The 144,179-nt window shown below is 32.1% G+C and overlaps 1 protein-coding gene across 3 annotated transcripts; it reads left to right on the top strand.

Annotated features, from left to right (window-relative positions):
• The first annotated feature begins 34,378 nt into the window (after window positions 1-34,378).
• LOC130891459 (toll-like receptor 6) lies at window positions 34,379-136,837 on the top strand. Of its 3 annotated transcripts, none has more exons than XM_057796223.1 (2): window positions 34,379-38,460; window positions 47,456-47,595. In XM_057796223.1, exon 1 carries the CDS (start codon window positions 34,595-34,597, stop codon window positions 38,441-38,443), a length of 3,849 nt encoding a protein of 1,282 aa, XP_057652206.1. In that variant the 5' UTR covers window positions 34,379-34,594; the 3' UTR covers window positions 38,444-38,460; window positions 47,456-47,595. The 3 variants fall into 3 exon arrangements, 2 of the variants coding, with proteins under 2 accessions (XP_057652206.1, XP_057652207.1); XM_057796224.1 differs by lacking the exon at window positions 47,456-47,595 and adding an exon at window positions 135,614-136,837 and having other exon boundaries at window positions 34,385-38,460; XR_009058909.1 differs by lacking the exons at window positions 34,379-38,460; window positions 47,456-47,595 and adding exons at window positions 67,139-67,346; window positions 135,614-136,837.
• The last annotated feature ends 7,342 nt before the right edge of the window (window positions 136,838-144,179 follow it).

Genomic DNA, 144,179 nt, shown 5'->3' with positions numbered 1-144,179 from the left:
GATGATCATATTTACTCTGTAATAGCAGTGACTAAACTATAGTACTAGCTTAGTACTTGAGGAAGTTTGTATATAAAAATGCAGTGTCCCTGCAAACTTTTTTAGTTTCGTCTCCTTCATATGTAGTTACGCATTCGCCTTAATTACTACAGAAGGAAATGATGAAAATACAAAATGTAAATAAACATTTTTACAAATATCTCATAAAAGATTGATACATATCAGTGTTGATTTTATCAAGTTAGGAAGCATATGGTTCGTCCTCCTGAAATTTAGATGGAGATAAATTACCATGTTCAATATACGCGGCTTTATCACTTTTTAGTCGGGCTGAAAGTTCAATTTTGTGCACCTACACCCAACAATAACTCCATCTCTGAAAAATTCTTTAAGAAGATAGAAAGAAGCTTGATCGTCAAGTCGGTCACGTCGAAGAATCGACGGTCACGAGAATCCGTGAACGTGATTCATGCACTTGCTCGTTCATAGCGTCGAAGATAATACTGGGAGGGACTGGTATCGAGAATCATCGAAGATTTAGATATTTAGATAAGTCACTGCGACTACTCAATTTAATAAAGTAGTATCTCCCACCAAGAAACGTTTTTGATTGCTACTTGATCGAAATTGAAACGAATAAAATCAACTAAATATAGATTAATAAAAAAGAAGAAGATGGCGTGATAATTGACGGGAGTTCCCACGTGAATTATTAGCCTCAAGGTTAGAATGCAGATATATAAGTTTCATGTCCTTTTGTATTAAATACTTTTATATAATAAACGCTACCGCAGTATAAGTAAAAAATAATAATTTAAACGTTCTTTCTATTGGATTCTTCTTTTATATGTCTTCTCAGGTAATGACGAATGTGGAATAATTGATATCATTTAGTCGACATATATTTGAATGATTCCTGACGCGGCATATTCAACCCAATTATTTAATTACGTAGTATTGAGGGTGTAGGTATACTCAAAATATTTCCGACGTAATAATAGGGAGCAAATGAGGCATCAAATCCGGATTTAGGTCGCTGTCGCTGTTGGTGTATTGGTTAATAAATTTCAAATAATCTGTAACCGCTTTACCATCAACTACCAAGTCTACAGGAACGGATCAAACATATTAAAGCGATGAGACAATATATTTTTCCAAAAAATTATACATATTACAATTTCTAAGATATTCAATTCATCAAGAATTAATTGGATGGTATATTGTCCCCTCCTGTACAAACATTGGACAGTGCAGCGTCTCACAAAAAAAATAAAAAGCCCTGGAGAACACAGAATACTGCTCTGCTGTTTTCCTCGATATCGGACAGGCTTTTGACAAAGTGTAGCACGAAGGATTGTTATCCCTTAAAACTACTACCTACTTCAAAAATCTTACCTAACCAACAGAAGTTTTTAAACAAGTTAACGAGGAAAAGTTCGATAGCAGCCGGGGTGTCACAGCCTCACAGGGTATCGTACTAGGCGCGATACTTTACATATTGTATACATCAGATATACCAGAGATACAATATATAACAACAAGAAATACTAGAAGAATCTAGTATTTCAAGTATTTCATCAAGACATCACGAGCAAATTAACTTGAGGAATATAAATGAATATTATGATTGTTAATAAAAGTTTGTTCTAAAAAAAATGAAATGTGGTTTAACCAAGACGAAATAAGATGAAATTTTAATTTCGCTTTAAGATTTTGAGGTTTATGGCGAGATACCTTAACCCAGTTTATATGTTCTCCTTTGTACGACAAATATCCTTTCAGTCATCATAGTCACGTTAAAGTTCGGTTCTGTTAATAGCTAGATTTCAAGTTTCGTAAATGATCGTAATTTTGCCAAATTTGGTTTTGAAAGTAGGTTAATGTTTGATTTTGGATCTTGAATAGCCAAGTGGTAAATGATTGAACAGAGTGACATAAAGAGACTTTAGTTTAATAATCTCGACGTTTTAAGACAAACTGATTCAATCAGTAATTTTTATCAATCATTAAATTTTTATATAATCCAAGATTTATCCTTGAAAAATACATTCAGTGATGTACAAAGAAATGAACATGAAATCATGAAAACCTTTTTCAACAACTTCTTAAAAGGTGAATAAAATTATAACATTCATTTATAATACAATAGTCAGAAATAGTTACTTTCCAATTCAGTGGATTTTAGCTATACCATAGACCAATCAGTTTACTTCTATTTCTAAAAATGTTCGGAAAGCTATGAATAACCAGAATAATACCAATACTCAATATAAAGCGAAATATTCCAAATCATCAATTCGAATACCAGATGAAATCTAGGGAATTCGTCGATCCAAGTCAGGCCTTCGATAAAGTCTAAAATATTTCCTTATTCTCAAATCCTACATTGAAAATCAGTCTTTCATGGTTAAGTATCAAGACAAGGTAGCATTTTGGTTCCACTTGTATATCCTCTATACACATCCGATTCACTTACATAGACCGAAGACATTGCTTTGCTAGCTTCACACTGAGATCCTCAAACTGCATCACAAATTCTACAAACAAATCTTGACAGGCTAATGCAATGCTTAGAAATGTGACGAATTGAAGTTGACGAATTTAAATCCATTCACGTGATCTTCACAAACAGACGAGAAACTGTCCCTCCGATACAATAAACCAGCATTAAATTTCACAGAGAGAAAACAACAAATATCTTGAAATCAAATTGGAAAGGAGATTTTGATTCACCGTCCTCTGAGTTGGCTAGTAGATCTTTATAGCATCGTTCATTTCAAATTTACTAGAAGTTAGTCTTCATCAAGGTTTCATACTTCTCTTATCATCTACCCTGTGATTCAAAAACAGCATTTTGTATCGAAAAATCTGTAATAATATACTAAATAGTCCTATATGTTATAAACCTCATTTTTTCATCCTCGTTCTCATATGATTTGTTGTTTTTTCATAATTCCCTTCAATTTCAATGTAGAGATGAAAGCCCCGATTTAATATATAGAAGAATGTCAAAGATCAGCTGTATTATTAATAATGAAACCAGTCCTTCAGTTTCGTGGAATCTTTTAAATTGTACAGAGTTTCTATCATATAAAAATGAACTCCTTCAGTTTTCTTCTGACGATTTTTATCACTTCGAAATACAGGAAGGTGTTTGTGTTGACGTACAAAGCAATTTTTTCGCACATCTTATATTATCAAACTCATAATATTCCCATATATCCTACAATTGTAAACCGTTAGAATTCTTCACTTTACAACACTAATAATCAGTTGGACTGCAAACTTAACAGATGTTTCTCCTATTCGCGAAAATACAAACATTCGTTTGTTAATTTTCTTTAAACAATAAAACCGTTAAAACAACAATTTTAGAAGAACCACATCTTTTTACTTATGCAGTGTGTGGAAACTATTGTTGTAATTCTATTTAAATAGAAACAGTTCAATAACATTCAGAGAATTTCAACCATAATAATAAATTTGATTTTTAAAAAAAAATTAGTAGTTTTGTCTGCATCAGATACGAATCGAAGGGGAGCCCAAGGGGATAGATTATTCAATCTAGTGCAGCGGTTTAATATTAAGGGGCATCATTGTACCCTGTTAAGAACCTCCTGCAAGTATAAGCATTTTATTCTGGAATGTTCATCCAGAATAATTGATCAGCAATAACTCTGTATCACAAACTAACTAATAAAAAATATTTCAGAGTGGCAGAAATGAAGAAGAAACAGTCTACACAGTTCAAATAAAGCAGGAATAGTATAGGACAGTTGAATTGAAAAAGAAACGTCTCATAAAAGCAAAACTAAAATAGGAATAGTCCATAAATAGAGCAGGATTAATTCGAAATAAACCAAATAAACAGTCTGGAGCAGTTTTAATGAATGGGAACAGTCCAGAATAGACCAAATGAAACAGGAATATTTTAGAACAAAGAAAATAAAGTAGAAACATTCTGGATATGCCCAAAGAAAAAAAAATTAGTTCAGAGCAACTCAAATAAAGCAGGATTAGTTTAGAGTAACTCTAATAAGGCAGTAATAGTAAATAAAAAATCAAAGCTGCCCAAATGAAGCAGAAATAGCTCGAAATAGACCAAATACCGAGTTTCAAGTAGCTCAAATGAAGGGAAACAGTGCAGGGAAGATCAGATAAACAGGAATATTCTAGAGCAAATGAAATAAAGTAGAAACATTCTGGATATGCCCAAAGAAAAAAAGATGAGTTCAGAACAACTCAAATAAAGCAGGATTAGTTTAGAGTAACTCTAATGAGGCAGAAATAGTAAATAAAAAATCAAAGCTGCCCAAATGAAGCAGAAATAGCTCGAAATAGACCAAATACCGAGTTTCAAGTAGCTCAAATGAAGGGAAACAGTGCAGGGAAGATCAGATAAACAGGAATATTCTAGAGCAAAGGAAATAAAGTAGAAACATTCTGGATATGCCCAAAGAAAAAAAAATGAGTTCAGAGCAACTCAAATAAAGCAGGATTAGTTTAGAGTAACTCTAATAATGCAGAAATAGTAAATAAAAAATTAACGCTGCCCAAATGAAGCAGAAATAGCTCGAAATAGACCAAATACCGAGTTTCAAGTAGCTCAAATGAAGGGAAACAGTGCAGGGAAGATCAGATAAACAGGAATATTCTAGAGCAAATGAAATAAAGTAGAAACATTCTGGATATGCCCAAAGAAAAAAAGATGAGTTCAGAACAACTCAAATAAAGCAGGATTAGTTTAGAGTAACTCTAATGAGGCAGAAATAGTAAATAAAAAATCAAAGCTGCCCAAATGAAGCAGAAATAGCTCGAAATAGACCAAATACCGAGTTTCAAGTAGCTCAAATGAAGGGAAACAGTGCAGGGAAGATCAGATAAACAGGAATATTCTAGAGCAAATGAAATAAAGTAGAAACATTCTGGATATGCCCAAAGAAAAAAAGATGAGTTCAGAACAACTCAAATAAAGCAGGATTAGTTTAGAGTAACTCTAATGAGGCAGAAATAGTAAATAAAAAATCAAAGCTGCCTAAATGAAGCAGGAATAGCTCGAAATAGACCAAATACCGAGTTTCAAGTTGCTCAAATGATGGGAAACAGTGCAGGGAAGATCAGATAAACAGGAATATTCTAGAGCAAATGAAATAAAGTAGAAACATTCTGGATATGCCCAAAGAAAAAAAAATGAGTTCAGAGCAACTCAAATAAAGCAGGATTAGTTTAGAGTAACTCTAATAATGCAGAAATAGTAAATAAAAAATTAACGCTGCCCAAATGAAGCAGAAATAGCTCGATATAGACCAAATACAGTTTCAAGTAGCTCAAATGAAGGGAAACAGTGCAGGTAAGATCAGAGAAACAGGAATATTCTAGAGCAAAGGAAATAAAGTAGTTCCGGTTCTGCTAAAATAATAAAGAAAGTGTTCAGAGAAACTCAAACAAAGCAGGATTAGTTAAAAGTAACCCAAATAAGGCAATCTAAAGTATCCAAAATACAATAGGAACAATAAATGAAGCAGAAGAAGCTTGAAATACATCAAATAAAGAGGCTCAATTAGCTAATATGAAGGGAAAGAGTGCTGGTGAAACCAGAGAATGTTCTAGAGTAAGGGAGATAAAGTAGAAATACTCCAGATCATCCCAAATAAAAAGGAAAGTGTCGTTGAATGAGGCATAATATCAGTTTAAGCAAACTTGGGCAGCCAAAATAAAACAGAGCAGGTCTAGGATAGATTTTGTATGTCACTACATCTTTTGAGGTTGGGTTGACTTATATAACGTTTTTTATATATATAAATAGTCAAAAAGTTTATATAAAAATATTGAATATAAAGTTTTTATATTCGAAAAAGTTACTTCTCATATCTTATAAGATACTCCATGTTGCGCTTGTTATATTAATATATTACTCAAGAGGAAATATAATTAAAATTCCATTTTTTCTTAAATTATTTATAATCTCCCATATTTCTATCGCTTGACACTAAATTAAATCCGTATCACACCTCTAAAAATATATTTATTCTCTTGAACGCTTCTTGGCCATAATGAGCATCAAGTTCTGAAACCGTTCAACACTCACAGAAGTGAAAAACTGCCTAAAATTCACCATTAAGTTAATTTATATCCAACTAACTATAGTACACGACGTTGCAAGATGGGGATGAAGGAGCGTAACATTTTAAACGTTCGGCTGCTAATTAGAGAAGCCAAGTACATCAGCAGCAATTAATATTAATATGTTCTTGATAGTGGAACAAAACGAGAAGGGATTAATGAGATTCCAACATCAAAGTGTTAATAAGACTATGTCTGTACCAACGTAGTTTTATATTTTTCGAGTAGCAACTGTATTCAAGAATTGTTAATAATCGTATTCCGTTATATTTTCATCATACTGATAACTCGATATTTTTTCAAGATTTTTTTTGTGTGAAATAAAAGCCACCCTTCACACACATTTTTTTGAGAGTTACGAAACTATAGATATATGGAAGATGGTTAGTTTTTTCAAAAAATGTTGTTGTTTTTGAATATTTTTTACCATCAAGGCTAGGTTAAGTTAGGTTAGGTCCAAAAAGGCTGAAAGGGCAAACGGCTGGATACAACACATAATTTCAGATACCAGAATCTGGTACAATAGGAAACGGGGGAGGCTTACCTAAATCCATGGATGTTTTTGCAGCTGCACGTTTAGAATCGGCAAGATGGAAAATCAATAATTGGATACACAGGACCGGATACATACGAAAGCGATAAACCTCCAAAAAGAAAAAGGTTAGGTTATGTGAGGTTAGGTTACCATACATGACTTATATTTTATTTTGTGCTACAGATAGGGAGGTTTGAGAAACTTTCCACATCTCTGAGAGTGTTTCCAGAAATGTATTATTCAGATTAAATTGCTGGTATCTGGTATTGCATGTTGTCGTTGAACTGGCCTATGATTCATGGAGCGTTGTTGGAGACGGAGATTCTAGTGTACGAACAAAACGAGATGAGAGGGAGCTTCATATTCTGAGAAAAGAGAGTTTAGTCATGTATGTTTTGGACTATTGGTGAGTCGGTGACAATGGTTTTAATAGACTCTATGGACGAAACAGAATCACGGTAAACAAAAAAAAAACGAATTCGTTACCTGAAGTGACTGCGCAATCAACAAATTAGTTAGTTCTGGAGATATAAGTTTAAACGATCAATTCGAAGAAGTTTTCATCTTGAATTTTTATGAATATTTTGATTACAAATACGCAAAGAGATTCATTTATTATAGATGGCGAGTGAGGTATACAAGGAGAAGAAGAAAAGTGGAGAGATTGGAGAGAAATAGAATTCATAGTAGTAGATGGTAGAGGATAGCATGGTAAAAAGTTTTGGAAGGTTAAGTGTTATTAGTTCAATTTTTAATTTCATATAGATGAAAATATGTAATCAGGTCAACATTTTTTTTATATTTCGGTTATAGTTGATGCTAAATCAAATGTTATTATAGAAAATAATGTAGTAATAATTGTCAATAACGAATATACAAAAGATTAATTTGATATAAAAGACCAATTTCGGTTTGCTGCTACAAGAAAATGTTCTGTTATGGAATACAAAAATTTCAAAAACAGAAAATTTACATTCCTTTCGCGAAATCAGAAGGAGGAAGTTATCTAAGGTTTTCAAACGTGAAAAACGACAAAAAAACTGATTTCCTGTGGGATTATGGAAGCTTGACCCTACAGAATTTAACTCAGTTATAAAATCGACCTCAATATGTCGATATATTTTTTGACAATATGGTTTTTCTACGAAAAGCACAAGAGAGCAAAAAAAAAGATAAATGACTAGAATATGAATTTACCATGACATACTTTGTATTTATATTCATTCATTCCATTATATAGAGCATTAATATCTTGAATTTGATGAAAAAAAGTGGTAAATATGTCATATCAATCATCAATCATATGAAGTTAGTCCATAACCTGTTGTTTTTTATAGTCGCGTATTTAGATATGAGCAGTACTAAATCAAACTCTTGTAGATTTAATTTTCTCCCAGTTAAATCCAAAATTTTAATTTATCCTTTCGAAATATATACAATTTTCACAATTTCACAATAGACTAGTGAATGTTAATATTCTGTAGAAAACAACATAATAAAACTAATTCTTCTTCTTCATCGTTAGGACTAAGTCCAGTGTTTGCATCAATGGTTGCCTAGCTGCAGCTGGGATGATGAAGACCAGCTTTCATACCATCTTGTAAGTGGTCGGGATGTACTCAATTTTTCGTCCTTTGTAATCTTTGCCAATCGGGCATTCTGTCCACGTGGTCTCTCCATTCCCTTCGCCAATTTCTCGCCCATCTCACTACATCCTAGATGTCACATATTTCCTTCATTTCATTACTGGTCTCACACAGGTCTTGTATATTCTGACTTTGATCCTGGTTGCTCCAGGTACCCTCATATTAATGACGCCTTTATTGTTTGACCTTCCACTTCATAACTTTTACATTAGATCTCTGCCTATGATTGCGTTGGGTGGTCTCAGTAGCCCAGTGCTTTCATAGCCGGTCCCAAGCCCAGATAAAAGAGGAAGGTTCCAAGTAAGGCCAGCGACCTACTTGGGCAACAATTAAAGTACTCTTAGAACCAACGGCATAGCCTTGGAATTGACCGGATCTAATGACAAAGACCTAGTGGGAGCAAGGACAATAAAATTCAACGTACGTTTCTATAAACAGGTTAGCATCTTCAGAAATAGTAGCTTCCGTAGACGTTAACTTGGTTATCGAAATGACATCACATAGTAAAACTGTTGGTATTGAAGTACTGGTAATAGTTGATAGTACAGTGAAATGTATGGTTCCACAAACTCAACAGAGGCGTTCAGACCGTAATCCCAAATTAGTTTTGATGATATAATTTTGAACTAGATTACGAAATATAAAAATGTTTAGTAAGTCTTATCCAAACAATTAAAAGATTGACCATAGAAAAGAAGTCGAGGAGATTATAACAAATATATATGATTAATTTTGATTTGTAATACAGAATAAACAAATCCATTTATCTGGTTTGCAATATTCCAAATATCAGCATCAATAAACATTCAATTAACTTTTTGTCATTTACATTAATCTGTAACTATATGTCGAATCAACAAATTATTATATACATCAAAGTATAGAAATTGCATTGCGAGAACCAATTAATATTAATGATGATACAATTTCGTAATGTAGAATTGCACCATTTGTATTAAACGTTGACAAGTCAAAAGTACACCAAAGGGGATTAAAAATACATTTATCTTTCGTTCGTCGTTTCTGGCTTCAACACAAAGTCGCTGATATTTAAATTGATGTGGGAATTGCAAGATAACATTTAAATTAAAGTTGTGCTCAAATGAAAACTGATTCTACATTTTTCTTTATTAAGATTTTCATTTGGAACATACTGCAATCATAACAAAGGAAATAATAAATTAACATCACGTTCGAAGTAACATAAAACACTTATTGAGTGATGAAATTTCGTTGGATTTGAGCTTACACTACATTCTAACCCTTCACATATGATTTTTTTATCGTTTTTTCGTACCTGTGGGAACGTATAAAAATATAAGAAATATTTTATGTTTTTCTAAGAAAAAAAAGGTTTGGGAGAGCATGAAAAAAATAGGAATCCCTATTTTAGGATGGAAATTGATGTAAAACAAAGAAATAGTTTAGTCTTCTCTGATGTCAAAATGGAATGATTTTCTTTGACATATAACCATCTTTCAAAACTCTGTTTTCAATCTATCTAATTATTTAATCAAGTTATTTTGAAATTATCTCAAATAACTGGTAAGAAAAATTAATATTCCCTACAGTCAACTATAATATTACGAAAATCAACATTGAAAAGTTTTCAAGAGCCCTACCTTTTTGAAACAAACAGAAAATTTAATTGGTAAGACTAATAAAAGTCTAGACAATATTGTTATTAAAAAGATACCCAACAAAGAGTCAATTGAAAAATAGCTACCCGTGAGAAACTTTTAGTTTTATTTCAATTAATTTGAGTAAGAAAAGTTTTACTCTTGATTAAACAAAGTTAGTCTGTTTTCTTACGCCGTTCGTTTACTTTATATCCTTCTAGATAGCTGGAGAAAATTTTCAGTATTTGTATTTTCGTCCATTACATTACATATAGGCAAACTGAATTGTCCAATCACTGTCGTTAACATAAATAAGGACATAACACATAATTATTTGTTCTATTTACTCTTCACTTCAAAATCTACCCTATTCCAGTGTCTCTTATTGTCAAAGTACAATTAAATAAAAAGTTAAAGCATTTGGAAAGTTAAAAAAACATTTGTAGAATTGAAATAAAGATCGGATAATGTTTTATGATACTATTTATTATGCTCCATATATTACATGCAACGAAATGTAAAAAAAATGTGTTATAGCTTGTTTTAGATATAACTCTCTCAATTTTTGGGTTAGGTAGTAGATTAAACAGTCATTTTGTAAGAAAATTTAAAATATATTAGGCTAAAACGGTTTGGAATGCATTGAATCCTACCAGAAGGGAAATGTTCAAATCTCTCCACACACGCCACTGTGAAGTTTGAAAGGTTATATTTAGGATAATTCTAAAGACAAAAACTAATTTCTTGTTCTCAAGCAGTTTTATCGTGTCTTTCGTAGGTTTTAAGTTATTTTTTATAATATAAAAGTGATTAATAAATTCATAACATTTCAATTAAGGTGGCAATATCAAGTGTAGAAATAGCTTTTTTCTCGATAAAATGAAGGGATTCTATCTCATTTTCGTCATAACTCCCTTATTTTATGTATTACACTTGTAGACTTGTAAAGTTTCATTTGGAAAACATTTTCTTCCAACAAGATTCATTACTTTTTTTAGTGAAATTTTTTTCACCTCTTCAATTGTCAATGTTTCAAAATATTCGGTTCACTAAATTATATCCCGGTTTGTATTAGGTCTCTAACCAAAAAAAAAAACATTCTTTTAACCTCCTTACAGTTTTTTGAGATAAAAACTAAGTTTTTGAGCTATTTGTGAAAAATAAATTAGAATTATGCTTGTATTGTAATGAAAATTCCACATTTCAATCACTAATAAGTCAAAAATTTTCTATCGTAAAATGATCACACTCATGTTGGGGTGGTATTCACCCCCATAGTAATAGCACATAACGGTATAGGCTAGACTTTGATATTTGACGTATTTTCTATCTACTGTTAAAATTTCAAGCAAATCGATGGATACTGATAGAAATCTGAGATCAAAACTGTTCACTGGCCTAATAGACATTAAATCATACCTTAAATCATACCTCTAATTTCTCACTTTTTTTAACATAAATGAACTTTATATTAATCCTTGTGTACAAATATATAAGTTGTAAAATATATTTTCTTCAAATAGTTTGAAGTAGTTTTGGAGAAGATTCAAAAATAAAGATGTTTTGTGGGGAACTCTAGGAATATACTTTTTTCTATAAAAATTTGTAGAATTTGCTCTAATAATTAAAAAGGGGAAAGTTCTGAGTTTACATTATATCAACTGGTGAAACTTTACGAATAACATGGTTGAAAAAAGAAGTAGGAGATAATTTTGGCCTCCATATAACTACTTCATAATTGAGATAATCTAAGTTCTATTCAAACATGAAATTTTCAACAAACTCCACTTGAACATTCCATTTATTCTCTCGAAGCGCAAATATATGATTTATAGAATATACCTGTGAATGTTTGATATGTACTTTATGTACAAAAACAAAAAAAATACGTTCTAATTCATATTAAACTCATCCATATTTCAATAATACAGGGGTTCCCAAAGTTTTATGATAATGAAGCACCCAACAAACACTCAAAATTAAAAATCAAAAACAAACAAAATCAGTTGTATTAGAAACGAAAACACCATTACTATTTTTTTCATTATATTTAATGTACATGATGACTTCATCCAGAATATGTTTTACTCTCAGCTTCATCAACAATTTTGGCAATTTGGCAAAGGAGATGCTGACAGTGTGTGAGTCGAGTGTGGCCAATAACTTGATTATTTCTTGGTTGAATGTTACGGAGACCAGAAATAACTTGATTCCAATGATTTTGCCGAGTGATTTTATGTATATGTCAACCAAAAAACAATACAATAACATCACAATGAAATATATAATAAACACAAATTGGAAAGTCGCCCTTTATCATCTCTTTCACTGCCAAACGGTCGAGAAACTAATAATTGAGTTGCTAACAATCATTTTGGATATTCAAATTATCTGTATGGAAACTTGTTACTTCAATTCCCCTCATCTCGAACAATAAGACTACAGAAGTAGCTCATTCTACCTAACATACTCTAAGGGTTAACCATATACAAATTCATGTTGTCTACATCAAAGTTTTGGTAAATATCTCGTTAACCTATGCTTATATAAACACATATTTGTGAGGATTTTCCGCAATAATAACATCAACAGTTGTATAACAAACTACTCGACAGTGGAATCAACCATCACGGAATGAAATAGTGTAAATCTCGACGTGAAATTTTTCAACAGAGCGGAAAATTTGCTTCAAATGGAAGGAATATATTTAGTTAAACAGAGATAGAGGTAGAAATGAACCACATACATATTATCCCCGACCCCAGAGTTAATTTTCTCCTGGCGTGTTATGTCATCCTGGTGATAGTAAATGAGTTGCATTCCAAAGTTTTTGCTTTTTTTTGTCGATTCAACTAGGGTATTTGGTATGAGAAGGGCAGTAGCTTGGTACAAATTAAATTTTAATTAAAAAAATTGAAACAAATCTCACACTTGCGCAATTTTTGTGAGAATTATTAAATTTCGAAAACATTCTTAGTACAAATAAATAGACTTTATAGGAATACTAAAGTATTTCATATACGAGAAATGATATTCATATTTTCAACTTGTGCATGACTATTACTTACATTTCCAGTGTATATTTCATATTGTTGTACATAAACTCACATTCAAAATTTTGTGATTTAAGTGCCAAAGTGTAATTTATTCTAAATTGAAATCAGATATCACGACAAACGTTCATTAATAAACTGAATATATTTAATTTTACCACACTGTATAACACTTAAAATCTCTGATGTGCCTCAAAGAATCAATACTATATAAAAACTGATCAAATCGACATGTGATTTACTTGATTAAGGTAATTTTTGACATAAGCATGATTAATACCATTTTCTGGTTAAAAAATCCAAGATTACGTGTCATCAAATATAAAAAAAATTGCTAATTATCCTTCAAAAGCTGTATATACGAGGATATATTGAAAAATTTTAAGCCTACTACAGAATAAAACAAAATTTCAATGTCAAAATATTTTATTACTCAATATATTCTCTCTTAAATGGATATATTTATTACAGCGAACCTGCAACGTCTCTAGACCATTCAAAAAACATATTTCTTCATGCTCTGCAAACCAGACCTTCACAGCTTTTATTACCTCCTCGTTGGAAGAAAATTTACGACCTTCAAAACTTTTTTCAGTTGGGGAAAGAGATTGACGAAGCCAAATCTGGTGAATAAGGGCATAATCCTGTGAAAACAAAACACCTTTGAATAGCTTTCCGCGATTTTTCTCTTTAATTTTTTCCCGTACAGTAGTCAGTAATGTCGAATAGTAATCTACAGTTATTGATCTACTATTACCCAAAAAATCAATCATGATTACTCCATGGCAATCCCAAAAAACTGAAGCAAGAACTTTTCCAACTGATTTTTGGACACGAAACTTCTTAGGTCTTGGAGAACCAGAGTGTCGCCATTCCATCGATTTTTGCTTTGTTTCTGGATCGTAGAAATGTACCCAAGTCTCATCCATAGTAACAATTCGGTTTAAGAAGTCCACATCGTTTTCAAATCGAGCACAAATCGAACGCGATGCTTCCACCCTTGAACGCTTTTGGTCAACATTCAAACATTTGGGGATCCATTTTGCAGCAATTTTTCTCATGTCCAAATTGACGTAAACTATATGATTAACGCGTTCGTATGAAATATTCAGTGTCTCAGATATCCGTTTTAGCCCAATTAGACGGTCTGATAAAATCATGTCATGAACTGCATCAATATTTACGGGGATTGACACAGAAACTGGTCTTCCGATGGGTCATCATCTTCAATGGAAAATTTGCAGTCCAATTTTTCACGGTCGCATATTAAGGACATTGATCACCAAGGGTATTAAGCATATCTTCGTAAATCTGCTCACCTTTTAATCCTTTTAAATACAGGTACCTTCTTGATGATGGTTCGATATTCCAATTTTTCGATTCTTACAATTTCGGTGGACATATAAGTCTTTGGAATAGGTCAAACATAAAAAGAATGGTCAAGGCTTGAGAACCTAACTTAACCTAAAACCCTTGCACATTGAAACTGTTTCGCTTTGCAGTTGACAGAATAAAGGATGTCATGATGATCTCCAGCATTCGGCACCTCAAGAAGAAGACGAATTTAATTAATTTAACCAAGATATTGAAGTTTTTTTTTACTTGACGACAGCTTATTCCACATCATACAAAAGGATTGACAATACATAGCATTTGAGCATTCCTGTTCTAAGCTCCAAGGTCAGATAGCGGCTATAGAGAAGCTTCTTTGTATTCTATGCATTTCTCTATCTTCTTTATATTAAGAACAAAAATTTAATAAATGTTTATATCAAGCAAAATGCTTCATCAACTGAATTACTTTTTTAGGTTCAATAAAGGAAATAAAAAGAAATATATAAAACTGCTGAGTTAACTAAAATCAGAAATTCTTTTGTTGGCACCAACAGCAAATTGTTGAAGTAATTTCCAAGCAGTCTAGCCGTTCATGATCACGTGTGCTGTTCGATCTCTTGGTAACCGTCACAAATTTCACAAAAGGTTAAATTAATTTGTTTCATTTATTATACGGCAAGAAAATCTCGAGAATTTCAGTGCTTGCTCTATCCAATTTCATCAATTGTTAACATGGTCGTACGAAAAGAACTGGGGATCGAATATATCATCGTTTTTAAATGAAAAGTGGACGCAATCTACGGCAATGGTTACGGGGAGAAATCGATTATTTACGGACTGATAGCGGTTTTTTATGAAATAAAAAAATCCTCAATTCAGTGAATCATTCGATAATAATCGTCTGTGAAGACGAGTAAAATAATTTTAGTTTCAAAACTCAATTAAATACATTGAAAATATGAGACCATAAAATAAACGTATCTGAAATACGTTCGATTTGAAAATATGTTTTTCCAATAAAAACTTCCTTAAAAAGTTAATTATATTGAATGAAATAACCCTCATTTCCCATAAAAAACATTCCATTTAAACGAACATTTGTAATTATTTCAAAATATCCGTAACTTTTCGCGTACTTAACAGCAAAAAATAAAGGATATGCGCCTGCATAACTTCTGCAATTACTTAAGTTAGCTTTATGTGGTTTTGAGTGAGTGTTGTAGAAGACAAATGAAGTTTGTTTTATTTTGAAATGTGGATTAATTGCTCAGACCGTGAGAATACAACATAAATGCGGAATCGAGAACCATGTAATGTTTTTTTAAGTAAACTGTTGTTCATGGGTAAGTTCCAGAAATCGGACACCCCTGAAAAATATGAATAAATTACTTGAGCTATATTGAACTTTCAGAATGATTATTTTCAATATTGTACGAACAAAGATGTATCTAACAATTAACCATCCTGTAGTACATTCTTGTTGACATATACTGTCGAAATTTCGACCGAATAGGAATCGAAGCCTTGTCTGAGAAATATCTTTCACTGATACGATTAGTGCTTTTGAAGGAAAAAAGGTCAGCGAAATCAAAAAGCGTTTGAATGAAGTGTATGGTAATTATTCTCCATACGAGAAGACCACGGAGGGTAATGTGACAAAAATCCACGATCTCGTGATACCAGGCAGCTGATTAAAACTACTGAGATTGTGAACATTTAAAAAAAAACGTCGCGGATTATTTCCTGCTTGAAATTTTGAGCAGATTGTTCAATCCGGCCAACAAGCGCAACTGTGATACAATTAAGAACAGTTTTTAGCGTTGTTCAAGCGCAATTCTGCGTTATTTCGTACCATCAACGAGATATGGATTAACTGGTAGAGATCAGGAACTAAGAAACAGTTAAAACAATGGATTTTACCTAGAGAATATTCGCCAAAGAAAACGAAGACTTTCCTATCGATTGGAAAGTTATTTTCTGAAATTCACAAATTGTGCCGAATAAACAAACCCGTTGAGATGAAAAAAGCGCTATTTTACCATAATAATACACCAGATCATACCTATGGTAAAATAAGTAGAATTGGGCTTCTTACTGTTACCCATTCCACCGTATTCTCCATATTTAGCCCCACCCGACTTCTTTTAGTTTCCTTTCTAAAAGTGCTAGTAACCTATAAGGAATTTGGGTTAAATAAAGAGTTGTAGCATAGCTGGGTTAAGTGTATCGAAGTGAGAAGAAACTATGAATAAATCAATTTTTGATTTTCATTTGAACTGATATTATAAACAGATTTCATTCAAGCGTGCCTTGTTAGCAGTTATGTCTTGAGCTTGGAATGCTTACATATTAATCCAAGAATGTGTATCGCTAATAATTGTTTTTCTAGAAAAAACAAAATTTGATAATTTCAGAAAGTTAGAAAGAGTGTCAGTCAGTATTTGAAACTCTAGATAGATAAATCAAATTACAAAAATTTTAATTTCTTTTGGTCTACGGTTTCAGCCCATTATCAGAGAAGAAGAAAAATATGGCATTAGTATTTTGTGGATTTTCTTTATGTCCACTATATTCTTAAACGTTTAAAGCACTTCCAAGTTCCAATTTTACAACTTTTAGGAAGACTGGAGATTAAACTAGAGTTCGAGCTGTGGTTTGACCTCTACTTTAAGCCAAGTTTAAAAAAATTTGCTCTATTTTAAAGGTCACAGTCACAGATATTTTTCTTTGAAAAAAGTATAAGGAAAAGGAAAAAAATGAGAGCAAAGGGCAAGGAAAACTAGTGATAAAAATAACATAAGCGTTCATATTTTCGATAGAATCATAAAAAAATTAAAAAATGTGGAACGATTTGAAGATTCGATCCAGAACAAAAAATGTTTTGTTTCTCGCCGTGTCAATAATGTTGATGATTTATCCTTCATTATCATCGTCGAGATTATCAAATATAAATTCCACATCTTCAATCGTTATATCGAAACCCTTTATAATATTGTAAAAATGTGAACAATTCAAAAAGCAAGGTTTGAATCTTGAAGTTAGAACTACCCCATGACCAACAGTAAACGTGAAAAAAACGGTATCTAGGGTTTAAAGTAACATTTGAGGCTCAAACTTATTTTTTTTATTGGGCCTACATAACATAAGGAGAATAATTATAGTAAATAATAGAAAAAAAATTTAAATGGATCTGTTCTAATCGAGAAAAAGTCAATTAGTGATAATTACCAAGCGTTTTTGCAAGATGACTGTGAAATAAGGAGAGGAATATTGAGGTAAACATGAAAAAATTGATTCCGATATAGAACCTAATACAGAAATCAGTGAAAACTGCCCAGTGCAAATAATTAACCCTTAGATTGCAACGACATACGTTACGCTCATAATTTGAAAATATATAATTCCAAAGAAGTTGGTTATGCATATTCAAGAGAAGATAATTCTTTCATATTATTATCTACAATTTTGGAAGACAACATATTGAAAATTATTTTGAAATTTGATATTGTTTATAATAAATATAAGAAGAAATATATTTTCAAGTAGCAGATGTTAAATACATTCAATTATTTCTATTCAACTGAATATCAAATTCAATAACAAATCAAGAATAAATTCAATCAATTGAGCCTAATTAATTAATCTAGATAAAAATATTTACTCAGAATCGTTAACAGTTAAGTTCATAAAATCCCTCCAAATAAAACGTATTTTTGCATAATCACCTCTCGATAAAAAACGCGTTTAATGAGTAATGAGTTTGGGAAGAAAAGGAGAAGCTTAAAAATTAATAGAAAATCGAAACCAAAGAAATCAAATATGTCTTAAAGTGATTTTATTTGCAAAAATATGAAAAACAAACAATAATCCCCTCAATATCAACTTTGTACTACTATCTTGAATTGAAACAATGAAGCCACTTTATTGTTTCATGTAAATTCAAGTTAATATTCTTAATTTCAATTAAACTCTGTAATAAAAACACATATTCTCCTGGAGAACATCGCCTGATCCTTTTGAATTAAATGAGTTTATAGAGCGCTACTTTATTAAAAAAAAATTATAACGTGTTGTTATACACGCTCTATGAAGAAATATAGAAATAGAAGACTTATTAAGCTTCTGCGTGTTGAACCAGTTGAACGATAATTCATTCTAAAGCACACTACCTAGTTATTGATAATATATGTACAGATCCCTTATTCGTAATCATAACAAACCAAATAGATTTTAGTGAATTAATATTGGAAATGAACTATCTAGCGCCGATCAGATCCACAGGAGATCTCAAAAATAGAAAGGTAGCATCAATAACTCATTTGAAAAAAACACAGACATACTTCTAATTATGAAACCCTAATGAAAGCACGAAATTTGGAAATAGGGCAACCGTAGTCAGCTTAAATTCTTGACCTCCTGCCGTTCACTACGCTATTAATTATTCCGAAGTTCAGATTGACTTACAATATCTACCGATCTTTCATTAAAAAACTCCACACCGAGAAATTTGATTTATATGTAATATAACGAGTGATTTATTTGCTGGTATTTTTTTGGCAACACTGTTTCTGACAGATCACGCGTGAATCGTGTCTTATGTCATTGTCAAACTCGTTTAGTTTGGTCTATAATTTAATCATGAATCGACTTACGAACCAACAACGCTTGCAAATTGTTGAATTTTACTATCAAAATTCATGCTCGGTTGTGACTAAATTTCTAACCCAGTTTACATTAAACCAATAAAACATAAACACTGTTTGGTTTAGATGCTGCGAACCTTGTGATGATTGACGATTTTTTCACCCAAAAATGGAAGAATTGGATATGCCTGACATGTGGTTTCAACAAGACGGTGCCACATGCCACACGACACGCGAAACAATGGCCAAATTTAGAACCGCCTTCAGTGAACAGTTCATCTCAAGGTTGGGGCCCGTCAATAGGCCCGCCTAGATCGTGCGATTTAACGCCTCTGGACTATTTCTTGTGGGGCCACGTTGAGGCAGATTTCTTGGAAAGAGTACGCCAAAATTGGACCTCGCGCATGGGCTATCTAAAGTCGCGGTCAACATTTGCATGAAACCATCTTCAAACATCAAATTATATTGATCGTTCTATCGATTCTAATAGAGATTTTATCAATTTTTTGTAGTTTTTTTAAAAATTAAATCCTATATCTTTTAAAAATTCACTGATTATATATAAAACTATAACATTAACAAAATCCTAGCCTAAAGCAGCAATGATCTAAATCAAAGTAGCACTGAGTTGTTATGTCTAATATATAAGTAACTTTTAAGCTGTCAAAAATGAACTATTGTGTACTTGAAATATCTATTTCGAGATTGTGTTTCTCGCGAATAACATTATTTTCTGCTTTTTTAGCAGACACGTATATTTTCAGAGTTAGAAAACAAATATATATATATAAAGAAATTTTGACCAAAATCCGCCAAAGGCTAAATTCAGTTTTTTATATTCAAATGCAACATTTAAAAACAAAAATTAAGAGGAAAGCGTCCCGATTAGGTGCTGCATCAGTTATATAAAGTGCAGCTTGTCTCAACACCTTTACAAGTTTAAATTGGGGATAGGGGTGGTCACATTGAAAAACCGACATTACCTAGAAGACACTTTCTATGAAGGTTACAACAACTAAAATAACTACAAGAGCGATCGACCTATACCCGAGTTCTATTGGATTAATTATACAACCTAAAAGATCCATCTAGTGATTTTACAAAAACCAAATTATTTTTTTGCTGTCTTAAGTGTCTAGTATATTATTTTAAACTTTCTTATTTGTAAACCCATCAGCATACTTTACAAAATGATCCAATGTTTGTATAAAATATATTTCCAACGTTTTTCTTTAGTTCGCACTATTTGTTACCGATGTTTTTTTATCAGTATGTAACTAATCTGGAAAGTAGTAATTCAATAACGGTATGCACCGTCTATATATACATATATTACCACCCAACCCTTACTTGAAATATATTACCTCTCTGCCAATTTCCATACATGAATTAATACCATCCAACCCATCGTTGAAAGCATCGCTCTATAGGGATACATTAAGTTATATTAAATTTAATTACTCAATATGATACGGGGTATTATATAAAAGTTGAATATTGAAAGAATACTGTACTTAAATTTCTTAAAAAGTATTAATTTTATAAGTTCTTGATTTGGAATAATATCAGAAAGTGGAATATTTGATTAAAAATAAAAAAATAATATCTAAATATATATCTATATATAAAAATAAAGTGAATAAACCTTTTATAGATTAAGTTCCTAAATTATTACATCATCACGTTGAAAATTAAAAACATAATAAACTTAATAACTATAAAATATTGAAACTAGTTAAATTTGAATATTACTCAACTCAACTCAACAAGAATCGTCAAAAACGACAAACCGTTTCAAAAAATTTTTGTTATTTATTCGAATTTCTTGGTTTTCTTAAAAAAATTTATCAGGTGTTTTAATCGTGGTATTTTTACATCCTGGCACAAAGCACGATTTGTATACCAGATTGATAAAAGTTTAATAATAACGCTTATCTTTGAATATCCGAGAGAATAACTGTCGTATCTACTTTGTATCATATGTTTATTTTATATTTATAACGTCACGCAATATGGCGGCATTACTGAAATGTTTAAACTACCCACAAAATTTTTAAATTCTCAATAATAATTTCTTTATATATATATATATTGATAAGAGAACAAAGAAAATGTATAATAAAAACTAACAAAGAAGAAGCCATCTGCATTGATTTTGCAAAATTTTTCCATCCCGAAATTTGCCACAAATGTTCTTTGTTCTGTTTATTCGATTTTTATACGGAAGGAATCGCCAAAAAAATATCAAATGAAGTGGCTTCTTTTCTTTTCCATTTCATCAATATTTACTTAGAAGACGACATTGAAGAATTGGAAATCTTTTGCCACTTAGCAGGAGAAAATAAAAATTTTGTCATTTTTCGAATTATCCACTGTATTGTTAACAACAAAATTTATGGCTTAAAACAAATTAAAATCACTTTTTCTGTAAGAGGACTATTTGGAATGTGCCTTTGGAATTTCAGAATTTGATATCCCAGAAGAATTTGAAGAAGTTTTTAGAAATTCCCGCACCAAATCATCTTGGTGAGTGTGTCCCATAACATTATTTTGAATTGGAAATCTTTTTTGGACTCAGAATTCATACAAAAAGGACCATTCAAAATTAAAGTCTTGATGGAAATAGTGCCAAATTCTGGACATGACCGTCTTTTTTACTATTATTCCCGGAGCCGACAATCCCAAATGACCCTTGATCGCGGAACTACAAAATTTTTATATTAATCGACAGCTATTAATTAGAGGAACAAAATGCACTCGGTAAGCGTCGATTTATTTGGCCGAAAGTATGAAAAAAAAACTATTTATAAAAAAGCAATAATGTTTTCGCGCCATCGCGGATTTCGATAAAAAACGGTCTATTTGATAGGAAATTTTGTGAATTAATGAAAAATAAACGGCTTACCAATTTCGGGACAAACCCTATCTGGAATAATAAGAAAACGTTTTGACACAAACACGGGCTTGAAAAATGGTAATTGATCAAATTTACAAAGACGAAATTCGAATATTTTCAAATCTTTTGTTATTTTACGGGTCCTTTACCACAAAGCTCAAGTTGGTAGACCTGATAAGTGGTTTTGTAGACCAAGAGTGGTGACATTTTTCAAAAACCTGGACCATAACTAACAAGTAAGTTTGAAGTACTTACATATATACATTTTAACCATAAACATTGTGACATGGTGCTTGTTTGTTTTAGATTACGAAACTGCTTCCTTCTCTGGAAAACATTAACTTCGTTCGTTTTTTTGGCACCGAATTCGTTAAAAGATTTAGTACTATAATCATTAGATTTTGCTATAATGTAACTTGTAATGATTTTCTGGAAATATTTCAATTATTTCTAATTATAGAATAAAAATAGTTCCTTTTCAATATTAAATTGGTATTTACTCAGTTTGAAAATAAAGTGACATGTCTGCTTTTCGCCCTGTACCCTTCATAGTGAATATATCAAGTAGGCACTTCTGTATTTTCACTTAAAGTGATATATTTTCTAAAATTTTTGATATTTCCTCAAGGTATGCTGAAAACATTTTGTTATACTGGTTACATAAGTATAAAAGTTTAAAATTTTACTAATGATTAACATTTCGTTCATAAATAATAAGAAATATTCAATGTTGTATTAAAAATTATCTATAAAAAAGGATGATAATTATCTCATATTCTCATATCAAATATTAGAAGATTCCCTCCAATAAAATGTGCAAAAGCAGCAGATGTTTCTCGTTATATCATATACATAAGCGAAAACCAATACATCTTATAAACGATCACCAAAATACAAAAGTGTCAAGAATACATTCAAAATTCTATATTTTTATACAATTAGTAGTTAGGTAGGCAGATCCCCGAACCATTGTAGTCCTGAAAGAATGCCAATTTCAAGTGGTTTATCTTGAGAAGTTTTCAAAGCATTAGACTAGAATGAATAGAATTAAAGAATTTCAAATGAGTGGATAGGATTTTGTAGGACAGTCGTTAAAGTCGGACAAAAGAGCGAAATGAAGAATATTTATTGTTCCTTTTGTTGATTCCGAGGGTTTGGTATTATGCTTAACTTTTTAACTAAAGTATTTTGCACGATACTGTTTTTTAATGACTTACAAATATCATTCGGTTGTAGGGATAATCATTTCTTTGTTGAAATTCAACAAAATGAGGCACGTTCTCAAATACAGAAACGTTCGAAATCTACATTGTGTTATAGACACCGCTATAAATATTTCACTCCGATAACAAATTTCTTATTTATAAGAAGACTTATATAGAGAAAGGAAACTACATTTTCTGTGCAAATAGTAGTTATTTCCTACTCACTATATCTAAATTATCAAGCAATAAATTCTCATTTATTGCTTGTATTCCGAAATTAGAAACATCAAAAGGGAATGTGTACAAAAAATATTTCTTTGCAAACTGAAGTAAAGTCATATTGTGTGAAGAAACCAAATAATTGAAAAGAGGACAATTGATTTACTTGAGTTACTGAAATATGGAAAGGAAATCCTTACAAGGATGCTTCGGGATCTTTTTAAACCCGTGTTGTTTCAAGAGACAAGGCCAAATTGATACCAAAGTGCTCTTATTTGGCCTTGAAAGTTTCTGGTTACTAAGTTCTGACAATTATCGTGAAACTGCACTTTCAATATCGGATATATTATGACTCTTTTACTGAAAAAGCATTAAGTGACTGAAATTTTTGATATCTTGAAAGAAACATGGAACTGTATTAACTTTTTATTATTATTCGAAATATACCAAAGTCGCTGAGGTTGAAGTACATAAAAAGTCCTCAAGAAACTTTTGATTCAACAAGAGATTAAGGCAGTACTATTCACTAATCTCTTCAACTTTTTTTTAAAACACATAATGAAGAAAATGTATTCTAGTTGAGGAGGAAGAATTCTAAACTCAACTTCACAAACTATGATATGGATTTGATGTCTAATGATAACTGCAGACATTTAGAAGAAAAAACACGCAATATGGGACTTCCAATTAGAAAGAAAAACTTTATTGAAACCAAACAAATATAATGGCTACAGAAAATGACGCAGGAAAAAAATTTATAGGTCTATAGGTGTAGAAAGAATGAGAGGACTCCTCAGAAGTGGAAAAACGCGGATTATGGGACTTTCAAACATCCAGAAAATGAACAAAGAAGTGCATCTAGCAGGATCTATAGGTATTGGAAGAATGAAAAAACGCCCCAGAAGTGGGTGATTAGATGAGGTAGACCAAGACCTATGGAAGTTAAAAATTGAGTAGAGTAGAGCTAAAGGAGGACGAGCTCCTTCATGAACTGTAAAACATCTGAAACCTTTTTGAAACTAAATTTAGTAAATGAATTGATTAGTTACGCCTAAGTTTGAAACAAAATTTAGTTCGTGGAAACATCAATTTAATTCTTCTTATTTAATTGAAAAATAGTTTCAGAAACATTAGAATAACAATGGGTTACTACCAGAAGGCCTTAGGACCTACGTCCGATGGAAAAGTTTCTCTATCGAGTCATCAAACTATATCAATAGTAGTAGCTTCAACATCTTGTTGAAGATTGAAGAAAATGCAACAAAGTAGATTCATATAGGAATAGTAGAAGGAAAAAAAGGTATGAACGCTCTGGAAAAGAGTATTTAGATGAGATACAATAAAACCTGAAGAGAATGGAAGTTAAAAATTGGGAAAACAAAGTCAGTGATAGGGCGAAGTGGAGTTTAGATATGAAAAAGTACTCAACAAAATCTCTTCGAATTGATGATTGATCAATAGCATCAAGAATTTTCAATTTGATAAATAATAAATGTGCAAATCAAACACACCTTATATATCTTCAAGTTCAATCGAAGAAAATTTATATATCTTAATTTATATCATTAAAATGCCAATATTCATTAGATAGATGTTCTATTTAGAGGTAGATAACCTCAAGTTCAAGTTTAAGTCGTGCTTTTTCATTTTTTCAACGTGTTCCATAAAAATGATTCACATGTAATTTTTGTATATTTCTAATGTTATCCGCAAACATCTGCCCCACATCTTTAACGTTCAAGAAACGAACACACGACGTGAAGGTTAACAATTTCAACCGTTACTAGATATACTCGCACTGAGGAAAATTGGATGAAACTGATACTCTGATGGTTTCGAAATGAAGTTTATGGTTCGCACCATAATCATTGTAATTTTACTTTACGGCAATGAGCCTCGTTTGTTTAATCCCAATTTGTGGGTTGTAGTGTCACTGTTAGTTAGGAACGACGTAAGCCTTTAATCTTTATGAAAAGCCATTATACATGGATCGGAGTATACAGCGTAAATAATATTTTTCATATAACGAGAATTATAGTTGTTGAAGCTTTTTTTTGATATTAGATGTGGAATAGGAGAAAATTGGGGCACAAGTATGATAAGCCACCCCATCATGAAAGAAATCAATTTATCATATCTATTTTATGCGGAGACATTTAATTCCGGAGATACCGGAAGTGATTATTATCGCACCATTGATAACTTTGTTCGATAGATCTCATCAAGATCGATCTGAGTCAAAAGTCATGATGATTGACGCCTTTGCAGAAGAGTTTCTATGGAAAAAGTATGCAAATGCATTATTTTCACGAAAAATCAATAGATAAAATGAAAATTTGGTAATTTTTGTAAGGTTAAATTAGGCTAGGTTAAGTTAGGTTAGGTTAGGTTAGGTTATATTAAGTTAAGTTAGTTTTTTCGATAAAAATGATGAATTTGCAAACTATTTCCGGTATACTTTCTGGTATCTCCGTAAGTAAATGTTTCCGCATAAAATAGATATGATAAATCGATCTTTTATACTTTTCTAATCTATTTGAACTCACCAGTTTCCTTCCTATTTCGTTCTGTTATAAGAACAAACAGCAAACGAATCCCGTTTTCGCAAAATTTTAGACTTCCACTTTAATCAAAGAGAACCAGCCTCACGATCCCTGTCGTTGACGAGTTCGTAACAGAATTTTTACAAATCTACAAATGATTATAAATCACTTCATTTATTATATTGTATCCAATGATACAACAGGAATGAAATTCAAGTATCGGGAAATTAACAGCTTTGGGGAGACGTAGAACGGAATATGACGGAACAAACACTTAAGACATGAACTTACAAATCAACAACCAGATTTATAATGATCCATATATTAGAGACAAGACCATAAACATCAGAGATTAAACCGTAATTTATATGTTTTGCAAAACGATTAATCTCAACAACGTATTTTCATTTTATCATTTACTACTAAACCAAATTATAATGTGGTATAATGCTTTTTGATTGGGAATTATAACAAAAACTTTTTCTTAATGCTTCATTCAGTTACTATTCTATTCCTGCTCATTTCATCTACTTAATCTCAGAAACTTCTTTCATATTTTCAATGTTTTTTGTATTTCTATTTACTTGCTATTTTGGATTTGGACGTTTTGTTTTGGTAATTTGTTTTCAAACATCCGGTGTATGTGCCCAAATCATCTTGTGCTTGTAGTATTTCATTTTGTTTTTGTTTTATTTTCTATTTTCCCGAAGAATCTTATTTATTGGATTTATACTATTTGTCTACTTGATTTGGATTCAATGTCCACGTCTCAGAGCTGTAAAGCATGATATACCTCAGTAGCTTTTTCATAATTTCTATTTTTTTGATTCCATCACTTCATTTCCCTTAAAATGATGCTTTAATTGCACCCACTTCTCCTATTTTTTCATTTAGAACTGCTCTATTCTCTCTATTACTTTTTACTATCATATCTTTATTTAATTCGTTTTCCCTGTGTTTCAATCCTATAAACTTTTCCTTTTCTTGCTATTAACATGCTGTTAGTTTTATTTGAATTTAATTTCATGTATGAAAAATTATTTTTCTTTCTATTTAGTTCCGTTTCTAGTTTTTTTACCTCATAAGTTTCTATCTAACTATACTCAATTTTAAAGCTGAACAAAGTGGATATACTGAATTATCTCCTTAAAAATCACTGAAATAGATTATTTGGCTTCACGTCCGAAATCTCCCGATGATCCACTCTTGAGCTTACGTTGATTTGACCGTTAGGAGAGCTAAGCAAACACCTGCAAATTGATATAGGTCGTCGGTTGTCTGTTTGCCAACATTTTGTAAGTAGTTTTGAGTTTTTATATACGATTAAGAAAAAAGGCATCCGTATTTCAAATTTCTAGATACCAGAAAAGTTTTTTGACTGATATTACTGTATACCATACAGGGTAAATAATCTGTATTTATATTTATTTCTCGTAGCGGCTATCGTCTAGAATTATTTCCACCCTAGTCGATTTATTGAAAATATGAAGGATGTAAAATAATCAAGATGTTTGAATTTGGTTAGTGTCCTTCAATATTTTAACTCCTTATAAAAAGATGTTTAATGTGATAGTTTGTCTACTAAACTATTATATAATTGTTTACGTACAATGTTTTATCTAATTCCGAGTTTTTAGATATTCAATAGAATCTTCAATTACGATTAAAATAAGTCAAAATATGTCAGAAGTCAGAATGCATAGATAGCAAATCAGAAATTCCATTTGAAATGAGAAAGTCTGCAAATACTGCAGCGGGTAGTTTAATAACCTGAAAAATCAAGAAGTAGTGGTTAAGAAGTGACTTAAAGTGTCAGATTTGATAGCGAAAGAAGTAATTATAATGAGGGAAATTTTTCAGTTCAAATTTTTCTATTTCGATCAAATTAAAACATTTTCAAAATGAGAAAATGCAATTTACTCAATGTACTCAAAAGTGTGACCCAGAAAAGTCCTGATTTTTTTCCAAGTAACCTTCCAACCTTCCTTAAAACATCTATAGAATTTCAGCTCAATCCTACAATTATTTTGGTAGTTATGATTTTTTGAACATGCATATGTTTTACATCAATAATTGAACATGTTTAATGCCCTGTATTTCCAATACTATGTGACTCAGAAAAATCTTTATTTTTTTTCAGATACATCTAACCTTCCTTAATATATATCTTGAATTTCAGCTCAATCCTACGATTATTTTGGTAGTTATGATTTTTTGAACATGCATATGTTTTACATCAATAATTGAACATGTTTGATGCCCTGTATATCCAATACTGTGTGACTCAGAAAAGTCCTGATTTTTTTCCGCGTACATCTAGCCTTCCTTAATATATATCTTGAATTTCAGCCCATTCCTATGATTATTTTGGTAGTTATGATTTTTTGAACATGCATATGTTTTACATCAATAATTGAACATGTTTGATGCCCTGTATATCCAATACTGTATGACTCAGAAAAATCTTTATTTTTTTCCAGATACATCTAACCTTCCTTAATATATATCTTGAATTTCAGCTCAATCCTACGATTATTTTGGTAGTTATGATTTTTTGAACATGCATATGTTTTACATCAATGATTGAACATGTTTGATGCCCTGTATATCCAATACTGTGTGACTCAGAAAAGTCCTGATTTTTTTCCGCGTACATCTAGCCTTCCTTAATATATATCTTGAATTTCAGCCCAGTACTATGATTATTTTGGTAGTTATGATTTTTTGAACATGCATATGTTTTACATCAATAATTGAACATGTTTGATGCCCTGTATGTCCAATACTATGTGACTCAGAAAAGTCCTGATTTTTTTCCGCGTACATCTAACTTTCCCTAATATATATCTTGAATTTCAGCTCAATCCTACGGTTATTTTGGTAGTTATGATTTTTTAAACATGCATATGTTTTACATCAATAATTGAACATGTTTGATGCCCTGTATTTCCAATACTGTGTGACTCAGAAAAGTTCTGATTTTTTTCCGCGTACATCTAACCTTCCTTAACACATATCTTGAATTTCAGCTCAATCCTACGATTATTTTGGTAGTTATGATTTTTTGAACATGCATATGTTTTACATCAATAATTGAACATGTTTGATGCCCTGTATATCCAATACTGTATGACTCAGAAAAGTCCTGATTTTTTTCCGCGTACATCTAACCTTCCTTAATATATATCTTGAATTTCAGCCCAGTCCTACGATTATTTTGGTAGTTATGATTTTTTGAACATGCATATGTTTTACTTCAATAATTCAACATGTTTGATGCCCTGTATTTCTAATACTGTGTGACTCAGAAAAATCCTGATTTTTTTCCGAGTATATCTAACCTTCCTTAACAAATGTCTTGAATTTCAGCCCAGTCCTACGATTATTTTGGTAGTTATGATTTTTTGAACATGCATATGTTTTACATCAATAATTGAACATGTAAGTAAGATGTTAAAATAAATGTAGGTTATCAATATCATCTAAAATGTTTAATTTCTTATTAAACTGGAATTCAGTTTGTGCTTCGATTATCTTCTGTACAATCAGTTACCTTTTCATTTCCTCAATATATACATCCTATGAACTATACGTTTATCATTTGAGTCAAAGCAATTAACACCTAGGTACCAAAAGTCCTATTATAGATAATATTTGCTTTCCTGGTGGTACTTCTGAAACAGCCGCCTATTGTTGCTAATAACAGGTAAATTTTAAAAAGTACCAAAGTTCCTTTGTGTGATCTGTGAACAGGTGATAATTTAAATTCAAAAATCGAGGAATTTTGAATTTTTAACAGCAGAATGCAGTATTTAAAACGGGATTAAAATATCGGTTAAAAAATAATCCGATTAGATTTTGTAAGTTGACAAGTCCATTTGAAGGCATACAATTTTTGACAAGTAATTTAAATTGAAATTGAAATAGTAAGAATGGTAGGAAATTAAGGATTTGTGGTTAGTTCTCTATATAATAGACCAACGGTTTAAAACGAAACGAAAATTTTATTATTAAGATTACTTTTTATTCTATTTATATATAAAAACAAATTATCCTTAAACTTTTTACTTCTCAGACTTTTTGTATGTTTTTCGTGATGATTTGTTCTGATTTTAGATCTAGACCTAAAATCATCATTAAAAATCCACTACAAGCTAAAAAATCTCTGTTCGAGGTCCTTTATTGGATAATATGTTTCGAAGAACGATGATGATTATAAACTTTAAATATATAATGTGACTGACATTGATAATACCGATAGATTTCAACATGACGAAAGCTTAAGCTCCTAATTCAATTAAATTATTTTCTTCAGTCGATTTTAAGGATTATTTTTGCTTTGACCATTTATAATATTCAAATAGTAGATAAAAACTACCAAATCTATGTTGTTTCCAAAAAATATCCCTTATAAAATGGTTATCTCATCAGTCTTCCGTTTCCGCCTTTAAATGAATAGACTTTATCTTCCCTTCCTTTGCCATATGTCAATTATGCGATTATCGATCTAGTGCAGCGGAAGACTTTAACTAATTAGACAGATTATAGTAACAGCAATCAAATTGCAACTGCACTTTATGACCAATAGAGAGAATATATTAAAATATTAGAAGCATATATTGAAAATAATATACTATAAGTAGGATAGGAAGACGAAAAGGATTGAAAATCTATTCTAAAATTATCACGAAATTGGTTTTATGGACCTATCGGGCAATCTTAAAAACAAATCTCAGGGGATGAATTTTTTTTTGGCCGACATTCATCATTGATAGACTATAGATTGGGCAACATTCTGCAAACCAACTGTAAACAACATATGGTGCTTCATTAACAAAAAATGTAATAAAATACTAAGCCTTTACCAAAAGTCTTCTATTAATCAACATATCTTTCCTTTGAATTTATTTTTGTTAGGTTGTCTGTCCAAACTATAAATGAGATGAAATGATAAAATCAACCAATACAACAAAAAAAATGAAATATGCATATAAATAAGTTCTGCAAATTCAGCATTATCGATAATTTTCCAAATCGAACTCTTCAAATAAGTCCCATGAAAAGAATGCACTTCACAAAACATAAATTTGATTATCTGAAGTTTTCAGTTTACGATTTGTGGTCTTAAAGAATTTTTCAAACATTTAATAACTTCAATGAAAATATGATGTAAGTTAACAAAGTTTAGAGTTTCGTTTTGTTATAAAACATTCTTTTTAGTGTACAAGTTTGTCAATGTTATTTTCAGCAGTCAGAAATACATGAGAAGTTTAGTGTTAAAGTTTTAAAAGCAAGACTATAACTCAGAAAACGGGTTTAGTTTTAGAGTAGAAAAATAACGAGATTCTCTATTAAAACTCACAAACAAACTTCCGCAATAGAAATTTCAAAACGTAGAAATAATAGATTTGTCAATTAATTTCCATCACGTAAGATATCATATTTTATTATCGATGGACGACACACTTTAGAAAGGTTTTTCTTGTCACCTACTCTCTTTCTACTGCACATCCACGATCTACTAATGTTGTCGTCGTTCAAATAAACCGCCCCAATAAACTCGACTACTATCCGTAGACAGCAACGGATAACCACCATCAATACCAATCTTGAACACATTCTGGAGTAGCGTAGAAGCAATCTTATTGAGTTTGATGCACCAAAGACCCAGGCTGCTATTTTTACAAAGAAGGCTGGCATTGCAACGTAAGATTTGGTTCTCTCTGGACATAAAATATTACCATCGTCGTAACTTCGTTTTTTGAGTGAGGCAGCATTACAAAAACTTGGAGTCCTCTTTAAGTCCAAAAAGCTATATATTTCGCAACACCTTCTAATCCTCTTCAAGGCCCATCTTTGACTTGCTGCTCGCACATTTGGAGCTCGGCTCCCAAACATACCCTGAAGATGCTCGATTAAATACAGAAGATATCAGTTCGAATTCGATCCATAGTTGACCAGAAACTTAGATATATTAGAGCATGGGAGAAAGGTCGCAAACCTAACTTTGTTTTACCGCAGTAGATGTTCTTCAGAGCTGTACAACATAACTCATTTCTTTGGAGAAGTGCAAGTCTGTGGAATCAGCTAGCAAGGCACGTCTTTCCCGACCACTACAATCTACAGAAGCTCAAGATCAATATTCACAGACATCTCTACATGGCAGACACCACTTGAACTACTCGAATTTAACCTCTTGTGTTTGCTTATAATAGAGAAAAAATAAATCATTCGTAATCCATGGTCTTTCTCTCAAATGATTTCTATTAAAAAATTTGAGTTTCCTGGAGTTTTACGTGCTGTTTGAAGCTCGCCACATTTTGTTGAAGGTTAGTTTGAATTTTGAACCTCTCGTTGGTGAATTTGTTTGCATCCATTAATGTGATTGTCGTTTATATCGTACTTGTCATATAGAATCCATGTCTCATCACCTGACACAATGGGTTTCAAAAAATCTTCTCCACGAGTATTATAACACTCAAGAAAGTTCAAAGCTGAGTTTTGTGGGTGTCAGTCAACCCAACTTCCTGCTTAATCGTTGGCACCCAGAAAACCCAGTAACTTACTAAATGGAAAAACCTACAATCGTATTTTCCGTCATATTTGTTCGGAACAGATTGTTGGAATTAAAGTTTCTGATCTTTATTGGTAAGTAGATACCTACTTTTTGAAAAAATTTCATGATACAGCTATGCAATAATGAAAATACCACTCATGGTTATAAAAGACCAAATACCAGCAGACTTTTCTACTGCCTCGATTTTGGCTTCATCTACATCTAGTTCCTTCGAAAACACACCCGCTTCTGTTCAAGCCGGATGTAAATATTGAGATTTTTTATACTTTATTATGAATCCAATTCCTACTTCTACGAATGTTTATTTTCATCCTTTCCTTTCAAAGTCCGTTTTCGTGATCATATAGTCGGTGATCTGAGCTAATTGATCCTTTATTATTTTTCCTCGTATTTCACCAATTTTCTGTCCATAATTGTTTTACATCTAAAGGTTGTTCTCTCTCAAGTGACATAATGCAATTCAATGTGCAAGAAATTGCATGCAAGTTTCTGTAATCAGTAAAAGTAACCTAACCTCAAATTTTATCTAATATTTTGTACCTAGCTTAACAATGAAAATAACAGAGCTGAGTTTGACGAAAGTCAGCTGATCTGTTAAGCTAAACGTAACTAGATTGCAACTTGCACGTAATAAAAATGTAACAAAACAGATAATGTCAAGATTTTGCATGAAACAATCAGATAAACTTCATCTGCGCATGCTTTAGATCAAGAAATATTGCATTGTACGTTGTATTGCATCATGCATATATGGATATGTATTTTTATTTATCTATTCAAAAAATTTTAAAACAAGACCCATAAATCTCGGAAATCGGTAAACAAAATTATAAATAAAATAATGCAACTAGATATACAAACGTGAGATATCTCATTCGAACACAATGAATTATTATTTTTCTAATAATATTTTTTGTATATGTTTACTCAAATTCAATCATCTGGCACTCTTATATTTCGGTGTGCCCAATTCTTAATTTCCAATTGAATTGAAATGTCGTTTGGTAATTTTATACTTTCGCGGTCCCCTCATTTTTTAAGTCTAAAAAATCGAAAAATCATCTGATTTCCATGAATTTTTTTAAGTCTCGTTTTTACGGCGGATTTTCGAGAAAAATTATGGGAATAAAAAAAAAATGAAAACTCATATTAGTTTGAGGGCTTCAAATGTTCTTGAAAATGCACTTAATCACGTATAATTGTTGATAACTTTTTTCCAAACAACCAAATAAAGTTTTTTGTTGTTTTTTCATTATCTACACAAAAAAACGAACAAATTGAAAAAGAAATTATACAAAAATGTTGATTTATCATGTTTTTACAATTAAAAATAATAACAATTTAATTAAAATTCACATTTTCTCACATATAATCGTTTGTACATTTTTTATTAAGTAATCATTGAAGTTATATGAAAAAAAACTTTCTCAAAATCACTTATTGCAACAAAGTGTACGATATTAAAAGTGAACTATGTAGCTGAAGAGAGAAAAATATCAGTATAGCATTTTCGTTACGATTAAAATTCCTTTACGTATTCTATAAAAAAAATTTATACCCCAAAAGGCACTGATTAAACTTTAAAACTGCTTAATACAAAGAATACCAACTAATTACTTCAAATTTTCTTGACAGTAAATCGTAAATTTTTTTAATAATATAATTAAAGCACCAGGACGTTCTTCAGGACGTGTAGCGCATGAAATAATTGAATAAAAACACTCTTATATACAATCTAAAACTGCCTATTGTTCGTTCGGTAGATTGAACAGTTTCAAAAGTTTCACTGAAATTCGTCTCGAATATTATAGATAAATCTTAGGAGAAGACATCAGAAATACCCTACAGTTCTTTGAAGAGTGGCGCTTACAAAATAAGGCGGGGCGCAACGTAATTTTCGTCGGCGTTCGTTAGAATTCGAGTGCTCTCGTAACGCCGAAAGCTCGTAGAATCACAAACTCTTTCAACAGCATCCTGGAATGAAGAGTTAGTCTATAGCCAACGTTCGGTAGGAGCGGTTGTAGTTTCGCTCTTCGTACGACCGCTAATTTCGATACAATAACAAAACTGAATTTGTAAAGATTGTGAAAATTTATGTGCGTTTAAAAATATCATAAAAACTTACGGTGGTTTTAATGAAAATTATGTTTAGTTAAGAAATCAGTAGAAAATCTAACATGCTATTCTGACCGAATATACGATGGCTTCTTCGTATCTCCTTGTAATTCTTCCTGTTCTATTCAAGTCAACAATAACTACAGAGTATTTACCAACTGATTCTTCTTCTCAACCGCTTCGTTATGAAGCTCCCGATGATTGTCAATGGTGGGTAAGAGAACCGATAACTTCTGGTGGACAAGATGAAGTTTCCCTGACATGTAATTTGAGAACAATTAACAGTGAATTTGACACAACCAACTTTAGCGTTATCCCGTCTGAACACACGACGTCCCTCAGGATAGAATGCAATTCAGATATCAGGTCACGAAGTAGTTTAGACGACAAAAGTTTTATTCACCTAACGAAATTAAGGGCTTTAGAATTAGAACATTGTAAGCTTGGTAGATGGCCTTCGGGTACTCTATTAGGACTGCGGGATTTGAGGAATTTAACAGTGAGAACACATAACACTTATTGGCCTGCTATGAATTTGGATTTCGCCAGAGACAGTTTTCTACCAGTACGGCAGTTGGAGAGATTGGATCTTAGTTCTAATAATATATGGTCCTTTCCAGAAAATATATTTTGTCCTTTAATAAATTTAGTGTTTTTAAACGTGAGTGAAAATAGACTTCAAGATGTTAGTGATTTGGGATTTAGAGAAAAAGCTCCGGGACTACCTCAGCCGCTTATCAGCGTCGCCGAAGATGATCATCAACAACATACCGAAACAGCAAGAACTTTGACGAATCCTTGTAATTTGGATATTCAGGTACTTGATGCCAGTTTTAATCACTTTGTACTTATACCAGCCGGTGGTTTCAGTGTATTAAGAAGACTTAAAGAACTTTATATTCATAATAACGAAATATCTATGGTAGCTGATAAAGCTCTCGCTGGTCTCAAATCTCTACAAATTTTTGATTTGTCTAATAACAAATTGGTTGCCTTACCTTCTGAACTATTCAAAGATAGTGTCGGCTCAATTAAAGAGATTTATTTACAAAATAATTCTCTTAGCGTTTTGGCACCTGGATTGTTTGCCAATTTAGAACAACTGTTGGCTTTAGATTTATCGAAAAATTTACTCACTTCTTCTTGGATTAATGCGGACACATTTTCTGGATTGATACGTCTAGTATTATTGAATTTGTCTTATAATAGAATAAGCAGATTAGATCCGTCCTTTTTTAGAGATTTATATACTTTACAAATTCTCAATTTGGAGCATAATTCTTTAGAAACCATCCCGGCCGATACGTTCGCTCCAATGAATAATCTTCATACACTAATTATTTCCTATAATAAAATCACGTATCTTGATGCTTATTCATTGAATGGCCTCTACGTTTTATCTCTATTGGCCCTAGATAATAATCTTCTCGAAGGTATTCATCCCGAGGCTTTTAGAAATTGTTCCAGTTTACAAGATTTGAATTTAAATGGAAACTTATTGAAAGCTGTGCCTTTAGCTCTAAAAGATATGAGACTAATGAGAACAGTAGATTTGGGAGAAAATATTATAGATTCGCTAGAAGATCCGGGATTTAGAGGAATGAGTAATCTATACGGCTTAAGAATAATAGGAAACAAATTGACTAACATAAGCAAGAGGATATTCTCAGATTTACCAGCGTTGCAAATTTTAAATTTGGCCAGAAATAAAATTGAAAATGTCGAAAAAGGTTCTTTCCAATACAGTCCCAATTTGCAAGCTATAAGACTCGACGCGAATCGTCTTACAGACATCAGTGGTTTGTTCACGGAAATTCCAAGTTTACTTTGGTTAAATATATCCGATAACCAAATCGAATGGTTCGACTACGCTTTAATTCCTCAAGGTTTACAATGGTTGGACATGCATAAGAATAACGTGAGAGATTTAGGTAACCATTATAATCTCGATTTCGAATTGAAATTACAAAGTTTAGATGCGAGTTTTAATAAAATAAAGAAAATTACCGCGCTAGCAGTACCAAGTAATATCGAACTCTTGTTTTTAAACGATAATTTGATTACGACCGTAGAACCACATTCGTTTTTGAAAAAAACTAATTTAACAAGAGTTGATTTATACGCCAATCAGATTATTAGTATGGATTTGAATGCTTTAAGATTAACTCCGGTGGATCCGGAGAAACCTCTACCGGAATTTTATATCGGAGGTAATCCTTTCCAATGCGATTGCACAATGGAATGGCTGCAGAGAATTAATAAATTAGATCATTTAAGACAACATCCCAGAGTAATGGATCTCGAGAGTATATACTGCAAATTATTATATAATAGAGAAACGAATTATTTACCTTTAATAGAAGCCGAATCGTCTCAATTTCTTTGTACTTATAAAACTCATTGTTTCGCGTTGTGTCATTGTTGCGATTTTGACGCCTGCGATTGTGAAATGACCTGTCCTACAAATTGTACTTGTTATCACGATCAATCGTGGTCGGCGAATGTTGTAGAATGCTCAGGGGTAGGTTATACAGAAATGCCCAGCAGAATTCCAATGGACGCTACTGAAGTTTATTTAGATGGAAATAATTTCGCCGAACTCTCCAGTCACGCTTTTATCGGACGCAAAAATTTGAAAGTTTTATACGCAAACAATTCGAACATAGCCGCAGTTTATAATCACACATTTAGCGGTTTAAGAAGACTCACTATATTACATTTAGAAAATAATAATATCAAACAATTATTAGGTTTCGAATTAGTGAGTTTGGAATATTTAAAAGAGTTGTACCTTCAAGGAAATCTCATCAACTTTATCGACAATAGAACTTTTCTTCCTTTGAAGCAATTGGAAGTTTTGCGCTTAGACGGTAACCGATTGTATTCATTCGAAGTATGGCAATTTACCCTGAATCCATATCTCGTTGAGATCGGTCTCGGTTCTAATCAATGGTCTTGCGACTGTAACTACGTATCAAAGTTCAAAACGTGGCTTCAGGTAAATTACGGCAAAGTTGTCGATGCAAATAAGATAATGTGTATGTACAACAACGTTACGAAAGCTCTCGGACCTAATATGTCGGATTTCAACGGCACCTCTTGCGTTAACGTCTTCACAGGTAGCAATAGAGCCGTAGTCGAATCTCAAGCTATGAACGATTATCTACCGTTACTATTAGTAACGATGTGCGTATTTATTGCGAGCGTAGTTATAGTGTGCGGCGCGTTTTATTACCGTAGAGAACTAAGAGTATGGATTTATTCTCGGTGCGGTTTACGAATGTGTTACAAAACGACAGCGTTCGAAGAACAACAAGACAAAGATAGACTTTTCGACGCTTATGTGAGTTACAGTGTTAAAGACGAGGCGTTCGTCAGTCAAGTTTTAGCGCCCGGATTAGAATCAGGAGATCCGGGATATAGATTATGTTTACATTACAGAGATTTTAACGTTTCTGCGTATGTGGCAGATACTATTATAGAAGCCGTCGAATCGTCGCGAAGAACGATTATAGTTTTATCTAAAAACTTTATACACAACGAATGGTGTAGATTCGAGTTTAAAAGTGCGTTACACGAAGTTTTGAAAGATCGCAGACGTAGACTGATATTCGTAGTGACCGGAGAATTACCTCAAAGAGACTTAGATCCAGATTTACGGTTATATTTGAAAACTAATACGGTGATCGAATGGGGGGATAGACAATTTTGGCAAAAATTACAGTTCGCTATGCCTGATGTTCGAAGACCGTGCGTACATCAAAGGAGTACCGTAAATATATACGCCACGGCAACTCCTAGTCATTTAGATCGGTCGAGGAGTCCTGCTTTACCTCCACCACCACCTCCGGGGAAATTACCGCCCTTCCTGCAACATTCTTCAAGTTTGCCCAGAGATTCCAGGACCAGTATGCCGCATCCTCTATGGGCGTAGCGGATGTTTTTTAGCAGGTACGTTATTCAATATTTTTTACAAAAATCACTTATTATTACTTCTTAGAATTTACCTTAGAAGTTTCCTCTTTCATAGTTTCGCTATTTTTAATTGACTTGAGTAAAAGTTAAAACAAGCTCAATTTAATAATAAGAGAAAGAATAAAATAATCAAAGAATTGATTACCAAATTTACAAATATTTGTCTAAAACATACTCAGTATTATCTACATTAAATCAACAAGTTTTCAAATTTCTAACAAATATATCAAAGATGAAAAAGTTCCAATGGACATTTAAGCCCATTTAACATTTTAATTTACGTGCAAATTTATACATTTTTTTAATTATTTAACAAATTGAAAACGATATTTATACAGGATGTTTCTAAAACCATACCACAAAATTCGGGAGGTGATTGCTTCTATAAAATTAAGTTGGGTCTTTTCTAAAACAAAATTTCCTGTGTCCACCCCCTCACGAGATATCACTCTTAAATTGTGGGTTTCCATTTTTTTTTTTCTAAAATCCGGGTATATTTTTAATATTCCTGTTACATTATACGGGGGAGAAATCAGCAACCATCACTTTATTTCATATCAAAACTTTGTTTTAAGATGAAGTTTATTGATATAAAATGATAACTTACAATCCTTGTTTTATTTAAAAATATTTTTTAGTGTTAAATTGTTTTCCAAAACCAATAGCTGCAGAGAAAAAAATAAACACCATAATATATAATTTTCTTATTAAATAGATTGGAAAACAGTAAAGATGTAAAATGTAATACGATTCATAATAAATGTTAAAAAGTAAGGGCCGCTTATTTCATCCCCGTATAATGTAAAAGGTATATAGAAAATAAACGTCTGTAATTTTTCGCGAGTGAATAATTTCAACTTTCTAGCATTACTAAAAATTAAAACTCACATTTTAAACGTGGGGAAATTGTGTTTTAGGAAATTTCATCATCATTTGGAAACACCCTACATAACATATATAAAAGGAAAAAACAAAATTACTTGAGGCATTGCTTCAATGAGTTTTGTGACTTTAGAAAAATGTTTTGTTGGGAAATTCATCCTCGAACATTAAATAAAGATATTTCGTACGTGGTACCTCCAATTTTGCAGATTAGGTCAACGCCTCTCCATCTTATACCTTTTGGTTTTCAAACATATCTTCTACAATCAGTTCCAAATATATTAATTTTGATTTCGTCCAAAAATAGCTCTTTCTTATAATATACAAACACCCAGAGTTGATATGATGGTATTTTTCTTTAAGTCTGTGACAGCCTTTCTTTTAAAATATTCATCGACACAACCAGTTGTCTTCCTAGATCTCTCTTATGGTCTTAAATTTTCGACTATTCTATACCCAATGTGTCACATATATTTTTCGAAAAATTTTTAAGATTATTTAATATTCCCCCACTGCAGATGTTTTGCTTTGATAACTTGGGGTTCCCTCCAACCCATCAAAAAACCGTCCTTGGTAGGAACGAATATTTTTTGTGTTCCAACTGACTTGACGGGCTCTATTTGGTTGATAGCAAGTATTGTTACAAGAACTGTGCATAAGCGGAATTTAAGCAGAAAATATCATTTAAACGCTTCCAATCGTTCAAAGAAAGTTCCACATTAGCAGATTGGAACAAACCTTGTATCTTTTATGAAATAGAAGAAATCCTTCAAACACTTTCGTATGTAATTTTGATAGTAGTTCCTTTTACAGTTTAGAAAGTTGATAGATGTTTAAGGATTTTAATGTGATAACATACGAAATTAGTTTGACGAAAGAGTGACTTAATGTTGATCAAAAACTCTCACGCATTAAAGTTCATTCATACGACTGTAGCCATATCCTTAAACGTAATCCGAGTGACGTTTCTCGTCCTTATATTCTTGTAGATGAAACTTGGATACACCATTATACTCCAGAAACAAAAATGCTGTCGACAAAAAAAACTTCATCCGATAAACGTGCTCCCAAAAAAGGAAAAAACTTTTTTTTTTTAAATAAATTGATGACTCAGTACTCTAGGATTCCAAAAGTATAATATTTGTTGAATATGCAATAGACAACAATGAGCCTGCCAATTTCGTCGTTATTTTTGCAGAAAAATTATTAGAATTGCGTGAATAGTTAATACCATCCACCATATTCACCAGATCTAGCCTCTAACGATTACATTTTCTTCCCAAACTTCAACAATTTGCTTTGTGAAAAGGGAAGAAGAGGTGATGGCAGAGCTAAGCGCGCAGAATAGTTTTAAAAAGTTGGTCTTTGAGCTTTTTGGTCAAATCCTCATTAATACATTATTTTCTCTATATTTGGTTATACTCAAGTTACAATTGATTGAGACGAATTATAAAGATATTATTCTATATTCTTTTTAGTGCTTATTTTGCGCGCTATTAATCATTTTCATCAATACAACTTGACCTTTTATAACCCTCGAAAACTTTCTGTTTTCGAATTATGTATCTCTCTTCAAAACTTCAGGAGCACTTTGTCAAAATTCTCAATTAATAATTCTTTATAACGATGTGTCAACTCGAAGATATTTTAGATGTTTTGGTATTTTAGAGGTTTGCTGTAACGCTTTTGACGATCATTCAATTTTTACATGAAATTTCAACGAAAATTGATGAAAATATTTTCATGAAATTGACAAATTTCAATTATTAGAACCTAGTGCTTTATAAATATACAAATTGGAGATATAAAATAAAACCAAAGTTTTCAAATTATAGCGAATAATGAAAATAGAGTCTTCTGTAATACCTTCAAAGAGAAATTAATTAATTTCCTTTTCTCTACTCTCAAATATTTCTAATTCAATTATTAAAGCTGGCGCGAACCAGAGCAATGACATTTATTAGAACTTGTTGAACCTGTCCATTGAGGCAGAACTCGACGGAAGTCACCGCCTCATTGTTTGAAGAAACCGTTTAAAGTGTATACAGGTATCATCACTAGATGCCAGTGGTTGTATTGGGGTCATTCCAGTGGTGCCAACAATTCTAGCGAAGCTACACAAAGATGTCATTAGGAGAATGACATCTGCGTTGTTGATGTAGTCATCAGACTAACACCTCATGAATATGTTTGCCATAAGCATAACAGAAAGTGTAACCTTATATTTCTTTATTTTTGGTAATCTGAGCTACTGCCACTTGATAGTTGTGGTCAATAGATTGATGATGATAAGGCAATGTCAGATCGCACATTATTCGTGTGGCGCATCAGAAAAAATATGTTGCTCGCAGAATTACCTGTAGCTTGTTTTAAATCATTTCTTCGTGCTGAAGTGACTTTAGTCGTTGAAGAATTTGGCCTAATGTTAGATGTTAGATTTAGACACAATTTTTGCTCGTAAACTATGAATTATGCATGACTCTTTCACAAAAGACCAGGTTTAATCAACCAAAACCACCAGGTTATGTTACAACAAGAAAATGATAAACCATATGCTGCGAAATAAGATCGAAGAACTTTGTGGTAGTTAAGTCGTACCATATCCAGCTTTTAGTGCGGATCTTGCACCGTAGATGACTATTTATTCAAATCCATGAGGAAATTTTAGCGTGGGAAACATATGAATCCAAAGGAGATGTTGAAAATGTAGTGCGACAATGTTTTACATCCAACCCTAAAGAATGGTTTTATATTCTTTGTTTTCTTTTTCCAACAGAACCAAGTCATCTAACAAAAGCTAATAAACTTCATTCCTCAATAATAAAATCATTAATTATAGCCACAATCTAATTTATAGGCTATTAAAGTGATTAAATTCTAATGCGGGGATGTCTGTGTACATTTTTTGTTTATATGACTTAAAACATTGAAGGTGTGATTTAAAGCAGATGCTTTATTTGCAATTTGGTTGCTTAAAATAACTTTTATACGGGATGTTTAATCACTTGTATAAAATAATTAGATATAAATAATTATTTATTCTAATGAACTCAAGATATTTTTAGTCGCAAAATTATAAATGAAAAACTTACGTCGATTTAGAGATTACTATACGGTGTGTACTTAAAATCTTATCTCTCTTAGGAATTTTCTTCAGTTTAGAAAAAGATGAAAAATTCTGGAAGCCGTTCATTGACAACTACCTCTCATATTTTGAAATGGAATCTTCGATTTGAATGATATGCTCACCCAGTTCTTTGAAGAATTTTTCTAACCAAGGAACCAACTCTTGAAAAGTTATGAAGCCTTGCTTCTGCTACACCAACGAACCTCTGTATGAAACAAACGATAACCATATCTCTTCTGTTAGTTCTTTAAACAGTCTTATTTGAAATGCATTCGGGTTCTAAGTCATGAAAGTTGTCAGTTATATTAGAGTGGACTCGGCTATTTTTCTATTAAATTCACAGTTTTCAGTCCATTTGTATTTCTATCGAACCATTATTTGATGTTTGATGGTTAACATACCTCATTAGAGGTTAGAAAACATTTTAAGTTATCATTGTTTGATCATTGCCAACAGAATACAATACAACTAAATAAATTCTACCAAATCATAGTTAAAAGAAAGAATGTAAGGATGTTATTTCAAAGTTTTTGTATCTAAATTACCAAGTATTCGTCGACTGGCCAAAAAATGTCAACTGTTGTCCTGATTCTCTAAATTTCTTTTCTATTTTGCTCAACATGGGTATGTAATACGTTCGAGATCTGGGTGTATGTTTAGAAATAATCTGCAAGGTTCTTTTAGGATCTTTATTCTATCGCCAGCACCAATCATAAAAATTCTCTCATTTTCGGTTGAAATAAATCATACAAAATAGTTTCTTGGAAATTATATTGTTTCTAACGGTTTTTAAGAAGGTAGCTGTAATGATTATTATCATCAATAATCCTAAAATAGCTCCCTTGACGTAATTAACAGGGACTCAACTTTTTATTGGAACGGAATGAAATTTTGAATCAACTATTTTTGTGAATAGTGATTCTACTAACACAGATAATGACATCAAAATTTCTATTATCAAAACTAAGTAAGACGTAGGAAAGACAAAGAAAATTCAATTAGAAAACATGTATAATTGTTATGAAGTTGTTACTGTCGTTGCTTAGTTGATGCTAGAAGTCACTTCCAGTGCTATACGGATGGTATAGTGGACTGAACTGGAAGAATACGAAATGTTCATGAAGACCTCACCAACGTGCTTATCCTGTCTTAGAAAACTCTGTCGGAGTTTGCATTAGAGTATAAATTGTACTTTGCTCCAAGTGGAATAATAATTGATGTGATACAACATTTCCTCGTTTATTTTTAATAAATTGTACACTTTAGTTTATTAAAAATAAACGTATTTATTTCGATTTCGATATTGTTAATTGAATAATGCGATTATTAGGCATTTTGCGCAATTTCAAACGTTATAAATTCAATAAACTCAATTTACAAATCAATTAAAGTCAATTTTACCATTAATAATACAAATGCGTCAAATTATTTGCTGCTCTATCAATTTTTAGGTTGAATACAAATTACGTATATAAAGGGTGCTTCTTCTGAATTATTTTTTTTTTCAACAAGAACCTGCAACGAAAAATTGAGGCGATAAGAAATTGTATCTCTTCTCAAACTCAATTTCCTCATAGTATCGGAGAGATAGATTAATACTTAAATCAAGAAATAGTCAATGAATTCATAGAACATAAAATCACGTCTAGTGTACCCCCAAAATTCCACTTAATCATAAAAATTTATTGTGACAATCAAAATTTTCCTAAAAAAATCAACTATTGATGGTAACTACTTGAGAAAAATTGATAGATCAAATCACGGGGAAAATGGGGGGTCCCCTAGACGTGATTTTGTTCATATTCTTCAAGTCTTTAAGAACGTAACAAAACATTTTTTTGTTATACTAATGGGGATTCTCAACTATATTCAATATATTTTCTTTTTCCATCTTTCCGTCGGAAATCTATCAAATCTATTATTATATTGACAAAATTTTGTTTCTGGAAATTGATGGTGCAATTAACACCACTAAAAACAATGCAGGTTTGTACGGGGTGAACTTTTTAGACTGTCACATATTGCATTGCATCTTGTTTTTTTTCCTTTCTAATTGAGGTATATTCAAAACATGAGATTTGAACGCTTCTTCAGGTGTTCCAAACAAGAGCTGTACGGCGGATGATCCATCATTTCGATGTTTTGACTGTTCAAAAACGTTTTTGTTTGCACTGATGTGTGAGAGCTTGCATTGTTGTGTCTTCTACGACTGGTTTTCCCGATTCTGGTAAATAAATGCTGGTGCACTATTCAGAATTGAGCGACAAAAAACAGATGACCATTTGTTTTGTGCACGCACAACTTTTGTTGGATTTGGCTCACATGATGATCTTGCAATATCAGTTTTTAAGCACTGCATCGATGTTCAAATGCTCAAATAGCACTCGTATGAGTAACTCGGATATCAAAACTGTCAAACTTTATGATGGTAATATCAGATTTGACATATTCACATGAGTGTTGCCATATCTCAAAACTTAACTGGCAATCTTCGTTCTTTGAACATTATAAATAATTTTGTTTAAGCAAAAGCTTCTGATGTTAAATAATATTAAAATAGTATTAAAAAAAGAAACGGAATTGTTTTTCAATGAGGTTATTGAGAAAGAAACTTATCGATTTCAATGAATGAAATACTGTCTGCAAGTAACGGATATCTACGGAATATTTTCTGTAAAACTACTCCAATTGCATAATAAATCCAATTCGGAATCAAATTATATACGATATTACATAACTTGAAGTGTGTACTCTAATTCACTATAATTTAACTTTCTCATCATTGTTTTGTGAGAATACTTAGAAAGGCATCTGGTTGTTCATTTAGTTGAGTAGAACAATGTAATAAAGTAATAACTATCTGAATAAAATAAATTAAGTCATATAACTACAATCTACTTTTATTATTAAAAGTATTTTCGAGCAGTACGAAATAATTGAAATTAAATAGAAACTACACATCTAGTTTGGTAAATGTAGAGCTCTCCAGTGGTTGAATTTTCAATTAAATTAATTCTTGGAAACCTGCTTTAACCAGTAATAAAGAAGAGGAGAACAATACAGATTAAAATCGTTTGATTGCTTTAGATGTTAATGAAAATATCTTTTCATCCCCGCTAGGAAATGTACCACCAGGATCTTCTCCATCCATATTTCTTCATCCTTGACCGCCTCCGTGGAAACATGTAATCACCTTCTTCACCCATAGACTCGACGATCTGCTTCATGACCTCTTCAATATTTTCCTTTATAATCTTCTATTCTTAAATATACCCAAATACTTCTTAGATCATTAATTCGTTTAACTAAGTTGGAATTTCTGGAAATTTGCCGCGCGTTTCCATAACCAAGTTATCGTATTCAGAGAGGTAGAGTTTACCTTCAGTCTCTGAAGACGAAAACTTGGTTATAGAAACGCGCTTCAGACAGTGTAATTGTGAGTGTTGTTGCAATATTTTGAGCTCTCTCAGTATGGTCACGTTTACAAATTGGTGTGTCCAGGGTATTCTAAGAATTTCCTATGTCCAAATACATGTTATAATTTACTGACTGATCTCAAAATGCAATAAGCCAGTGATTATTCTCAGAATTTTCCTCGTATGTTACTGATTTTGAACTACACCTTAATAACTTTACCAAAATTTTATTTTACTTTAGCCCTTTTTGTTCAAAAAGATTCCTGCTTCGACTCGAAAGATTCCTGTTTCAAATTATCCACAATGCTATCTTTTGGTGCTTCTCATAACCATCGATGAGCTGTGAAGCTAGTTAGCTGTTTCATTTTTTTATGCATAACTATTTGCTTGAACAAACACATCCAGACACAGCGGATAATCCTTAACATTATTTGTTTCGATACTCTACAATGGATTCCTGGACACACAGGAGAGAATGGATAAGCTCAATAAAGCAGGAGCAGACAAGATCTTCATGGGACCTGAACGCTTCTGTGGTATCAGCTACAAAACAATAGAAAAATAATTAAAGAAGAAGGTAGATAGGGACAAAACCATTATTGGAACAACCTGCAGGGACAGGCAAAGTCTCTCATGAGAAACTATAATCAGAGAAGATCTGCTGAATGTATCAAACTAAGTAAGAACAATCTAGGAAATTTGAAAGGAGTTAGAAGGCGCTAGACTTAGCAAATGTGGCGTGCAGATTTTGGTGCACAGACAACGAAATCTCTAGCCACATTCTCTCGGAGTGTGAAACACTAAGAATCTCCAGAGCTCTACACCTGGGTGCGTATGACTAGAACTCTGGCAGGTATAGCTCTGTCACATTCTGGATATTTTGAAATTAGTGTGATTGATAGATTAGCACGAATGCTCAGATCAGTACGCAGCTTAAAACATACGTTTGGAGGTTTGAGTTCATATCTTTGTCATTTTATTAGTGAAAGATACAATTAATAGTCTAAGATCTGTGTTGTTAAGTTTTGTCAACAACTTAATATGGAATATGCAAAATTTACTAGGGTAATCACTTTCTAGTGTCCAATTTGGTGATAATCTATCAATTATTAAGTTTAATTGGTGTTGATAACAAGAATTAATGGGTCATTCCATATCAAGTTTTATAAAAAGTCGTGATGAGTAGAAAGAAGTCAATGGAGATCCCAAATTGAATATTTGTGCAGAACTTAATAATGACATTAGAAATTGCTTGTATTTTGTTGAAAATTTTGAATTGTCAGTTAAGGAGTTGAAAAATATATCTAAAATATTATTAAGCATATCAAATTCTGAAACTGGTTTTTATTATAACTTTGTATTTTGCATATTGAAACGAAAGATTAAGTGGAAAATTGTGAAATAATTCTCATTTTATCACTTGATATGGAGATCTGGAAAGAAAAGTAACAACACTTTACCGTTCACGCATTATTTAATATTATTTTTGTTTTAGTTTGTTAGTTATATGAATTATTTTATTTATTTTTATTTTTTTTTCTTTAAGGTGTGATTGGGGACTTGATTTGACTTTTAGAAGAAACCTGCAAGACTATTACATATGGCTGTGTTTGTAAATAGAATATTTTTTGTTAAATACACTTTATAATTTATAATTCTAATACATAAGAATTTATTCAAAAGTAGTCGCTGTGTTTTATTTATTTCCTTTCTTAGGGTTAAAAATCTTCGCTGGGTATTAGAATTTGGGTAAAGCTGAACGTGGTACTTATTTACAATAAATTATGGAATGAAAAGTTATAGTAAAATCAACTTATCCCTCTATTTTCTCAAAACTGAAAGTAAACTAAAACTTAAAACCATTTCTCGATCTCAATTTTCATTTTACTCTAAAGCGATATGAAAAGAGAGTTATAGACGTTTCATTTTTTGAAAATAAAAAGATTTTAAGAGAAAACGTCGAGCAGAAGCATTTTTTTTCATTTTTGGAAAAAAATCAAAAAGTTCTTTTATATACTGCCTCAACTATTAAATCGAATGGGAAACGTTCCGAAGAAGATTCATCAAAGTTCTGGCCAGTCTAAGCTAAAGACCCTATTCTGGAGCTAATGGTGAATAAAACAGTTAATATTGAAGATAAAGAGAGAGCGAGATATAGAATCTCAGTTAAATGGACTGATATAGAAACAGAGAGAAAAAAAAAGAAGAGAGAAACATCGGTATCTCTGTCTTTTGTTCTCTGAATAAATAGCGATGAAGTCAAAGTCTCTAGTGGTTGACACGTCAAAGAAGAAGAATATGATTTTTACAGTGAGTAGAGAGTGGTGAACCGATGCGCTTACTCTTTCTTTCAATAGTAGAATAGTAGAATTCCACTTACAGCCCGCTCTCTATATGTTTTATGAATATTTTCTCTATGTAATGTAACCGGTAAGGCTCTCCACTTTTGTTTGTAGCAATTGAAGAAATAGATGGAATGAAACTAGAAAAAACTACGCAACTTTACGAAACAATATACAAATTATACTTCTTTCGAATCCCAGTAAATTTTTTATTTCAGGACAATGCAAAAGACAATTCGAAATACTCAGAATTTGGGAAATGTAACATTGTCTGTTTTTCTTTCATGGTCCTCCATGTATAAAATGTCTAATCGAAAACGTTCGAAAGCCGATTTATTTATATCTCTTATTGGAGTTTTATAAATTTAGCTACGAAACTCAATATTTGCAATATATATGCAATAGGGACTGTCCATCAAAGCCGGATTTCAACATATTGCGAAAAAAACGTTCTAAGAATTTAATCAAATTTAGACATTCCTTCTCCAATATACAGAGTGTGAATGCGAAAAATTTGGGAGCGAGTAGATGACATTAAAATAATGCTGTGATATAAAAAAAAATCTCATACGACGACGTTTAAAATTGCGGCATCGCAACTCAGAAACGAGGGGTAGTATCAAAATGTTTTTTATGTCACAGCATTATTTCCATCATCTACTCACTCCCGAATTTGCGTCAAGTACCGGAATATTCTTTATATCGATATTGTGTTATTTTTATTCAAGATAATTTCTATACTTCACTGTTTGTAATAATGTATTTGTTTTCCATAAATTTGGTAATAACTTCTTGTTTTATTCAGTATAAAAGAGAAAATTCAGTTACTTGACATACATTCAACAAACAATGAATAACGAAGCATTAGAAATTTGATTAATTTCGTACAAAACTTGTCACTGGGAACTATGAGATGTCAGTAATAGTTAGATGTTACACATTTGCTGAGAAATTTAATCCAACCACTTTCCCAAGTCCTCAATTTCATGCAGGATATGTACTTATCATGAGTGACATAATTTTAGAATTGTAGATTTCTGCATTCGCTTCTTTAGAAAATTCGTAACATGATCGTGGAAATCAATTTTATATAACATAAAAAACCTATGGCACAAATTATACTTTTGAAATTGGATTTTAGGGTATTCTGTGATAATCACATTTAGTTGGATTCAGATTCACTTTAATAAACATTCCAAATTGATAAAATTTATTCTTGTAACTGAAGATGAAAAGAACCATCTCCAAATTAACTCACAGACTACAGGTTTGAAATCCTCCATACAAGTTTAATCATTTTTTCAGTATTGAACGATAAATTTTCATATAATTTTATGGAGGAAAACTATTTCTATTTCAATTAAGTCAAAATGTTCAAATAATAAAACTGTTTGTGTGACAAAAAGTTCATCTAGATTAAAATAATAGCCGGTAATAAATGAAAAGTTTTTGTTTTATTCTTAAATGAGCACCAACTTGTTGTATACGGCATATCGTTTTTATTTTTCTGTTAGAAAGTAGAAAATACTTTTTAATGTTCAAAGTTCAAGAACTTTATCGAGTTTCTTCTGAGTTTCAAATAGTAGTTTAAGTGTCTTGTGATATCAAATAATATATCCTACTGTTAACTTGGTCAGAAAGCTGGAGCCAACTTTAAAAATGAAAATATTTTGTGCCTGTGTTCGAATACACTCTCAACTACTTTTCTTTTATATTAATTTGGCAATATTCTCTCAATAAAAATTGATATGCCTTGTGACTTTTTTATCAAAATGAATTTAAAACTATTATTATATTTGATCTGCTTCACAGCATAATCTAGAGTTGTTGGTGCCTGTAATAGTCACTTAGAGCCTAAATTCTCTGTTTTCTATGCTCTATGCTTTCTTGTATCGTTTATTCTCTGTTCAGTTTTCAATCCTCGAATACAAAAAACTGAAAATATAATATATCAGTCGATTTGATATGGATTCCGTCACATAGTTGTATGAAAGGAGACTTTTAATGATCTTAAAAAACACTTACCGGATTCTAAAAAACTGGTAATAGAAATGGCATCAATCGCAAGATAAATTTCTGAAGTTAAACCTGTGAAAATATAGAAAAATCCAATGGAAAGTGCAAAATGTAACTAGAATTTATACTTGTTATTAATAAAAATTTATTTTAAGCAATGTATACTATTTAAAAATTTGTTATGATTCAAAAATGTCATCAGTTCTCTTATCATATTTTTTTGATTAGTATTTTAACCTTTCGTCGCTTTTTAAAAGCTAGTGACGCGAATCCCATTCAAAGAATTTGTCGGATTACTCTAACTGGTTGAGGTACCAAGAAATAATCGTCAGTCCTTGAAAAAATTGATGGGTTAGGACGGATATTGAGTGAAACGGTTTGATCCCGTTGTCAATTTTAAGAGAATAAAATTTATTCGATGGATAATATTAACACCAGAAAAGCTCAAAATTGGCATTCCACGATATGGTCCAACCATTTGTAAATAATTTTTCCTATTATTTGGATCTGGAAATGCTGCAATTAGAAGCACTGTCATACAAAGTTGTTCCAAATATCGCTAAGACGTTAAATTCCTATAAAAAAATACAGACCAATAAACTTCCCTACCAAAAAATGATTTTTTCGGGGCGCTGGGTGTGTTTTGATCGTATCCAATGGGGATTCACCCAAGCCCAGTAAGGAAAATTGTTACTCGAACAAAACGTTGACACTTCTTAAAATACTACTGTATTCAAATAATTTGGATTTTCATCACAATGCTTCATGAATATTTCATAAAAATTCCTCAAAAATTCGTGACCAAGTGGTAAACATTTACTACAAACGACTGACACAATAATTCTGCTTACTGAACGGTCATTCAAAATTTGTTTCTTTAAATGAAGCTTATGCTTCAAGTAACCTACCGTCATTAAAACTTTTATCGTTTTTCTATCAGTTATGGAAACCATATTCATAAATGAATTTCTGATTGCTTCTACTCCGGTTACGAATCATAAAGCGCCTGTCAGAGGGTTAAAAATAATATTTTTGAAGCTATCAAACATGAGTAACACATCTCATGGTACCAGAACCAGCGTTTATCGTCATCAAGACTTGTCCAATAACAGCGATATCTAATCCTACACTCCAAATACATGTTTTATAGAAATATGTCAAAGCAACTGAAACAGCAGCTATTTGAGTGGATTGAGATCGAAAAGAGAGAGCTAATCTTCCTGAAGCGACCTCCAACTTTACAAGAGCTTTAGTATATTATTAAGAAGTCATTAAGAGGAAATGATGAGTGGCTCCATTTTTGGGTAATTTTTGAACTACGTGCTTAATGTTTACGAAAGTAGGTGTTTGTTATTTTGCACTTTAGTTCTAAAGCTAATAGAGTTTTTTAGGAGGCTGTGCGTATATACACCCTCAAGTACGCTTATTTATTTGATATTAATAAAGATTAAAGTCTCAATCAATGATAAAATGATACCAGAATGAACTAAAATAAATGTATATTTGATTCAGATCATGAAATTGAAATATTTTGATTGTTATATTTGGTTATAGTTTTACAAACCATTCAGAAAAAATTGATGAGCTAAGAAATGATATAAACATTGTTTTGAATTTAGAAACCCAGCTCAAATGTCACTTTGAGTTCTTTATCACCCATATAAAATGATAAATATCCGACCTTCAACAAAAATTTTCAAATAATAAACAGTAAGATTTCAGCTACTCAATTTATTCAGTCTTCTGATATCTTCGGCTATTCCCTCTCCCTCTTCTTTTTCGTCGAGGGTCGGCCCTTAGACATCCAACAGTTTTATGACCGCTTCCCAATTTAGACCCGATAATAAACTGCCTATAAATTATAATCCGTATCAAAAATCGATACTACATAACTTTGAATTTTGTCTGAAAATCCAGAAAGTCTGGAAGACTGAAATTGTCGTTGTATAACTACGATTATTTACGGATTATTGACGAAAAAGTTTTTTAGATGGAAATATGTATAGTTGAAAAAATAATTAATGTGATTGTTTCTAAGAATTCTAAGTTGAACTTTTTGAAGATTTTAACGGATACTCTTTCTTAAATTCCAAATACCGGATACAACTATAATATTTCTGCAACAGCAAAGGTCAAGATAATGTATGTAACAAAAATTTTCGGACAAAAATTTGTAGTGCCATTTTGGAACAACAAAATAATGTTAAATTATTCATTCAGGGCTTTTTTCAACATATAATTAACAAGAAATATAATTTGAATTATACTTAAAGGGCCATTTGCGTGATTGTCTATTTATTTAATTATTTTTGCTCATTTTCAGCTTCCCAAAATTTTCAATCTCTCTGTATAAATATTTGGATCCAACGCATCAATAGGATAACTTTTCATACATAACTTGATTTATTTTACACCACCAATGGTCTGAAGTTATAAAAGTTTCATCCCCCTAATCCGAAAACGATGAAATATCTTGAATATTGAACCTTCTTTAGAGTGAAAACTCTATTCTCAGTTATGAAAATAACCTACTGTCCAAATTTAATGATTGTAGCTTTCGACTCCACGATAAAGAATTAGTTTCTCAGTCAGGACATGTACAATAGTAGAAAGATGATACTGAACATAACTTTTGAGTGGGAATCACGTCCAACTATGATTTCTCAAGAACTCAATGAGGCGTTTGATTGCCCGAAAAATACACACAATCAAAACAAAATAAAATACCTCCGGTGCATTCCACCATACAAACCTATTTTTGTGAAAATATCCTTAAGAATGACCCGTCGTTAAATGAGCAGCGATCATCTACCGACCGGTGACTTCCGTTCGTCCAAAGGAAATCGCCTTGGTGATGACTGGTCAATAAAACTCCTTTACTCGTTTTGCAATCACGAGCGCATCCAAAAGGGATGAAAATCAAAGAAAGACTAGATAAAAAGTATCCTTTTATGTATCTTTTATAAATCGTTTTTTATTTCGATCACGAACTGCTTCATTTCGCAGTTTGTGAATTGGTAGTTTGGGACTGATCAAGACAAATATTTCAAACAATAATATCATCAATATCTTTCGTATTCCTCCTCTAATTTATCTAGAGCTCTTATGCAATCACAATATTTAGGTTATCGTAAAAAAATATGAATTATTTGGGAGAAAATTTCTAGTTTGTCATAAAAAATACGTCCAGATGTGGAACTCATCAAATTATTAAGAATTGTGCCCAAAATAACTAACGTTACAAAGTATAATTATCGATTTTATGGTTATATATTGATATCAAATACAATCTGTCTATAAAATCGAACGTCAATGATTATTTTTTATTGGCAACTAGAAAAAATCACATCTGAAAGCTTTAAGGCAACTAAAATCAGATAAATGTATCCATAAAATCGAGTATATAAAACCGAAACTTGAAGAATCAATAATTTTAGATTTAGAATTCTCCCTAGACTCGATGAGTTTTGGAGACGACATAAGAGAAGGAGAAGATAAAAACAGTCACTCAGTGGAGTAAAGAGAAACATCGAAAACCGATTATTACAAAGGGAAAACTGCACAAAATCTAATATTCTAAACGGCGCGCGAGAGGCTACGTAGGAAGAGATCTACCGAAAAAGAATCATCAAGGTGCAACGAAAAGCTGTTCTTACAGTATGAAGTACATATAGCTCTGTACCAGAACCAGTAGTATTGCAGAAACCATCTCGTTAGATCTGCTAGAACTTCAACGCAGAATACGTAACACGGAAAAATCCAATGAAATCATTGACGAAGCCGAAATAGCAAACGAAAAAAGAGTCGTGACCATGGACTTTTGGTAGCAAAGATATGATATATATCAACTGCGCGATATGGATACTTCCATCTGTTTAAACAAGGAAAAGTTGTCTCTATTGCCGACAAGCTATGGACAACCACTACACCATTCTTTATATGCAGACATTGGAGCACCTAATTAAAAAGATCCACAAATCCACTCTCGAGAATATAATAGGGATTATGATCACGAAAAAATATAACTGGGACACCGTAGAAAACGTAGATTACAATTATTGTCGAAGAAACGAGACAATTTTGATTACTAAACATCGTGAAGCAACAGCTAAATAGGTCATAGAACGCAAATCAAAAACAGCTCGTTCGAAGGTGCGGATGCGGATTACGCCTCTTCTTTTTTTGTATTTCCTCAATCTTTCTTCTATTTTTCTCTCACAAAATAGTTCAAATCTGTTGTATTACGACGTATTATTTTGATGAATGACTATAAAACAGAGCCCAAAATCCACATTAGAGTTTGATCGATTCCATCGGAGTAATGAGGATCTTATGATAACTTAAAAATAAGAAAAGTGACAAATAAGTAGAAATATTTGACCCATTGGAAGATCTCAAATATTGTCGTGAATTCAGCTGGATCTAAAGAAAGGACTTGATTGTCCCAAGCTGTATTTCTTAACCTCAGTTTCTGATCCAAAATTGGATGACTAGATGTATTGGAATGGGTGGGGAAAGTCATAGAAAAGAAAATATATCTGATGTCGTTCGTTAGTTTAGAACAAACAAAAACAAATCTCATAAGAGCAAAAATTTCCTATAGACAAACCGATAAAGCAGTAGAAGATATTTCACATCTGTTGGTATGAGATATAGGATTTCTTAAAATTACGAATTTTTTTGTGCGAAACTCAGTATCAATTATTATGTTCGGGTTCATCACTCTATTACCAACTTTATTATAAATGTTGTGATATACGAAACCAGAATGTACCCATATAAGTATTTTTTTTTAGTTCATCTAATTTATGAAAATAAATCTTTTGCCTTGTGGAAAGAATAAGAAATGTGCAAAGCGTATGAGGGCTGATTTTCTACCCATGCTTCTTTTCAAATAACTATAAGAGTTGCTTAATGTAACCCCATACTATTTCTGAGGAGTTTATTAAATAAGCTGTGGTATACATGAGACAAACTTTCTTTAAATATAGCACAAAAGCTGGAAACAGTGTCAATTTGGAACGATATTACAAAAAAGAGAATATAGAGCAACATTTCCTAGGTAAATCGAAAAATAAATAGATATTGAAGACTCCATATATGTTGCTACGTAAAATACATAATTTTTAGAATTCAAGAATTTTTTGTTTGTGCTAAACTTTATTGTCTACTTCTAATTTTAAATAAATAACAAATATGTTATAATATACGAAACCAAAACGTACCCTACTCAAAAAACATTTTGGTTGCACATGTGTCAGTAAATACCCTAAAATCAAATCTATTCGATTTGCCAGGATTGTTATTTAGCTAGGATAACCCATGTTCTGGAATCGACAACGTTGGTGGTGTCGTTTTCCTTTTATTTTCGACGCTTCAGTGAATTTCAAAAGAAATTGAACGAGTCTTTTTTGAAATAGGGTGGTCAGTCCAATAAAAAGTTGGTTGTTTCATGATAGCGGTTAATGATAGATACACTGAAGAATGAAATTGCATATTCACAATACTTGGGTTTAATGATAATAAATAGTAAAAACATGGATTATTTGTGGATCATTCTTAACATTCTAGATTAAATTAATTTTCATATGAAATATACATCCGGTTTAAGATTATTATTTATTTAAAAATAACATTTTCACATTGTTCTCCATGTTGTGATCTTAGGTACAAAGGTATTGTCTATCTCAAATTGTTGTCGAAAACCTATCAATGCATTCAAAAATTTCAGCAATAATAATTTGTCTTCGACGACACTCATTGATAAGTTTTTAAGTCCTTCAAGGGACAATAAATAACAATTACATAAAATTTATTTACTTATTCAGTATCAATAACGATTTGAATCAGAAAGTTGATTATTAACGATTCAAACGAGGATTACCTCTCAAGTTTTTACAAAAACTGAAATAGAAACAAAGAAACAAACGAATTCGAATCAAACTGATTTATTACTTTTCGAAATATTCTAATTTTTGCGATTCCAGAAACATTTTCTCCACTCTGAAATTGATACAGTAGGAACATGGTTTTGAAAGCTTTCAACACCTGTTCGCGCATCCTTTTTTCAACAGAGAATCAGTAAAAATCATCAATCATGCATCGACTAAATACGAGCAATGAGACATTAATTCGAAGTTTTTCTCCTCAAATATTCTTTGTGAGAGCTGGCAGTAAGTCACATGCCAATTTTCTTCAATCATGCTGCGCATATTTCTAAATGACAACAGATTTTGACCAACCTTCTAGATATTCTATCCATTGTTATTGATTAACCCTTTTCAAAATTAAAAAAAAATTATCTACCGTAAACAATTGCAATGTTTGATCAAATTTCCTCCTTTTAAACGTTCACTATCATCAACTTATCCAAACTGGTTTGGGATTATCTAGAAAAATCTAGAAAAATGAAATACACACCGGAGCGAAGGGAAATGATATAGTTGATAAGCCCACTAAAGCGTTTACAGATAAGCCCTTCCTGTGTTATTAGCTACAAAATAATGGAATAAGCACTGAAAAAGAAGATAGATAAGAGCAAAACCAATTATTGGGATAACCTACAAGGCAACACAGGAAACTATAACCAGAGTAGATCTGCTGAATGTATCAAACTAAGTAGGAACAATATACGAATACTAACGGGAATTATATCGTGCAGGTTTTGTTGCATAGAGGACGAAATCTCTATCCACATTCTCTCGAAGAACTCCAGAGCACAGTATCTGGGAGTGTATGGAAAGAAGACGAAGATCTCTGGTAATTGAAACCATGCTGCATTCTAGACTTTTTAAAAGGAGTGGGATTGATGCATCAGCTGTAAACACAGGGTTCTCCAGTATGCAGCAAAGAAAAGAGAACACAATAGATCCTTTGGATCGCAGTGTAGATATACGAGACTCCAAATCCATACATACACACATCATCAACTTCGAAATTGCCACTGGCTTCGCTATAACAAACGTGAATGTTTTGGGCCGCAATTCATTAATTCTACTTATTGTTCGATTGTAAAAATTTGAAAGGCAACCATCGTATGATTTTTTTTATACAAATATAAACTACCCACGTCTATGCTAAACGAGTTTACCAGAAACACATTATTGAAAATGCCTCATTCTTTCATTACCTGTAATAATTAATTGAGAACATAGATTGTAGTTTAATAATTAACCCCTTTCAAAATAACTGTAGGGATAGTTATTAATTTCGATTTTTCCATGAGTTTGGAAATTGATTACAGTTCATAGAAATTAAAATTACTAATTACTTGTTGTAAAAGTTTCCGCTGTATCATCAGAATGCAATTAGATGGTCTCCCGTTTGCTGACGTTGCGCCAGTGCAACAACTGGCCACATAATTCTCAAGATATTCGACGGCAAATGCCACAGCACAAAATAATATAGCTTCCACCGTTGTGCTGCCAGTGCTTATGGAAATATGCAGTCGGGAAACAAGCGAAGTGCGGAAGATGAAACAAAGAAAATGGGAGAATAAGTGATATTCTATCGGGAGAGAGCAGACCATCCGCTTTAGCTTGATTTCGTATTTTTCGGTATTTGTTTCCATCGATTCTTCTTAGAACGTCCTTGATCCACCACATTTTTGTTTCTTTAGAGGTTTCGCGATTTGTTAACATTTGTGAATTATGAGAAATAAACATTAAAAAATTCGAAAAACAAAATATGGAGATGAGAAGTTAAAAAAGAATAGATTTCTCAAAATTAGGAAGCTATTTTTTTGAAATTCCTATCTCACGATTAGTTTTTAAACAATGTGGAAATTTTAGCATAACATTTAAAAAGTGTATAAACATAAATTAGCAGGATTTTCCTCATTTGTCAGCTGTTACTACTATAAGACGTCAATGGAATTTCTTCGACAATGAAATATTGATTCGCGCAACCTTCGAACTAAAACCACATTTCAAAATAACGATTCTCCGTATCCTGAAAGATCGTTGGGTGGGGTTAGATCAGGAATGAAAATAATTCAATGGTTTTCAGGCTTCCGAGACGTTTTATTGATGGTCCTTCGAGCCGGATCCGATATCAGTGACGTGGAAAACGGTTTTAAGACGAGTGAGGATGATCGGTATGGAATACGTAACGATAAGGGGTCGATTAAGCGGAGCTGATTTCACGAAATATACGACATAATCAAGCAATGTTTTGGAATTTTGTAAGAAGGGTGCAGCAGGGCCCGTTTCTATAATTAAAAGTTATTGTATGCCTAGGCTTCGATTACTTCTGAATATTAATCTTGAATCACCATTTTGTTTCTTAACCCAATAATGCCTAAAACTTTGTTTTAACATGATCTTGAATAAAGAAATCTTTATAAAGTTGATAAAGCTGCTTCTGATTACTTGGGTAGTAATTTTTATCAAGTAATTTAGAATTTAAACTAGGGTAATAACATAAGTCATTATTCTACATTGAAAACGTTTCTTACCAATACATTCCATTATTTTTTTCTCCAAACGTCAACAATTTATATTTTATTTTTAATGTACCAAAAAAAGTTCTCGTGGGAATGAAACATTGTATTGCAAAAACCGCATCTCTTCTTGTATATAACCAAGGTGTGATTAGGAGCAAAAATGAAGGATGTTCAGGACACATTCTTTCTGCAATTGTAAAAGTTTTTTGCTAGAATATAACAGCCTATGCAATAGTCATATTTTGGTTCAATCAAAGTCCAGAGGAAAATAAGGCCACCCCTCTTTTTAGATTTTGTCCTATATGTGGGTATGAATTAGTTAATCAAATCGATTTCTCTTGAATGAACTAGAATCATTCGAGTAGAGATTCTTTTTTGAAATAATAATTCGTGGATTTTGGGGTCCTAGAAAACTATTTATCGAAACTGAAACGATATTTCATCGAACCATATTGACATTTACTTCAAATTCCTCCGGCAATTTCTTATAAGGGTAGTAAAAGAACTGGAAAACCACACACTGTACATAAGCTTTCTTATGATGATTTTCATGATTTTCAGAGTTAAAGTTTGGAGTTAAATACAATGATATTAACGACGAGATATTTATATTCGCAGATGTAAAAATTTTTTAAATTCATCAATATAATCCCGATGTGATGCAGTGTAAAAAATTCATACAGTGATCAGAACTTCCAAAAACTAAATTAACTAGAACAAAGGCTGCTTTTAAGCAAAAGGCAATTCTACAAAAAGCATACTCATCAAAAACAGGAGTCTCAGAGACAAAAAAGGAAGGGTTACTACGCCTGGTGGAATCTCGTGTAATCCCCAGATACTACTTTGATTTTTTTTTTTAATAATTTGTTTGTTTGAATTTATATTTTTGCTGTTCATTTTCCATATAACAATTTATTTCAATGTTTTGCTCAACATTTTTTGCCCTAATACAGATTTGTTTGATTGTCTTAAACTCTTTCTCCTGTCACTGTCTCAATTCGGAAGATACTTCATTTTACGAGAATACCGTCATAATTTGACCGTTTTCTAACTACTTTTGTAACTAAACCGAAAACCGAAAACTTTAAACCTAAAGTTATTCGAAATCTTAATTAATTAAAATTGATTTTTGCACATTATTCACTTTTCGAGTTGTGTCTGTTTTCTTCCAAGGTAGCGATGTATTCTCAATTTGGATGAAAATAACTATTTCTAGAGAACACCTATGAAGTTTTATTCATAGAAAAAAATATTTTGCAAATTTTCCACTACGGATCCACACAAATAGAGCTCTCATATGAAAAACATAACACATCAATAAGCGGGGTCGATACGAACAAGAGAAAATCACATTAGCCATATGAGATAGATTTAAGGACATAATTGACAATAACCTAATCGCATCTGTCGTCTTAGAGTGATCATAAACTCCAGGTAGATAAATATACAAAAAGTACGAAACGTCTTTCATGTCATCCGGTCCTTTGACCGCCACTCAATTTTAACAAATACACAAATTTGCTATTGAAACCACTGAGCAGAGACGGAATTAAGAATTTCGAAATTTTGCAACTCTATTAAACGATTCCTAAAAATTCCACCTAAAAATTCCACGTGTCTTATTGATAATCATTGTTTTACTTTTACTGTTGGGTGGGATGAAGAAATTTCTATGGTAGGAATGTTCATTGGAGTTGGCCCTGATATAGCAGCTGCTCTTCTGCAGGACTGGGATTGTGATTTTTCTTGTGTTATCCTGTGTGTACTGCTTGAGGATGCAAAAAGAAATGAAAACGAACGACCAGCTGGGGGTTAAAGAAGAAAAGAAAGCTCCATCCTAAAAAACGGTTCGTTCCAGGTTTCCTGTTTTTTGTTGTTATTTTTTAGTGGTTTTTTCTTTCATTTTAGAATTTTTTTTTGTTTCTTATTTAATAGAAGAACGAGTAATTGGGTACTAGTAGGTACAGCTGCGGCTGCATTATTCTCTATCAGCGGCCATTTGGCTGGTGAATCGATTTACCACTTTACAGAAAATCGTAACCCGTAAAATCGAAGAAGTGTGAAAATGGGGTGTATCAAGTAACTTTTGGAGGATTGACTGAGAATTTGAGGTAGATTTCGGAGAGGTCTTCGTATGGTGTTGCTAGCAGCCGAAGGGGTAGATAGGGGAGTTTTCTCTTGTGCTTTGAAGGGAGGAGCCAAGGGATAAAAAGAGTTTCCTAGGCAGCGGAGTTGTTTGATTTAATAGTACGAAGTTTACGAAAAACTAATCTCCATATCAGATTCAAGACATAGATGTTCCAAAATTAAATATTCTGAGTCAAGTTACAATTTGTGGAACAAGATACATTGAATCATACTTATTGATTAAGATTGTTTGATTACAAATTTTTGAATTTCTTTGTAGAGAAAAGTCATACCCATAGTTGGTAGTAAAACATAGTAAAATAATTTTATTAAGTGTCCTACCAAGAATTTGAAATGTAATTAATAATATAGTGAAGCAGATTGTGAAAACTTATGTGCAAATAAGAATTTATTCTTCTTGAGCAGTGAGTACTAGAAAATTGATTTTGAAATCCGATTCTGTATTTGAAGAAGCAGTGAGACAAAACCAGGTGAACTCTAGGGGACATTTACTATAGTGGCACAAAAGACAAATTCTGAATTCCCTCAGCTCAGAATGTGTCTTTTGACAGAATTCAAAGAGATCTTTGTGAGTGAAGACGATGTGGTTCGGCCATTGTTATTTCGAACCTTTTAATGGGAAGTGAGACTCATTGCGAGCAGCGTTTAATGTGATCTTTCAAAATGGTCTCGCCGTTCGATATATCATATCAATGAGAAGAAAAGAGTAAGTAAGATGTAATATGAAAAGAGTGGCAGACGTCGAAATTATTGGATCCGGATGTGACATACCAATTAAATAACAAAGGTGGGATGCTCCCCGTTAAATCGGTTTCGAATGCTTTTTTCCAAACAGAAACATATACGATTACGATGAAGAGTAATCACTGGATGTGTTCATGAAATATATATTTATATTATTATTACTTCTTCCTATAAATATGTAATTACACAGATCTACAGGAAAAATTTTTTGTTTTGAGGCTAGAAACAAATCATTACAGATATACTTCAATATATGCTTTTTTGTCAAGAAAAACCGACAGTTGAAACGTATTTCTTTTCCCAATTCATGTTTTTCGATGTTTGTTGTGTAAAATGAGATTAAAAAAATTATATATCAAGGACAACAAACCCACTATTATCAATGTGATCAATATCTCCAGCAACGTTTTATTCTTAACCCAATAATAATCATTCAAATTAAATTTTTATGCACGAATATGAATTAAATTGTTTTGAACCGAGGTTCAAAAGTTTCTAAAAGTAATTTATCGATTTTGTATACCTCATTGTATGAATTAACCTAAGAAATCAGATGCAGTTGTTTTTCATATTTCTACATTCTCATTAAGTGCTAAAAATGGAATGTAAATTTTAACAATTTATTATTTAAAAAAAAAAAATAGATACGCCTGTGATGTTGATCATTTATATACAAGATTTCGACATTATCCGAGCACAGGAAAAGTGTAAAATCCTCTCTGAAATTCTTCACATGCAAATCTTTCTCTCTGCAAATAACTTTTCCTCTACCAGAATTTCCGAGAAAAATGGACTGCTTTCATTTTCCTCCCCTGCTTTAGATCCGACTACAGCTACAGAGACGTGCCACGATATGATTTGAACTGAAATAGGTATATCTTAGTGTGAAAAACTGTTGCAGGTTCCCTAGAGTTGTATGTAGACTCAGTTTTCTGATAATTCCATGGTTCATTGTAGATTTACTCAATTAAATGATACTGAACTTACATATCAGGGATATAAAAAACAGTAAGTTACTGAATAATTCATATATTTTATGTTCATCATCTTCTAAAGTTTTCAGAAGTGACTTTTTAAATAAGTACCACCCAAACAAACACATAATTTACCTCTTTTCATTTATGTAAACATAATTTTTTATTTCAGAACAAGGGGCGTTGTTCATCATAATGTTTACTTGTACTCCTACTTCAAGTTTTAAGAGTATAAAATTATTATTAGTTTTAATGATTCACATCCATTTCATTTATATGGATCTATTGTCATAACGCCCACGAAATTTACTCAGAAATTACTAATATCTTGTTTGTTTTAACAGCATTTTATTTGAACGTACATGTTGATGATAATTTTATAAACTATTCAAAAACCTTTATTTTAATGTAAGGTTAATCTAGCAAAGCAGTCTTTTTTAAATCTTTCTCTCAAAGTCTGACAAACCACTAAACTCTAGAAAATTACATCTGCATGAGTATGAAATAGTATAGATTAATCCCACATCCTGAACTCTTCGATAGAAGTAGGATTAATACATTCAAAATCTCAAGCGAATAAGTTTTAGTTAGTCTCTGAAGATGATAACTTGGTTATCGAAACGTGCGCCAGACAGTGTAGTTGTAGTGTAAACAATGTGTTCCATATATTTATATTTGATTACAGTGATAAATTGATTTCAATCTTGATCTCGTGGCAGTACTATAAGTGAATTAAATTTGTCTCTCTTTAAAATCTAACATGACCAATCGAGTGCGAAATATTTGTTGCTGTAAAGCTTCAGAAATTTCAGAAATACGATTTTAAAAAGGACCGAAGATAAATCAAGAACAATTTTTAACAAACATTCACCATACCTGTGAATAGACCATTAAGACTGTTTTATTTTCCATAATTTTCGGATAACTTAAACCCGGGAATCACCACAGAATCAACTGATCCACTGAAGAATTACACAAAGTTTTTCAAGTAACTCTAGAAGCTGGAAAATGGACCGCGAAACTCAATTGCCTTATTAGCGAGAATTAGAATGACTTTCTTTTATTAAAAAAAATATTGTACTATCGAAAAAAAAAAAAATAAAAGGTTGAATTGAAAGTTTAAATTCTATACAATAGATAATAAATAAAAAGTGAGATCACCCTAAATAGATATACGCTTTTACTCTGAAGGTGAATACCACTTCAAATGGGTAATTTGTTTTTTTGTTGAAACTAACTATAGAAAAAACAATCTAAGCACACAGCACTCTATGAGTTTTTTCCAAAAAATCTATACTTTTTGACTTCCTCGTGATTGAATTCTGAAAAACATATTTTCAATCGATTTTCTTACAAAAACTCAAAACTCTATGTTTTATCGGAAAAATTGTAAAGAGGTTGAACGTAGCTTTAAAAAAAATAAAAAGAATGTTTTTTTGTAATAGACTTAATACAAGTAATGATTTATTAAAAGTGGAACTTATTAATGAACCGAAAATTAAATAGTATCCTAAAACATCATCAACTTTAATTTCATTCAATTTTGACAATGTGGGGTAATTTTCATCCGTTATAATAATTTGTGCATATTGGTACAGGATATATTTTGAAGTGAAGGGTATATAGAACATAATTTCAAAATTTCACGCCAACCTATTGTTTCTTATGGGATTCTTAGGTGATACTATATTTTTACCGTTGTTCACTGTACTAATAAATGTTATCTTACATGAATTTTTACTATAAACAAGTCCTTCAATGCTGGCACATAACCATCTTACGGTTGAAATATAAAAAAAGGTGAAAGAAACTGTCTCATCTCATAAATATGTATCGAGAATTTATTTTGCGGAAATAAAGTTTGGCTTGGGACCATACCAATATTCTTACAGTGATCATTGAATTCCACAACAAATACTAAAATACTCCGAACTCGGTATACAATGAACAATCGGAAAATCCACAGCTCAAATGCTCTATTGTTGACGTCGAATTGTATTTTTCAAATCCTAATCGAAATATGAAATGTTGGAAACTGAAAGTTGTGCACTTGGTAAAAGTTTTTTCAGATAATTCGAAGTAGAATATTGGACTACATTCTTTGATCCGAGAAAGAGTTACAGAAAGAAAAAAATAGAAATTCAAAGCATCAAATGACTGTGAGTAAGAACTTCAATTTTTTAATGTATTTTCGGAGCTTTATTGTGATTTTAGAAAAATTTGAGCTATAACTAATTAAAAAACAATTTAAAAAAGTCAAAACCATAACCAATCAGAATAAGTGTCAGATATAACATAGAAAATAATAGAAGTTACATATATCTAAGCAATATTTACATTGACGTGTCGAGGAAATGATATTTGTCAGCTTGAAAATATTTATATAACTCGGATTAATAAAGGAAACTTTTTTTCGAATTTATAAAAATTATTTTTCCAGCAATGAAAGCTTTTAACTAAATTTTCTTTTGATGACAGAATCATTGAGGAAAATTTCTGTTTCATTAGCCAAGATTAAATTTTTGTTACCGACCTTCTGTGATTAATTGAATTTCTGGAAGTGGAATGGTTCTGTTAAAAACTTTTTAATTAATACTTTCTTGATTATATCGAAATGCACTCGTGGATTTCTGCTACCATTTAATCAAGTCATTATTTTCACATAATTCTCACAAATTTGGCTTGTTTTCATTGGTTGTTTCAGCTTTTTAACATCGAATACTTATTCATCGACACTTTTTTATTGTGCTCCAGTACATTTCACCAATAACTTATTAAGCCTTGTTGATTCTTGACGCATATTCCATGGAATTACAAAAATGCCTTTTGGAATTCTCTGATTCTTAACCGTGTATATATGGCTAACTTTAATCACTCCATGTGCGATAATTGCGAATAAAAGAAAACTTATTTGTCGCCGAATAGGATTCATATGAATAAACAAGATCGACTAACAACATACAAGTAAAATTATAAATCATGGTCAACGAGGTGAGATTCATTCAGCGACTCGATACAGTTTATTAAATTGAGCAAGTTCAACAAGCCGTTGCATAATAGAAGAGAAACGAAAACTTTGGGATAATTATCAGAAAGTCCAATAGGTAAAAGGAAGTTTTGTTTTCCTAGAAATGGTGAAAGTTTAATAACTTTAATAACTTTTGGGAGATAAAAAAATGTTTTGAGTAGGAGTTATTGAGGTCATCTTGTGGACAATGAGGATCATACAAAAATATAACACAAATCGCAACCATAACCTTTGGCAGACTTTCATCCATTATAATCTACTTGAGCTTACAAACCACATGAGGTACATCTGTACCTAATATCATTATTTCTGTTGAATACGTTACAGATTGAACATATATTTATTCCGTCGTCTATATCATCTATTTCATCATCTTGACTTGAATCCTCAGTTCCCACGTCTGATACACAGGTATCATTTGCTTCCTTGAGAAACTCTCGTATTGTGGGTAAAGGTTTTCTTTGGAAATTTAATTGCGAGAGGACCTTAGAAGGACGGGGAGGACCGCTAACGCGTCTATATTAATTGAAATTTTGTGAATGTGACCACCATTACCTCCCGACTACCATTACCTGGTTTTCACCTACTTATATATCTTCCTCTTATTTTGCTTCAGGTCTTCGTCTTTTTTTTATTTTTGTTTACTTTCCTTTTATTATTAATGATCCCACCAACTTATTCTATGTATTCTATGAGCGACACAATCTCAAGATGTTGTATTTGGATATCTTTGAATACTTAGACGTACCACATAATACTCTTTCTTGAGACTCCTTTTCCATTGATCCAGCACGTGTTTATTCCATAATATATATAAAAAAGTTTTCAATTCTCTTGGTAATTCCTGCTGTATCTTTATTTCCTTTATATTCTATTACAGTTCCAAGTTATTCAAATTTACTCGCCGTTTTAAGCCTCTCTCCTTTTGTTCTATATTTCTCCTTGATGTTTCAGTGCAACAACTTCAGTCTTTTCTACGTTTATTCTTATATCGAAATGCTGTTGTTTTTCTGTAGATTTTGAATGATACATCATGTGAAAATACTAGAACTTTTATGAAGAATGGTAGAAAACATTCATAGTTTATTTATTTATTTCCAAAATTTTACTTCTAATGGGTTATCCACTTTTTAAAAATATTTATTCGTATTATCGTCATCAGCTAATCAATTTATTGAGACAGCTTGGTAGAGTTTTCCTTCAGTACCGAACAGTGAATAATAAAGTGATAGAATCGAATCTTAAAAAAGAATATGGCCGCTTTAAAAACAAAAATTTCAACACAATTGCGTGTCTAAAGTAAATTTAAACAAAAAAACATATAATTTGTATAATTAATGTAAATCATACATGGAAACTGAGAAATTTGATAATAAGAGTTATTTCTGTGAAAATTTGAACCAAGTATAGCATGAATTTTCTTCACCTTCCATTCTAGAAACTAAATCTAGTTACTAGTCGTCAGCGTTCTAACGAGAAACGGAAATTACACATTACACTTTAATAATTTCCATGTTACAACGTTAAGGGGAACAGTCATAAGTTATTTTCTCACGTCTACCAAACACAATCCACGCTTAACATGATTTTTTTAAAATAAACGCCTAATTATCATGGTATAATTTAATTCGTGATACCTTGTGGTTATTAAAAAAGAGTGTAAGATTATATTTTAGACCGGTTCCTGGATTCGAAGTGTCTCGATGGTCGTGAAACAGTTTATTTACTGAGAAGCCTTAAAGGTATGCATAAAATTGATAATTCGGCAGGTTTGTTTTTCAATTCCCCAAGACTATTAAGAAACGATGCTACAGTGTAATTCACTTTCTTAACTCAATTCAAGAAATATTTTCTCAAAACATTTCTTTACTATATATGCTATTATTTTCACAATATTTGTACTCTTCATTTTTTGTACAATTGTTAGATTTGGTACTTTTACACGCAAAGAAATGTCATGTAATTTCCACTCTCAAACCCCGCAGAACATCATTTGACAATTTTGAAGTCCTTACATGTGAATCTGTATAAGTTGTGATACGTTAATATTTAGTTTCATTTACTAAATGTTCATTATTAAATAATCATTAATCTCTCATGGATTCAGTTTTTTCACACTATAAATTTGAATAAGCAAAACTTAACTCAACATTACATCTATTATTCAAATGAATACACGAAACGTTATTATTCCAACACAATCTGCTTTGTTCAGTAACTTAGAATATATCTGCCTACGTAAGTTATTCATGTCGCAAAAATACTTTACTTCTTTAAACATATTAAACTCAAATAAATGTTGTCGAGTTCAAAACAAACATAAACCACATTCTCAATATTGAAAAAGTCTTGGTAACATAACATTACCCTTGGTAAATACTTCAAGTAACTTGGTTGCTGTTCTTATTGTATATTTTACACCCCAGTTATTCCACCAAAAAAGAAATAAATCAAACGAAACTGGAATATGAAATTTTCATATTGTTTGATTGATATTTGACTCAAAGCTTCTGCATCCTCTGAAATCTTTCATTTATTTTTAAAATTTACGAATTTACGAATATAACTTGAACCAAAAAATGACGTAAATTAATATATTTTCGAAATTTAAAGGTGATTGTCTCAGTATATGTTTATATTTATTTAATGGTTATTTGGAATTTTCAATTCAAGTTTTTTATGGCTTCAAATAGTTAAAATTAGTACAGACGTTGAACGTTAAAATTATAAAAATACTAAATCATAAAATTAGTTATGAAACAATACAAACAGATGCCCATACGTAAGACCTACAACATAAATTTATATACGAGGGCTGCTACTTAAGTTTGAGACATGGCAAAACTGATCTGAATGTGTCAAATCTAACATTCCGAATTCAATCGTAAATTGATGCAAAAAAATGCTGACAAATTTCAATCGCAGTACTTTCTATAATAATGTGACACGTGTCTAATCATGGATCTATGCATATGATCCCGAAAATAAACAACAACCGTATGGATCCTTCAAGACGCACCAAATCCAACAAAAGTTGTAGCGCGCGAAGCAAATTGTTGCCTGTTTTTTGGTTGCCATCGTTCCATTAGTGCTACTACAAACAAAAACATTCTTGTACATTCGAAACATCGAATTCATGGATCCTCCTCAGTACAGTCCTTTTTTGGCATCCAATGATTCTTCTTTTTTCGCACCTGAATGAGAGGTTGAAGTGTTCAAATCACATGCTTCGAGAATCGGTTCAAACGCATGTAAAAGTATATCGATCTCAATGGGGAATATTTTGAAATTCATCTTCAGCTTTATCATGCTTCTAAGCCGAGCATCATGAATAAGCAGATGGTGTTTCGCTGATATTAGCAGTTTTCGGAAGGTCTGGATAGTGTCCATTAAAAGTAACCCTTTCATAAATGGTATGTATTTTCTATTGAGCTGGGAGGCAGTTCTGCATCTAGATACCAAGATACAAGTGTCTCAATTTCTATGTGGGGTGGCGGTTTTTACATCTGGATTCCTACGCTCCAATTTGAACATTCTTTACTAACTTTAAAACATTCTCTCTTTGTTTATCGACGACGCAGTACGGTTTTATAATATATAGTATGTAAAGCGATGGTTATAACATTCATGTAAAGTTTACAGCAGCCGAGGAAGCAAGGACAATAATTGAAATTGAAGGAAAAGACATTGTTAATAAACGAACGACACAGCGTTGGTTTAATCGCTGCGATAGTGGAGATTTGACGTTTAAAGATTGTTCGTGCTCAGATCGGCTATCTGCATATTGAGGCTACAAGGGAAGCTCCTTGACCTTCCAATACGCTTTGTTACTTACGATGAAAAATATATTTATCTGAACAACCTGAATTTGGATAATTAATTATTAGATAAATCAGTTTGATTCGAGCGGAAAGTCTTGTTAGGTGTCTGGTGGAATTGTGAAGATTTAGTATACTTCGAAATCATTCCAGATGGTCGAACTATCATTGTCGAATTATATAGTGGACAACTTATTCGAATACATGTGGTTTTATTGTGTATCCGGATTTAGTTAACCGAAAGCGGTTTCTCTTACAACATACCCTCTATACAAAGCTGGTTTGTCGCTAATAAATATATTTCTGAACGTTTAAGTCGTTTTTTTTTGGAGTTGTATCTAAGCGAATGATTCAATATCAATATTTTGATATTATTATTAACTTATAATCAAAAAACACTGCTTAATTTCAATGTAACTTATTATATCACATTTGGTGGAACTATTTCGATCGAAGTAAAAGTTTTTGTCCCCTATGTTTACCAGCTACTCGAAATTTGGGACCGAGGTCTCTATTTAACGTGCATTCAAGAAAATGTCAACGGATACTTTTGCTACCTCTAAACTCTCACGAAAAGGCCGACTCCTTAGTTCATAACATCAGAATTTTATGATTTTTCCGTGATTTGTAGGCATGGCAAGTAAAGTAAATTATTTTTGTTTTTTATTATAATGTCGTCAAAGCGGATAGTAAAATAATGTGATGTTATATTGGATGATACAAATTTACACATATTTACAAGAACTGGCTACGTGACTGGCTTATTCTTGATTAAAAACCCCTTTACTGTTATTCGTAAGATCTTTATATCGGCGTCCTTTTTTTCACTGATAAATTCCATGCCAATTTTTGCTCACAAGAGATGTGGGTATATTAGAGACACAAAGTTGATATCAAATCAACTTACCAAAAGATAGATACTGCTCAATAAATAAGAAGCCAACATTTCATTAATAGAATGCAATTTCTGGTCAGTAGCCAAACCATCGATATTACTTTTTTTTTTTTATTTGTTGTTATTTACGATATGAAAAGAAAATGTTAAACTGGAAAAAATGAAATATAAACCAAGAAACTATAACGTTAAAAGTAATATCACCACAGTAGGAATGTTTGTACATACGCAATTCACAATTTTATAAGAATTTTCACACCCTACGGCTGTAAATTTTTGTTCCTATTATGTGTTAATGAGTTTTTTGACGCTTTAAAAAAACTTGGGTGGAAAATTCTATATTCGAAACAACATTCAGATAAAAATAAATTTTCTTAGTAGGCAGACATTTATTAGTTCTAATGAAGTGTGATATGATATTTGTTAATGGGGTAGTTGACACGAAAGGGTTGAAAGCGATGTTAAGAAATGGTTGAGTGATGTTGAGGTTTATGGTTTTCAGCTTTTTTAATCAATAGATATTTCTTCCAGTCTAAAATTAATTTCGGAAAAAATCATTTATAAAAATAAGGGAAATTTGAAATAAAGAACACATAAGATACTAAATAGTATAATAATATTTAACTTTCTTTGATTTCTTATTTCTGAGCCTTTTGATATGTTTCTGTTTCTTAATGTTCTTGATTTTTGGTCTCTTCTGTTTCTACTAATTTTGAAACAGAAGAAACCTGAAATCAAGAACATTTAGAAAAATGAATAATATTTAACTAGAGGTATGAAAGTGGATGTGAAAATTATGGAGGCTTATCACTTCTGGATGTTGTATTCAAAGTTTTGTCTGAGAGTTAAATGAGTAATAGAAATATCAGGAGGATACTGAAGGATATTCGATATCAACAGCGGTTTTAACCTTGGAAAAATGTGTACTAGACAGCAAGGCTTATCAATAACCATAATAAAAAAGGAAATGGAAAGAGCATTATGTAAACTAGAAGACGGTTGGGGTAAAAAACGAGTAGTGCGTTGGGTAGATAGATATCTCATCTATGTGCATCCCAAAACACGCTTCCGTCACTATTATAGTATTTGTGCAGTAGCGGTTTGAAACGAACGGGTTTTTTTGTCGTAGAGCAACGTATCAAACACAAATTTCTCGTTAAATTGAAAAAAACTCCGACTGAGTGCTATATATTTTTGCGAGAGGCACACGGGGACAATTCTCTACCTTGTGCGCGTGTTTTTTAGTGGTGTAAGCACTGTAGTGAGGGTCGAGAGTGTACTGAAGATGACCAGCGCCCATGTCCTCCTGTGACTGCTTCAACTCCGGAAACAGTAACCAAAATCAAACAAATTGTGCGTGTAGATCGGCGAATGAGCATCCGAATGATTGCTGAGGCTGTTAACGCCGATAAAGAAACGATTAGAAAAATTTTACACATGACAAAAGCTCTTGCGTCAACGGGTCTACTCAAATTTTCTTGAAAGGTTAGAAAGGTTAAAAAAATATCTGCTTTGATTTGAGTAGATAGAAGCGATAAAACAAAAAATGGCAGAGCTCCTAATGGCACTCACCAAAGAAGACTTCCACCACTGCCTCGATCAATGGAAAAAACGTATGGAAAGATGTGTGGCGAGGAGAGGGCAGTATATTGAAGGAGAGCATTTGAATGTAGAATAATTTCAGACCTCGTAAATTGATAATTCCACCATCAGTAACATATTGAAGTGGATCATGGATTTTAACAAAAGTGTACATCAAAATTGGTTGTATAGGAAAGGACAAAAAGAGGTATTATTCAGAGGAAATGAAAAGTTAGACTATGGAATAGAAAAAGTAATCAAGAACTGAAGAATCTTTATAAATACCAATCATTAACAAGTTTCATAGAGGCTCAAAGAGATAGTTAGGACTTATTGAAAGGATGCTGGAGAATGGATGTAAAAGGATTATTGAAGAAGGAGAAACAGGTAAAAAAGAAGAGATCAAAAGAAAATAGCTCGAGACTATTGGAGAGGTAGAGCTAATTTAGCCTACAAATATAGAATCGCAAAATGGAGAAGAATTGTTCAAACAGTTGCAGAGAAAATAATAATAATTAATTTTTGTTATTTTGAAGATGTACATCTACATGGTAAATAACTACTTATACAGTTTTTTGCTTAATTGTCTAATTATATATTAATTTATACATTTCACACTACACTTTCTGAGTACTTTTTATAACAAATTGTAAGGTTATATATCTTTTAGCGATCTTGAACATCTCTAGTGATCTTATTCTCAAAAATATATGAATCAATTACGTACTATTCAATTTTTTTAATATTAATTTTCAATTAATGTGAAATGTGAGCATTCAAGTTCCGAATATTTGATGAGTGACTGTTAAAACCTTTTAATACATTTCACAGTTAATGATTGTCAACATCAAAACACTAGAAATGTTGCATGTAAAATACTTTTTATGTAACACGATCAAACAATATGCTTTCAACCTGTATGAAAAATTTACCCATAATGATTCAGACACGATTATTTCATTCATTAGCAGAAAATGAACTTTTTTAGTGCACATATAATATTTATAAATTCTTAAGTCCATCCTTCATCTCAAAATAAACAAAAATGTGATTTCTATACTACAATTTCCGAACAAGTTTTATCTACATATCGTTTTTGATAAAACGAACTTTCCTAGTGTTGAAACAGTATACAACAGGAAGTTGTTGATCTGTGGTTGTTTGAATCTCGTAAAGTAAATATGTAGATACTGGAGTGTCATATATGTCTTGCAGCAATACTGGGGAATCAAGTTTTTACAGCTGATTTACTAATCTCACTCCTTTTCGAAAGTCCAGAAAGTGGGATAGCTGCAACTGCTATAGAAAGATGTTTGTCTTCTATTTCAAACGCTCCCAGGTGTAATGCTTTGGAATTTCATAGTGTTTCACACTCCGAGAGAATGTGGATAGAGATTTCGTCCTCTGTGGAACAAAATTTGCACATCGCATTATCTGCCAAGTCTAGCGCCTTCAGGTGTTCATTGGGATGACCGTGCCCCGATAGGACTCCTGCTAGTAGTCGTAGATTGTTCGTTGATAGATTCAGCAAATGTTCTCAGTCTCTGTAGGTGGTTCCAATAATTTGTTTTGTTCCGATCTACCTTCTTTCTCAATGCTTTTTCTCTTGTTCTGTAGCTGATAACATGGAAAGGGTTTGGGTCCCACGAATAGCTTGTCTATGATGATGTCCTCTTGGCGAAAGTTTTACTTTAGATTGAGCTGAACACATTTTTCAATTTTGTTCTGGATCCGTACTATTCCAGAACTGTCTGCTGCTTTAGATCCGTCCTTATACCATTGAATGCCATTTCTGTTCATTTTTTGTATTTGTGTTTTGATCTCACTTAGTTCAACAGCTTAGTATTGAGGTAAATTTTTTCCAAAAGCTGAACGTTTTTGGTATTTATTCCTGGAGCATGTCCCAGGTTTGGTCATTATTTAGAGACGGTTAAACTTTGGTAATAACGTCTTTGAACATTTTAAGTTTTTTCTGCCACACTTTCCAGTTCTATGTGGAGGTGGCCAGTCTTTGTACTTTCGAAATATTGCTCTCCTAGTATTAAAACTAGCTCTAGTACCCCAAGCCAAATGATAAATTTTTTTCGAACTATCCTTGATTTTATTTTGTTAAAAGTAGGGAATACGAGGCTTGAGCAATACAGATGCCATACAAGATGGATACTACACTTTTTATAGTCTATTTTTATTAAAAAGAGAGTATTAAAACAATAAAGCATTCTAATCAATAGACATATCAATTCTTTTAGTACTAGTTATTTTCGTTATTGGCTGTACATTAATATTTTCACCTAATTAACCTGAATCTGAACATATGAAGGTAAAAAAGTGTCTGTACTGTTTATGGTTATGTATATAAGGGCTTAAATATTCATGTGTAAGCAACCTCGCCTTTATACATAATACTTTTAATATAGAAAGTCACCAGTGTCAGTGAAGCTACTTTTTACAAATCCAAATCACAATCGAAATTGGAAATTAAACTTTCGCAACTAATATTTACATTTTCTTTTCTTTCTTAACCTTATTATTTACTGCCTCTTCCGGTTTTTAAGTTTTTATATTATTTAGTCTCAAAAAAACTGTTTAACGTCACGTCAATTATTTTCTCTCAAAACAAATCCCTTTATATTTGCCCATACCAATTCAAGCGGGTTTAGTTCGCATAGATATGGTGGCCTAATCACCGAATCACGATTTTTTGGAGTTATTATCATTCATGTACTCATGGTAGTAAGAGTAGATTAAAAAGTCACTAACCCACGTTGATCTGTAAATTTGTAATTATCTGTCTGCTCTCATTTCCTGATTGTAGATTGAAACCAGTAGACAAGTTATTAGAATAAATATAAATGAAATCAATCGACTTTTACATCGAAGAAATTGAAATCATCTATTTCTTCATCGGAACTAATATTTTGAAATATTTTAATCTTTTTATGATTATTGACAAAAAAGATAACAAAGGAGTTATAATGGTCAATGTAATTCTAGATTCTGCTTTAAGTTCAATGAGTATAATGATAATATATGGAAAATCATCAATTATACACTGAATAATGCACGCTAAAAGCGAAATGGGAGTAATAAAATATGTAATAATACACTTTATCAGTCGATAATTCATGTAATGAATGTACCAACAAGCTATAAGATATTAATGTGTGAAACAACATCCATTTTGACGACAATAAACAGAAATAGTATTATTTTTCTATGAAATGGTAGTTACATTATTAAAAGCCACTTTTCATAGTCTCTAATAACTTAATTGAATAATCGTTTTTTACTACAAAGGGAAATCGAATTCCGAAATGACATAAATTTTATTAGATAATTGAACATTTTACAAAGAAACCCACTGGTTCGAATTTTTTTACTAGAGAATTAATAAAATTAATTGAGCACCGTAAAAAAATAGCTCAAAGTAATGTACTTTTAATTGTGTTATGTGTGTTTTATTGTAGCTGGGACGCACTCATAAAACTTTTTACGTCCATTATAGTTGATTATTATTTTATAACTTAATTGGTAATTTTGAAGAAAAGTTTTGAAACGGGTTTTAATATTTCATTCTTAGATTAATTTACGAAAAATTTAATATTAATACCTGAAATAATTGAAATATAATGTATTTAGTAAATCTTTTCATCTGTTTGAGCTAGAGGATATGATTCGAATCAAAAATATAATCGAGGTGAGAACCAACAAAGTTTACCGTGTGGACAAACTTTTAGCGATTGAAAAAAATTTTGTATTTGCCGGCTTTGTGATGAAAACCATATGTAAAATGTAATTGGGGTCGAATTTATTAGAAGTATAGTAGACTAATTGAGTATATTCATCTTAGGAGCAATTTTAAGTGAAGTATAAACGTCTATTTATCAACGGTGGGCTTAATTCACGAGCTCTTAATTATCTCACTCTATTGCCTCCAAGTCGACATTGTGGTCAAGGCATGAATAATAAAATAGTTATTATTATAATTATTACTCATATAAATCATGAATTGTAGTATGAAAGCTCAATTTCTGCTCCTGATATCAGCGGCTCGTTTTATTTTCGAATTGTATATTGTTGTGGATATTTGTGTCTATATAGCATAAGACATATATTTACGAACTCATCTCCGCCCTGGAGCCGATCCTGCTTGGATATAGTAGAGCCCTAAGATTGGGCGAAGGCGCCACCTTTGATGACAAACCCGGGATTCGCTTGATCTTTTTCTCTAACATATAAAATTGTCGTGTCGCGGTGTTTGTAATTGAATTCCTCCGAAGCGGCTTGAGCGATTCTCATGAAATTTTGTGTGCATATCGGATAGGTTGGATCTCCGATCATTCTGCTTCGTAACTTGAACCCACCACGGCTGTGTAATGGCACACGATTAGTCATTAAAGAAGTAATAAAAAACGTATTGAAACCAATATTTGAATGGAAAGTTTAAAGGCGAAAATGATGTGCCAAACGCACTCAATTCCAATCAGATTGGCATTTCTAGAACGTTCTCATCGATCATAATAAATGGGAACTAATTTTGGAACTTTCCAGATCATTCGGAAAACTTCTAGAGTGTTCTAGAACATTCTAAATCGATTATAATAGTTGAACATGTTTTAGAATCCTCTAGTCTATTCCAGAAACTTTGAGCTCTTTATGGAAGTCCCTATGAGTTAGAAAAGTTCATAAATGAAATAATAAACATTTTTGCCACCCACAACTACCCACTTCCACTCCCCACAACTACCTACTTCCACCCCCTACGACCAAACTTCCTTACTATGACTTGGAGACCAATGGGCATTTACAACCCGGAGGGGAATTTTATTGGGGTTGGTGGTTATATAGGTTAGGTTATAGCAAAAACCATGTCTTTACGTACAAACAAAACATTTTATAGATAGGGTATACCGAGACTTGATGCTAAAAAGTGAGTAGATGATGTGAAAATAATGCTGTAACAAAAAAAATTCCTCATACGACTCCTCGTTTCTGCACTAACCTAGGGGGGTTTATGTCCAATGGTTAACAATCTGTAACTTTTACATGGACAACCTGTATAATGTAAAGATAGAAAAAATTTATTTTTCAATGTATTTTTTAACAAAAACGTATTCGTTGTTAAACTCGATGAAATTTATGGTTTAGGAGATATGTAATTTTTAGATCGTTGTACATGCCAAGGAAATCTTTCGCCATAGAGGAAGATTCTCAAGAAAATTATCATAAATTGTTATATAAATTATTTATTGAAAAAACTTACAGGAGGTATTAAAACACAATCAAATATTTCTAATTCAAATGCAATGTATCGAACATTATGTTACTTACATAAGGAAGAAATTGAAATGTAGAAAAAGTTATTTGGTTAGCCTACAACTTACAACTATATTTTTCAATACGATTTATGTAAGTATAAAGTGTTTTCTTCGCAATCATTTCAACTGCCTACCACAAATTGAGTTCTAAATATCTTTCGGCTCAGGCCATAATTAGTATAATATTCAGTAACAAAAAATTTCAGACCGAAAGCGTTCAGTAACAACTTAGAGAGTTTTTTTTTGGCCTTCTTAAAAGGTTCATATTTAAATAAAAACAACATAACTTAGGGAAAGGTAGTGTCAGAACTATCACGTTTCCTTACTAATGATCTCATTCTGTAAAAAATTCTCTGCTAACTACCGAGAACCTTAAAAATGATCATAAAAATTTCTGAAGGGAAAACCGAAAAGCGAGTTGTGGAACATAAACGATAATCATTTTTTAATAAGTTTTTTTTGAGACCACAATTCGTGTGAACAGAAATAGTTTTGTGAAAAAAAGTAATTAAATTTTGAAATTATTAACTCATTCGAATTGTTAGTGGCGTACAATGATTTCGAGAACTATATAACTTGAAATTTAATTACAGATTGACTTTAATTAGAATTCATAACTTTCAGAAATAGCTTAAAGACTTTATTAACATAGAAATTGCATCTTCAATAAATAAGTTCTAATGAACAACTAGAAAATATTTGAATACTCAATATAAACAGGTAATTGCTGATAATTGGAAGTAAACATACATAAAAGTACCGCCCAGGAAAAGTTTGGCAAGAAAATTGAATGTGCAAGAACTTTACCTATAAGAACAAGCTTTGGAATAAAAGATACATATAATTATCCTTTAGAAAATGGGTGAAATAGAAGGAGAAAGAATAAAGGAACTATTAGTTTAGAACACGCTCAAAACGAGTATCAAGAAGGGGATATGGACAAACAGAATTACAAGAAAATAATGGTATGAGTCAAACAGAAATGATTGTGCGATATGCAGAGCGATTGGACAAATATCAATGAAGGAAAATCAAAAATGATAATATGGTTGAATCCAGAAGATAATTGGAGTCACACAAGTTTAACTGGAAAGAAAAGACAATTTAACATCTAGATAATATTTTTGAAACCCTGTTTTTTAGCCGAAAGATTCCAGTTACTTCCAGATATACACAAATAATCCTGAGATTGCCAAAACATCGGCCAAATAAGTTTATACAGTCTACTTAAGTTGGAACCACATGGAAAACTTTTTATTAATGATTTGATTGATTTATTATGAGAAATCAGGTTTTGTCATTATTTACTAATCATTCCGTATTAATTATTCTGGCTGGATACAATTTATCTCTCTTACCTGTTAAAAATATGATATTTAAATTTTAATTCAATATCCTATAGCTTCGAAATATCCACTTTCTCTTTGTAAACATTTAATTGTACTCTTGTTGAACTTTGCGTATTATATTTGGAGTAATTTTTTGGCATTCTTCAGAAATAATCCTCTCCAAATGGTCTACATCATCAAATAGTCCTCGCTGATAAACCTGCTGATTAAAATAACCTCATAAAAAAAGTCAAAGGGAGTGAAATCAGCAGACCTAGGAGGCCAAAAAAATAACTGAATATATTGGTCTTAAAAGAATATTGGTTCCGAGTTTTTATCACAAAGTTTGGATTACTGTTAGACTACCAGTGACAATTTGGTGATGAGACAGCTTCGTTTGAAGAAAATGTTCATCGGAACGGATTATTAGTACTTAAGGAGGTTTAGGTTGCCCGTACCAACCCAAATAACAGTTTATGGTATTCCTAGCGCAATAAATAATAAATTATCACTAGTAGAACGGAATCATATACGGAAACAAAAGTTAAATATCACAATTAATCGATAACGAATTCAGTTCTAGGAGTAATTAAGCGAAGTAGAGTCGGATTAGTTCAGTTAATACAGAAACCAAAGATGTGGACGTAAAAATCGATATTTAGAGCATTATAACCACGAAAAAAGCAACAAATAAAAGAGAATTGATGAAATGAAGGACCGGAAAGTAAAAGAATTGACTGATTATATTGAAGGGAAGTTCTATAATTTCGATAGATAATATAGAACTATAATAATAGTCAACGTGAACTAAATCTATGAAGATTTGGAAGTTTCTTTGTATCTACTATTGGAAATATGTCAAAATAATATATAAAACGAAGCTATATGAAGTATAATTAACTTTACTAACAAACTAATTGCCCACAAGCAAATTATCTTGTTAATAAAATAAAATAGAAACCTAAAAAACCTTTATTGTAAACTGACCCTAGAAAAACACGTGAGTGTATCGCTCCAAACTGCTGCTCCACCTTTTCATTTCACTCAACAATGCCGCATAGGATCGAATACACCTTTATAGATTTACCCGAAACGATAATACAGGGTACACAACCTTTCTATTACATTATACCGAATAAATGGTAGTGTATAACAATGGATTAGAGTGACATTTCTATCGGTAGGTTTTCACATGGTAATTTTATATTTTTTTGCGTCACCAACCCAAATTGGCAGGTAAAAAAAAATAAGTGTTGGATTTCTTGGAATTGAAGGAGAGTTTTAAAAGAAAGAGGATTTTTCATAATGGCGGTAATCCACTTGTCGGCTATCTACCAAATTAATAGGTGATACACTCAAAGAGTTTTTTTTTTATTATGAGAAAAAACGCAAGATATTTATTTGTAAAGTGACAGGTTTATAAGAGAAATATTTTAAGCTTCGGAAATAATCACAATAGAGGGATATCCTTTATCAACTCACTGCGTATATTAGTTGTTTTTTTCTTTCCTTCCATTATAGTTTTTAATACTCTCTTGATGTGTTATTGTCCTTTAAATCATTAACATTCGTGAAACAATAGAAGATATCTTTTAAAAAACTAACAATAGCAAGATATTTTCATTCATCAACCATCTGGTGTACTTCATATCACAATAACGGTTATAATATATACACAATAATATATTCTCAAGAATCTGGGAGCCGTAACCGACATCATTGTTGCAAAAATATGCGGTTGAGATAAAAAAAAAACTACAAATCTCTACTTGTAATAAGTAAAGGTGCGTGCACGTGATCGCTGACATTCGTTGCAAGCTCGTGCTCACTCGCGGCAATCTTTCTTGATATATCGTTAGACAAATGTCTGGGAAACGAGCTTTGCAGTGGCTTTTATACCTTGGTGCGAAAGGCGATGGATAGAGGTATATTCGTTTTTGGTATCTCTATTTGTTACAGCTGCAAAAAAAATCCCGATTATATTAAATTCCAGTTCTTCGCATTCGTCTACGAAACTTCTAGATCAACGTAGTCGATATTTGCTTCGATTTTTTCGTGAAAGCGTATCGACCACAAAGTTGTCTTGCCCTGAATTTACTGGAGGTGACACGTTTGCCAAGGAGAAGATTTGTGATCCGTGTAGATTGTAATTGTTTCCAGCATGTGTCAAAAATGTTCAATAGCGAGGTTAATAGCGAATGTGCTGTAACTGATCTCCGCTGGGATGAACTTCTTCGAGAAGTTGAATTAAATATATATTCAGGGGTAGAGCACTCTTAACATTTAGGGTTATGAAAAATAGGTGTTGGTCGATTCTTAAACCTACTGAATATGCATATGAAATTTCATAAAAATCTGTCAAGCCGATTCGGAGGAGTATAGTAACTAACATTGCCACACGAGAATTGTAGTGGCCGTTTAAAGCAGCCACAACGCGTTCTGTGCGCCTTGCGTTTGCCAAAACGCGTTGTGGCTGTTCTGATATAGCCAGAATGAAATAATTTTTGATTTAGAAGATGTCAGCTCACGTAATATAATGCTGCTTATTAATAATCATTCGGTATCAAAGTAGTACAACACTCATTATTTGACTAAATATATGCATATCAACCTATTTGTTTTTTCATGAGGAATTATTATGGCATTTTGAATTGCATTGAACTTTATATTTGACGCAGTTAAGTTGGGTTAGGTTAGGTTAGATAGTTAGACTATATGGATATAAAACATATATAAAAACGTTGTCATTATTCAATTAATTGGTGTTGTACTACTTTGTGACCAAATGATTATCAATAAGCTGACGTCTTCTAAATCTAAAATAATTTCGTTCGGGTTCTGGCTATATGAGAACAGCCACAACGCGTTCTGGCAAACGCAAAGTGCACAGAACGCGTTGTGGCTGTTTTAAACGGCGACTAGCCGTTTTCGGTCTTTGAACCTAACATATATAAGAAGATTTTCGCCGTTTTTGTAACATTTTGTGCTTCGCTCCTATTGGTACCAGTGTGATGTTGTATAGCCTTAAGCCTTCTTCGATAAATGGACTATCCAACGTTTCAATTCGGACAAGAAGTTCCTGATATTAGCGCGTTTAAACAAAATCTTCATCTAATTTTATAAAAATTTCATCTATTAAATTTGTGATTCTTAGAAAATGGCTAAATCTTTCTCCCTCATACTCTAAATTATACAAAAATTCAATACAAAATTCAACAAATGACAGTAGAGAGAATCTTGATTTACCTATAAATAATAGTTTGTGATAAAAAGATAATAACGACATTAGATATATGATATTATATTATGAAGTTTTTGAGCAGTAGACCACACGGCGTTTTGGAAATGACTGTGCATCCTACTTTGTTGCTAGTAATTGTCCTCATAAATTTTTCCTAGTGGTATACAGTGTCATTGTAGGTGGTACGACGTACATTAAGCATTAAATATATTGGTCTTAAAACCATCGTAAACACATGTAGGTCGGGTGAAGACAATATCCACCGAAAATCCAGTGTGTGCGGCTGGTAATTACTGAAGTTAACCTCCAAACATAGAGCCAATAAATCGTTTTATCGGCGGCGATCTAGTATGTCTCGAGAACAATACCAAAAAGATCTGCTTACAATAGTCTATATATTGCGGCTCGGCTAGCAGCCACTCTCTAGACAATGCCCCGTTGTAAGCGAGTGTTTTGTTTTGTTTAAATCCACGTAGAAGGCGTCGATAAGAAATGGTAGAAAAGGGTTAACGTTCGTCAAGGGAGATATTTCAATGGAAATTTTAAGGTTCATAGATATTTTTTCATTTCTATTGGTATCATATATATTAATAAAAATATTCACGTACTAAAATAAGTGTGAAGTCGCATCTAAAAATCGTTTTTAGGCAGTAGAAAGTGATATGGAGATGGGGAGGAAATGTTCAAGGAAGAGGTTATGCTGATAATTTCGTTATTAACTGATGTTTTCATTAATAAAATATGAATAAACGTATTCAAGACATGAATCTATTAGAATACAAATTCATTTATTCATAAATATTACAAATTTTACCAAAAGTTTGCTATTATTAATAAAAAATTGGGTGTTATCTATTTACAATAATCTGTCAAATTCTCTGGAAAGTTCCTGATTCGTAAGTAGCCTTAAAAATGAGCTAAAACCTTGACGACTACAAAACGTATTTATTTCATGTGCTTCATAAATTTTCGAGCCAAAAATATTTATTTCTATGTATTGCAGACGGACCATATTGCTTGAATATATGACAAAGAACTTATTGCATTTCTTGTCCAATTAGATCATGGATGTGAATATTTTTTTCTCTATTTATAAAAATATTTAGTAATGCCCTACCTTTCCGTTTCATTTTCTATATATTTCTATTGCATGAATAATATATTGTTGATCATCATATCTCATAGAAAGAGCACACAGAACACGTTATTCTTACAAAGATATTACTATTAACCTTTCCACTGTTAGTATAATTTCTGTAATCCACGAGAATGCGTTTCAGGGCTTATTTTAATCAATTTCAGCAGTCAAATGCTGGAAATCTTGTAACCCACTTTAGGAGTGGTTTGCAAGCACAGAACATTCGTCTAGACCTACTAAAATTTAGTTTTCTAAGATCCTTTTAACACTGCAGTGCTTACGCACGAACCGCCTCTGCGAAAAAGTTCTTATGGGAGTCGTATTATAGTTCAAATTCAACTTCTGGCGACTAGGTGTTTGTGGGCATTTAAAAAAATTGTTTTATATACATATCTAATAAAGCTCACTATTGCTGGAAATCCAAATCCTTTCTATATTTTTTCTGTCCTATCAAAACTTCGATAAAGTTTTAATCCACAAAAAAAAAGAATGTCTCTCGACATAAAAACTCGTGTCGAACAAAAAACTGGGAGTTTACCATTCGAGCATATATCAGAGCAAAGTTGAATTGAAAAAACTTATCGTATAGGATTTATCCTTCAATTTCCTCCTCATTTTTGAGGACGACGGTTAGATAAATATGAAAATTTTTCCATACTAAACGCCAGTACTAATAATCGAACCGTATTGTTCACAAATAGGATTTATAAATGATAATTGAACAAGTTATTTTATGAAAATGTTGAAAATAAATGAAAAAATATTAATTGGAATGAAGTTCTTTGAGAATTTTCTTTAACAAAAGTACAAAGGCAAGAAGTTATAAATTCAAAGTTCTTTGTAATACATCGAGACTATTCTAGAAGCAGAGACAGAAAAATGATATGTTATTTCATTTTACAGTTATATTTGCAAACGAAAAAGACGACAGTGACATGCTTATAAAGGCATGCGGATCAGTGAAAAATGTCAGTGTATATGACAAAAACTAAGTATGTAGTATTGGAAAAAAATTTAGATAACGTAGGGATTGCTATAACCAATTTTTTCTAGCATAAAATTAAAAAAAATCGTTGTAAATTACAATAAACTAATAATTACAATAAACTCCTAGATAGTATTTTATAATCTGAACTCTTATTTGTGTAAATTGTTTTAAAATTACAATTTCTTATCTTTTGGCACAAATAGAAATGATCCAACAAAATAAATGAACCTCCACGAAAGATTCTTGATACTCTACAGCAAAATATCATGGTTAAAATATTATGTTTTATTGTAATTGACAAGAATATAATAAAAGAAGTTCTATGTAGATTATTGAAACTTTTCAAAAATTACTTTGCAGCTTAAGCAAAATTTGATTGGGAAATGTTTTGCCAAACACTTAAGACAAGTCTTTTAATGTAGCTCCAATCCACCAGGTTATACCAGGCAATGAGACAGACAACTTTGCCAAAAAGGAGCAGCGACTCCACTTAGGATCGGTGCTCCATTGTGGTGTCTTAAGAGGACACCTTAACTGGACAGATTGCTAAAGAATCAGATTGGGTCTTACTGAAATAAAACTAAGACTTCTTGTGATAACCAGAAACTAGTGGTCAGTCTTCTGATAGGTTACTGTCCTATCAAACACGCTTTAAGACAATAGGCACAGCAGAAAGGACAACTGCAGATTCTGTCATGGAGATAGCAGAGCCTCTAAAAATATCCTGTCCATGTCATCAAAAGTTTTAAGTACTTCAAAGTAGTAGTACTAATTCCTAAAGAAGTGTACAATGTTCTAGGTATATGTACAGGGCGGTTGAGGGTTTAAAAAAATTGTGCTTATTGTTTTGAATCACGATACGTATAAATGAACATTTCGACTCCATTATTGATATTTTATGAATATAAACTAGTTTTTATTTTGTAATTCTAAGCATGAATCCACTACAGGCGTTGATTTTACATACAAGTACGTTGCACGAATTGAAAATATTACTTTACAATACAAATAAACTCGGGATTGGTTATTTGAGATGAAGTTGATTTTATAAAAAGGTTTCCATCAAAAGGAAGGAATGTACTGCATACAATATTCCATAATTTTTGTAGAAATGAAAGAATCCAAAAAGGCCCTCGATATTTTTTCGTATTTCCTCGAAAACTTGAACTGAAATATTTCGTTATCAAAATTGACAATTGACGCAAAACTAAGGTATAAGGAATTTGCACGTGGAATACTACCAGAAAAATCGTGAAGCCCCAGGCTTTGTTGAATACTATTATTTGGTGCGGCTTCAAAAAGTTTAATTCTCTACTATTTAACCCAAATCGATTAACCAGGCGCTGCTCTCTCGCTGCATAAACAGAATATGTGTTTTAACTTCTCCACCAAACCTGCAGTCATAGGTCTTATTTTCATGCTCTGGAGGTGTTCAATTAACAGTCCCTCGTGAGAATACGAAGGTTATGACAGCTTAGGTCTATTTTTTTCACTTCTTCTTTTAAGTGGTATCAATTCAGTGTATATTGTCAATTGGCACCCAGATTAGGGTATTTCTGTTTTCTTTGCTTAGTTCATTCAATTATTTTTATTCTATTAGAGAATTGGAGCAGCTCGAAGATTATCCAATAAAATTGAGACTGAGATGATTTGACAATGTCATGAGAAAGATATGAAGAAAAACTTATAGAAACAAGGAAGATTTTGATAGAAAATGATAGGAGAAACTGAGAAATAAAAGGAAAACATTTATAAAAGAATGGAAAAAATGGACTCCAACAACTTTTCATCTAAAAAAGTAGAGAAGTATCAGGATTCAGTAGGTAGCTTGAATATAGTTCTTGAAAACTTATAATTTTCATATATTCGAATATTTTATCTGCGAATACCAGCATGATAACACACGAACTAAAAAAGGGGAGTTGGGAAGCATCTAGGAGTGGAAAATTCACGTATACCTCAAAACATCGAACGAATTTTACGTGAAACCGACAGGGAATAATAAACGTATAGGATTTTCACGAAATAGGAGCTAGAAGCAATCGAAAATTTTTTTGAAAGGAAAGTGCTCTTCTGTGACCGCAGTATAAAAATATATTTGAAAGATTTCCACAATTGGAAATTTTCTGGATAGATTAAAAGGGTTTTATGCATGAATAGTGCTTTTGTGCATCGATATGAAACCAGTCGGGATTTTTCTTTAAAAATGGTTTCATGGCATATTACGTACGAAGTATTAAATTTTCAATACACTGCTCGCCCAAGTTTTTAATCCCTCTCTTTATAACAGAGCAAAGTAGAAAGAGTTGAACTGTTTATTCGCACCTAGTCATCTAAATATCTTTGAAACTGAAAAATTAGTACAGGCCCTTTGACATAATTCTCTTTCAAGTTCATAATCGACTAACCACCAATTCTGTCTTAACTTAAATATGGAATAATTAATACTAAGCTTTAATCTTTGTGGTTTCTTTCTAAACATTCACCTATACCAGGACTGGTAAATTTTCAAAATATATTGCATAGATTAATATAGCACATCTCTTTACACTATTCAAGTCAAAAAATTTTGAAGATGTTTAAAAATAAAAATAACAAAGTGAACTAAACAAGAGAAGAAATGATCAAGGACCCATTGGGATTATACCTGCTACTGCCTTGCTTTTAGAGCGTGATGGATAGAAAAGAGCGCCCAGGCAACGATGGACTAGGCCCAGGCTAAGCAAGGAAACATACAACTATTCGAGAATAGATGAAAAATTCCCAAGGAAAATAAAATAATCGAAACTTATTTAGCGAGAGACGTAATATCGGTAAATCAGAAACTAATTCTAATACTGAGGTATCTAGTTACTGGGGAAAGCTTTCGAAGGTTTCAGCTTCATTAAAGAATCTCAGAAAGCTTTATCCCTGTTGTTTGTAAGTCAATTTAAGGAGAATTAACTGTATGAAGATTATCGGAATGTGTATATTGAGTAAGTGTTAAAATTTTCAATCACTTCCATTGATTTTAATATGATTAGTTCAGTCAGTTCAACCTCGTGGTATATTGTGAAAAGAGACAGAAAAGAAGGCAGTATATGAGACAAAATATGGTATACTTACTTCTCAAAGAATACTCTATTCAAGCTTTCCCTAGATTTGCAACTCGAGCTTAAGAAAAATTGGCACCAAATTGATAATGTGGCAAATGCACATGTTTTGTATGAAGAAAATTTTTCCATTGAATTGCATCCTGTCAAGAGGTTTAGAATTGAAAGATCGGTGAAATGCTAAACTAAAAATATTATAGCATACTTCGCAAAATGTCTAAATATAAACAGATTCTGAAATTGATCAATGGGTTTCGATAATTTCCATGAATAAGTCAATTCGGCATTATAATTAGTAAATAAAAATATACACCGACTCTTTCTAATATCCGGTTAAATGTCAGTTAAATAACACAATCAACTGTTAGGTAATCACTTATTTCAAATGAATAAAACATTCGAGTTATACAGGGGTATTAATTTGAATTTGAGACACGTTCAAGTCGCTTTCAGCTCTTAGTGGGATTGGTTATATTGTTTGTAGAAGCCTATATTTCATAAAAACCACCTCACTGATAGTAAAACGATAAAAAAGCTGTGAAAGCTCTTAGTACATAATAAATTTTTATTAAGGTTAACGTCTTCACTCTTGTAATAGATTTTTCTTGGAATGCGAAACCGTATTATGTACAAATTTGATTATTAGCAGCTGTATCACGTATCAAATCATCAAATCGAAAAATAGTAGTTTAATGTTAATAAAAAATGTTTTTTTCATGTGGCATGACCGAAAATGATGTATGTTTCTTTCAGATTTTGATATTAATGACTTCCTGAAAGTGTGTGGAAAAAAATATATTTAATATCGCTACTCGGTATGCGGATAACGTTCGTGGCGTTTTTGGAATTCAAACCATTGTCTCTTTTTGTGCTTCATGTCCCTTCCAAAACTTCTGTATTTCCGGGTTATGTATTTTATATGGAATTTAGGAACATGTGGGCGGTTCGGAGCAAATAAATTTGAAATAATTTAATTGGAGTAGATATTTAATAATGAAGGGTGCATAGGTTTCTTGGACATCTGTTAATTCGTAGCACCCACTTGCAAGTACCTAGTGATTTGTTTATCATTATTCAACTATGAATTATTTCTTTGATGTTTATGATGGTAGTTTAGTCTCAACTAGACTTTTTGGACCAAAAAACATCTTTTTGTGAAGTTCTTGTAAGAATTATTTTCGTTCTCGTAAATTCAGACTTTGAAAATCACATCTGCTAAGACAATTTGTGCAAGTTAAAGGAAGAACGAATGTAAAACACGGCATAGTCTTCTTGATGGTTTGGGGGGACTGTAGGATGGGCGACATGGACAGGAAACCTGGTAAAAGTTGAAGGAATTTTGAAGAAAGTAGTACCTAGGCTCTTGCTAACGCTTGATTGGCAGAAATTGTTTTGTATCACGAAACCTATAAGTTTGGCAAAAACTTTTGACCGGTGCGGTGATGTATGATATAATAATATATTTAATTTATAAGTTAGATCACCTCTAATTAACCTCTCAGAATGGTTCCATCGATTTATTTTTACCATAACTTTATGCTTTTAATAGTCTCATACATTGTACCGAATTTGGTATTTATAAGTTAGAGGGTTGAAAATAAATATATTTTTTCTAAATTGTAGAACCTACTTTGAGGCACCTCCGAGATACAACTTGGTGTATAAGCCTGTTCTTTGTGTTGACGCTATACCCTGTATGTTTGAAATGAAATTATATAGCGCCTTTGGAAAAACCGTCATCTGTTAATCGTTTTGACGAAGAAGAAATTTTATCTACTGTTGAGTTGAGTATAAATCTATTATAATCCCTAAACAGTAAACAGAATTTCATATCTCACATCACAATCTCGTGTCTATCAAAAGGAAGTAATCAACAAGAATTCTCCGAAATCAATTACCTTTCCGCCGACAAAGCACAGAAAGGAAATGAAATAAATAAAAAACGGAGCAGTGTTAAGTAAAGCAGAAAATAATCAATAAAATAGTGTGACGAACACTAAAAAAGGACAGTAGGTTATGGTCCAATTGATACACGCATTGGTGGGCTTCAAAGGAACAAACTATTGACTCATGGAATGGACAGTTATCACCATAAATTCGAGGGAACGCTTATTAATTTGTTGATGTAAAAAGAGAAACTGATGTGGAAATATGAAAAAAAAATTTTTATTTAATTTTGAAATTAGATTCGATCGAGTTGTATAAGGGGCTTCACTATTTGGTTAAACTAACAACCCCTAACTATACGAGAATCATCAAGCTCCTGAAAATAACCAGTAATTGCTTGTCGATCCATTTTTTCAAGTCTGGGAAAAGAAAATAAACCGAAGGGACTAAATCTAGCGAATAGGGTGCATGAAAGAGAGAGAGAGAGAGAGGAATTCAAACTTCAATTTATCAATTTTGGCCATTGCAATAACGGATATTTGTCTTGATGAAACAAAACTTTCTTCTTAGCCAAATACGACTGCTTTTGCTTGATTTATTCGCACAAACGTTGCTATAAGTTAGCATAATACACATCGTCGATAGTTTTTCCTTTTTCAAGGTAGTGAATGAAAATTATCGCACGCGCATCCCAAAAAACCAACACTATGGTCTTGCCTGCAGATGGAACGGACCTTGTCTTCTTTGTAGCCGTTTCTTGGACCCAAATTTCATCTATGGCTAGAAATGTCGCAAAAATTCAACATTGCAAAACACTCGATGGAAATACCTTCACAATGCTGAAACGGGGCACCTATCTTGCGCACAGCTTTCTCATATCCAAAATTTCAGTTAATGTGCGATGTACCGCACTTTTTGTGGATTGTTTTCAACATTTCTGGAGTTGATTGACCAATGCGATGCTGGTCTTCGCAGGTCGTACGGCCTCGTTTGAACTCTGCTATCCAATATTTTACTATTGATAACTAAGAAGCAGCTACTTCCTTGGTTGGGCTAAGGTTTTTCAAATAAACATAACGATGACCAATTTTCTCCATGTTTACCAAATTTACTGAAAACGTTCATTATTGATGACTGCCAAAACTACGTGGCGTCTCCAAACTTGTACTTTCTAATACAGTGGTAATTTACAAGCAACTACCGCTATCTCTAGGTCAGGCGAGGTACTTCTGGGACAATCTTCTTATTATAATGCGACAAATATTGAATTTTCTCATGTCTAGGTGAGGTCGATCGACATCACTAATAACTTATAGCAATTATAAGGAGAAATTTGATGTACTGACCGATTTAGATATTATTGCATCACATCAGAGAGATACATTATTATATCGTTCATAGTTTGTTATCTGAACTGAAAACAACATCAACTAAGCTTCAACTAGTTTCGTGTAGATGAACACTATACAACAGACTAGATATCAAAATTCAGCAGTTGTATACGAGATTTGTATAAAGTATGGTCTAGTCTACAAGTTCAAATTGTGTTAAACTTGGAAAGTTATAAACAATTAAACACCCTTGATTTTTCGCTCATGCCTCGTTGAGTATAGATATTACTGAATTTGAAAAATAATTCTCATGTGTAAATTAAATGCTTAAGCTTCTGCTCGCCCTGTATTCGAGAGATAAAATTAGTTGAAACATTCTTCTCTTGCAAGGTCATTGGTGACCATTCATATCTTGTCGGTACTCTTTCTCCATTAATGAGCTGTACTCATTCTTCCATTAATCAATAACTGCGTTTTCCATTCATTTTTCATTATTACAATTATGTCAAAATTACAATATTAATGAGATATTCATTAATATTCCATCAATGTATCAGAGAAGCTTTTTAAAAAAGGAAATTAATTTTAGTGAGACGGTCATGAGCTTCGCACCAAGATTTTTCAGTCATAGTTTGCCCCGGTGGCAGTAGCGTAGAAACAGATAGTTTCAGTAGAACGTAAACATCAAATATTTCTAATATTTTTCATCAAAGAATCATACGCCACTGATTTATTATAATTATTGAACGATGGTATATGAAATAAGGTAAAAGTACATATACTTATTATACTATAATGCTTGGTGTAATTTCGTTGAATAATTAACAGCGAAGATACTAATTTAAACGAGCTGTAATTATCTTAATCAAATCCTATTAAAATTTAACGGATATGAAAAATTCTATTTGGAATACATCATTTGAAAATAAGTTGTATATACATATATAAAATATGCCTGTAAATAATGATTGATGATAAATATTTAATTTACGTTATGTTGGGCAATATACTTGATACACAGTTATTTTCCAAAATCAATTTTCAAGTTTTTCTACGCTTTTTTGTTTCAATCAATTTGATGAACATCAATAAATGGCCTCATTAGATAATTTTCCGACCATGTTAAACAACGTATCATTTCATTATTTATTATATATTAAATACTTACGAATGTTGCTTAAAAATTACAAACCTTATCTTGAAGATATCACCCACTGCTACTACGTTCCTCAAAGAGCCTTGTCCTCGTCCACTACATTCTTCCACTCATCATGGTCCAACGCTCGGAGTCTCCACGCCCTCACATCTGACTACCGAAGATCCTCAACATTATCCAGAAAGCATTTTACCCATAACAAATAAAAAGAATATTTATATACCTACCCAGCAGTTGGATGTTTGTATATTCAGGCCAGGGAAGCAAGCTTGGAGGTCCTTATTGACAAAGCGGTTTCCAGACGACAAACATTTTCCATTCAATCCTCACGAAGTCTCGAAAAATATTCCAAACAAGAGATTTGAACAACGGAAGACATCGACACTGCCTTATTGTGCTATCTCAATGAACGATGAGAGAATTGAAGAAAACAACATTAAAAATAAAACCAGGAGAATATGTCAGATTTGAGGATCTTGGCAATGAAGAAAATGAAACTGGAATTGAAGAAGAAAACATTGAAATGTTCGATGGGGAGCTAGAAGCGCATACATCAATCGAAGCTAATATTCAAGACGATGATGAAGACACTATAAAAACGAATTTATCCCATATGATCTAAAAGAAGGAACATATTTAGTTGTTAGTTTTGCAAAAAAGAAGACCAACTACTTCATTTGCAAAATTTCTGTGTCTGATGTTGACGGCACTTAAACCGTAAAGTTCTTAAGAAATTTTTGAACCTGAGATCAAAAGAGGTTCACATATTTATTAAAAGAAACCTCGAGAGATTCAAACATTCTATTAGTTTCTGGGACATCCCCAGAAGTTAGGCAAACAGCACTGTAGCTAACGATTTTTGGAGCTAAAACAAAACTTTTGGCATGAAAGCAATTTGAAAATAAAAGTCTCTCAAAACATTATTCATTTAGAAATTAAAACTAATACATTAAAAATAAAGTTGTATATAAACATCCACAAGAAATAAATTGTCTATTTAAGTAAATTTATATGGCAAAAACAAGTATTGTTGACTAAATTTTTTCAAATATGGAAAAATGTGAAGTTTTTATTATATTTTCAAAAGTAAAACGTTGAGCTAAACCCCCTCTGAAAAAAAGTACACACCAACGAAAAACTAATTTTATACTCGTTGTGTTCTTCTTCTTCGCTTTTTGATATTTGAGGCAACAAAGTAATTCAATATAAAGTCTCTTAACGCTTAGTTTGGTTGCTTATTAAATCTATTGAAGAGACGTACTTTTTTCTTTTCTCTAATTTCAAATCGATGCAAGTCGAACGATTTCAACATTGTAAGATTATTATATTGATGTTTTGTTGAAACAAAAAGTATCCTGAGGTATTAGTGATTTTTTACAAAGCTAGATAGTGAACCGAACATCAAAAAACTGACATTTGAACAGAAAAAACAGCCAATTACAACCCTAAAATGTCTACCGTCTTCTGTTTTGGCAGTAGGATTAACCGGTACTTGTCGTTGTGATGAACTATGTAATTTTCTGCTTTCCGACGTGATAAAGAAAGATCACATCATTGTTATAAATATTAAAATTAGTTATTATTGACCCTCCATGGTCATCAAAAATTATAATATATTTAACAGTTAAATAAAATCCCTAGTGAGTTATTTGAAATTAACAAATCTCACAACTTATACAGACCACAGATCTAGAACTCCTTAACTACTATTCTAGGTGCTGATGCTGGAAATATTTTCCATCCAAAAAAACATGGGTAGTTGGAAATTAGTAGCGACCGCGGAGGACCACGCTGAAGACTGTTGAAAAATAATTGCAAGAATGTTGCAAAAAACATCAAGACGATTTAGTTTGTTATTAATACAGAGTATTCCTCCAATCTAATCTAACCTCAAAACGAGCATGATTAGTCATTATTGACGTTTATTAGTGTCAAAACTGGAATAAAACGCCAATTTCGAATTTACCATAATTTTAAACTGAAATTTTGGTATTGGAGTAATTGAATTAGTGCATTAAACACGTTAAGAACTATCTCCTGGATTTAGAACACCATGTTGGTGTTGGTAGTTAATAATGAACAAAATATTACACACTAGTAGATGGTGAGATGTTGAATGAAAGCTTCACGGTTGAGTGTGACATGCTTTCATGGTTTCTATGACTAGTAGCAGAAAAAACTATATCATTCCATCATCCATTTTGATTATCGTCTTTCTACTAACGCACTGAACACACTGTTTACACTACCACTACACCAACACTCACAATTACACTATACGACGCGCGTTATCGTCTGCAGACACTCAATAGGTAAACTTGATATTACATTTGAAAGTAAATTATTCTCTGTTGAGAGTATTGATAATTTTTTTGGTGGAGTCTTTAGAATACTTTTCGTTCTTATAAACCCTAGAAAGTTTACCGAAGCTAAAAGTCTATCTTACTTTCAATGTATTCGTTCCTCCAAAATGATAATATTTCTCTCTTATATATGACCTTAGCTATAAAATTCATATCAACAAAATATTCACAAAAACGAAGCTTAAAATATTGAGCTCATTTATTAACCTCAATAACAACTTAAAACGCTTTTAAACCGAAGCAATCTAGCGACTGGAAGAACTTGTTCTTTCTTGTCGAAATTGAGATGAATGAAATTAATGTACAGATTTGCTAGGTCTTACACACTCCTGAGGTCCCAGTTTTAACCCCTATAAAGAATGAACCGAATCACTGTTATATGCAGATCTCTTCAAATAAATATTGAAGCACTATATTCAACAGAATGACAAAAATCTTTACCAATTTTCTCATTATTGATATCTTTCTTAGTTATCATGAAATTATCTGCAGGTGCATTTCATCCGAGTGTGTTTTCCCACCCTTTAATATTGTTCCTTGGGATGTGGGATGATGTAATTTAATAAATAGATTCAAGTTCAATAATTTCTCTGTTCTTATTGCATCTGGTAATTTTTTTAATTACGAAGAAGACGCATTCTAATATCCTAAAAAGAGAATTTAACTTTTGCTAATTAAATTTGTTACTCAAACAATTCTACTGACTCAATTCATGTAGGAATTCGACATTTTATGCAAAATTTGGAATACTATTACAAATAGAATAAATACCAGCAAAACAATTGTTAAATGTACTCGATATTTGGGAGGAGATACCTTGACAAATGGCTGATAACGGGAGGTAATTTTATTCTCCCTGTTTAGACATGCGTGTCCACTTTTGTCATGATTCCACGCATAAACGATCTGATTAAAATCACATATTTGAATCAAATCACAAATTGATTAAATTACAAATATCTCTGGGTTGCTTTGTAATTTGGAAATTAGTGTGGTTAATGTTGAATTACACTTAATCACTTTGCAAGCATTTACTTCAAATATCGTCAAAATAAAATGAATTAGCTATAGGTAAGTAAAGCAACATTAACCTTGTTACAGACAAAAAGTAGAAGACACTGTAAGTTTAGTAAAGAAGAAAAAGAAGAGGAAACTACTGACAGAATAAAGAAATGACATATTCAATAATATTAACGACTTTATTATCGATTATAACGAGAATTTGGTAGATCAACAAGGTTGGGAAGATCTTGTAAGAATATCAGAAAGCAGATGGGCATAAAAACAAAAACCAAAAAAACGTAGACCACCAAAATGAAAGTATGAGAGCTGGAGCTTAGCGTCTCAAGATCAGGGGGAGACTAAATATTCGAAATTAAAAAGGATGCTATTAAAGGCAGAAGAAGAAGAACAAAATGAAAACAAAGATGACATAAACACTTTTTTATGGTACTGTAATTTTTATCTGGGACAACTCCAAATATTTTGACTAATTAGTCTCCTTGACATACACGAAATATCTTGTGGCTCCATTTCTATAATTGGAAAATGTAATTGGTTCTAATTATTTCATTTTAATGCATCGGTAACAAACTAATCGAATATTTCAAATGCTTCATATTCCATAGAAAATTTGCGGGATGGTGCATAAATATACCCTGGAGTGCAATAAATGCGCTTCCATTGAAAAGTTCGGTTATGAGTGGAAGTTCTGTGGATTTTAATTAAATTAAATGGAGAGGGACATTCTCGCGTTTACGGCCATTTTCCTCACCTTCCTGCAGAACCGACTTGTTTTATATTTCGACTTACTTCATGGAACGTTCTTTTAGATATCGATCCATTAGATATTTTAACATTCAAATCACTCTCTAAATTTGAAACGCGATATTTATTGATGGTAGTTGGTAGTAAAAAAGAATCCTTATTAGATTTAGTAGCGCTGGTTTCACTGTCTTAGGCTATGTAGATGATCTGGTAGTCGTAGTAAGGAGTAAGCATGATATATGCCAAGATATGCAAGCGGACCTAAACATAATTTAAAACTGAGGTGATGAAAAGCAACCCCAGTGAAACAACCTATTCGTAATGGAACTCAACTAATATTTTAATATTTTTCAATTAAGTAAAATATCTAGAAATCATCCTGAGTAAAACACTTACATAGAACAATCATCTAGACAAGGTAATCTCAAAATCTAGCGCGGATATATGGACTTGCGGCATGTGAACTGAAGCTCAAGATGTTATACTCAGTATACCAAACATCATTTACGCATCGCTTGTTTGGTGGTCAAAAACTGAACAAACTACAGCTCGGAGAAAACTGAACCTAACCTAACTTCAGCCTCATACCAAGACACCAATTGCCAATAATCATGCAATAGTCTTCGGGAAAGTCGTCAGTAACACAAAGCAGTTCATTGCAGGGGCATGCGAGAAATATTTTATACCGAGGCAAATAAATCCCCCCAGCATTCAGTAGTAGCCAAAACTAAATAATAGCTATTATGTCGATCAAAGAAATTGCAGCTGCAGCTTACGTCGTTTTAGCTCAACAAATTATTCTCGATTCTATGAATTTTCATAGTTAATGTTTTCAATGTCATATTTGAATGATATTGAAAGCAAATAAAAACATGTATCTTCCAAATACAATCTATATTTTGGATGTTTGTTTCATATTTTGTGTATTTATGATCCGGTCCTGTCCGTCCGATTTCGGTATTTCACCATCAACTCTATAGTCTGATCCCTTGGGCATTATAAGGTTTTGGGTTTAATTAATCGTATTTGGACTTTGTGAATAACAGAGCGCATCACAATATACAGTGTCGATGTACGAGTAAATACTATGTCGATTTACTTTTATATGAGGTCGGTGGTCGGTAATTACGTTACATTTCGGGCGTCTATTCTCGAAAATCGACTTTGTTCAATGAGATAATATATACATTAAATGATTTTTAGAATGATAAAATGGCCTAGAGCGTTATACCAGCTGTAATGGAAAACAAACAATACGTGTGTTTTAACCAAAACTGCTAGGAACAGCTGTGTTTTAATTGAAGAAGTTGGTAAATATAGGAATGTGCGTCTGACAACGAAATTTACAATATAATTGAACATAAAAAATTATACTGCTTTGGAATAACAATTAATCACAGTTAAATAACAAATGTTATTTAGTGGTTCTTGTACTAACTTTTATCAAAATAGAAATTTCCAATATTTCGTTGCGTGATAGAAAAAATTCATACCATTTTCAACATAGTGACGAACTCCTCAGGTTATATTATTCTCAAAATGGATACTTAGTGTATTATAATGAGAAAAATTGACTAATGGAGAATTTGAAAATCGAATTTAATCCCTCTCATTGGCGTTTATTTATTTACGGAAAATGTTCTATGCTGCTAATACGAAAAAACTTATGATAACTTGAAGTTATTACTGGAAAATATCAAATATAGTAAAGACAAAATATTTGAAACCTGGACAGAAAAATGTATGAAACGTCTTCTTCCACCATAGCAGATTAAATTGGGAGTAATTGAAAGGGTCTCGGTATAAGAAAGGCAATAGCTACAACCCAACTACTGGTTCAGAATATTACGACTAGAGGAAACATGGTTATGTGTTTTATAGATTACAAAAAAGCTTTTGACACTACTATAAAATCGTTCAAATACTGAGGCGACTTCACATAGACCAGTAAGATATACTCTGTATTGAAAACTTGTATTGAAATTTCAAATATCCAGAGAATCCTCAGAGGTATTAGAGAGGGATGTGTCTTAAGACTTTCCGATGATACAATTTTAATACCAGATTAAATGAATGACCTCCAAAGGCACGTGGAATACACGTTCGGCTTATAGGAACCAATATCAACAAAAAATGACAAAATTTCCAGTAACCACACGCAAATTAGATTTATTTTAGAATGTGAAATTATCATACAATGGTGAAGAGATTGAACAGGTACCAAAGTTTAACTATCTGGGAACGTGGTTTTGTAAAGACTGGTCGTTAGATGTAGAGATCTAGCGACACATAGAAAAATCAAGTAGTTCATTCATGAAATTCATGTTTGTGTTTACTTTGATCTGAACCTCAAAATACGTATGGTCCGTCCCATTATACTTTATGGAAGGCTGGACGCTAAAAATTAACACCATGAACAGATTGGAGGCATTTGAGATGTGGATCTACCGAAGAATTTTAAGAGTTCCATGGAAGGAGGAGGAAAATAATGAGATAATAAATAAGAGAACGTGAATTGCTGGACATGATAAAACATACCTGGGACATGTGATACGAAGCGAGAGGTTTCAACTCTTGATAGAGGGAAGAAAAGGATGTGGCGAAAAGAGGATGTCACGGCGCAACAATATTGAAAATTAGATCGAGATAAGAACCACAGGAGAATTGATTCATACCACCAGAGATAGTATTGAATGGTCAGAAGTGATGGCAAACATCCATTAATAGGTAGCAAATAGCATGAATTGTGAGAAAAATGTATTAGCTGTTCAAACGAAATTCCGTTCTGTCTGCACACAATAAGATTAAGCTCTTCTGGTCGTATCGTTCTCAGCTATGGGGCTGTGCTAGTCAAAGTAGTTTATAAATCAAATTTTTTCAGATCAATATACCAGGTGGATGCACCTGGTACATTCAAAATAGGGGTATCCATAAGGAGTGTCGTTTTTGGCGTATAATGCGTGGTTATGACGTATTGTGTGTCGTTTTTGACGTTGCATCGTTTTTGACGTTTGACAAGACCGAATCCTCTTATACTATTGTTTTTGTCGAACTTCTTAAATGAAGTAATACGTTCCATTGCAACAATTTATAAACTTTTATATTTGAAATGATGATTGGAATTTTTTCTAAACTACTGTACTATCGTCTGCTTTTTTCACTATACTATTTTAAAGTAATGTGTGTGTGTTTTGTGATAAAGAAATTATAATTATTTCAGTTTATTTCATAATTTTTAACGTTAGGTTATCAAGATAGGGAATCGGTGACGTCAACGCGCCGGCAGTGAGCGGTGGAGTGATGGGGGACGTCCCAAGTATCCCAACTACTTCTAGGTGTAGATAGACACTATAGTGAAATTTGCGTTATGAATTACGACTTCATTGAGCCTCTTTTACAGTGATGGAAAAGACTCATTAGGATTGAGCCTTTGGAGTTGGTGAATGAGTGTACAAAATATATCTGAAATCTAAGGATGCTGTTGAGTAAGACCTTATCTAGTAATAATAGTATTATTATCAATGGGGAGACTAGTGAATCTTCTATTCCTATAGCTTGAAGTTTCCACTGATAAAGATTGATAGGGTTTCAAAACGTCAAAAAGGCGATTCAAATTCAATATCCAGAAAAAAAACTGTTATAATTATCTAAATATATACGTAGCTTCTAACCGGTCAGCGCTAAGAGACAACAATAAAAGAATCACTGAAATTCGGTATGAATAATCAGTTTTAATTATACACTTCGCAACATCTCTAGTTATAAATAACATATAGGAGTAAAAAACTTGACAGCTCCTCCCTCGGATAACGCTCGTTCCGTGCTCAATTTTTTTTTCGTTCGGTAAACAAAAAAAAAATCTCTAAAAGCTTTCTTCTCGTTAATAACACCTCTCTAGTATATTAAATCGTACATAATTACCGAAAACAGGGCTCGTAGATCATCTTGAAGTCTCCATCCGGCTGCTTCTAGGTACCGAAAGTTCAAATCTTACCGAATTCCCTTCATTAAAATTTCTGTTAGAAACAGTGGTGTAGATGTAGAAAGAATAATTAGTTTTGTTCAATTCACTATTGGAATATCGCTTCATTTATCAAAGAAATTTAGTCGAAATTTTTATGTTCATTCAATTAACAGCAGCCAAAGTAAAAAATTGATTGTAACGGACAGAATCTTTTACGAAAATTTATACGTTTTTTTATTCTAATTCCCGTTTGACAACAATCTGTATACAATTTGTATATCAACTGGACCATTGCTCAATGAAATTTTTTATTGAATTGGAATATTTATTTAATGTTCATTGTACATAAAACGAGATAGTTGTCATTGAACGCTCAACGCGGTTTTGATTATGGAAAATCGTATTAAATACCAATATATTATATAGGATCAGTGTGGTGAATAGGGCGGTGCCACCGGTGCCCAGGCACAAGGCACAAGGCACACATATACCAACCCGTAGTGCGATATTGCTGCAAGACAATGCCACACCGCTTACGATGGAAACGTTGAACGAATTGAGAAACATCTTCAAGTCCCGATTTATCTCAATGCGACTATTATTTATTTGGTCGATTCAAAGAGAAAGAGAAAATGTTTTCGTGACATTCTATTACGAAAAGAGCATCCGAAAACTTATTGAGAAGTGGTAAAAGTGTGCAGAATGTATCGGAGACTATATAAACTATAAATATTCTAGTTCTGTAACATAATATTGAAATTTTTTATAGCACCCTCGTATATTATGGAATAGAATATACAAAAAAAGGAGAAAAATATCCAGTCGTCTAAAATAATTGGTAAAATTAGAGATAAATATAAAAGGGAAAATATTGAGAAGACGATTTCGTGATTACTTTGATTTAGTACACTTCATATGTTCTAAAAATCGTTTATCAAACTGGTTTATTTTTATCAAGTTTCCTTATGAAAATATTTCTTGCACGCTCCTGATAAAGTTTGACTGCCCTCCCCTTCAACTCACGCAGTGGCAAAATATAAAAACCGACCACTTAAAATTTATCTAGTTGCACTATTTCATTCCAACGATGTGTCTAGTTGGCTTAATTCTAATTTAGATTGTCAGAATGACACGCCTCCATATTTAAATATGTACCTGTTGGTTGGGTTTAAATAGAATCTACATAAGACAATTAGAGTAAGAGAGATAGCTGAGTATTTATCTGATAATGTGAACGGCAATTAACTTTATACAAACGCCATGTTGCCGAGATGGTACATTTATTTAACATAATATTATATTATATTAATAACTACCCGAAAAATTGACCAAATCTTGTATTTACTCCAAGGTGACATAGTGAAGTCGTCCATAACCTCCATGATAACAAAGATGACGTTCTTCGCTTGCAAAATATGGCCTTCACTAAGGAGGTAATTAAGCCAGTTAAAACTCCAAAAATTGTCAGTTGTCATAATTTTAAATTCGAGTATAGATTAAAATTTACACAAGATTACAGAAAAACTCCAAAAGATTTGTTCTTAACATATGAAAGAATCGAAATCTCCGGATTCTCTTCTGGGGAACAGAAATTAGAACCATAATGTCAATAAAGTGCTGGGACTAAAAATTGAACCTACGCATTATAAAGAATAGTTTTTATAGATTTACAAAAAGCTGTGAATACAAATTATTTGTACAGCATTATGAACGATCTTAACATTCCAAAAACGTTAATAAGTCTTACCAAAATGACACCCGAACGTATAAAAACGATGCAAACTAAAGAATTTCTAAATGTTCCAAATCAACACAGGTTTAAATGATACGTAAAATCGGTTTGATCAGAACAGGAAGATTAAAAACAAAGACAACAACTATTGGTATGAGCCGACGATGTAGTAATCCTTTCAACATCAAAAAAAGCTTAAGGAACTTTGCACATCATTTGTAGAAAGGGAAAAAACAGTGAATCTACGAGTTAATGAAGATAAACCACGTAAGAAAACAGAAACTAGAAATTTTTCAATGCATCTGAACGAAGAAACGGCAATGAGCTTATAACAATTTCAGAGTATATCTTGGGGTGTTAACGAGGACGACGGTGACGAGGGAGGAAATCTAAAAGCAAGGAAAGTGAATAATTGGAAGCACTGAATGCGATAATAAGATAAAAAATATATCCAGAAAGGTAAAACTACATCTGTACAAAACAATAAGATCAACAGTGAGCTACGGAGGCGAAACGTGGATTCTTTATAAAGTAGAGAAAGCGATGTTAGATATATGTGAAATGAAAAGACTCAGTAGGATACTAGTGGTAGAAAAGAGGGAGAAGTGTTGCTGAGAAGAGAAAATAATAAAAAACAGAGTAATTTATTTGGATTACAAGCAAGGATGTCGAAGTAAACAATTGGGAGCACTGAATGCGAAAGTAAATTCAGAAAGGTAAAACTAAATCTATACAAAACAATAATAAGACCAAAAGTGAGCTACGCAGGCGAAACGTGGATTCTTCGCAAAGAAACTAGGATACTAGGGGGTAGACAAGAGGGAGAAGTTTTGCTGAGAAAAGCAAATAATAAAAAACGGGATTGATTTGGGAGATTCTAGAGCAACAACAAAAAATGATGGAAATAGAACAAATAGGATGAAGAATAAATGACCAAGACCAAGGAAAATATGGTACGCGAAGATGATGGAAGACCTTAGAGAGACAGAACAATTCAGGTTTGAAAATCGAAAGCAAAAAATAGCCTTCTGAGTTTATGCGAATCAAACATTAGTCTCCCGGATGTTCATGACTTCGAACTGTGAAAGTGATTCGGAATAGAGCGCGAATCAATCGGTTTTGACTACATTATAGCGCTTTAATTTCAACCATGTCTTCTTTTTTTGTATATGAGAATATGACCAACTCATATTTTCTTGGAAAATGAAAATAGTTGCGCTTTTTGAGAAGTAAAGACACTACGGGTAGTGGTAGTGTCTGATTCTATGTTTCAATCTCAATTTTTGTCGGCATCAGTTTTGATTGTAAACCCACTATATAATTAAAAACGATTCCAAGTTGTTTGTTCATTATAACTGATCTCTATAAAAAAAAATTATGAATGAGATATTTGCGCGAGGATATTAAGTACATTTATTAAAATATTAAACTCATTGAACAATACTACCCTTTGAATTACACCCTTATTTCGTTTCATTTGTTGTTATAATTCCAACAAACGCTTGTTGAACCAATTTTCTCACTAAAAGTGCAAATGATAAAGAAATAAAAAGCATTGCGACAACATAAACCGCACAATATACTATTCTGTAATACGGCGTTTCGAGCACTAAAATTCTTCCCTTTTAATAATTTCGACGTGTTTTCCATTCATCTCCCGCCGATGTTATTTTGATGATACACCGACATTACCGGCAAGCCAGCACTTCGCCTGCAAAAAGCGGCATCTGTCAAATGTTACTGTTTTGCATATGAAAAGCCGCTTCATTGTTGTGGCTGCTTTGTGGAAGTACGTTTGTGGTTCGTATAAGGTTAAATACAGATTATGTTTATAAATTCCATATAGTGGAACCCGTATAAGCCGTTCTATATGACTTCCATTGCATAGATTTACCATACAGGTTCCTGCAAAGTAATTTTATAATATTATTTTACATTCAAAGCATCCAAAAAGGAACGACATGTCCTCAAAAAGTCTCTCGTTTTTGTATCTATATTCATGAAGCAAAAAAGATTATTAGCATAGTTATATTGAGCGTCTCAAAAAAACTTCCATTTCTGTTTTTTTATATATACTACCTTGTAAATTTTCAATCATATTAAAAGGAATCATACAACTTCCTGTAATAGGAGTACCTTCAAGTCTTTTATATTTGAAACCATCCGGGATATTGACTTTCACTCCGACAATTACCCTTACAAGGGTTGTCCACAAAGTTTCCGAAGATTTCATGACAATCAGTTGGAAAATATATGTGCTCTAAAATATTCTTATATGTATTTTGTGAATATTTGAAAATAGAAATCTGCGTAAATTATTACACATCATTGGTTGTTGTGGTCAACGTAGAAATTGCAAAAAAGGCAATAGCTTTTCCAGTTTCCCCAAACAATTCCTTGACTAACCGACGCCTGACCCATGATATTCCAAGTTTTTTCGGATTTCCAAATTGCAAACATGCAAACAATCTAATCTTCTTCGATATAGCTTGTAGCAAGTTTCAGGTAAACCCAAACAAGACGTTTAAGATTGAGTGCTGAGGAATCAGTCGTGAACAGGACTTGAAAGCAAACGCATTTCGAACTTTAGCAGAACTACGCTGCTCACTGAGGTAAGGCACGCGCGGGGGATATCGAAGAATACATTCAATTTTGTGTTTTGTGTTTTACGGCGACCTGTCTAACCTCATCGCTATCCTTGATGTTCCTGGCCAAAATTCATTCCATGACGAAATAGGGGGTGTTATGAAACAGTGTGGAAGATAGAGGGACTTAGAATGTGTTGGTTTTTCCTAAAACGTGCTAGTATTAGATTATTTGCATAAAAGAGAGCAACTTGGAATTTCCTGGGCAGGCGTCGATCAGTTAGGATACGAAAAAATATTGTTTTATTGTGGAAGAAAACACCGTGTACCTTCATTATGTATTTTGAAGCGTAACAAGGAAGATGCACATGACGTGGGCGCCATAAAACAACGCGTCCTTTCATACTTTGTTAATCCCTATGGCTAAAATTCACGAGTTGCATCTCGAATTGGTTGGCCACCCACTGTATTTAGCAGATCTCACGCTAGCGACTTTTTCTTGTTTCCTTAAAGTTTCAGTTGCAGTAAAGAGATTTCCATCAACGCCTATTCTTATTAGAAATCCTACAATTCGCTCATCAAAAAATATAACCTTTGTTCAAAAACAAGAATGTGTGTTGGTAAAAAAGTATGTTTCTTTGTTAGGTCAGTTTTCAGTCAACCCTCGTAAAAATACGTGGTAAAAGTCCGTTACAGGACCCTATAATGTAGTTGATATGGTTTCCTCCATTTCAAAAACTCTTTCAACTGAAAAACGTGCACCAGAAGGTGATACGCTTGATATTGTTGATGTTGTGGTTTAGTATTAGAATTGCGGTTACATTCGAATTTAATCCATTGTATAGAAAAGTTTTTATTTCAGTTAAATCCTCACTTCCGTTATAGTTCTTTCAGATTTGATTTCTTTCGATTGATAAGAGAAAAAATTCAAGGTTTACGCTCGCCTCACTGAAATTTTAGCGGTAATTCAACAATAGGATTTTTTTTCTAGTTATTATCAAGAGTAAGAGGCGTTACATTGGTCCACTAAATGTTAACAAAACCCAATTCCATTTTATAAATTACATAAATGTCATATCAACATCAATTACTTCGATATTGCCAAGTTTTTATTCAACATATAAACTTTCTATTTATATATAATATAATAATACGGAGGGTAGATTCCGAGTAAATAGTTTTTGATTCGAATTTCTCAAAAATTGCTGTTCGTAAGTCAAGAATTTATACAAGAAAATTCAATCAAGATATTTATCCCAAAATATGATTGAAGTTATAGTTTTAACCAAAAAATGTCCTTTATTGGTGAATTTGAACATTTTGTGACGTGTTTGATATCAAAGGATGCGTCTTCGTCGTCATCTACATTATTGAAGAAAGTTTGTCCATCTTTCACATGAATAAATATATTCTTGCAGCAAACATAGCAACAAATAATAATAGGACCTTGTTTATCAAAAAAGTTTCATTTGGTGCTTCATAAATTCATAATTCAAGTTCTAGAACTAATATTCCAGTAAGTACAACAGAATTAGAGCCAAAATCCACGAAAATTAGTTATGTCGCTGATTTTCTGGATTTAGGTAGTTCTGAGGGTGCTCTATCGTTACAGTGAAATTTTGACCGCTAAGCGATATATTTTTGTTTAAATTTTAAAAATTTCGAATTTTGCAAATAACTCGTAATCTATATCGAATTTCGAAAAAAGTGATGGGATCAAAAATGTAGTTCGAAAAATTTCCTACAAAAAAGGTTCCTAATCTCAAAATTACTCATACAAAAAAGCGAATTTCGTGTTACTGTATTTTTTCAACGGTGCATTTTCGAGATTTGAAATTTAGAGGTAAATTTCTGAACAAAAAATACCGAGCAGGAAATTATCTTTGAAGAAGCTCAAATGTGATTTTTCCTAACCTACAAAAAACTCTAAAATGCCAGAAATCCTCTTTTGAAATTGTTGTAAGTACTCTGAACTTCCGTGTGGAACAGGGATAATCCTTAAAAACTTTATTTAAACATTTATAAAAAATAGAGAAAATATTGAAAATCGAATATAAGAAATCGTGCTGGGTTAATTTCATATATTCACATACTTTTCTCGATGAAAAATAATTTTTAACATTTCCAGATTAGGAAATTTGTTGTCATTTTGTGCTGAGAATGTTTCGAAACATCATATATTATAATATATTTCGATTTGATTTTTGTGTCTTGAATTAAAATACTGTCTTGGAATTTTTTTGTTTTATAATGGGTTTTTCTTTAGTTTCTTTGGGCTATTTCCATGAGACAAGTTAATAGCTTATCGTTTATACCATATATTTGATGAATTTATAGATAAAGATATAATTATATTTTTTAGATCTTTTTATAGGTTTGGGTTAGGTTAGTTTAGATCTTTTTATATGATATTCCTGATGATAATCTCACTGTCAAAGTGAGCAAAGTAAATTTTTTGACTGCTAAATGAAGTCTTCTCTCTTGAATCATTCTTATGGAATTTTTCTCAGCTTCTCCATAAGCTCTTGAAACATGATCTATTGAAAAACGTGATACACGTCCTTTTCAGGAAACATTATAAAACAACTACATTCTTTATCATCGATCAGATTTATAGCAAACAATAAATAAAAATCTGTTAATCGCAGTTAATTCCACTTCTCATAAATATAAATTTTGCGTGTGTGTAATTTTTTTTGATATATTTATCTCTCTTCTATTCATTTATACAGGGTGTCCCACGACGAGTTAAAACTATCTGTATAAGGTAAAATACTAAAATCATGAAAATTTCTACATTAGAGTTTTCGGATACGATCCTTTTTAACTAAAATATTTTAAAAGATGGCCGACCTCCGGTATAAAATAATTTTTTATTTCTTAGTGCTTGTATCAACGGGTCAAAATAAAATTTAGACCACACCTGCATCTCTACAAATTTACAGAAAAAATTTAATGTCTGGATAACGGTAAGGTTTAGGTATAGGAAAGTATACATGAATTTGCTTTATTTTTTACCCCTGAATACATTGAAATAGAAAAAACCGGCTGGTTCTATTTAAAAAAATAAAGAAATTTGATATTTAAAAGTTTAACTTTGAACATTTTTTATACACACCCTGTATAAAATGGAAAATTTTTCAACATAGATTCAAATACGCCTGACTTTGCTAAAAGCAACTGAATAGAAATCATTTTCCAATTTTTAAGAATACCCTAGTAAAAAATCTAGTTTGTAAGGGTATGCAACGGTCAAATTTTTTTTAAAAAATTAACTCGAAAAGTATGCATTTTTCGAAAAAAGTTTTTTGACGAAAGTACACTAAAATGTAGAAATTTTTGCCTTATACAGATAGTTTAAAGTCGTCGTGGGACTGTTTATCCGATTTGTTTTGAATAAATATTTTTTTCAACCTGTTCGATGTTTAAAAAAAAACCACGCTTCTATCATTTAGGCACCCTATTTTCGCTCGATTTCGTCCTCTCCTATGAATAAAAATAAACCCACATACTATAAACGTTCCTCGCATCAAGAATCCAATGACTTTCATATTATGTCGCTTTCGGTTGTTCTGAGAAACCATTTCTGTTTTGTGTCAGCTGAAAGAACTAAGAACCAATGGCAAGTGGGCAATGGGTTGAAATTAAGTCCCCCTGTTCTATTTTTTAAAGATTGAATTACCTTCCTTTCATATCGAGCAGTATCTAGCCAACCAAAAAGAGTTTTTTGAAGAAGCCAGTTAGCATGGCAGGAATTATTCTTTGTTAGAGAGAATGAAATCTTATATCTATGCGGGGTCTTATTCGTTATTTAGTGGTGCGGAACTCAGCCGAACTTAATCCTTTCATCACATTGGTGACATCATGAATTCGCAGATTTTTTTTGGTAATTGAACAATAAAGTATTTTACGATGAGCTTTTTATTCTTGTTAATACCGTATATTTAAAAATTATTATAAGAATCATTTTTTTCTATTATATGAAATAAGGGATGTTTTAATCTCTGGGTGGGTTGTTCTTTTTTGTGATATTTTTTGAGCTCATTTTCATTCTCTTCAATTTTACTACCAGCATTAATTTTTCTATTTAGAAATAGCTAAAAAAAACATAACCGCAATTATGAATTTTGTTATAAATCAAAGAAATTTGAGTAAGTCTATAAATTGAGTATTGAGTTGTCACAAACCAGCCTGGTGATCCCATATCCTTCGAGGTATCATCATTTTTCCAATTCAATTTGCATAATAATCCCGATGAAATACTTCACAACGCCAATATAATTAGTTTGACAATACCCAGTAATGAAAAGTCTGAACAGAGACAAAAGAGAATTACCCCGAATAAATTTCAACCCTCCGGACTTCATATTAGTTACAAAAGAAGGGTCCGACGTAGGCCTAATCACAGATTCTATCCAACCATCACTACAGGATGTTCTAAAATAGTAAATAGTGTTGATGGAAATATAAAAGTTCATATTTAGCAAATATTCAAATGTTTCTTTTCTATCTTTTTTAACAGATATTTCAACGGAATTATTTTGTTGGAATTCTTTTTGTTACAATTCATAATTTTGCCCATAACAATTGCGATTCTTAATATTCTATTTTGATTTTAAAAGCTCAGTTCAGCCACAATAAGCACTAAAATTTCCACGTTGAAATTTTTAGCCTTTAACTTTATTTTTCCCAAAAATTGATAAAGTTACTACAATGGCAACTAGTCACGTTACATATTTTGAGATAAGATTCTCAAGTTTTCGAATACCAATAGTACAATGAAAGAGATTTTATAATTTTTAGAGTTTTAACACTATTTGAATGGAGACGCTATATATTATATGCATAGGATTAAAATTCTTCAAGATGATCTATTTAACCGACGTATTGAAAGATAAATTCTCTTTTTCATAGTCTGATTTTGGTACTTTTCACATTTTTCAAGTAAAGAATTATACACTTTTGACATGCAACAAAATTTCCAGAAAAATTCTGTTCAATGACCATCCTGTATATATTTTGCACGTCAGCTGGCCCGCCTGGAGGTGTTTGTGCTACATCAAAGCGTTACTTTATAAACAGATTATAATTTTATCGATTTGATGTTTGACATAAAAGCGTAGACCAGCTGGAAAGTGGATAATACAAGAAACATGACATAGAGGGTTTTTTTTTCACTCGTAATCGGCTTGGTTTGACGTAGCACAAGTAGATGTTATATGTAGTGATAATATAAGATTTTTAGCTCACTTATTTTGTTAATGGTTATATCAAAGATTAGATCAACAATAAACATTCGAGAATTAGAAATAGAGGAATCTCAGATGTGGTTAATCAGTCTCAGTTCAATAAGCTCTCATCCTGTTCTGATCCTAACCCTAATGAAATCGTGACAGTGACTAGGAGACAAGTTACTGCTTAAGATCAAGAAAAAAATAATAACAAGAAATAGCTAGTTTTTGAAAATATTGACGACATCTTTTTCTTCTTCTTCTTCTTCTTCTATCATGAACCAACCATGTTGAAACCATCGAAGGAAATCCACACACACATTCTTGTAGTTTCAAGATCTTCGAGATCTGTAACGCTTCCAGGTCGATTCAAAGATTACTATCTGGTAAAAGATGTAGTATATTCACGTATTTTATATTCATCTAAATATTAAGAACCTAGAAACAGCTCAAAAAACTACTCGGAATTATCAAATCATTGTTGTTTTCAAGAAGGACTACACCCAATTTCACAGTTTCAGGAATACACGGTTTTTTTCAGTCTATTTGGAAGAAATAAGAAGGATAATTTTTGTAGCTATGTGATAGGTCTAGAATCCGGAATCATAGTTACACATCGGCATCAAAACGGCAGTCGAATGAGTAGACTAGATTCGTAGTCGAAAAAATGAAGTACAAAAAAAGGCAAATCATAGAAATTCCTGAGCAGGAAGAAGAATCGATCTTTAAGAAATGAAAAAATTATATTTCGAGAAATAATACCAGAAATTTCACTAATTAAAGGTTTTCGAGGTGCCTTGATACAAATATCATGACAGCGAGGTACAGATATAATTCTAATGAGCTTGAGACATTCCAAGTTACCGATATCGTTTGAAACAGATATTATTTTGTGCACTTTCTTGATATTTTCGACGGTTATAGCTTCTTTGGGACTTTCCCTGCGTATATTGTCCACGATGCTGATTTCGTCTTGTATAAACTATTTCTAAACGGATGATTTTCTTGGAGCAAAATCCGAATAATGTTTATCAAGCCAAGTCTTAGTTTCAACAGTCGTTTTTTGCCCACCTTATAAGGCTGCCAAAATGTCTTACTTCCAATCTTAACACCCAACAAGCGAATTTGCGATGATGGTGATATTTTATGTCCAGACAGGACCAAATCCTGAGACTCCTTTTTAAAATTAAATCTTGATTTTATGACAGTCCCTTGCTTTTTTCATAATAAAGTAATTGATGTTTGAATTTCGCCTTCATTATAAAGTAAATATCACCATTGATAGATTAAGGTATCCTAAATTGTTATCGTTCCCATTTAAAAATCAATTTGCTTACAATCTGCATAAAAATTTTGTACTACTATGATATACACCCTATATTTGTAGTTCTAAAGAAATAGTAGTAATATGGCCGCAGTATACGATGCAAAACAAACATCAATGTTCATATTATACTGCGACAGCCAGTCGCTTCAACCTGAATTACCTAAACACTGAATTATATTGTTTATTCGGTATAAACCCAACTGTGTGAGGTTATTTATGTATTTGTAGCACAGTGAATTACATATATGCACGTTTGATTCATATACAGCCACCAGCAATCAAAATATACAGAAAATAAATATGCGGAAATCGTAAAAATTGCTACTCAGAATATGTTATGAATATAATAAAAAAAACATCTACATAGAAAATATATATTCTTCTCTTCACTCCTTTTTTCTTTTACATTTTCAGTTGTCGAAGGACGATTCGGGTCCTATTGCATCCAACTTTTTTAATTCGTTTCCTGTTAATCTTTTTATTTCTTATCTCTATCTATCTTCTTATGATTTTCATATAACTTAATTGCTTTTATTTTCAATACAGAAATTCCAAGTAAATTATAATCGATAATAGGTAGACATTAAGTAATAAGTATGATAGATATAGAGCACATATAGAGGACACATCTAGGGATCTTTCAAAGTTAGTCTTCTACTAGATTATTGACTATTTTTCTTATTTGACATTTTTCATTCCAATTTTATCATTACGCGTTACTTTTTTAGGTTTTTCTGTATATTTTTCCGCGTACTTCTTCATTTCTACATCAACTTACGATATATCTGCATTCTGGTGAATGGCTTCATTGGTTATAAATTATGGGACTCCTAGTATATCGAGAGTTTCGGTCTAAAATATTTACTACTTCATTGTAAATTGACATAGAGCTTTTAGGTTCTTTCCCGACTTTGAAATCAATGTTATTTGTACTCATTTTCAGTTTGAGAAAAAGTAACTTATTTCGTATGTCAGGAATGGAAACCCTTTTTTAGGAATCTAAGCATCAAAAAATTGAAAAATTATATGAATAATTTCAAAGATATTTTTTAAACTGCAGAATCAAGTCCAATTTTTCGTGCTAACTCAATTCCTGAGCTGATAAATTATGAAAAAGATCAAAATACTAATAATAGATAGCATGAAGTTATGGAAAAAATAATAATTTAGAAATGATAGTGAAAGTTCTTCATTTTCTTATTCGAAACCAACAATTTTGTTTCTATTAAGCAAAATTTTCCAGCTGTATACACAAGAAAAATGTTAATTATTAATCACTACATCTTTTTCGGAAATGATTGTAGAAACGAAAACGTTTCGGTGCGGAAGTATTCATTAACATATTCTAGAAAGAAAATGGAAATTAAAATTTAGGAATGCTTAAATCGGAATGTTTTTCGGAACAAAAAGCAGCTGATAATATTCTCTCTAATTTAAAATATCGCAACCCTTGTTGCTTTAGTGGCGTCACTGTTTCGATAGAATTATAAATTGATGTCAAAAAGACCCTACGGACATAGCAAAAACGTATTTCCGCTAAAGGAATTGCTTACCTCTCATATTTCTATATTTAATTTTCGAATTAATTGTTTATCATGTTAATAAATACCGCAGAATATACTACTTATAATTTGGAGATCCCTCATTCAATATATTAGGTATAAATAGATTTAATTGAATAAAAACAAATATCGAAACGTTTTTTACACAGATAACTGACTTTTTGGACGATGGGTTTTATCCTACGATTCGTAAGAAACAGAAATATCACAAATTCATCTTTATAACACTATTCCATAATGGTACGTAGAGATATTTGAAGAAAATCCTCATAATACTATAACGATACTAGTAACATATACAAATGAAAATTGGACGTTGAAATAGGATTGAGCCAAAATGTACACAATTAAAATAAAATACGTGATAAAAAAAGTGGGAAAGAAGAAATAAAACAAACGTAAGCTATGAAATAAATCAAGAGCTAGAAATAAAAAAAAATCAAAAGAATAAGAACAATTAATTGGTATGAAATTAGAGAAAATTGCGAGATTGAAGCAAGAAGTACTATCGAGAGAAGAAGAAGTAATAAATGGAAAGTTATAGGTTCGTTCCAACCCATCAAATAACTGTCCTTGGTATGGTGACGATTCTGCGCAATAGGAACGATTCTGTTTTGCGTTCCAACCGACTTATTTGTGAACCGTTTCAGAGACGGTCTTTTCGATACTTAGTTAATAGCAAGTACTTTTACAAGAACCGTTCATAGCCGGAGATTGCGCAGAAAATATCTATAAACGCTTCCGATAAAAGTTCCAAGTACAGTCCTGACTAGCAGGTTGTAACAAATCTTATAATTGAAATTGAAAGATGAACAGATTACAGGAAAATATGGAAAGATTGATCACAAAAGGCACTGGAATTCTTCTCCAGCACCCTACAAAATAAAAGTAGAAAATATCGAAACTACTGCTGAAGAATCTTCAGAACAGCTTCAAAAAGAAGCTATTTTTAATGTAAAAATAAAGCACCAGAGGGTAAACCCTATTACACTCGAGTAGTTCGAATGGTATCTATCATATGGAGATGTCTGAGTATACTGATCTTGAACTTCTATAGTTTATAGTGTTTGTGAAAAACATGCCGTGGTAGCTAATTCAATAGGATTGCCCTTCTCCAAAGAAAGGAATTCTGGGAGTCTGTAGACGAACTCGGTATTCATGAACCACGTCTACTTGTCCAGTGAGTATTACAAATACTGCTTCAGGTAGGATTATGTCAGTGACATCCAGGATGTCCCAGTCGTTCATTTGCTCTCTTGAGCCAAGCATCCTTAGAGTATGCTTGGGAACCGAGCTCCAAATGTGCGAGAAATCCTCCAAAGATGGACAAATATGAGCCATGGAGAGGATTAGAAGCTGTGGATTATACATCTTCTTCATTAAAGTCTTAATGAAGTTGCGTTAACTAATTCAGCCACATGACTATGCCAGAACATATTGCTTTCAACCTCAACACCCAAAAAGCGAATTTGCGATTATTCAGTGCTGCAGTGCCAGACTTTTTCGTAAAAACGGCAGCCTGGGTCTTTACTGCATTAAACTCAATCAGATTGCTTCTACGCTACTCCAGAATGTTTTCAAGATTGGTATTGATGGTGGTGATCTGTTGCTGCCTGCGGATTTGGGTAGTAACCGAGTTTATTGGGGCGGTTAATTTGAACGAAGACAACATTGGTAGATCGTAAATGTACAGTAGAAACAGTAGATGACAAGATGCATCCCTCAGGAGCAACAGTGTTGACTTCAAACCTCTTTGAGGTGTTTCCATCGATATTGACCTGGATGGATCGGTCTTTGAGTAAACTACTAAGCCAGTCGATAAGTGAGGACGTACGATCTTAATCTATTTAGAAGGTTGGCATGTCAAACATACTCATTTGGAAAAGTAGTAAATCAAATCTGTACTATTCTTGTATTTGAAACTTTTCAATACGTTCTTAGAATAGATTTTCAGATTTCCTGTTGATCAATCTTTTTCGAAAACCGTTATTATTTCAATAAGATAGAATTGAAAAATGTATGAAATCTTTGGAAATATAATATTCACTCTTTTTTAACTTAAATGTCAATAATTTTATTTTGGTTTACATTACCTGTATTATAAATTGGTTACCTCAAGTATCATATTGTACACTACTACCTACTAATCTAAGTTACTGATTAACTCAGTTTCGAATTTCACCAGGATCAGGTTTGCCAAAGACGAACTATATTAGCAGATACTTGGATGAGTAACCAGGTACACAAGGTAATAAACCTTCTAATTTCGGCTTCAAATTACCTTTGCTTTGTCATTGTACAAGTTTTTTTTTTACGCATGAAAGTTACGAAAACCATCAAAGAGTTACATTGAGGTGTTATATTCTTAGTATCTTTTCAACTATATGATACTAATTTGTATTTATTTTTTTAATTTACCTCCTTCATTTAAAGCTGTCGAGGGACCGAAACAATTTGCACCATGAAAATATGATAATCGATGTACTAAATCTTCTTAAACCTTGATTGTCGCTTATAGTTGTGAGAAAAAAATATAAAATGCACTTATATAAATAAAAATATCACCAACGGCTCCAGAAATGCATTGTCACATGTACAAGGAGAACTTAAAATGCAAAAGAAATTTTTCTTTGATATATAATCGTATTTTAGTTTCTTTCCTAGAAATAATGTATCTTTATCAATATAAATTGAAATTTTAACATATATACTGAATACACCGCAACTGCACCAACACTCACGCTTACACTGTCTGACGCGCGTTTCGATAACCAAGTTATCGTCTTCAGAGGATGAAAGTAAAATCAGTCAGTCAGTTCTTCAGTTTCTGAAGATGATAACTTGGTTATCGAAACGCGCGTCAGACAGTCTAATGTAGTGAATACACTGTTTACACCACAACTACACCAACACTCACAATTACACTGCCTGACGCGCGTTTCGATAACCAAGTTATCGCCTTCAAAGGATGAAAGTAAACTCAGTCAGTCAGTCCTTCAGTTTCTGAAGATGATAACTTGGTTATAGAAACGCGCGTCAGACAGTGTAATTGTGAGTGTTGGTGTACTGTTAGTGTGAACAGTGTGTTCATTATGAATATCGCCAACGGTTCCAGAAATTCCAACTAAATTTCAACATGTATTGGAGAAACAACTATCTATTTTATTTTTTAACAAAATATAAAAGAATATAAATAAATAAATTTTCCTCGAACTGCTTAAGGGAAATTGTATCCCTCACTGTGGTACTAGGTACTATTGTTCTTAGAATCCCAAATTTAGAAGTAATGTTAGGAATAAATTTAAATTTTATACACTTCACCGTTCGTTATTTCGTGATATGACAGGTATTTCGAAATTCAATACTAAATGAAACTAAATTCATCTCAAAATAAAATTGAGAACGCAATCGAGCGACAGTTCTAGAAATAAAAATTACGTAGAAGTGCAATTTATGAAAACGATAAATTCTCATTTCACATCTATTATCAGTTCTTTCCAGCAGTATAAAGGTTTTGGTTCGATAACCGCTAAAAATAAATCTCAATCACACCATCCGCCAAAAGCCATCCATTACCGATGTGTAACTTTTCCGAAAAATCAGCAGTAAATTAAAATTTATCGACTAGAAGCGACAGTATTTATATAAACAGTCTTAAAGTACTCGAGTTTGTTTGAAAGGTGTGATATTTCGATTTAGAATTCTGCACAAACTTAATAACACTCACTTTTATTAGGATATAAAATTTAAAGTAGATTTTTGAATCAGTGCCGCGTTCGCCTAAACGAACCGCCTCATAAAATCGTCTAGAAATTATTTTTGCTCCTTTATATGCTCGACAGAAAAGTTCTTATAAACCTTTAGAATAACAGACCCATAGTAAATCACCGAAAAGCTGGCCAAAATTTAAAAAAACAATATTTCTAAAGGACTACTTAATTCCCCATCCCACGAGGCAAGAAAATAAGGTTCTCAACGAAGTTTTTCTATGAAAAACATGTTTATAGACATTGAATAATACATGGGGCTTCGTTTGATATGAAATGCGTCCCTCCCTTTTCTTCAAATCAGGATGATGATCACATTGCTCCGTAAGCAGTTTCGGGATCTTGCACAAAACTTCACATTTCCTAAGCAGGTTCTCAAAATATTGTGAAAGCAAGACTTGCTTATATCGGGGATCATCTCGTTGAGCTGGCCAGAACCTTTTTAGTAATGGACGTTAATACGTTCATCTTTGAATTATCTGCAACATTTTTTCCAATACAACCCACACAGTTGGGAATGAATGTCAATCGGAAGAACGTTTTTTGCACACAAAATATGAATCACGGAGCGTAATTCGCACCTGGAGTGAGAATAAACTGGAAGCTCGATCGTTCACGGCTTTCAAGACAAGAATGAATATTGTAGACAGCTCGCTGAGGCATATCAGATTCATAATCAACGTCCTCCAAAATCGTTTTGTGTAAATTCAAAGATGGTTTATGTTTTAAGAAGCTTTTCGGGATTTTGACCACTGTTGGACGGATCGAAACTATCTGTTTCTGTATCTACTATTTGTCTAAATTGGAATTTACAAAAACTAATTTTCACACGTACATTATTTGTACACTATTGGGGGCCTCTGATGAAGAAAACCAGCCGTAACATATTAGTGGGATTTCTATTGGTAAGATTCAATGTCCAAGGATATTTTTTCTACATGAGTGTTGTTACAATTGATCAGGATTCTATTGATCTGAGCTCTCCAATTAAGAATTTTCATAAGAACATTTTTTAATTCAAAAACAAATAGTATATTCAGTTAATACTTATTAGAATAATGTTAAGTGAAAAGTCTCATATTAATCATATCAAAAATTAAGATTTTTTTCATTGCAAATAAAATTTTGTCCAATATGTGCAAAAAGATAATTAAGCGCGTACGTATCTCGTTAGTTTATTAGATTAAATTCATTTTTCAGTTCGCTTGTATTTTTCGAATAGACCTGAACGAGATTAACGAGGGTTATTTTAGAATACAGATACATTTGCCCTTTTTAATGTACTCTACATACACTATAATGCAGTTAATAATTGTGTACAACATGACAGCAGCCGTGAAGAAGTATAATAGTATTATCGTAACAATGGACTATTGAAGGGTTCTTGTCGCGATGTGTCAAATATTAATCGAGTTTTTATTTCACACGATAAAAAGGGTGAAACATACGAATGGAATGAATTCAATGTGATTTCAAAGTGTAAAGAGTGAATATAAATCAAGCAAATGTTGAATTATGTTTGGAACATGAAGTTTATGAGTACGAAAATGGTCCCAGAAGTACCTGATCTGATCTATTATTAAGGTGTTGGAGTATGACTCGGGCCGAAACTTGAGGGTCTCCCCCGTCAGAATCTGGATCATGAATAGGTTTGGAGAAGAATGAGCAGTCGAGATAGATTGCAAATCATCTCCCTCTGGTTCAGGGGCAATGTGAAACTTCTTCTTTGGAATTTCTGAACGCCGAAGCTGGTCAATGTGGTGCTTTATCTCCACTTGTTGATCGTCGAACTGAACGATGTTCTTCCGAGCTTCTTGAGAATAGTACCACGACAACACGCGATCTCCCACGCTTAATTGGCGGCTCTGGAGACCATGATCGACGTTTGGCTTGTCATTGGTTGGACGAAGTACATCCAGTTGGCATCTAACGTTCCTTCCAAGGACTTTAACATACATGAGATCTGAATCGTTAGCCATGGTTTTTAATCGATGCTTAAGGGTCAGAATAAATCGCTTAAATTCTTCATTCGCAAAGATTGACGCATTATCCGAGACCATCAAGGCTGGGAATCCATGAGTGGCAAATATGACTTTCAACAATTCGATAGTTGATTCTAAAGTAGGCGAATTTTACCCTCCGCCCATCTTGACTTAGCATCGATCACAATCAGAAATTTGTAACCAGCGTAATCGATATGAATAAGTTCCCAGTTTGATTCTGGTCTGTTTTGGGCTTAATGCTGAACGTGGTAGAAGTTCAAAACCATCAAGTTCTTCGATCTTGTTCCGTGTAATTTTCGCAGATCCTAAACCCGATGGCGAGAGTTTGAACGGTGCGCTTATGACTTCTCTCATCTTTCCTCGCCTAGCTTAGCTGTTGCTTCATATAAAAATAAGGTAAATGAATGACTCGGGAGATATGATAAATAAAGAAAGAATCTAATAAATGCGGAATTTATCCTGTTTTTTTCTTTATTTAGGTGATATAAATGCCAGATACAACTGAATAAATCGAGAGTGTGGATGGTTAGCAATCCTGTCGCCTTCACTCGCAAAAACTAGTGTCAATAGCCTCTAAGAGGCGTCTCAAAAGGAGCGGACATAAAACGCAATGAGGATTTGAATGTTGCCAAATCGATAACTCGTAACATAATGCTCCGTAATTTTCCTCATTAACATCCGGTTAAACTTATATTCCAATTACAGAAAATGTATTGAAGTTAAACAAACTACAAGTAGCAGCTTTGCTAAATTGTTTGTAAAATATACAAATGAGTTAGTGTAATATGTATTATGCATTTCAATTGTGAACCTAGTTTTATTTACATCAATGAGGTATACATAAGACATATAAGAAAAAATAGAATTTTGATAAAGTTGCCTGTAAACAGATTCAAGTGCTGGATTAAACGACGAGGAAACGACGAAAACGTCCCAAATTTCAACCTCAAACCAATAAAATTTGAAAAAATACTCGTTCTGAATATATAGATCGAATTTGTTACCAATATACTTTGAAAAAATTAATAGGAAAATGAATTTATGCTGTTTCAAAACCTCCGCTCGATTTCGATTCGTTCATCACTTTTATCAAATAAATTTTAAGCACTTCGATTATTTTCTCGCACTTCTTGAAATAATAGAAAATCTCTCCGTAATGTATTTTTACGGATTTAAAACAACTGTCCCAGCATCCTCGATTGAAACTACAATTCTTTGCTTCTTCCAATTCAATTTTCTCTCCATAGAATCCCAATAACAATAGTTTTTAGAAACAAAGAAAACAAGTGCAATGGAGAATAAAAGGAACCATTATCCCGTGTTATTATTACAACGTTGAAGGAGACGGAATTAAGACCTCATGCCCGAACTATTCCACCTCATATAATACATAAATTGAGAAGAATATTTTCATTATTAGATCCAAAATATTAAAATAGTGTAATGTAATTATGAAATTGATATGAGATTAAGAAACGAGACAGAGCTGCTACAGAAAAATTGACTGTCAGCTGTTTAGCCTACAGCCTCCTCTTTACCGCGTGTGTAGACAAACCAGTGTAGCCGTATCCTTCGTCGATGTGGAAAAACTGTAACTGAAACTTATAATTCATAGAAATAACTGTTTGATAATTAATATTTGTCGCGTTCACGTGTTTTGAGTGGTTTAAGCTATTTCAAGATGCCCCAGTACATGTACAGTTCATTCGGCTCGCCCTTCCTCATCAAAAACACAAAAGTTGATAATCTTGGTTGATATGGAAAGATTCTGCAAAGCTGGTGCCTGAGATCCTCACATTTGAATCACAAGGAGCAAAAATATTTTTATTGACACTTTGGATGCGATCGAAAATATCAGTCTCGGTATTCAATAGTCGCACATCATTATTCCTAGTTTTGGTGATAATTAATGAGAAATAACACTGTATATTCAAAGGTTTTATGATGAAATGAATATCAGAAAGTTGAGGAAATTTATTGGCAATTATCTATTAATCGAAAGAAATAATCACTTCAAAAAGTTAATTTTACTTTCATACTAACACACTTAATCGAGCTTTAAGCATTTTTCTCAAGCTACGATTTGTGAATTTATATAATTTATCTTCGAGGGTCTTACTCTTATCGATATGTGAACTGTTCTGGCTAGAATTCGTCATTATCAACATACAATCAGTCGAGTGCACTGCTGGACTTAGGAATCCCTCAATCTTTGCTACTGTACACAGATCCTAGCAACTTTCATCAACTGGACAACATCCTCTTAATATCGTCAGTTGGTTGGGCGTCTTCTACTTGTCTTTTTTCGGTCTCTACTCAATAATTCTTCTGGTCCAATATCTTCCAGTTATTTTTACTACCGTATCCGGTTGAATTGACACGTCCTTGATGTGATTTCTGTTTATAATTCGGGGACTTTATTATTGTTTGAGAATTTAACGTCTTCATTCTTCGGGCCTCCAGGAATTTAATCTAAATAAGCTACTTTAGATAGATAATGAGTTCTTAAAAGCCTAATTTTCAAAGGCTCTGTACATTAAACAAAACTTTCAGCGCCGTCTGCTATTTGTCACTCAAAGTAAGTCTCGGATATTTCATAAAAAAACTTATTTAGAGTAGAATTAAATGTCTATAATGTGGATGATATAAAATAAATTTAGAATCCAACATAAATGCCAAATTTATAAATCAGTTTTTTCTGTAAACTAAGAATTTCAGCTTTTGTAAACTTTTGAATAACATCATATGAAGAACGGAATTTAGATAAAGACGTTCTTTAAGAAACAATAGCCACTGTTTTTGATGACGATGCTCGATAAAAATTTATTCTTGACGTAGGTGGAACTTTTAATGCTAATCTAACTAAATCCGTTAGTAAATTTCGAAATGACTGTACGCTCTCAAAGTCTCTCAATTGGTGCGAAGGAAAAGAGTGAGAAGAAGACAGAGAATAAGTGCCTCTAGAAGATTTTCCCGGCTTAGCCGCCGAGACGCGTTTTCTCTGTGTGTGTAAATATCGATTCTCACCCTTCAGAAACTACTCGAAAATTAGGCCACGAAGCAGCGGTAATATAACAAACCGTGCGGGAAATGGAAAACATCAACAAGCCAGAATGCTCTCTCCATTGTAAAGTAGAAGCTTTTTTCCTAAATGCCTCTTGTTCTAATGCGCACTGCATTTGATATTGCACCTCATAAGCCGACATAGTTATTACTTTCGCACAAAAGAATTTTACTTACATTCACATTTTTCATTCATGTAGGAGTTTCTAATTCAAAAAATAACGCAATCAAATTTTAGTTAGGTGATATCTTACAGAAAATACTGAATGAATGTTGAGGAGTTTCTTTAATATCATGTTTTCGCTTTAAAATTTTGAATACGTAAAAATCACTTTAATTTTTGAGTAGTTTTATTGAACTTGTGTGCCGAGTGGGGCAACTTAGAATGCCCGTCGCGCCATATCTCAGAAACGGATTATATTACAGCTTCAGGGAACAAAAATTATGACAAAATAGGCCACGAGAAACACATGGAAATTATTTTCATAATTTCAGGTACATTAGTGATTAAACAGTAGGGGAGAGTGAGAACCTTGTTATGGAAAAATACCTCAAGTCCAGTTCTGTTTAGCTCATTTTTAGAAACTTGATGTTGTTTGTTTATCCAGCAGCAATACAAAATATATAAATTCCAAGTAATTTAAATAGTAGCGTGAAGCAAGGAGGTTTAAGTATATTTTCAATGTCAAAATATCTTATTACTCAACATATTCTTCTCTTGATTGGATACACTTATTACAGAGAACCTGCAACGTCTCTGGACCTTTCAAAAGAATGTTTCTTCTTGCTCTGCAAACCAGATCTCCACAGCTTTTATTGACTCCTCGTTGGAAAAAAATTTACGACCTTTTATACTTTTTTTCAATTGAGTAAAGAGATGATAGTCGGAGGGAGCCAAATCTGGTGAATAAGGGGGTGTTTTGATAATTCAATTTCTAAATCACGAATTTCTTGCATGGCAACATGAGATTTGTATGAAGAGGCGTTGTCCTACAAAAACAAAACAACTTTGGAAAGCTTTCCGAGTCTTTTCTCTTCAATTTTTTTTCCATAGAGTGGTCAGTAATGTCGAATAGTGATCTCCAAACTTTTTTGGTCGCCATTCCATCGATTGTTGCTTTGTTGGTTTAAGAAGTTTACATCATTTTCAAATCGAATATAGATCGAACGCGATGCTTCTACCCTTGCTCGTTTTTGGTCAACATTCAAACATTTGGGGTCCATTTTGCAGCAATTTTTCTCATGTCCAAATTGACGTGAGCTTTATGATGAATATCCGTTTTAGCCCAATTCGTCGGTCTGTTAAAATCATGTCATGAACTGCATCGATATTTTCGGGTCTGACACAGAAACTGGCCTTCCCGATCAGTCATCAACTTCAATGGAAAATTCACCTCTTTTGAAGCTTGTAGTCCAATTTTTCACAGTCGCATGGAACTGGTCTAGGCTAACTGGATATCAATACATCCTCGTATATTAAGACATGTGTAGGCGGCGAACATTTTTCTTCAAACGCCTACTAAGCTGGTTCGCCTAAGAGGAAATTAAAAAATTGTTTTGATTGACTTATTTTGATCTACCTGCATTAATCGGACTGTTATCATATTAATCTTATTATTTACGCTAGATGGCGTTATCTAAATGTGGAGCTAATATTACTAACCATGAGAACAAATTATAAAATAAATTTGCGCAACAAAAAATGATTGAAATTTGTTCAATAATTCAATTATTTCATATGATGTGTATGTATGAAGTCGAATCACATATATTTCGATTTAATCGCCATTATCAGAGACGATATTTATTCTCATCTCACTATATATCACTTTAACGAATTAAATGAGTCATTATTGTGTAGTGTACTTAATAATCTCCCTAAGTATTGAACACCATACCATCACCATTTTACCACTATGCTGGTTATTACCCATATGTCCGTATCTAAAGTAACGTACTAGATCGTTATCAGTGTTATCATACATTGACAAAATAGACATGCCCTTTTACTCTCTCTCTTCAATGATACGAATCGGCGAGCCTACATTTACCAAAACACCCCATACAATACAATGATGTAATGGATGTGGTCTAAAATTGCATTGTGTACAGGATATTTCAGTGCTAGACGAATTTGACCTTCATTGACTGTCGCGTACTTTGCAACCCCCGTGATTTACTAACTTTCGAGGGGTAGGTACGGATGTGTCGAATATGTGACTATTGCAAAGTATCAGACATCAGTGAATCCACTAATATACAGGACGGGAGTTCAATACCCACAAATATTTCTTTATTGGTTTCTTTTTTTTAACAAAGAATAGTTTTTAATCAATAATATATTTTCTATTTTGCTCAATGACCTTTCTTTCAGCTTCATGATTCTGCGCCCATAAAATTTCTGGTTTCAAAAAACTGAGCTAGGTGTGATTGAAGGTCACCCATTCAAAGAATTTTACTATATTCGAAATAAAAGGTATTCAGATGGTGCCAGATCAAGGCTGTATGAGGGATGTGGCATCACTTCCCCGCCAATATCCAATAGTTTTGCCACAAGTTGCCAAAGATGTCTGAAGCCTTTCATTAACATGGTGGAACACTACACTTGACAATTCTGGCCCTTTTTCTTAAATTGCATAATCTAATTTAGAATCTATATCTATAATCTAAGTTTGGTTCCAGCTCAAAAAATATAACATCTTTGGAATCCTACAAAACTGACATTTTTTTGTATTTTATCTTTTGATGTGGTTTGTGCCGGTTCATAGTGTTTTTTCTATGATCGATTTCGAACTATGTTACTGTACAGTACCCAATCTTCATCACCGACCAGGATCGATTTCATTTCGTTTAAGGTAAATATCTCAAATGTTGATTCTTTGTGTTGAATCAATTTCTTTCAAGATTCTTAACTAGCCCAATACATGTCTTTCCATTGTTGTCTGCGATACATCTAATGTCTAGAACAGTTATATGACGATGCTTTTCAATAATGACTTTAATTTGGTCGTCATCAACTCCAGTAGGCCGACCAGAACGTTGCTCATCTTTGAGGGAAAAATCTCCAGAACGGTACTAATAGCTTTAATAAAAATCACCTCTTTGCTTTCAAAGTTACCTCAATGGGACTAGTATCACGTGACAAACGGTAAAGTACAACTCTGGAATATAAAAATCTAGAAGATGGTTGCTTCTGGTACCATATCAAATATTCAATACCAGCCCTCACTGAAAGTGTCTCATTTCAATAGCATGCAAATTTTCTTCTTCATTTTCTTGTTTCGCAAATAAAATCTGGCATCTCGTGATGAATTTCGATCATCAATTTGCTTATTGAAAAAAGGAATGTAACCGTCGTGCCAGGTCTCTTGTAAGCTTGAGTAAGGAACTTCTTTATCAAAATTATAATAACAGGCGACTCAATCTTGTTTATACTATCATTCGATGTGGATTTACTTTGAGATTATTATTCATTAGATATGATTTAGTTAGAAGACCAGCCAGAATTTTTTTATGAAAGTTGTCTTTTGAATTTTTGAATCTATAGAAAGGAAATTATTTCCAATTGCACATTTTCCTTTGAAAGGTGTAGTTTTGAAAAATTAGTAGGTATATTTGTTATTACTACTAATTCAAGAAAAGTTTTTGGAATTCATGAAAGTGATAAACACAATAGAAATGGTTTATATTAAGCTATCGATGATCTGTCAGGGACTGTGTGACTCGAATTTTTTTTTTTTAAATCGTGATGTGTTCAATGGAGGTGCTATACTGCTTAGGATTGTAATATGTTACTTGGTATTCCCTTCAAAAGTGACTCAAGTCAAATTCTCCGAAAAGTTATTGCAAAAAATTCAATATTTGTGACTGTTTTGTTCTCTGGTTTTAAGTCATTACCCTAGTTCATCATATGTGTGATCTTTTTAGAACAATTTATTCATCTTAATCAGTTAGTTTGTCCCTTTTTGTTTATATCTAATTCTCATAATATTTAATCAATCTATTGATTCGAAATTTCATATATGTTCTCGCTTTTCATGATAGCTCTTGATTTAATGGAAAAAATGGTGGAACAGTATTTCGTAAATTGCTTATTTTAATTTCTATATGAAACAGAATGTTCTATTTGTTTTTCTATTTCATTAATTTTCATATAAGTAACTTGTTTTTTTGTTAAAAATTATTTTCGTGAGCCTGTACTCAAATAAGGTTTTCAATGTAAAAAATTTCAATTATAGAGTCCCCCAATTTGCCATATCTAGGTATAATTGACATAAATAAATGATGCTGACTAAAAACATGGAAAAGTTTGCGAAGAAATAGATACAGAAATGTGGAGGAAAGTTAATAATGAATATTAATAATTGAATAATGTTGAAATTTATTGTCATGGATAATGAACAAAGTGATGAAGTTAAATTTATAAAAAAATGATTGAAAAATGAATTGAATGAATGAATGAATTAAAGGCGTTTGATGAATACGGTGAAGTCGGGAGCAATTGTATAAGATTGAAAACGCCTTCATTTAATGGTATTTCTATGTCTGTAATTTTTCACACATAACAACAATTTTTCAATTTTATCACGCTGTAAATTAGTCTATATGGGTGTAAATAATAGCTTTATCCAATAGAGGATTCAATTTTATGCCAATTGTACCAAAATTGACTACAAAAATCATATTTTTCAGTGTGGTACACAAAAAAATTTCGACATGTACTTAAGTCATCCGATTTATGATAAACTAATAATACTTTCCACTGGATTTTTTGAGGTATTATTGGAAAATTTGTTTGGAGAATCAACACAGAACATTTAAAATTCTTGGTTGTGATAACAACAATTTACTGATAACAGTTATACATTCATAATTTGTTACTTTTTATTATTAAAATGAGTATTCTACCAGAAATATAAAGAGTATTCAGAACAAATAAAATAATGGATATTGATTAAATATAATTTCGATTTTATTCTGCCTACATTATTCATAGATATTTATTTTATATTACCATATCGCACAACACCCTTTTTTCTATATTTTTAAAAGGGAACTGGGGTATTTATTCACCTCACCCTTTTTTCTAATAAAGCTAATGCAGCTTTCAAACGAAGTTTTAAAACCTATTTCTCGTGTATATATAAGCAGGAGATGAAAAAGATATTTTTAGAAGGAAATTTTATATTCACCGGAGAAATGTTTGTTATATAATATTTTTGCAAATAATTGGATTGGATGGCCATTTCTGTTCATTAGAAATCTCGCAAACGAAATTAATTGTGGAAAGTAAGAAACAGGTACCATTTTATAGTACCATTGACAGAAACATTTTCTATATTCATTTGAAACGAGCTCAAAAACTTCAAGATACTTCAAAAAGCATAAAAGATCTGGTTTGATCTTTTAGTTTTTGTAATTTCAGATTTTATAAATATACTTCTGGATATTGACCAACCATGACCAGTAGTCCTTATACGTTCCTCGTTAAATTGAAAAAAATCCAACTGAATGCTATAAATTGCTGCAAAAGGCCTTTGGGGACATTTCTCTATCTCGTGCGTGTGTTTTTGAGTGGTGCAAGCGCTTTAGTGAGCGCCGAGAGAGTGCTGAAGATGACCAGCGCCTAGATCGCCCTGTGACTGTTCCAACTCCTGAAACAGTGACCAAAATCAACCAAATTGTGCCGAGGATTATTGCCGAGGCTGTAACCGCTAATAAAGAAACGGTTAAAAAAAATTTTACATGAGGAATTACACACAACAAGAGTATGTGCAAAGTTGGTACTAACAAATCCTGACCAAAAGGTCTTCCATCATAGGGTCTGCTCTTAAATGCCCTCACCAAAGAAGACTTCCAGCACTGCTTCGATAGGAATGGGAAAAGCGTATAGACAGGTGTGTGGCGATGGGAGGAGGGTATATAATTGTTATAATAAAACCCTTTTTGTAACTGGTCTCGTTATTTAATAGCCAGACCTCGTATATACTAATAGAAATGACAAAAAGGCATCATTACATAATACCAAGATTGATTGTATTCATATATCTGTATATCTATCAACTTGATGCGGCATGAAATTTTTAAACTCACTTTGTACATATTTTATCACCTAGACCGGAAGCAAGTAAACCGCCATTAAAATTACTTCCTCCTAAATGAAAAACCAAAACTAGTTTCGTTTTAAGTGCTTATAAAACTAGATGCAGATTCCGCTGCTTAGATTGTAAGATTCAACATTTTGTTACAAACTTTCCTTTGTTCATGAAAATCTTCGTGGAGTTTGAGCAATGGAAACAGTCGTCACTAATTTAGGTTTAACTCTTTCTTTTCCCTAGTTTTTGTTCAGTTTAGCATTTTTAATAAAGAAATCGCATTCAAATTATGAGATTATGCAATTCGAGCTGAAAGTAATGCAAGGGAAAATATATTTACTATGACAGTGCTTAGTGATGATAGAAAAGAAAATTATAAAATCATAAATAAAAAGGAAACTAAAAATGAAAATAAATAAGAACAAACATTTCTCAAGACTTACGAATGAACATCTCCAATCAATTCTTCAAATAACTACAACGAATATGATACCTGCCATCAATGAGCTTCAAAAACAGGAAAAGTCAGGTATCTGGATCCTCGAGTCCAACATAATTACCTACCATCTTTTATAACTTTGTTATGATTCTTAACAGCAGATCAATGTTTACATATTTCTTATTCTTTTATCATGAAGTCGAACTTGGTCCATGGGAAATTCACCTACGAAATTCGACACCTTTGTAACAGATGAATTGTCTTTCCAGGCGACATTTGAAATTTCAATTTATTCATGAATATATACTGACGAATCCGACATGATTCAATAAATCGAGTGCCCTGTATACACACATAACGTGTGTCGAATTTTAAACGAAAGGCAACAATAAACATTCACGGACATAAAATGGAATTGTCTTTCCTTCGGAGCAGTGGGTTCTCCTACCTCACCCTTTATTGAGAAGTTCGTTAGGGTTCGAACAGGCAGAAAACATGATTTAGACCCTTCTAATTCACTTTTACAGTTCGGAGCTTGAAAAATTAATTTGGATGTTTAATGACGTTATCAACCCTCTGCTGATAATATCGTTTTCTCTAATTTGATGACAATAAGTGTGACATTTATAGGCACAAGGTGTATAATATTCTAATATGTTTATTGTAAAAGCAGCTGCAAAAGACAGATTATAAGTAAGTGCAAGTAATTTTATGAGATTTGTTGAATTATTTTCAAATAAATTTCATTTATATCACTATATGGAATTTACAAGGTTGATTTTATATAGAACAAGTTGCATAAGTGGTGCATTTAGGTACAAAACAATGAGTCTTCCTTGGATAATGTACCATTGTTTTTATTTAAAGTACCATCGGTATTTATGAAATGCTTGTGAATATTTTTCTAAGTAGATTTTGTCTTTCAATGCCAGATATCACTGTAAATTACGTGAGAATACAATAGAGACAGTTATTAACTACTTAAAAAAGTTTTTTGTTTATAAATATACTATTTTAGTACTCAATGTTACAGAGATTATTGACTTCATAGTAAAGTCATGTAACTAGTTTAATTAGGTAATAAAAATTGCGTGTACTGCAAACAAATATTAAAAATATTAAACGTACGTAATGAAAAATATTCTGGTGTATTTATTATATTATAATTTGACTTTCCAACAAAAATACTTGATATTTTATAAGTCATTTAAAATAGTTATTTATGATACATGTAAGTGAAATGATGCTTTTATGCACGAGTATCATACAATATTCGATTCACGATTACATTAAAAAATACTTTGCTTTCCTTAATTATATACCTCGCAACCCACGAAAATTTTATAGAAGAGCCAAAGAATGATAAAATACTGATTCTTAAAAGGACATTATGTGAATCCAATAGTTGAATGGAGAGAGTAATAAATAATTTGTTGGAAACAGAATTATGAAAATATTTGTGACAAAATCTTACAACTCAAATTACATAATCCAACAATGTAACTGATTTTAATTACTCAAATAATATTCCTAGTGAAATTTGGTAAATTGTTTACATTATTAACGCCTCAGTATCGAGAAAATCGATTTGAACTCTGACTCCTCCAGAGCAGAAGTTTTTGCTCTGGGCATATCTTCAAATTATTGATTTTCGACATTAATTTTTCTGTCCGTCTTTTTTTTATTATTAAGGGAATTTTCGATGTGGTGCTTCCTCTCCAGTTCTGGATGTTTCTCTCTAGCTACTTCCCTGTACCGTTTACTTGATCTAGCTCCTTTTCTTTTGCCCCCTCGTACCTTCCATGCAACTTGTTTCAAAAGTCTGTTCTCGTCCATTAGTTCTAGTTGGTCTAGACATTGAAATATTTTTGTCATGTCGCGGATTGATGACTTCTTCTTAGTATTTTTCTCTCTCAGATGTACAATATCTGTTTGGTTTTATTTATCATTACCCAAGTTTCACAGGCGTATGTCAGAGTGGGTCTCAAAATTGTCTTAGAAATTCGAACTTTCGTAGAACTGGATATCTCTTTCGATGTTAATATTCTTCTAAATCTGCTTGCACAGCTGTAAATTTTGGCAGGCAAATTTAAATATTGTGCTTTGATGAATGGAATCTTCCTAATCTAATTGATACCAACAGGTTGTTTGATTCATTTATTCTTGCGATATGTCAAAAGAAAACGTTCATTATTTACTTATGAACGTCTCAAAAACATATTTTTTGGAACCTTGGTTTATGGTTCTATGATTATCGTTTTATAAATCTATCAAATTTTGTTTAAAACGTTTAAACTTAAATTTGTGGTAGTCTTCAATATTGAACAATGGGTCCATAACGTTGATGATTTCCAGTGATATTGGCTTTAATTTTCCGAGAAATATGCACCATAAATATTTTCCTTGTAATTTTGTTCTTTTCACTGTTACATCAATCCAAAAAATCGCCATATATAAACTCATATGGCGTATATTTTTCTTGAATTTTCCGTAAGCGGGTTTGAGTTACATTGCACGCAATTTCTGCAATTTCAGGAGAGGTGAAATCAAATTCTTCTTCCATGTTTACAATTTTACAATCAGTATTTTATCTACCAAAATTTTAAAAATATTTTGCAAAATAAAGATGAAGTTTCACTTCTTAATAACAGTATAAAGTTATTACAATTGCAGAACTTTTGACAGAACACAAAACCGTTTCTAGTTTATCCAAAATTTTTAATTCGAATGGGAATAATTTTCAAAGAGGTCATGCAAAGATGTCAATTATAAACAAAATAGAGTGGGAGATTATTTCAAAATATATTTTGTAAGTATTGAATTTTTATGTTAAAGAAGGAATCCATTGTTCCAATATACCTCTTTTCAAACTTTATAGTTGCTGAGAGTATTAACAGAGAGACCTAAGAACTTTTTTTTTCATTTAATTTTTATCCCTGTGCGAAACAGAATATTTGATCTGTGTACGCCTTTTAGGGAAAGGCCAAAGGGTTTGGCAGTCGGGTGGGACGCCGTCCACTGGTGTTACTAGATTAAAAGCAACTTGTGCAATCGTTAACCACTGACCATCTGTTTAAACTGGGGATGCTTTATAGAAAGAGATGCAAATAATAGCCTTTGGAAGAAATTAAACGGTTTTTATCGCTTCAAATTTCAAAAGGACGAGTAATTGCAAGTGTTGACAAGATTACAATTTTTTAAATACCTATATGATCACAAAATATGATCAAATGGGAATATTATTATATATTTTTTGGGAAATTAATTCAATTTCAGTAATATATAGTTATAAATATAGAGTGTAAAGCAGATTTCCAATGTTGACTTTGTTTATTAAATTTTATGGTTTTTTTCTATGCCGCCAGAGCTGCTTCAATCTTTTATGAAGTATTTGAATTCCTCATAGAATTCAAAACTGATCTGAACAAGTTTGAATTGAAGCGTAGGAATTTTCACATATGAAAACCGACATCACTCGCACCATCGGTATGTTTCTAGAAAATTTCGGTCTATTCAATTTGTATTTCTTAATATTTAGTATTGACTAAATTGCTAATGAGTGAATGGTAGATCTTAAGTTGAAATTTGCTGAAATTCTTTGAAATTTCTATATAACAAATATGAATATCTCTTTCGTGGACTAAATATTTATGTCATTCCAACTATTTTTTTTAATTCATGATATTTACTAAGGCTTTTGGAGCCTATAGTACGGAAGTGATTCCCTGCCGTTCTATCCTACTTTTTGCTTTCGTTTTCCAGTCCTGAATTCCTCTCTCTTATATCTTTTCTTCTTGTTCCTCCTTGTTTTAAGCCCATCATTTTTTTTGTTGTTCTAAAATCAGGAATATGACCCAGCCTCTTTATTCTCCGTACCTTAGTGAGTTCTGTTTCTCTGCTTTTCCAAATAGATTCCTTATTTCATAATCTGTTCTTCTCAGTCATGAATCTCCCTCCTTTTTACCGTAGTTCACTTATTATTATCTGGTATACATGTAGCTTCGCCTCCTGGAGATTTTTTGGGATCTCATTATCGTATTTAGCACTCCCAACTGTTTACCCAAAGATATACAAAACTTCGAACTTCTCTCAAACTTCTCATTGCTCTTTTCCTCTGTGGTGTTGTCATTACCATGAACTTCTATCACGTACTATCCATTCTAATACTTTATTGAACAGCGTAGTGGATAAATGATTTCCCTGTTTTAGTCCTGTGTTGGTCTGGAAACATTTTGATATCATTTGATTTTCCTTTACCTCTGTTTTTGTAAGACTTATAAGTTATAATTCATGATAGAAATATAAATATGGAAAGCCTACCCTGTAGCTTACTTTTGCGGTTGTTGAAGTCAACACTATCCAATTTTATTGGTGGGAAATAGTTTCATAAATCACTCAACTGTCTACTAGTCCTAATACGGAATTCCAAACATTTTCAAAATAAAGTGCTTTCTTTATAACAAAAACCCCACGGAATTTCATCTTTTTCATGATTTATTTCAGGAACACCGAATCAATTTATTCTATATACTTCCAGAAATGTATTTTCTTTCAATATGATTTCTATAAAACGCTAAAACTCTTAATCAAAAGTCAATTCAACAATGTAAACGAGTTAGCAAACTTTCTGTATATATAAATAATATAAATCGTAATAGCAAGGAGTCTGACCAAAAAAGGCTGTTCCCAAAGTACAGATGCTTCCTTACAAAAACTAATTTTTCATACCAAATTAACTCACTCATTTACTACCGTGTTTTTCTCATAAATATATAGAAAAAATGTAATTAATCTAAAAGGTAGTTGCCTTATTGCTCAACATTGATAAAATGGAAACTAATTTCGAAATTAGCTCTGTCTTATTAATAATTAGGAAAAGTGATGTTCATAATAGCTTTTGTCTGTTCATTATACAAATTTAATATTATGTCGACAAGAACAGCATGTTTATTGTACTCATAGCAATATAATTTTCTATTTTTATCTTCGCTTCCTATATATTCTTCCGGCTCTGAATGTATTATTGCAAAATTTCCCATTTCTTTTATAAACAAGCAAACTACGAAAACGTTGCTCACGAATAGGTTCCTGATTTCCTCTGTTTACTGTAATTAAGTTTGTTAAACGTATATTAGAAATATTAAACGCATATGACGTGTATCGTTCATGATTATTTACAATCCTGAACATTAATACATAAACATAAAGTTAGTCTTATAATAATCGTGACCATAAAATCAACTTTCACACAAACAAGACAGAAATAGGTTGAATCTTGTTTTCATTTACTGTTAGTAGCACTAATATACAACAAAGTTTTGATAAGGTTTGTTCTCATTCTTTATTGCTGTTTCTTATGTCAATTCACTTTTGAAACAATTAAATTTAACGTAGCTGGCTCCAAATACTTCGTTTACCATTAGAATAAAAACTGTGGAAAAAGAATCTGGCTTAACACGAAAAAACTTATCAAAGGTCAAAACTGTTAAAACAGATTCTTACAGGAAGACAATAATTGCGTGCAGGTGGAAAAGTCTGAAGAAAAATAGGGAACAAAGATCATTTCCTACATGTGGATCCTCTGACTCTACCTATAGTCCGGTATCGCGAGATTGAGATGCGGTAGATGGTCTCAATGTGTTGGCAAGGCTCGTAAACAAATTTTAGTTAAGCATTCTCCTTCTTTATTCCAGTGACGTATTCTGTATAAATATAAATTATCAGTCTGCTTCGTTTTTGACACCTGCCTAATATCTAACCAAAGTACTCCGAACGGATCGAAGTTTCCAATGTTGGTTATACAGTCGTTAAAGCAATAGACGACGGATCCACCAATCCTGAAAGCTCTGAGATCGCCGAAAACTTGGTCAGTGTGGATTTAATCAGTCGAATATATTTTATATCATTAAATGGACGTAATGTTTTACTGTCATCGTAAATTTTAATCACTCTTGGTATGCAGTATATGAATTTTTTTGAATCTCTGCTTTCATTCCTAGGTTATAAGAATTTTTTTTATTAGTATGAAGAAAGGGATTATCATAGGAAAATTCTATTTAAAGTTGAGTTTACATATATAAAGGTACATTCGGGGTCTATATTTAATTTTATTTTATTTATCGATAATCATCTAAATTATAATTTCTTTCTTCTTCTGATTTTTCGCTGTCTTCTTTTGTTAATTTTTAAGATTTTATTCAGATTCCAACGGTGCAAATGAGCTTATCTACCACCACAATGGTTGCCGTCCACATTTAGTTGGATCTTATAAAATATAAGTTTTTTGAAATGTTTGAAATTGAGTGATTGCTTGAAAATTCAGATTTTTCAGTTTCCATTAAAACCTCTCATAGAACTTTTTCGTTAATGAATTTGTCGTTAATTCTGAAACTACCTGTATTATAATATTTGTGAACAAACCAATTTATTCCATGAAACGAAAACTATGTGATAATAAAATGTCCTGGAGGGCCATGTACTTTAATCTATTATCGTGATATGAAATTTTTGGGCACTACAAAACCAATAATAAATCAAATTGTTAGGATAGTCAAAAATATAGATTTTAGCTTAGAATTTATTGAGCAGCCGTTTTATAATTAATATTTAGAATTATCGCTCTAGTCTCAATCAAAAGCATCTATTGATACCCTTCAACAAAATAAAGTAGTGCGATTATGATTTTCAATGTCCGTACAATGGGGAAATATACACAAAGAGTTGAGACATGAGAATATATCAAAAAATGTTTTATATCGAGTCGTAATAGCCAATTTAGATGTGTGAAACCAATTTATGTTTTTTTTTTTTCAGTTAGGCCAAAAACCTCATTGATACATCATGAAGTAAATTATATCAGTGACAATGTGTTTCATAGAAACGGGAGACAACACGCGTGAAATCGATTTCGTTTTCTACTTTAATGCAGAATCTCGTACTTGAGATGGTTTATCTGGTTTTTTTGTCAATCAATTTTTTCAATAGATATTTAGAAGAGTATTTACTTTGTTTAACAAAAACAGAAACATTCCAGAATGGTAATTTGAACTTCTTCAGCTAAATCATTTGAGATTATAACATTATCGTATTCCCGACAAATAATAATACTGCATAAATTGGTAGGTAGGTAGGATTATTCAACTGATTGACTTTACTGAACTTCGACAATTCGTTAGCAGTAATTTTTCAAGATATTTCAGAGCGAATTTTATTTTGAATGAGTTATAGAAATAGATAAGTATCAAGGCAAAAAAGTCATTTATTTGTCACGGAACAGTAGAGAACTAACCAGACGAGTTACATATTATGTTTATTTTCGAAATCGCGCAGAATCAAAAATATTTAGATTCAAAGCCAGTAGAATAGGTTAAGAGTACCGCGTTTAATTACACAGCTAAATAATACGATTATTTTATAAGAATCGGCATGCAAAACTTATGTCTTTTTATTTATTTACGAAGATTGTCCCAGAAATACCTTCTTGAACAAGTAATCTTCTTCGTCAAGCTCCTTAATATAGCCATTAATTGATGACATCACATCTTCTTCGGTGCCACTTTTCCAGTTTTTGGGACAGAAGATAATCCAAGGGGGCAACATCTAGCGAATAGGGTGCATGAGGTAGTAATTCAAGCTTTAATTCATTAATTTTGGCCATTGCAATAACGGATGTTTGAGCTGGTGAATTGTTTGGATGAAACAACACTTTCTACTAAACCAAATGCGACCATTTCTGCTTGATTTCTTCGCTCAAACATTGCATTAAGTTTGCATAATATTCGTCGTTAATAGTTTTTCCTTTTTTAAGAAAGAAAATTGTACCACGCACACCCCAAAAACTCGACACCATGACCTTATCTGCAGATAGAACGGTCTTTGCATTATTTGGAGCCGGTTCTCCCTTTTCACTCATTGTTTTGATTGTTCTTAAGTTCGAGTTTGATGTGATGGACCTACATTTCATCCATTATGATAAAACGGCGAAAAAATGTGCTTAATTTTTGTGAAACGTTGCCAAACACTGGATTGAAACAACTTAAAAACGTTGTTTGGCTTGGAACAACATTGAGAGCAAACGCGGCACCCATCTTGCGCACAGTTTTCCCATGTCAAAATTTTTAGTTTTCAAATGCGAACTTATAGTCCCTACCGTGTTCTAATTAATTTTCAATATTATTTTGTAATAATTTGAATGGAAAGGAGAAATAATCTTTTTTAGTTTCCTGAATTCAAATAATTATTTCTTCTAGCCCTCGTATATACAGAATGATGTAGTATCTAATCCCAAGAATTTTTTAATTTGGTTAACAGCATTCTAATAAAAAATTATTTGTTTCAGTTTGCCTCGATGTAACCGAAGAACAACGAGGCGGACTACGAGAAAAGTTGGAGAGAGTAGGTCAACAACTCTTTTCTACTAAGTAGGGGAGATGTTGCTGCTACCGCTGTGATTGTGATATTTTTTGTGAATAATTCTAAATATAGTTCTATTAAAATTCAAAAATAAACGTGTAGTATCATTTATCGTGACATGATTAAATGACTCGACAATTTAATATTTGTCTAATAATAAAAATTTTCTAGAAAAATTTGATTTAATTGAATGTTGATACAAAGATTCAAGAAATAAAAAAATTATATCTGTTAAATATGGTGCAATAATCTATTTTGGTTTATCATAAGTCATGATTGGAGAGTTATTGAGCAACATTGTAAGGATATCAATCGAAATGATAATACAGCTTTCTTATGGATTTTTTTAAATTCTTCTATAAAAAGCTCCAGAATTTCCCAAATATATTGAATAAAATCTTGGAACTTTCTCATGAGATGCTTAAACTTATTTTGTATTAATTTTATTTCTATCATTATGATTTACTGTTATTGTTCAAAAAATTGTTGTCAAATCAACTTTTAAAACTTGATGAATAATAAACAGATTATCGAATTATATTTCCAGAAAAAACTATTAGGTACATGAATATTGGATAACCAGACTTGAAAGTCCAAAGGCTATGATGGAAATATATAGAATCAGGAATTGGAGGAGAGATATCAGATCCAAAGATAACTGTAAAAAAGGAGAAATACCATTTTGTCAAATCATCATAATATGCTAGAATTATCTACAATCATGACTAAAAATTTCACTGACCGACAAGATAATTTATAGAAAAAATATTTTTTGTCGAGATATTTAGTAATGAATATATTAAAAAATGCGTCTTGAATTATGAACACATGAATATGAACATCAATCAAGAGAAATTTTAAAACTAATATTGGAAATGGAGAATTTTGCTTCATGAAATTTATGGTGTAATGTAACTTTCCATAAGAAATAGAAGAATAAGATAAAAACAGGAAATAGTTTATTTCAAAGTTCAAAAATTATTTTATTTTTATGATAAAATGATAAAAAGATGAGTACCTTCTAAAGACTCTATCCTAAATATAGAACATCTTAACTGATATTGGTAAGAAAATAAACCTTTTTTGCGCTTCATATTATTATATTTAATCAATTGAGTGCTCCACAGTATTCCAAACATTCTAACAGAAAGTTAAAAAAAAAATTTAGTCAAAAAACAGACAAAACATCTAGATAACCAATTCTATTTCTACAATTTATAATCTTATATTGAGCTCCAAAAGGCAAATATGTCCTACAAATAATTTTTATTATCTAATGAAGTAAGCTTTGGGGTATGAAGTAGTCAACAAGTTAGTAGTCAATAAGTTTCAGTGATTTATAATTGTATTGGTTTATACAATAAGACTAATTTCAATGTTGTGAAGTATTATGTTTGAATAATTAACTTTCCGGAAAACTTGAGCACTAAACACTAGAAAAAAGTCTGTTCTGGGAGTCGTTCGTTGTAGCTTTTCAGCTACCCTGCACCTATACCTAGAAGATATTATTATTGTACAAGAATCTATATTTCATTCTAAAGTACGTAAACCCCTCCCAGAAGACTATTTTTTTCCAAATGCTTTTACGTGTACTGCTCCTTCGAGCTACGTAAGCGTTCTAATAAAGTGGGTAAAACTTCAGCAGAGTAAATGCTTTGCTAAATCCATAGCTTAATCGCAGAATCTGTCAGAAGACCGACCACCAGTTTAATATTGTTTCTTAACATAAAGAGAAGTTCCTCAGACTTCTCAATTGATATGATCAAGAATATTTTGGATTTTCTTACACCTGGAGACTTTTTCCAGTAGAACTTCAGCTGATTCTTCAGATGTCAGCTCAGTTCGTTATTTATGTGGCATCTTATAAGGCCACAGTAGAGTTTTGGCCCAAAATAAAGAGTTGTTGGCTGTTTATTGGCAAGGTTATCTGTTTCCTCATTTATATAAAAAATAATACAATTTATAACTAAATCATGAGATCCAAAAACAAATAAGTTGTGTTTAGAGCGTCAAGTTTTTGGAAGAACTTTGACAATTGACATTTCACTTGCTGTTAACCAACACATTATCATGGAATGGAATCAGAACCCATTCTTGGTGTAACCAAAAGCATCGCTATTACGTCTCTCAAAGATTTTCTAGCAAGGAAATCTATGCGAAAATGGATAGAGAAACCTGTTATGAGCCTAGTTGAGATACACATGGATTTGCCTTCTGTTAATCTTACTAAACAATTCCAACCATCTTCACACTACCGCTAGTGCATGGAAAAGAAAGAAATTGCGGAGTACCTCATCGGGGCACTGTTCAAACACTTTGGAAAATCTCACAGCTTGCCTGGTGACATCGGAATGTTTGAACTAAAACACTCGATTGGTTACTAGGACACCTTTAACGATAAATATATATATATATATATAAAGGTAACCTCAAAACAATAACTAGAGAATAATATGAAAAATTCTATTTAGAGCCGTTTCTACTTAGTTAAAATTGTGAGATTAACGTTGTCAAGCTGTTTATATCACGTAGTATATTAAACGTGGTTCTGGTAATTAAATAGCGAAACTAATAAGTCACGTTTCCTGTTAATTAACTAATGAACCTTACGCAATCATGTCCGATGGTTTAAGACGCATTTAACGAATTAATAAATTATAATTGTTAGTTATTTATTATGCAATGGAGGACTGACTAATTTGTAACGAATTTATATTACACACTATTAAAAATATACATATATATTTCGTCTTGATATATCAATGTTTCTAACTAACTACTTACTTGCGCTTAATGAGCTTACTACCATAGGTGTATATTGTAAATATGTTATTTTGTTGTTTTTTTCTGCAAGTATACCGAAGTGTCAACGAAATATCTTTTAATAAAATGTTTTGTATCTTTATCAAACTATAGCAAGAAATATTTATTTCCATCTGAAATTAGTTCAATGGCACACTTGTGAATAGTTTTTTTTATTTCCATCATAACTACATAATTTTTTCGTTTTGCTTATTTTTTGCTTCGAACAATACGTGAGAAATCCGACAAAAATTTTGTAAACGACGTCAAAGACCTTGATTTTATACTTGGAAGAGTTCTTCGAGTTAATTCAGTTGGCCTCGTTGTTTGTTTGATGGTAAGTGAATTCGAAATCTCGCGACATAATTTTTGACCACGAGAAAACTATATAAGGACATCCAAAAATTGCGTCAGCCAGCTATTTCATCATAAAGTTCACCAAATGGTACTGAACGATCAAGGTTATACATTTCCCAAATAAACGTGGTATAAAGAAAATTACCTGGAATTTTCGCATCAATTCAATAAGTGTAGATGAAACTTGGATGCATCATTGCCATTCATGGGATTGTATCTAGCGATTATGTTCAAAAAGTTTCCACCGATTTTTCCCTATTTCATTTACAGAAGAGAGATTTTTATTAGTATACGTAAACCACTATTTTGAGAAGAGACTTTTGGGTCCGTTACTTTTGAAATAACAAAAACGTTTCTCATGTCAAAAAAAAATCAAACAAACTCGAATGACATTCATGGAAACGCTTGGATTAGATTTATCCACAGTACATAGTTTTGTTAGTTTTGATTGCTACGTTGTCAGATGTATAAAGTTCCGAAAATTTTTCATGCAAATTAAATATGATTTCAGGAATGTTTAAATATAAATATTTGATTTATTATTCTTTCCGAACATCCAATATTGAGGCCGCAACAGTAGACCTTCTACTAACCCTATTTTCCCAAAAATCGAATTATGAACATGAAATTGATAGAATAGAGAAATTATTCGATTTTCATATCAATAATTTTGAAATTAGAACAACCAACAATTGATGGAAAAAAATGTAGAAACAGAATCTACTAAAAGCTTTTGACAGTTATTGAGAATAGTTAACACTATCAAGTCTATTTGATATTAACAAAGATACTCCATCAAAAATAGCTCAAAATTTCATAATAGAAATATCAACTGAGACAGGGAAGGATACACTTTGTTCTTAAAGTATTAAACATGATATTTTATAGGAAAACCCAGTAGAATTATCGGAATGTATCATTGCAATTGACCTCATTTTTTATTAGGTTTTGTAGTGATTTGCTCTTCATGTGTTCAATTTAAACTACTGCTACGTGCTCATAGAAGGTTCTACAACCGGAGTATCCTTGATTTTCATAGTTAGATCTGATTTTTGGAAGACATCACAAGAAAAAAAAAGTATGGAAACTCCTGATATAGAGCATAGTATTAGTATATTCAATAAGCTATTTTTATACCTATTTTTCAGTATTCTGTGGAAATGGCTTCCAGTTATTCTATTTATTCGTTATCTTTTTATTATTAAATCTTCCCTCTTTTTGATTTTCTACTATTTATATGGATTTCTTGATTCAATTTTCAGGTTTTCTATGGTCTTTATCCATATTTCTACTTTGTTCCAAGTCTAACAAGTTGAATTGATTAACTATTGATGTGGTTATGAATGATGTACAATTGTAGACAAAAGAAATAAGAAAACCCAAAGGCGAGATACAAGACTGAATCAACATACAGAAGTGAAAGCTGGATACTGATAAAAATAGAATCAAAAGCAGAATACAAGTAATGAATATGGAATATTTAAGAACAGAATAATTTGTGAAGAGAGAATTCGAATTCATAGCTGAAACGATAGGAAACATAAAAGAACAGTTTAATTTATATTGGAAACAACATCAAAAAAGAAACAGAAGGAAACGTGGAATTAAGAGTTAACATATCGGGAAATTAAAGAGGTAAATATGGCATCAAGCAAGACCTATGGTGGACAATAAAAGAGAATGGGTCAAGTATCTTCACGACAAAAAAATAATAGAAAGACTTCAGCCTGACAATTTTGATACAGGGACCTATGATTATAAACTTAGAGTTCATGTATTTTCAATCTATTGTGCGAAATTCATTTAAACTGTCAAAATAGACAGTATTTTCTTATTATTTGAATGGGACTGACATTTCAGTGTACTTGCTTGAATACATTGCTATCTTCTATTTCTAGATGTATTAATTTCTATATTGAATCTTTATATTATTCATTTTGAATGTATAAACGTTTGTGAACAGTCGATTTAACGGGTATTGATACAATTGCTGATTTATATCGAGATAATAAGCAATAAAAAGTATATTCGTTCCTTCCGTTATATCTCAACGTCAAATATTTATGTAAATATGGCAAACAAGGTAATACTACAGGCTTTTGTAAAGTAAAAATTATAAGCTTAATTTGAAAATAAAATAATAGTAACAATAAGTAATAATTCATGTAATAGCCACTACTCGAGCATTGAATACTATACTTTATCTACAACTATCAGTAATCAATACAATTTATTATTCATTAATAGTTATTGAAATCTACAGTTAGATTATCTGTGGTATTTCTGTACGGTACAGTTATTCTTCCCTCGTAGTTTTGTTGAAACTGTGACATCTCTACCCCCGCTAATAAAAATTGTCGTGTGTAATTTGTACTAATCAGAATCTTTCAGTTTTGGAAACGTACCACTTTGTAGCCATTAAAAGTAAACTTTTTATTGGAGGTAGTGCATTAACCGTTACTGGTGATTTTCAAATAAAGAGCTTCAGCATAAGGCTGTTGCATTGTGGCTTGTGCACATCTGAAAGATTTGAAAATTTCATTTTTAATTATTTAGTTGGTTCAGAAGAGAAACCCATTGCTTCTTTAACGTATCTATTCAGCTCCTATTCAATACCTCCGGTATAAATGTTTGGCATATTTTTGGTCGATGGCCTTCGGAATAATGTTTTAGAAACATTTGCAGCTTAATATAATTTTCTAGATGGATGTTCGTGATGTATTTTCAAGGTAAAAACGACTTCTATTTCTAGTTTAATTCTGTGTTTTTTTGCATTGATTACCAATCCATAAATTTTTTGTATACCTTCTTCTAATTTCCGTTTTATTTTGTAGACATATTTTCTGATGTTCACTTGTACTATTTGTAGTATTCATCTTGAATCCCACACAAACATAATTCAAGATAGAAATTCACAAAAAGCACCAACCATATTTGTAAAATCAAATGTTATAGTTTCAGCTGCCTGGTACCACATACTTGTGACTAAATATTGAATTACCATTCAAGGAACTTCTATCGAATTGTTAAGAGTAAAAAATTTCATAATAATCTATTTGATAGTTGTATTTGAAAATGATAATTGTTTAGATTCAGAAATATTCTAACATTTATTTATATCTAATTAAGCCTGTGCTATTATTGAAGTTGGCCATCATACCAATTAATGCAAAATATCATACAATATGGTAATTGCTGATTATATTTCTGTTGTTGCATAATATTTTCGTTTTCGTAATCATTTCATAATTCGCTGTCCTAAATCCAATTACTAATTTTTCTCTACAAGTACAATAATTTGTAGTATATTGAGAATATCAGGTTGTGAATCGTTGATTTTTAAAATGTTTAGTGATTCTTTCAACAACGATATTGATAAAATGTATTGATACATAAGTAATAAAAACGATTTTCCTTTCAGTATATTGGGAATATTTTTATTATTGAACGGTAATAATTTGGATAATACCGAATTGCTTGAGGAAAAGTGTTATACTTTGAGGCATCTTAAACTAACTCTCGTTACATTTTAATATAAATTATATTAATAATGGTCCGTTTATATGAATAAGAGAGTCTACATTTATATTATCACTCAATTAACCTGTTCATAAATGCAATTTTTTCTATACGAGGTCTGGTTATTATATAACGAGACTGCGCGCCTAGAGGGAGCCCTAGATGGTTGAGGTGTCTAGATATCTTGTCTATGTACGTCCCAAAATAAATTTCTGAGTGCTATAAATTGTTGCAAGAAGCCTACGGGGACAATTCTCTATCTCGTGCGCGTGTTTTTGAATGGTGTGAGCGTTTTAGTGAAGGCTAACAGAGCAAATCAAAATTCAAGGTAATGTCGATCGTTTTTTTTTCCATATTAATGGTATCGTGATGAATGAATGGGTTCCAGAAGGTCAGACTGTCAACCAGACTTACTATTGTCAGTTTTGGTAACACTGCGAGGAAGGGTTCGTAAAAAACTTATCCAAGTTTTGGAAGAACAACTCGTAGATTTTGCACCAGGACAATGCAACTGCCCATAACGCTCTATCTGTGAAGATTTGAGTCGATGGAAGCTGTAAAGCAAAAAACAGCTCGTGAAGCCACTCATCAAAGAAGACTTCCAGCACTGCTTCGATCAATGGAAAAAACGTATGGAAAGGTGTGTGGGAAGGGGAGGGGAGTATATTGAAGGGTAGCATTCGAATGTGGAATAATTTTTATAATAAAACCCTTTTTCGTAACCAGTCTCGTTATTTAATAGCCAAACGTCGTAATATTCGGTTTTACTACAAGGTATGTTAGGAACATTACGTCATAATGATTATGTAGATATAAATGAATCAAATTTTTTTAATAAATAAATTTAAAAAAAACTCCAGTAGAGGTAGAGTTAGTTCCTACAAATCCAAATCATAATATGAACTGTTTGAACCAATATTTACAAAGAGTGGCTCGATCAATTCATCATCACACATACATGAAATAAACTGTGGTATAGATCAGAAACTGCATTTTCACATAAACATTTACCAAAGATAAAGAACTACAGTTCATTGGCTGATTCGCACGTTTGTATCAAGAGACAAAGGTTTACACTCGATTGTCCCGATTCGGTTTTGAAAAATTATCGACATAGTTAGAAAATAGAGTAATTTTTCACTCACGTCGACCTCAAGAGACTCCATTACATAACCAATTTATATTTTTATATACGATGTTTAATATGATTTGAAAGCTGGAGAATCAAAACAACTTTTATGAAGGATAAAAAGAAAAGGAGCTTGCTATGAACAGGGAATGGAGAATTTAGTTAAAGTATAACACTTCCCATTATGATATAGGATAAACACATATTTTTTACAGTTTTATTTACCGTATACTTGATTTGTATATGAAAATAGATATTTCTAATCTCAATGTAAAATTCTTATAAGTGATTATCATATTTAGAAAAACGTGTAAATAGTTTGTAAATAATTTAAAAATATATTTTCGTCAGGAGTTTAAAGCACTATAATGTAAATACTAATAATTTATAATAATATATGCTTGTATCAGATTCGATTTATTAAAAATATTTAATTACGTTAATTATTTTATTGGAGCCCTGGCACTCAAACAAAATATTTTCATACTTCCAAACTTAACTTTATCGGGCATTGATAAGGTAGAAAAGTTGTTGTCAACTAAAATATAGAACCTGAGTGGTTAGAGGTAATAGCATTCAATATTTGAACCATAAAATTCTGTTCCGGCTCATTAAAAAACCGTCCTTGGTCCTTGGATTACGTGTTTCAACGGGGCAGTTATAGTTATACAAACAATTCTGTTTT

This window comes from Diorhabda carinulata, chromosome 3 (genome assembly GCF_026250575.1).
Source record: "Diorhabda carinulata isolate Delta chromosome 3, icDioCari1.1, whole genome shotgun sequence".
NCBI classification, from domain to species: domain Eukaryota; kingdom Metazoa; phylum Arthropoda; class Insecta; order Coleoptera; family Chrysomelidae; genus Diorhabda; species Diorhabda carinulata.
This window is presented reverse-complemented; position numbering and strand designations above follow the sequence as displayed.

What these genes read in the sequence shown, in the direction of transcription:
- LOC130891459 (XM_057796224.1), top strand. Translation starts at nt 34,595, where the DNA reads ATGGCTTCTTCGTATCTCCTTGTAATTCTTCCTGTTCTATTCAAGTCA.